This window comes from Dryobates pubescens, chromosome 11 (assembly GCF_014839835.1).
Source record: "Dryobates pubescens isolate bDryPub1 chromosome 11, bDryPub1.pri, whole genome shotgun sequence".
NCBI classification, from domain to species: domain Eukaryota; kingdom Metazoa; phylum Chordata; class Aves; order Piciformes; family Picidae; genus Dryobates; species Dryobates pubescens.
The window spans coordinates 9,508,059-9,629,705 of NC_071622.1; the positions used below are offsets into that span (position 1 = coordinate 9,508,059).

At 41.6% G+C, this 121,647-nt stretch overlaps 2 protein-coding genes across 3 annotated transcripts; one reads left to right on the forward strand and one right to left on the reverse strand.

The window, feature by feature from the left end:
* Nucleotides 1–3,821: 3,821 nt before the first annotated feature.
* NTMT2 (N-terminal Xaa-Pro-Lys N-methyltransferase 2) lies at nucleotides 3,822–23,427 on the reverse strand. Of its 2 annotated transcripts, XM_054165383.1 has the most exons (5): nucleotides 23,274–23,427; nucleotides 16,163–16,338; nucleotides 10,037–10,286; nucleotides 5,938–6,185; nucleotides 3,822–3,867 (listed from the first exon to the last, which is right to left on the reverse strand). In XM_054165383.1, the coding sequence occupies exons 1-5, from the start codon at nucleotides 23,425–23,427 to the stop codon at nucleotides 3,838–3,840; spliced, it is 858 nt and encodes a 285-aa protein (XP_054021358.1). In that variant the 3' UTR covers nucleotides 3,822–3,837. The 2 variants fall into 2 exon arrangements, with proteins under 2 accessions (XP_054021358.1, XP_009900233.2); XM_009901931.2 differs by lacking the exon at nucleotides 3,822–3,867 and having other exon boundaries at nucleotides 5,891–6,185.
* A 17,679-nt stretch (nucleotides 23,428–41,106) lies between these two features.
* Nucleotides 41,107–119,916, forward strand: KIFAP3 (kinesin associated protein 3). The gene is made up of 20 exons (XM_054165090.1): nucleotides 41,107–41,231; nucleotides 45,927–46,058; nucleotides 47,224–47,378; nucleotides 48,618–48,673; nucleotides 49,178–49,319; nucleotides 50,871–50,970; nucleotides 51,721–51,845; nucleotides 52,541–52,639; nucleotides 53,430–53,608; nucleotides 56,247–56,409; nucleotides 69,927–70,027; nucleotides 74,483–74,591; nucleotides 75,883–75,995; nucleotides 76,930–77,095; nucleotides 77,302–77,427; nucleotides 77,814–77,912; nucleotides 79,248–79,333; nucleotides 95,070–95,259; nucleotides 99,388–99,487; nucleotides 118,901–119,916. The coding sequence occupies exons 1-20, from the start codon at nucleotides 41,200–41,202 to the stop codon at nucleotides 119,007–119,009; spliced, it is 2,382 nt and encodes a 793-aa protein (XP_054021065.1). The 5' UTR covers nucleotides 41,107–41,199; the 3' UTR covers nucleotides 119,010–119,916.
* Nucleotides 119,917–121,647: the final 1,731 nt, after the last annotated feature.

Genomic DNA, 121,647 nt, shown 5'->3' on the forward strand with positions numbered 1-121,647 from the left:
TGTTCAGCCTGAGCCCTCTTCTTGCAGGACGTATCAGCTTGGCCTAATAAGCAGGCTAACCACAACCATGCTGTTTCAATCTGCTCCAAGCATAACCAGAGTAAGTTTATGTCTGCCTGCAAAACACTCTGCAGCTCCTGTAAGCAGCCTGATTTGTGGAGGTGTTAATCACTCACAGCTACCACTTAGGTAAAGCTGTAATGCAGCCCAGATCACTCTTTGGTGCCTCAGTTTCCTTATCCCAAACACAATGATAAAGCATATTTAAAGGTCTAGGCATGTATAGAACCACACAAGTATTGTTATTTATGGTGATGATGATAACTTGAGTGTTTGGTGTCAATTGAAGGAGATGTGTATTAACCTGTATGTTTGAAATACAGCATGTTATTATTGCTCTCAGATAAACAGAATTACCTCCTATTAAAAGCAAAGGTAATCTCTTTTCCTTCAGTGATATATGGTGATAACCACAGAGAATAAATCATTTTTGGCAAATGGAGGGGGGATTTTCTTGGCAAGTTGGAAGAAGCATCAAAGGAAGAGGAAAGAGATGAGATGCAACACAACTGGTTTTAATCACACGTAACAGTGAAGCTCCTCTGGACAGGCCTACTGTCTGATGTACCATTGTAAACGCTCTGGGGAGCCTGGATGAAGAGAATGAAAAAAAGCAAGTGAATGGCATAAAGGTATTCAGGGCACTCAGTGGAATAACTGGCAAAGCTTTAGTCAGTTGGCACTGTGCAGTGATGAATTGCTCTCATTAATGTAGTGCCCTGCTACCATGACTCCGATTTGTAATGGGTGGTTGTTTATCCAAATCCACTCCTTCTTCTGGTTTTGACAGTCACAGCTCCTCAGATCACACTTCACTTCTGTATGATGTTATCAAGGAAGATACTGAATTCATTACAAGGGTGCACTTTCATTCCCAGTGTACCACTGCCAGGGAGAGGGGAGACTCTTATTTCAAAACCATTCAGCTCTGAGGTGGTCTGAATTGCTCTGGAGGAGCCAGTTTCTTCTTCTTGCCTGCCACAGAGCCTAAGGTGGCTGCTCCCTAGGCCAGGCACAGTGCAAGCTGCCGGAATGGATGGGATACATCTGGAGAAGGGATAAGTCTTGACAGGACTGTTCCTCTTGAAATGACTTCTCCTCTGGAAATTGCTGACTTGTTCCACTAAATCTAAGGGCAGGGAATGTACTGATTTTATTAGTGTGTTTTACAGGAAACCAATGTTTCACTTGAGTTGAGCTATTATGATACTCTATAATGTATTATATCATCATCTCACGTAACACATCAGTTTAGACTAGATTATACAAACAACCAAACAAGAAAGTCAAACTGAAATTATGTAATATGATAATTACAGTTATTTCTGAAACTCAACAGTTTAGAACATCCATTCAGCAATATGTTCCAAAGTGGTGTCTCTCTCTTCCAACTAGGAATGAAAGGACATTTGTAATGTCTGAGCTGCCTTCAGAACATGAACAGCTTGAGCTTCGATGGCTGCTGGAGCTGCACAGTTGGGATTGTGGTTCAGACTGCTGCAATAATTGCTTCCTTACATTTTGTTTGGGTTGCAGTAGCATTTGGGGGCTGCTGTCAGGGGTCAAGGATCTCTACTGCGAGGAAACTCACATTCATAGAATAAAGATACTACTTGGCCTTCAGTCACACAGGATAGAAGCACTGGACCTGATATGGAGACACCAAGCATTACCAAGAGCTTTGGTGGTGACATAGCAGAAGTGGGCTTGACTGCACTTTGGCTAAGTTTTCACTTGAGTTGCTGGCTGCCTGAGGGAAACATCTGATTGAAGGACTAATTGTGTATTTCACTAATATCTGTCAGTGATGAATGAAGGCTTAAGGCTGAAAGATCCTGAAGGTTCTGTGAACCTTGCCTTAGCCCGGTTTTGATCTTGGATTAAATCTCTGGTAGTGCCAAGAATCAGGAACAAGTCTTAAATGAGCATCAAACAAATGGGATTCAAACTCTCCCTGCAATCTGATGAAGTAAGGACTTCTTTAAATGCATGGCTTGAATATACTTGAAAGCTGAGGCAGAGCAGCTGAGCTAATTATCCAGTCACTGAACACCAAAGAGCAACTGACACATAGATGACTTCTAAGCAAGAACTTATGTTTAAAGTTTGTGATTCTTCATTATTATTATTATTATTATTATTATTATTATTATTACTATCATTATATACTATGGTAAAGTCCAGAGAACCTGGAACTTTTAAGCCAAGAATGGCCCTTACCCAAATTCATCAGGTCTTAAGGGTGGCCTTCACTGGTTGACTGGGAGTTCTTGAATTAAAATATACCTTGGAAAAAGAGGAAACCAAAATATTATTCATTCTGCAGCAATCTCATGCATTTAAGGCCCCAGAGGGCTTGTGTTTCTTTACTCTTGGGGTTCATTATGTCACCAGAAAAGCTTTAGTATTTTACTGTGGAAGCAACATAGCCATGAAACATTAATTTCCAGGAATGTGGGAACCATGAAATACAAGTTTTTCTACAAAATTAAGATTTTACTTGTCTCTGTTCTCACATAGTTAAGGGAACCAATTTTCATTATAAGTGTGTGTGTATGTATTCTGGAATCCAACTCAGAAAGATGCACTAAAGATGGGAAGAATATTTTTACCTTGAAAAAGAAAAATGTATTTCACTGCTAGCAATACCAGTCAGTTACATTTTACCTTTCATCCAAACCCACTTTATATTCTATATCCACCTTGGAACCACTCCTCTCATTACTGAACTGCACCCACCTCAGTGTGTAAGTGAACAGCTGATACCTTCTGCCCTGTGAGCTGTGGCAGCTGTTTAGATTTGTGTAAAATTGCTGTCTGCCCTATTTCCACAATATTTCTCACCACTGCAGTGACCAACACCATTCAGCTATGCCTGACCCAGACACAATGGCACTAGGATCTCCAGCAGTCCCCAAATATTCTGCACAATGGCAGGTGTCTCTTTCTTGAAGGAAAAATGGCAAAGGACAAATTGATTTGGAATACACAAAAAGGCCTTTCCAATATTCTGTCCTGTTATTGCTAACCAGTGTAACTGACTACAGGACTGATGATGCTTCTGTCCTGTAAAACAAACTACTGGCTTTCCTTTAGAGACCTGCACATACTCATGGGTCCCTGCCTATGGCAGAGGGGATTGGAACTAGATGATCCTTGGGGTCTCTTCCAACCCTAACAATTCTATTATTCTATGATTCTATATGCATCCAAAGACCATGGCAGCTTTTAGCAGCCTCTGCAGAATGAAAGCATTGTGGTGGCTTAAAGGGAATTTGAAGAACTTCATTCTGGAGACAATTCAGAATGCAAGTGCTCACCTAGGGATTCTAACAATGTGATATAGTAAATTCACGTCCATCACCTGTTGATTAGAATGGAAGAATTAGCCAAACATTCCAGAAGCATCTGTGCCATGAGAACTATAGGTTCCTAGGTTGTATGACAAGCCAGAATATTCACCAATTCACCAGGGTTGTTTTTCTTATTGCTACAGTTAACAACAGCACATTAAGAGGACTTGGTAAGATTTGATGGCAGGAAGCCCTCTACCATAAACTGGAAATTCTCAACATATGCAATGATACTGCTAGAGAAGATGAGTTATGCAATGAAAACCAAAACTGGAGATTTGTTATCAAAGGATGGCAAAGTGTGCTAAAATCCAGCTGAGAGGTGTCCCAATCTCATTATCTTCAGGCTTCTGTGTGAGTTAATCTAACACAGATGACAGCATTTGACATAGACAATTGTGCCTACAGTCATGTGGAGGATGTTTTATAGCGCCCATTTTCCATCAGAATGTAGGTTTTGTCATAATGCAACTCTGTAAAAAGTCTGATAAATCTGCCCAGAACTGCATTGCTTGGGCATGAAACACAATAAAGATTCTGATGGAGCCAGAAGTGCCCATTTTAACCCTACCACTGGGCCCTTCAATTTAAGCACATTGAGACACTTGAATGTGTCCAGAGAAGGGCAATGAGACTGGTGAGAGGCCTCGAGCACAAGCCTTATGAGGAGAGGCTGAGGGAGCTGGGGTTGTTTAGCCTGGAGAAGAGAAGGCTCAGGGGAGACCTTCTTGCTCTCTACCACTACCTGAAGGGAGGTTGTAGCCAGGTGGAGGTTTGTCTCTTCTCCCAGGCAACCAGCACCAGAACAAGAGGACACAGTCTCAAGCTGCTCCAGGGGAAGTTTAGGCTGGAGGTGAGGAGAAAGTTCTTCACAGAGAGAGTTGTTAGCCATGGGAATGTGCTGCCCAGGGAGTTGGTGGAGTCACCATCCCTGGAGAGGTTCAAAAAGGGATTGGATGTGGCACTTGAAGCCATGGTTTAGTAGTCATGAGTTCTTGGGTGACAGGTTGGACTTGATGATCTTTGAGGTCTTTTCCAACCTTTTTGATTATATGATTCTATGTAAAATTGCAAACAAGCCACATTTAATTTGCCTTTTACTGCATCTAATAACATTTCCAGTGCAATTTATTTCAGAAGTCCAACTCAAAAGAAACATTTGCTTTTGACAGAATGAAAAATTTTAATCAACTTGGCAAAATCTATGGTTGTGTGGGTTTCCTTCATAAAGATTTTCAAAATTCTCCCTTCTCAGCCTCATGCAGAATGAAGCAAAACTTCAAAATCTGACTTTTGGTTTGTTTTGTTGGGTTTTTTTAAGCAAAAGAAACTCCTGTACTCCTGCAGAACATTCTGTGCCTCTATGAACAGGACAAGAAGCTTAATGTGTAGTTTTGGTAAGCCTTAAGGAGATGGTACAAGCATTAGTATTTTCAAATCCAGGCTTATCCAGCTGCTGTTGGAATAGAAATCATGGATGCTTTTTGGGTTACACTAACACCCTTTGCAGTTTAGTAGGGTTGTTAATTAATACAATACTGTATTAGTTCTTCTTACAGTCTTACTATTAACACCCCATGAAATCCCATTAGGTCTGCATATGGTGCCAGACTTGTTCTGAATGTGGGAAAGAAAGAAATTTACAGTGGTATGAATAATAAAGAGAAGCTTTCAAGTGGTTTCCACTGTGAACATTTTGAAAAAAATATCTTCCAGAGTGTAATTTGTGGGGCAAGCTTTTTCCCAAAATTTCAATGGAAACATGCATGTATTTGTCAGTTAAGTTTTTCCCTGGAGTGCAAAAGTCCTTATGCACCACTATTGTTCTATGGCAGAAACACAGGAAGATAAAGTAGTTCCCAGAAATGCAAAATGGACCAGGTTGTCTTATTGTCCACATTGACAGAAATGAAACAACCAACCAACCCACCCCAAATAAACTGTGCAGCTGATGCCAACAAATGGATAAAACTTCCCTTATAACACTTTTGGTTTAACCATTTTAAAGTACAGATAGTGATGACAGTAAAATTTGGGTTAGGTTTTCCAGAAGTTATCTGAATTTCCTGCTTCAGTGATCTGACAGATCCTTCTTAAATTCCAAAGAGATTAAGTGCCATAGTGAAAACAGGCTTACTTGTTAACATTTCATACAGAACACTCCAAAATGTATTAGCCACTACAGAAACTTCAGACCTAATTATTTTCTATTATTTGGCTTTTATCCAGTATTGATTCCTTATTGAAAGAGAGATCTGGCTAGGAGCTGTTAGAAATGCTTTCAAAAATGGAGAGAACAACGAAGCAGGTAGGATTCAGAGAAGACTTTTCCCTGGAGAAGCTGGCTCCATTGTGATTCTCTCCTGATCTTTTAGGATTTGCTGCCCTAGAGCTGTAGCAGTAGTAGCAGTGCATGGTTAGGAGGACTCTGATAGATGCTCTTCTTCCCATTCCTGTGGTTCATCCACAGCCCAGTCCTTGCAGTCTCACTACACAATCAGGAATGGCCAGGGCCTTTCTTCATGGCCAGCATCCAGACTGGGACACACTGCTCAGGGAATCCTTCCTGCCTCTCCTCTTGTAGGATAGTGAGTCCACTCATTTCAATGAGGCTGTGGAGGATATCCAGGTCTCGGATCACACTGCTATCCAGACAATCCAGGACACAACCCTCCCTGGCCACATTGTCCTTGAGAATGATGACCCCATTATCCTTCAAGCCATTCTGGCATCGGATGAGAAATTCCAGGAGATCTTTATCTGTCAGATATCCTACAAAGACGGAAAATAGATCACTGTTAAGTATTCAAACAAACTCCTCCTGCACACAGCAGAATGGTGCCTTGATCCAAGTCTCTATACTCTGTTTATTGCAGGAGAAGACATTTAATTATGAAATCTTGGGTAAATCAGCAAGACCAACAGTTACAAACTCAAATCAGTGTTTAGCATCCATATTGGTAGCAGCAACAGATGTGGACAGAAGTCAATGGGAATAGTGGAGAAAATACTGAGCGCTGAAGGGTTCTTTAATCTGGTGGTTAAAGTCATAATAAGAATCAGCGGTAGGAAGCTGGAGCCAAACAAATTCATATTGGAAATAAGTGACAACTGTTTAACAGTGTAAGCAATTACCCATTGGGAACTACCAGCAGAACTGCAGTTTGCCACCTCCTGAAGTCCTCAAATCAACCATGGTTGAATTTCTCAAGATACATTTTAATTGAACATAAACTACTGCCTCAGAGCAAAGGTAAAGTAATGAATATAACATCTTGTGATATAGAGCAGGTCAAACCAGATAATCTCTCCCTTCTGTCTTTCAATGCTACAAATCTCTGTAACTTTGTATAGCATTATATACCCATCAAAGAAGTTCTGGACCAAAGATCCAGTGAGGACTGCAAGACCTTCCAAAAGGCTAAATAAACTCTTTCTTTTAATCCATACTATTGTGATTTCTGGAAAAAAAAAAAAAAGTACATTTTTTTCAATATGTTATTGAGATTGTGGTTTGTATCCTTCCTTCTCAATGATCAATGCTTCTGTAATGTTGAGATCAGTAGAAATGAAAACTTCCCTATGTTAAACAGCTCAAGTGAATTAGCAAGGACAGGTGGTCAGAAACTGAATGAAGAACTTGGAGGAAAAAAATGTTTGTATTTTCTAGTCAAAATATTTAGTTTTCCTGATGGAAGATTTAGACTTTGATTAATGGAAGCTGTCATTTCAAAACCACATTTTGACATAGCATGCCAGGTTTCTTTAAGCCCCCCACAAAAAAAAAAACCCCACCAAACCAACAAAAAGACCCCAACCAAACCAAAACCAAGAAAAAAGTCCCAAAGCCTACATCTGAATACCTTTCAAGCTGGAGGAAAACGGAAATTCCTATATAAAATGTAAACTTACATTATTGTTTTTTCATAAAACAACAGCCTTGGCTTAGAGACTTATGCTTACAAATCAAAATTGCATCAGCAGGATGCATTGGAGCTTTTGAACACTTAATTTGGAAATGAAGGGGCTTTAACAGGCTGGACAGATGGGCAGAGTCCAGTGGCATGAGATTTAACACATCCAAGTGCCGGGTTCTGCACATTGGCCACAGCAACCCCATGCAGAGCTACAGGCTGGGGTCAGAGTAGCTGGAGAGCAGCCAGGCAGAGAGGGACCTGGGGGTGCTGGTCGATGGTAGGCTGAACATGAGCCTGCAGTGTGCCCAGGCAGACAAGAGGGCCAATGGCATCCTGGCCTGCATCAGGAACAGTGTGGCCAGCAGGAGCAGGGAGGTCATTCTGCCCCTGTACACTGCACTGGTTAGGCCGCACCTCGAGTCCTGTGTTCAGTTCTGGGCCCCTCAGTTTAGGAAGGATGTTGACTTGCTGGAGTGTGTCCAGAGAAGGGCAACGAAGTTGGTGAGGGGTTTGGAACACAAGCCCTATGAGGAGAGGCTGAGTGAGCTGGGGCTGCTTAGCCTGGAGAAGAGGAGACTCAGGGGTGACCTTATTGCTCTCTACAACTACCTGAAGGGAGGTTGTAGACAGGTGGGGCTTGGTCTCTTCTCCCAGGCAGCCAGCACCAGAACAAGAGGACACAGTCTCAGGCTGTGCCAGGGGAGGTTTAGGCTGGATGTTAGGAAGAAGTTCTACACAGAGAGAGTGATTGCCCATTGGAATGGGCTGCCCGGGGAGGTGGTGGAGTCACCATCATTGGAGGTGTTCAGGAGGAGACTTGATGGGGTGCTTGGTGCCATGGGTTAGTTGTTTAGGTGGGTTGGATTGATTGATAGGTTGGACACGATGATCTTGAAGGTCTCTTCCAAGCTGGTCTATTCTATTCTATTCTATTCTATTCTATTCTATTCTATTCTATTCTATTCTATTCTATTCTATTCTATTCTATTCTATTCCATTCCATTCCATTCCATTCCATTCCATTCCATTCCATTCCATTCCATTCCAAGCTCTCTAGCTTTAGCCCAGTTTCTTAAGAAAATGAGCACTTCATGGTCTTGCTCCCTACCAGACAGTCCTGCCCTTGCTCCACCAAAAAGCACTGAGTTTGTTGGCATGTTTCAGCCAAATTCAAGAGAGGGGTAGAATTTCATTTAACACTTAAGATCACTACATAGTTCATAGAAAGGAAGGAGATTCAGATCTGTGTCTACGCTAATGAAAAGGCACACGTTCTCTTTGTGCAGCCAAAGAGCTGATCAGCACGGCCCCTGAGCAGTCTTAGCTCATTCAGTCTCATGTTGAATTGGATTTGCTCAGAAGATGGTACTGCAGTGAGTGGTAATTCAACAAAAGCAAAAACACAAAGAAAATTACACCCTTCTGAAGCAATTTGCTGGCACAGCTATAAAGCTGTGTTCTAAGAAGCTTAGTTTCATTACTTTTTTAAGACTATGTGTAGAGGACAAGTAAGTGTTCCTGAATAAAACCATAGCCAGGAGGGGGTTAGTCTCTTCTCCCAGGCAATCAGCACCAGAACAAGAGGACAGAGTCTCAAGCTGTGCCAGGGGAAGTTTAGGCTCGAGGTGAGGAGAAAGTTCTTCACAGAGAATTGTTAGCCGTTGGAATGGGCTGCCCAGGGAGATGGTGGAGTCACCATCCCTGGAGGTGCTCAAGAGGGGATTGGATGTGGCACTTGGTGCCATGGTTTAGGTGTCATGAGGTCTTGGGTGACAGGTTGGACTTGATGATCTTTGAGGTCTCTTCCAATCTTATTGATTCTATGATTCTATGAATATCTCTGCCTTCATTTCCCTTTCACCTTGCAAGAAACTCTCCAGGGTTTTGGAGAGAAGTATTTGTTTGGACCTTCTCATTTGCTTTTGAGTAATAACTTCTACACCATGGACACTTGGATTCAAAGATTAGGAGAAAACCTTATTTTTCTGGAAGTTAGGCAGTTAGGCACCACAGTAGGTTTTCCAGAGGAAAATAAATCTGTTTTGTTTTGTTGTTTTTGGGTTTTTTTGTGAAGAACACAGCCCACATTATCTGACTGTCAGTCTGCTGCTCTTAATGCTGCAGGGCATTCACTGAGGAGGCTGCAGAAGAAGTAGATATTTCTTACATGAAGGGGTACTGTGGGAGGAAACTAGATCAACCTGTTTGATGAATATCAGTGCATGTATAAGACACGATTTGGTTTATAGGTAGTGGTAATTTCGCTATGGCTCCCCGCCCCCCCATCCCCGATTGTTTCCTGAAACATCCCCAAGTCTGGATAATCATCAGATTCAGAAATCCCTGCTCACAGGTGAGGCCAACCCCTTGTATCTGACCACAGCACTGGCAACTAAGAAGGAGGACTGCTGCTCAAGAAGCCCCATACACAAAGCCTACTTCTGAGCTGTACTTTAGCATGCAGGACACTCTCAAATAACATGAACCTTCCTCTAGTACATGGCCTGAAAAAAAACCCAACTTGATTTGTACCCACTGTGGATGTGGCTTGGGAGAAATCCCAGAAGCCTTTTGTGACATTTTAGGAAGCAGTCCCAAAGAGTTGAGAATCTTCTTTCACAGCTGTGTCATTCTTTTAACATGAATTTTAGCACAAGCTGTATAATTCTCTGAGATGTTCAGATGGATGAATCATGCTGAACTAACCTGAAACCCACTGAATCCAGATGACATCATATCTTTGTGGGGCTGGAGTGAATTCCTGGAGGCTTTTACAATAATACATCTCTACTCTGTCCTCCTTGCCCTGCAGGTAGTTTGGGACCTCAGCCAGGAAATTCTCCATCATATCCACCAGTTCCACGCTCTTGAAAACTGGTAACAGGACATGCTTGCTGATACGACCTATCCCAGAGCCGCAGTCCAGGGCACGGTTGGTGCCAGCTTTCCCCACTCCCTGTGGGATACAAGAAAATCATTTGAAAGCTAAACAATACCACCTGAGAGATCATAGCAACTGTCTTACCCCTATGGCCTTTAGTCCATCAAGCCTAGTGTCTTGTCTCCTTATTTGTGCATGGCAGGTGATTCTGCCAATTTACTCTGCTCTGGTGAGACCTCAGCTGGAGTACTATGTCCAGCTCTGGAGCCCTCATTACAGGAAGGACATGGACCTGATGGAGCAGGTCCAGAGGAAGGCCATGAAAATGATCAGGATCACCTCTGCTACAAAGACAGGCTGAGGGATCTGGGGTTGTTAGGCCTGGAGAGAAGACTCTGGGGAGACCTAATAGCAGCTTTCCAGTACCTGAAGGGGGCCTACAAGACGGATGGAGAGAGACTGTTTACAAAGGCCTGCAGTGATAGGGGCAATGGCTTCAAACTAGAGAAGAGTAGATTTAGATTGGATGTCAGGAACAAGTTCTTTACTGTGAGAGTAGTGGAACAACGGGACACTGAAACAGGTTGCTCAGGGAGGTGGTTGAGGCCCCATCCCTGGACATATTCAAAGTGAAGCTTGACAGGGCTCTGGGCAACCTGATCTAGTTGAGGATGCCCCTGCTGACTGCAGAGGGGGTTGGACTAGATGACCTTTGGAGGACCCTTCCAACCCAGACTATTCTATGATTCTATGAACTGTTATGAACCTGGGACAGTATCAGTATAGCTTTGGGTACCTTGTGTGAGCTGAGCTCTCTGTTCCTAGGCTGTTGGTGATGGGACTTTCTCATTGCAGACCTGCATTTATTGCTGTACAATATGGGTTTTTTTCTTGGTATAAAAAGGGACAATCCTTCATAAGATCCTAGATTTCTCAGAAGATCCACTGGTCTTTGTGAAGCCCTTGCAACTTCATCTGTCGAATATTCATGCCTCACAGCCAACTATGTTGCTAGATAAGCCTCATTCTGAGCTTTGTAAAACAGGCATATAACAAATACCACATGCCAGAAGATAATTCTGCAGCACAGAACTCCCAAGGTGTGCACAGACATCTCTGCAGATACACAATATCCATATTTGAAGGAAGATCTTGGAGTTGTAGGTAACTTATGACAACTGCAGAAGTTTGGGTTTGAGCATATACAGAATTTTGGGTTTAGGCATAGAGACAGGAAAGATGGTTAAGTAGATTCTGCTTAACTTTCCTTTTTTCTTCATAAATTTCATCTCTGGACAGAGATCAGACATGAACAAATGTGGTACAAAGGCTATGTCTATGAGAACGTAATGAGTCACTGAAAAAGGAGCTTTATAATGAAAGCTTTTTTTTCACCCCTGAAGCTTCCATTCTAACTATAAAAAGGTTCTTAAGGCTGATGCTGTTCTGCAAAACAGAAATTTTAAGTCTGTACATGCACTGACTGTGGGATTGGAGCTCCTGTGGCCAAAGGTATTTATTAAAGAACTATATTAAAAGCAAATGTAAACACCTTTTCCCTGTCCCCTGGAAGTGAGTAGTGAAGTGGATGCTATGGGCCAAAGTTGCTGATGCAGCTCTTAAAAGAAGTAACACCAAGAAGAGCAAGGCTCTTCCTGCATATTGGGAGACTCCCTCTGTCATGGCCAAATATAAATCACGTAACTCATCACTTTTTTGGCCTTGCTTCAGTGAGTAATTCAGTAGATTATTAAGGTCAAAGGACAGCACTGTCAATGACACGACTATGAATAGCCCGGCGGAGCATCTGGTTACACGGAGTAACTATAGAAAGAGCACGAGGACCTCAAAGGCTCTCACCAGTCTCCAGGGCTGCTGGTCCCAATTTGTATACCTAGGAAGATTAATTTCCCAACGTGTGCAAGAGTCCACAAGCCTCCAACCCTATGGGACTCTGGAGACTACCTGCTTGTAGTTAGCCAGAAAATGTGAGCCATTCTTCATTCATGGGCTGCACTTAGGAGCATGTGGCTTTTACTGAGGACCAGACGAAGGCATAACAAGGAGTTTGTGAAAGCAGAAGGAACTGTGTCTTGGATCTTTACAAGGTGGATTTCCATACTGTTTGCTGGCAGATAGATAGAGGTCTACACTGATGGGATTAAAAATATTTGAGGGAGCTAGTGAGCAAACCCAGGATGATTTACTGAAACAACTAACAGAATTCAACAAAACGTCATGCAACTTCCTTGACAGTTGTGTTGCAGAGAACCTATAGTCACAGTACCTCACTCCAAATAAGGAATTCATCTCCCATGATGTGTCAAGGTAAGAACCTATGATGACACATCTCCATTTGCCATCAAGAAGAAGGAATGGAAACAATCATGGGAGATGAAGCTTGATCCTACACTTCACTGAACAGAAGCAAGAGCACCAGGCAGTCAGTTGAGAAGCCCTGTGAAGCACCACGGCTCCATTTGTAATGAAAATGTTGACATAATTCCATGTTCAGCTAATATATTTTCAGTTTGGAAGTGCTCTGAGCTTTGACAGAGTATTAACATTTTCTTTGGAAGGCAATCATTTTCCCAAAAGCCTAACTGAGTTGAAAATCAGGCTCCATATTTAAAAAAATAGTATAAGTGAAATTTTAAGCCAGAACAGGCTTTGAAATTTAAGATTGACTGCTCCTCTGATTACTTGCTTCCCATTTCTCAGAATCACTCTCTTTTAGGACACATACACACCCAAAAATTCCTTAAAGCTAAGGAGGGCACTAACAAATTTCCTCAGGGATAAAAGAGCTGTGGAATATGTTCCTGATACTACTTCAGGTCTTGGAAGGGCAGGAAGGCAGTGTTGATATGTAGGATAAAGAAGAAATCAGAGTTCAAGAAACAGATTAAAAACCACAGTGATTTTCTTTCTAAACGTAAAAAAAAAATAATCAAGTTTTCAACAACATCTCTTCCACCCCTCTGATCAAGCAGGAGAAAAATCCCTTTTGAAAAGGCTTTCATTCAGCAAGTAACCAATCAGGCAGGTGAAGTGAGGGCGAGAAAGGGAAAAAGCATTTAGGGCAAAAATGGAACTATGAAGTTACTATAATCTCTGTCTGTATTATTTCATACACCTACAGCTCACAACTGCTGCTGAATTAATGGTTTTTTTGTTTCCTTTATTTTCTTTTTTACATCTTACCTCTGGATTAGGCACTTGAAAACACAGTGCCTGTGGACATAAAGTCTTTAACTGGCATTAACACATTGCCATAAATATGCAGTGCTATAGCTCTGCTGATAACCCTTCAAATATGACTGTACCTAAGACAGCCTCTAGCTTGTCTGTACAGCTCTGTTGGCTCAGGTAATGTTGCTCTTGGTTTGAGTTCTGCCCACACACACATAAAACCTCTTAACTTGAGCACAGTGGCACTTTTAACTCAGTTTGACTCGCCTGGGAAGGAGACAGGCTAAAATATAAGTGAAGTCCTTAGTCCTTTCTCTAATTCCTTCCATGTGCCCAGGCAAGATAAATTCTCTAATGGTAAAGAAATCTGTAGCTCAGTTTACAGTGGTGCAAAGAATCATGCTAAGAAATGCCATACATGAAGGTATGCAACATCAGTCATGTAAGGAAAATGTCACTGTGTGGCATTTCCACACCAGCCAAAGTAACTCCAGAGGGGTAACTTGAGTGAAACTGGGCAACTGTTTGTTAAGGAGCTTTAGTTTTGCCAGAAAATAAAGTTTTGGAAGCATAAAACTCTCTACAAAATTGATATTTAAAATCTAGAAAGCAGTTATACCCAAAAACCTTGGGAAAGAATGTTGAAAATGCCAAACTACTCCTTTTCCACAGCATTCAAGGGGGGAAAAAAAAAGCTTGTCAACTTTTCATTTCTAAACAGCATCTTTCATTTTGGAATTGATTTGAACCCTTACAAACAAAGGGAGAAATTCTGAAGAGGGTAAAACAATTTTGAAAAATTAAGTTTCAGCTGATCTGAAACTAAATTTCCTACTTTCAGATTTTGTTAAGCTTCTCTTTAAAAAGAAAGCTTAGTTTATATTAGGGTGAAATAAACTGCCTTCTTTTATCTTGATCATCCCATTGGAAAGTAAATTACTTGGAGAGCCATAAATGGGGGAAGACATAACTCAAATTAGCTGCACAATAAAATCACTACTATAAGAAAGCCAGTAAATATCTGTATCTGGTTGAGTAGGATTCAAATTGCAGTAGTAAGAAAGAAAAATAAACCACAAGTACTATAACCAATTGAGTGCATCTCAAGAGAGGACAGGCCACAGCAAACTCAGAATTAGCAAACATGCAGATTTCTTGATGTGCCTTTTTTCTCTCGTTTGATCTTGGCCATTCAGAGTATCTTTTCTATCCCCAGCTATTAATAGGTGCAGGAACTCTGCTCTGGAGTATTTTGTATCTGTCATCACACCTGATGCATTGGGTATGATTTCTCTTTGGCATGTGAAATCCTGCCACTAACTGTACTTTCCTCCTGGAGTCTTGGAGATGAGAAAATGTAACAGTGTGATATAAATCTGCTGTTCAGGAAACTGAATCTATATGATGTCTAGGAAGTGTAAAATCTTTCCCTGAGTACACCCTTGTGTACCACTTGCATTCCACAAATGTCCTTTAAACAAGACTCAGGTCACACTTGAGCTTCTCAGGCATTTTTTTCTGAAAATGTCATTGTACCACTGGGTTCAGCTGCTGCTTAACTTCCTCTGCATCTTGTTATTTTGTGTTTGTAGGAAGCCAAATACAGCAAGGTTTTGAAATGCTGTGAAGCCTTTTTGCATTAACCCAAATGACTGTTCATAACAAACCAGTATCTGTTCACTTATGTTTTACTGCCCCAAAATCTTCCCTCTATCAGGCACAGCAAACTGCCTTCAGTTGCCCTTTACTGCTGTACAGGATTTGTATCTGTTGTTGAGCCACACTCATTTCCCCTTCCAATCCATTTAAACTGTGCCCTTTTCTGTACACAACATCTAATTAGCATATTGAGCTTTTCTTTCCCCCCACAGTAGATCATTAAGACTGAAAAAAAATGGTCATATAGCTATCCCAAATGCGTACAAATGAGAAGAAAATAACAGACCTATGGTAACATTATACAGAAGTAGTCATTATGAGAATGAAGAAATAGATTTTTTGGTAGCTTTGTGGATTCTTTATCATCTAAGACTGTTGTTGAGCTAATTTAGTGGGCTTTTTCCCCTGGGAGGAGGGGAAGGGCAGACAGAACACTATCAGGCCACACTTTGAAATATCTACAGATTCCCCAAAACACATTTAGGCATCAGCGTGATTTCAGAAAACTAAGTGCCAAAGTAATGTTGCTATTCTAGGCGCTTTTAGAATCCCACTTGGCATCTCTCTGCATCTCAGGTCAAAGCAGAGCTTTGAAGATGTTTACAGACCTTTAGAAATCTGCATGCAAAGGGCCCCAGTGACACTGGAATGTTAAAGGAAAAAGTATTTTTCCTAAACAGAAACTCAGCTTTTAGTCCCCCTACTTTCCCAAATGGCCTGCAGGAATTCACACATGTAGACAAATCTCCCACTGAAGCCAGCAAGAACTTTATCATGAAAGGTCCCAGTCCTACACTGAGAATTAATCTCACACCCAAACACAGCTGTAAGAACTCCTTGCACAATCCTCTTTGCAGCTTTGGAGTGCAAGAAAAGGAGGTAAGCCAGGTAAATAATGAGAGGCGGCCAGGCAAAATGTGTGCTCATGATGATACATGACCTGGCAGAATATGTTACTAGACCCAGTGACAGTCAGACCTGTGACTTCAGGTCAAATATGACATCTGGTGCCATTCAAAATGTATGTGACTGGGCACAGTGCATGTCATTTATGACACACCACCACTGTTTCTTGCAGAAGATGGGATTAAATGACTCACCCCAACAAACTTCCTGAGAAACTCCCGGGAGGATTCAATGTCTGTATTGGAGAGCTCAATGTAGTCTCCCATCATGCCCTCTTCTGTGGCTGGCACCCCCTGGTAGAAGTGTTTGGCCCTGGCGTAGAACTGCATCTCCCCATTGATAACTTGACTTGTCAATGCGTAAAGTTTCACTGCAAGCAGACAAATCACTATTTTATTGTTAATGACAGATATTTCTGGTTCAGTTTATCGCTCTGGAGGCACAATGCTGGAGATGTATAAACTTGAGCTGAGCCTTCAAATCACCAAACTTCTGTTTGTAAAGCAAAGATGGAAGGAAAGGTGTTGGATTAAATCCTGCAAGACCTTGAAGGGATACAGCCCACCTTGGGTAAATTCAGTGCCTTGCAGGCTCAGACATTGTTTTTGTCATCATACTATGTTTTCACATCAAAGAAAAACCGTTTCAAGTTTGAAGTGAACATGCAACGCCAAATAGAGTGAGGGCTTTGATGTGCTCTCAGAAAAGCTGTGGGTGGCATTTAGTGCTATGCAGGGTCATCACTTCCACTATCACAAACCTAACTGCTCTGAAGATTTCCATCTATGCTTTCTAGCCATTGGCAGCTGCACTGTACAGAATGTGCACCAAGAAGAAAGTGGATTAATTAGGACCCTGCTCCGGTTTAGTGATACTGTACAGTCTATGGCACAGCAAGTAAGCTGAACCAAAGAGCAGATGGTAGTCTAGGCCTAAATGAGTATGCAGAGGGGGAGACGATATAGACGAGACAGTCCTAAATTTTCATCTGTCACAGATGAAGAAGTGATATAATCAGTGGGTGATACACTGGAAAGTTCCTGTGTGCCAGAGGCTTGGACGTTTAATTCCATTGCTTGGTTATTTTGCTGGTAGTTCTAAGCATGAAGTTGTTTCACTAAAGCTTGTGAGCTTTGCTGGGTAAGGACTATTTTCCCCTATTCTTAAAACAACCGAGGTCCGTCCTCTGCATCCTGGGCTTTGCTTACTCAGTGTGGATTGGGCTATCAAAAGCAGTAATGTTTTACAGTTCCAAATTTGGGCTAAGGCAGGCTGCAATCAGTTTGTTTGGAAACCAGCACCTTTCATTGTCTCATAAGCACATTGAAGTGTCCCGACATTTCCCTGTGTGTACGACAGGCATTCTAACACAAACACAGCTCCCAGACTGCCTGTGAGAGCTAAGCAATAAAAAGGGAGGGAATTACACTGGGAATATGCCTTCCTTGAGAGCATCACCTTGCAGTCTGAGACCAGCTCTGTTGCGGATTTCCAGCACGCTCAAGTAAACGGAAACGATCCAGCAGCAAACACCTTTTGGGTGACAGAGAGCTCCCTGCCAGCTGCACACACAGAAGGACCAGGCAGCAGCAGTGCTTTGTCACCGCATCTTTAAACTGGCACTGGAGCTGCTGCTGGGAAGGGTCTGAACAGGCCATGCCTGGATTACACCAGCTGCAGAACAGGAATTATGCCCTCCACACAGAGGATGAGAGCTAGGCCAGAGGCCCTGAATATAAGCCTGGAATGTATTTATTGAGGGCAAGCAAGCTCAGCGGGGAATGATAAGTGTGTGCCTGCCCATCCTCAGCAGGAGAATGACATTTTGGAGGCAAATTAGGGGGGGATAAAGGAAGTAGGATGGGGAATAATTACCACCAAGGACCACTCAAAACAGAATAGTACTATTGGGTTACACATAAGCAGCATGCCCAGCATATCCTTCATCCAACAAAAGCAGCATTACCAGCCCCTCTTGTCATCACCTGCTTAAGTCAACTGCCGAACGGATACTATTAAAGCTTTAATCCATTACACATTTATGTTATGCCTGAGAAATTTATACCACAAGAAGCACTGAGCCCAGCAAGGGTCAAACCTGGGAGTTTTACACACTCCACAGATTATATTCACATACTCAGAAGAAACCATTTAGCTGAAGAAATTAACACGAAGGGAGCAGCAGCCAATCCCCAGCACATGTTGGTTAGGGTGTTTCGCAGGGCCTGGGAAGAACGCTCCATCAGTGGCTGTGATTCCTCCAGTAAATCATCTCCATCTTCCCCCAGGAGTGGCACCATCTTGTTTTCTCTCTGTCTCTTCTCCATTTCAAGATGCCAGCCTGCCTGGTGAACAGAAATGAATCCCTGCATGCTGGCTTTGCAAGATCTTCCATGTAAGAGTACAGTGATGATATCTAGTGCTTGTTTAATGGACATATCAAGGGACAGTGAAGTATCTCATTCTAATAGATTGAAGGGAAAGGCATTTGCAGGCTGTCAGCACACTAGGAGAGGGTGTTGCAAGCAGCTGGCAGCATAAACAGCAAATATTCAGAGTCCTTCTACTCAAAATACGAGCCTGACCTGAGGCAACACATGGGGATGATATGCTGTTCAGGATATCATATCTGTAGTGTGTGCTCTCAGATTTCTCACTCAGAACCAGTATCAGCCTTGCAGAATGCCTGCTGGGACTTGCATGCATACACCAGCTGACTGTGGCTCCTCCCAGACCAGCTGTGGCCCCAGTGTGCTGCCTTATGTGCTGGCATCCCAAACCAGCTCTGGGCTTAGCATCCAAATGGTCTTCCCTATGCATCAAACTTTGCAAAGACATTTTTAAGCAAGTCTTCTACTGAAGGGCATGCAAAGACACAGGCTAAAGGGTGTCACTTGTACCCCAAGTCTTCTCCTGCGAAACCACAGTGTCACTCATGCAGTGTGTGATCTACAGAGGTATTTCCACCTCTTGCTCCCTCAGCCTTACTTCTCCCTCTCATGAATTTGCAACACTGCCAGCTCTCCCAATGCACAACCCAATTTTCCAGATGCAGCCAATCATCCTCACCTCTGATCTGCCTCACAGCTGTGCCTGGCATGCAGGCTCCAGCAGCACAACCAGAGGGAGAAGGAGGTTTGCTAGCTTGCAAGAATCTATCCCAGTAGGGAAGTGCGAGGAGGCACGCATGTCCTTGGTGGCGGTTAGTGTTGCAGCCCTGCTCCCCGGTGCCTCCCCCTCACCACAGGACATGCCTAGCCAGAGGCATCTCCTTTCTATGACCCATGTGGGACCATCTTGTGCATCAGGAAATGAAATACTTGTGAGGTCAGTTACAGATGCACGGCCTGATTTCAATGAACTTTGTAAAGTAGGGCATAGGCAGGATAGGATGATGGAGGCTGCAGCTCTCTCAGACACTGGGCAGGGGGGCAGCTATCTTTCATAGACAAGGTTTTCAGTGTTAGGGTAGGTAACTTCTAAGGTTTGAGGTTAGAAATGTGTTTCTAGTAAAATACCAAGAAACTTTTTTTTATGGCATACTGGGTGTCTCAGCAGAACCGGCTGGCAAGACCCCTAAGTGGAGATGGTTAAAACAAATGTCCTGCAAAAGCAGGCTGAGAACAGGAACTGGCTCCCTAAAGGTCACTCCACAGTCATGAGACCTCAGTAATTTTCAGTCACTGAAAACAGAGTCTGGATGCAGAGTGGTGTTCTGCAGCTGAATGCCAACCCCTAGACTAGACAGAAAGTATCTACCTAAATTGCTTTTGCCCTGCAAAGTTCAAAATTTTATCTCTAATATTTTCTTACAGATCAGTTCAAAATTTTGTTTCCCAGTGAATCTCTAGCGATATTGACCGCTTAATATGTAAGCCAGGGTGCAATCCCAGCCTGCAGCACACTGCCCTGTAGTTCTTGGTTGAAGGGCTTACTCAGCTAAATTTCCCTGGCAGAGGCAAATGTTGCAAGTAATTTTTTTGAAGTTTTTATTTGTGAACATTATTTTGTGGCTCCAACTGCTTTCTGCAAGATATTGAACTAATTTCAGTTTGGCTGAGTATTCCCTTTTAAATGCAACATCTGCTTTGTGCATCAGTTGAAAAAGAGTTATCTGGGTGCAGGGTAGAATTCACCTCTGCACTGCAGTCCGAGAACCATTTATGTTCTGTTTTATAGAGGATTAACATCAGCCCACCACCAAACAAGATTTTACTTACAGACACATGCCTCACACAAGGGGATATTTGTCTCTATGGACCAATCATCTAAGTTCTCACCCCACTGGGACTGAGTCCCACAGCCTGTGTAAACACATGCATAATTTCCAGCATCTGAGTAGCTCCATTAAAGTCCACTGGGCTTAAGGGCATTCACACACATCTAAGTACATTGTTGGATCAGGGCCTAAAATTACTCATGTCTTTTATTTATAAATGCTACCCTGGTCTGTAAAAGTGACATGCTTCTCTTAACAGGCTGTGATACCAGATATGTCCAGCTCCTAAGTGAACATGCCTAAAAGTGCTCTACTACTGAACCTAGCAATGGAGTGGGGAGAGTGTGGAGTTAGCAGAGCTTGAAGCAAGCTTTCTACCTTGCTGACCCCAGGCAGTACTGCACATTTCAATGCGAGGCTTGATTTTCAGTGTTATTCATGTTTAGGGTTAAGCTCAAACTGACTACCCTGCTAGGTCACTCTCTTAGTGTTGCTTTAGTTGTTCAATGCTGTTTACACAGAGGTATCTGCATCTAGTCTTGAAGATTGAGAAGTTTGGTTAATTTCTCCTCAATTCTGCTCTAAACTGATCTGGAAAATGTCATTCTGCAGAGATGTTTAGATCCACATTTTGTCCTCTCTATCCCAGAGAGCACTGGATCACAGGATAATCCAGGTTAGAAGGGACCTAGTCCAAACTTGTTCAAAAGAGAGACAGATAGGAGGTCAGATGAGGTTCATAAGGACTTTCTTCAGCTAAGCTTTGAAAGCTTCCAGTGACAGAGAATTATATGACCTCTCTGGTCAACCTGTTCCAATGCCTGACTGCCCTCACAGGGCAAGAGTGTTTCCTTATACCCAGTCTGAACTTCCTTTGTCTCCATTTATGGCCACTTCTTCTTGTCTTCCTGCCTCACAACACTGTGCAGAGCTCAGCTCCATCTTTTTAATCATCTTCTTGTAGGTACTGGCAGGCTGATACTTGGTCTCTCTGAAGTTGTCTCTTTTGGCTAAATTCCCTTAGATTCTCTTTACAGGGCATGTGCTACTGTCCCCTCAAGGACCCTGGAGGTCTTCTAACTCACTTCATGTAATTTCCTGCACTGGAGATTCAAGACTTCACGCAGATGGTGAAATGACTGCTGTACAAAAGGGGATAATCACTTCCCTCCATCAGCTAGCTATGCTTTTATTAATACAGCCACCTTTGCTGCCACAACACACTGCTGGTTGATAATTCAATTGCTGTCTACCAAAACTATCAGCAGGGCTGATCCCCAGTCAGCATGGTTTAGCTGATGTAATGGTGTTAGGTCATAGGCTAGATGTGATGATCTCAGAGGTCTTTTCCAGCCTCAATAATTCTGTGATTCTATTAGTACTTACATTAGCAATAACACTGTAGGAAATCCTGTTCAGTTTCTAATGTGCTGTGTTTATTTTCAAAACAAATGAAAGAATAACATTTTCATAGACTTCTTGAGATTCCATCGACCTATAACTGACTTTCCTTCCTTTCCATCTTTCCTTTCTTTCCATCGTTCACAGCTACCTACCACTAGGGAGAGAAGTATTTATCTTCCATGTTTCATTTTAAGTAACTGCAGGTTTTGCTGCATTTGAAAAGCTGGATCAAAATACTAAGATAACACAGAAATGCTTTTTCTCTTTATAGGAGTCATGAATTCTACCATCTAAGTAGAGTTCTTACTGGGGTCTGTAAAGTTCCACACAATCAGGTACAACAATCCACTCGCTTATATGGATCATTCAGTTAGGAAGGAGCCCTCAAGAATTTCTTATGAAGAGTAGTTGAATAGTCTTCACAGACAAATCTTTTCCACCTTGAATTCCTGCAGTTCTGACACTGAGTGGAAGCTGAATAATTCTGCTCACAAAGTGACATGCTAATGTAATGCAGACTCATGTCAAATCTATGATTTAGCTGCACTGTCCTGGGGGAATTTTATTTCTTACTCAGGGTCAAATTTTCATAAAAACTGAATACTACTTTTCTGCAAAGAAAAAGAAGAGAAGAGAGGAGAAGAGAGGAGAAGAGAGGAGAAGAAGAAAGGAGAAGAGAGGAGAAGAAGAAAGGAGAAGGGAGGAGAAGGGAAGGGAAGGGAAGGGAAGGGAAGGGAAGGGAAGGGAAGGGAAGGGAAGGGAAGGGAAGGGAAGGGAAGGGAAGGGAAGGGAAGGGAAGGGAAGGGAAGGGAAGGGAAGGGAAGGGAAGGGAAGGGAAGGGAAGGGAAGGGAAGGGAAGGGAAGGGAAGGGAAGGGAAGGGAAGGGAAGGGAAGGGAAGGGAAAAAAAAGATAAGAAAAAAGAAAAGAAAAGAAAAGAAAAGAAAAGAAAAGAAAAGAAAAGAAAAGAAAAGAAAAGAAAAGAAAAGAAAAGAAAAGAAAAGAAAAGAAAAGAAAAGAAAAGAAAAGAAAAGAAAAGAAAAGAAAAGAAAAGAAAAAAGAAAAGTAAAGTTTTGGCATCCTGCACCAGAGACTTTCACTGAAATATGGTTATAAGCAATTTGAAAGCATTTTCCTTCCAGATAGCTAACAGTAGGTTAGACACCCTGCTGCACAGATCAGGATTACAAGGACCCTTGAAAAAATGTTTTAAAATCATTACCTTTCAAGCACTTGTCCAAAACAATAGAAATGACAAGGCTAAGGACACACTGAATGACAACAACACAGGTGTCCGGCAATAGGAAGTGAGGCCTGGCAGCTCTGCTAGTCCTGCATTTGTCCTTCCAAGTCCCAAACAGGTCAATGCATGTTTTACTTAAACGGTGACAAAGAAAGAACTATCATCCAGAAAACAAACTTCCTTTCACTCTTGTGCTCTTTCCCTTGTTCCCCTCTAACCATCTGTGGGGTATTTAGGTAAAACAACATGATACTGAATTAGAGGGAGCTGAGAGAGGGAAAGTACTGAACAGTTCAGCTAGCACTGAGGTCTCTCTAGCAGGGCTCTCAAAACCACAACTTATTGTCATTAATGCATCTGCATTCTACCATCTAACATGATTTATCTTTCTGGAGCACGGTCACACATGCACACAGATGCTCCTGCCCACCAGCTACTCACCCAGGGGAAGCTTTTCCAGCAGATAAAGGTAACTCTGGAAGAAGTCATTTCGGATGGCCTTATGCAAGATGAAGGACATACTGTGCCGGCAGAGTTCTTCATCTGTCTTGTGCCAGCGTGACTTGAAGGCCAAATGTGCTGCTTTATACGCCATGATGAAGATGTTTTTTGCAGGGGGGGGGACAGTTGCTGTGGCTGCTGCTGTCTGGAGGACCCTGTCCTGCCGAAGAGCCGGAGACAGTGTCATTTAAATTGCGGCAATGTGCTGTCATTCTATATTGGGGTGTGTGTCTGGAGCAGCACAGGGTGGAGGCGGGCGAGAGTGGAGTATGAAATGCTGGCTGTTGGCACTGGCTCAGAGTAATCTCTGGAGTGTCGCCCTCCAAAATGAGCAGGTGCTGGAAAGTGATAAAAAACTCAACCAGGAAATTGCTTAGCCATGGTAAAAGTATATCTACTCCAAAAAATGAGTGGTTCTAATTCAATTACACTTTTCCTAATCTATTCTGCTTTCACTTCAAAGGAACTCAGATATTATCCAGGGTCTTCCACCTCCCTCTTTTATATCTCACAGGGTGATTTTGTTTCTCTGTTTCTCCTTTACTATTTGTATTTCAGTCTGGAGCACCCAAGAGGAAGGCAAGAAGACAGAACATAGACATGCCTCTACACAAACTGGATGTCCTAATAAACTCTAGTTATAGCAAGCAACAGATTTAAATTCATGCTTTCCCACTGTGTACGGCAGGGCAAGCTACTCTCTGTGCACAAAATCAGCTGAATCTGTTTAAATGGTACAAACTATGTCATCATCTGAGGCCAGCTGGAAGAAACTGCTGTCTGGAAACACAGGAATGGTAAAGCCAGGGAAGGATAAGAGTTTGATTTAGCTAGCAAAATGCACAGAAGAACAGAAGGCGATAGATTGGCTGTAAAATAGAATCCTGAGGTTCAGGCCATTACAGTGGTCAAAATTCTTGGAGGGAGAAGTACCGTGAGAAGCTGAAGTGTTTCAAGAATGGAGAATGCTAAGCTTCTGAAGAGGGCTGTATATCATAAGTATGACCCATCCTGGAGAACTATCAGGACCTCATGGGATGAGGAGAGACAGGTACTGCTTCAAAACCTTGTTTGCTCCTTGGGAGTAGACACTTGGTGCAGCACACCTTCAAGCTTCCTATGCTGCAAAGGGGATGGGGTCTTTGCACTGACCTCCACACGATGGGCCTACCAGGGTTTCTCATCCCAAGCAGTTTGCTCCAGCTGTCAGCAGTTTAAGCATGCTCATGTGATCAGAAAGCTGGGTGTTTCCAACACAAAAGGGCTGCCATGTGTCCAGAGCACTACTGCCACTCCCAACAAACACCTGAACAAGCCTCTGAGAGCAGAACAAAGGAGACCTAGCCTTTACCAAGGAAAATCACTAGTCATTCAGCTGCAGATGATGCTAAGAATTGTTTAGCAATGCATCGATTGAAGCATATTTTCCAACATGACTTGCTGCCTTGGAGCAGTCTCTGTATCTCTGCTTTGATACTACTTACTAAGTGTTTAGGGGAAAAACCTTCCCAGTGTATTACTGCCTTTCTTGTTTCCCCAGCTTCCAGCCTGTACTGCTTATTCTCACCTAACTGCACTTGCATGCTGCTTCCCCAAGCTCTTCCAGTCTATGTGACTGTGCAAACCTGCTGTGAACAGATCAGGGAAGTGGAATCAGTTCCCCAATGCATTTGACAGCTGACACAAGGGAATTTGTCATGTGCTGCAGTACAGGGGCTATAGCAGCACATGGTGCAGGATGGTGGTGTGGAAGAGGCAGCCATACAGCCACAGTATACAGTGGCCCTACCAATTATGCAGACCTTCTCCCTGTGTCCTGTCAGAGACGTTTGCTGGAAGGGGTTCCACAACAGCCAAAGGTAATCTATCCTGGAATATGTTTCTACACTTCCACCCCTCCCTGCTCATGCATTCCCATTGTTGGAGTCAGTGGGAAGTGCAAGAAGGAAGGCAGAAATGTGCAGTTGAAAATGGGGGGAGGATCATGGCAGTGGTTAAATCATCTCTAGTGGCACTGGACTAAAGACAGTCCTTCCTTGAACTGAGAGCAACATTCCTCAGGCAGCCTTAGAAATTTCAGCCATCCCTTGAAATAACTGCCTCAAATATCTTTCTGGTTATGGTTATGTATCTATCAGAGGAAAAACAGGCTTTCTACAACTAATTCAGAAACATCTGGGCCCAGACACAATCCTGGTGTATGTCTTAGTATTCTCACAAATCTGGCCCTTTCTCTTTGCTTATCTATTTTCAGCCACCTGCCAGTTTCTGTGCCAGGAAGGGATGAGTCAAGACAGCATGTTAATGCTTTGGAAAGCCATTGCATAAGCTCACTTTGTCACCCACAAAAGACACCCCTAGGAACTCAGAGCCCACCTGTTCCACATTTGACACCAGGTTTCGCATTGGCCATGGCTGGTAGTTTTGGCAATGCCCATTGTGTAGCAAAGTCACCCCTGTCCTTAGAGACAGCAGTGACTCCAAGCATGAAACCTAAGCCCTGACTTGTCCTAGTGGAGTCAAATGCTGCCTGACTTGTCCTAGTGGAGTCAAATGCTGGAACTGCACTGTGAATGGTGCTGGGACTGCAGCCCCAGGGTTCCCCATAGCTCTGACACTTCTAAGGTCGACAGGGACCTAGGCTTTGACATTCCCTAGGAAGATGTGAAGTGCAAATGCAGAAAAGGGCACTGCTTTTCTGTCTTTCTGTGAACATGTGGGGCTTAACTCTCTCTTTGGAGCAGCACATTTGGATTCCCCAGTGCTACAAAGTACCCCAGACCCTGATTTACACTCTGAGATTCTGGCTAGTTATGACAGTGAACACATACACATGGGGAACAGGGCATATTTCAGAGTCACTCCCTATCATTTGAATGCCCTGCTAGAGATCTCATAGCATACTCCTAGCTCACATTCCTTGGGTAAAAAAAGATATGTGCAATTATGTTGTGCATGTCTCTGATGTTTATTTCCCCATCACCAAACAATGTTTAAACCTATCCATATCAAATAAAGCCCAAAACTATTTCAAAGCTTGCATCAAAACAATAGATGAGGTAGAGAGACAATTCTTATCCCAGTATCACTCAGCAAAGTGAGTTTTCCTCTTCTGAGACACTATAAAACCCATAAGGAGGGACAGGCCTAGGTACATCTGCACCTCTGTTTCCAAGGTACCATTCTCAGCCATCCAACACAAACATGTTAGAAGCAAAAGTTCACAGGATTAGTTTTTCTGGCTGAATGTTGGTTATTACTCCTTTAGATAAATTAGTGGTGGGTTTGACTTACATTAGCTCTGCTCCACATAAAAAGAGCGAAGATCTACAGAAGGCTTGACTCTGTTTTGGAAAGGCAGGTGATGGCATGTGCAGAGGTGGTGACAAGTGTTGGTGAAGGCTGAGTGTAGGGAGTGCTGCAGGGGAAGGAAGCTTTCAGTGACTCCTGTGATGCTTGACAGGGCTCTAGGCAACCTGATCTAGGTGAGGATGCTCCTGCTTACTGCAGAGGGGGTTGGACTAGATGACCTTTGGAGGTCCCTTCCAACCCAGACCATTCCATAAACACTAACTTATTCTATTTGCATGTGATCAAGACTAAGTCCCCATTTCAAACAGCTCTATAATCTAAGACTTTCTGAGAACACATACTGAGTCCTCAGATACCAGTGCAGATAAGCAGATGAATCACAACAGCATCAAGCCTTTTAAAACACTTTCAAAGCACTTCCTGTTGTTGTCAAAGGTTAGGCAGAAACACAGGTTTGTGCCCAGAAGTGCCTGAAAAAAGATCACAGATATAGCAGGTTTTATTTAAAAAGTGGATGCTATATTCTCTGCCTATTGCTCAACAGCAGCATCTTAATGTCTTCCCCCAAGACCAACTCACAAATGCTTCACACTGTCTCCTAACCCCATATTATAAACAGTATTGGTCCACCCAGAAGCTGCAAACAATTCAAGCACTATTATATGCCCTATATCTTCATTGTCAGAAGAGTGGGGCTTGAATATGGACACAAGGGTGCCCATAATACTTTTAGGATCACTGTTGAAGTGTGAGTTAACCCAGTTCTCAACTTTAGTTCCATTGCTCTAATGGCCACTTGACTCTTTCTGAAGCTGAAGCCAGCTAGCCAGTTTTTTTCTTAGTGGTAAAGACATTGCAGAATCTGGACAAACTGAAGCCCTGCTCCAAAATAACACAGCTATGATGCATGACAGTTACTGCTCCAAAGAGCTTCTGGTCTAAAATAAGAATATGTTTATATTTATGTGGGAAAACAAATAGTTCTTCCATGTGCCTCCTTCCTATCCATGAGATCAAGCAGTTCTGGGACATCAGGTTTATAACAGATTAAAATGAAGAATCAGCTGGAGCAGCCTCTTATTAAAATACCTGCAGCTGATCCCTGCCTGAGGGTAGCACATTTAAAATAAGGTATCAGATGGCTTATGATGAATCACTGCAAGATCCAAGGCAGATCTGTTTGATGGAGCATCAGCATATCTAAAGAGAAGGTGGACTGATATTAGTAGGTAACTACCTGTCTCTGTGGATCTGAGCTGTGCTCACTACTTCTGAAATACATCAACTGCACAGAAGAGAAAAAGAAAAACATGTGCATTAGCTCCACATATCACACAGGTCACAAAGGGTCGATTTTGCCTTTAAATTACTGTGTTCTGCTTACAAAACACCTGGTATGCAATCTGATTTCCACACAGACAAGCCATTAGGGCTGCTGCAAGATGTCTCTTTATCTTAAAAAGGCCTCTGTATTAATTCTTCTCCCTCATCCTCACACCTGGCATATGCTGTCAGGAATAGATGTGGGTTTGCCAAGTAATTTTTGTTTTACCTTTGACAACAAGTTTTTTTAAGTTCCTGAAAACCACAGGATCATGTTGCTGGAAGAGGCACAGGCAGAGAGCACACGTGCAGTTATGAGGGCAGTGGAGAGCAGCTGCAGGTTGGATGGCAGGTGGTAACCTTTACAACTGACTGCTGCAGCCAAAAAAGCAGCTTGCCATGTTGTTCTGACTGCAGCTTCGATGGCTTATTCAGAGCAGCAGTGTACGCCACGATCAAGCTGGGAAATGGTAATATGACAATGGATGCACTAATTGTCTGACTTGTCGAAGTCTAGAACTCTTAGTCACAATCCTCAACCACCTAAAATCCACTCAATGGGTTCAATTAGACTCAGCAGTCTTCAGAAATATTACTGTGAAAATAATTTGGTTTTGAGTTAAGTGTGGAACTGAGAAGAAAAAAGAGGTTTGGGTTGATGAGAAACTGAAATATTTCTCTGTTCTCACTTGGAAAAAAAAATTCTGTATCAGGCCAAGCAAAATGTTTTGTTTTGTTTGCAGGGCTGTTTCCCTTCTTTATTTGTAATTAAATTTAGGTAAGTTTGGTTTCAGCATATCATTTACAAGTGCAAACAATAACAATGTTGTTGTCACCAGCAGACTAGTCAGCCTTGCAAAATCACTCTGTGGCAAAAGGACCCAAAGAAGTGCAGAGAAAAACAGGTCCCTGGGCAATGACCCAACCTTGGGACAGCACTTCTGATCTCTCACAAGAAACCCTTGCTTTGAACCACATTTCCAAAGCAGAGTTCACTGCCTGTAGGTCAGGATGACTCATGCCCTTCAGGGCATATTGTGCACAATTCCCATGTGCTGCTTTCCCGGGTGCAGGCTCAGCAGCAATCTGTTATCATTTATACAATTGGAATTTAGCAATCTGGAATTCCATCTAAAGCAACAAAACACAGCATGTGAGCCCTATGGGTAAATGCATTATAATTCATGTAAATTAAATTGGCCAGAGCTTTAGCCCTATGGAGGGAATACACAGCTCTTTCTCTTTAATCCTTCCAGCTCTGGAGCCAACACTAAATTACATTCTCAAGGGAGTGAATGAAGCCACTCTTAGGTAGGAGTGGGAGCCGGTCTCATCATGTCTCAAGCACTTGGGCAGTCGCAGCAGGACCCTGATTTGGAGATCCATAAACAGTATGCTAATATAAATAGCAATATTTGGGGAGGACTCCTACATGCTTTGGCCATGAGGATTTTATTTGGTTCTGGTTAGGGACTTTCAGTAGTGCTGGGGCTGAAGGGAAGGAAGGGCAGGGTTCCTCATGGAACTGCAGCAGCGGCTGCTTAGTTGTTCTTGATAAGAAGCATGACAGCTGTGCCCACAACATCTGGTTTTCATTGAACCCTAGTGAGAGTTCCTTGCTGAGTCTCTTCCACCCCATATGTGGTGGTTTAATTGATGGAGCCTGAGAAGGTTTTTAGGTCCAGCATGGAATGCCGCCTTTCGCTCTGATATGTGACTCCAGATACAGTATGGGCTGGGCTGCTCAGAGTTGTCTTTTAAAAGCATTTCTTCTCAATATTGAATTTTGCATCTATTGCCCTCTGTTGGCTCAAGAGCATGACAAAGCCTCTTTCCTAGGTGGAAGCTAACAAAAATCTCCTTCTGTCTGAGTGGCAGGGTTTGTGGGTTTTGGAAAATGCAGGATCGAGCTAGCTGTAGTCTCATGCATGCAGAGCTCAGATCCCCCCACAGCTCTGCATTTAAGCTCTTGACCAAGAAGGAAAGGGGGTCTGGAGACTGCCTGTCTCAGCCATCGCGGACTGCACATAACACGAGAGTTTTAAAGAGTGACCAGGGAGGATAGTGGTTTGGTGAGCCAGGATAAAGAGGATGTTGCACACTCAGGAAACAGCACAAAAAGTGTTCCAGAGAAGCTTGTGAGAGAACTGGGCAAGTGGGAGATAAGTTAGTCTTAATATCTGTCAGCTCGGGCAGGCAACTGCCAGAAATGCTGTGGTAAAAAGTCTCTCAAGGCTTTATTTTCAATTCCAAAGCAAAAGAAAGGTGGTAAGCCACACCATCAAAGCTCCTCCTGCACACAACACTGCCAGGAAAACAGGCCTTCCCACTTCCTCTCAGCTGGAGCCTTCCTACCTAAGGCATATGACTGACCCATCTGCTCAGACCAAAAAGCATCCCGGCCCAGTTATCTTGCCTTTGACAGCAAACAGCAGCAGTGCCTTGGGAAATAGTCTAAACCCATTAGCCAGGAAATGTGCTTTGGCTGGTGCTTAGCACTTACATGCAGTTCCTGCACACAGCCAAATCACATGTTTTCCTGAACTCTTAGAAGACCAAGGCATGAAGGCCCCCATCCTGGGCATACCACATGCTACTGATGTGACATTAGTGTGGTGAAGCCAGGAGAGGAAAACTTTTTTCTGGAGTGTGAACATCATGGTGAAACAACAACTCCCAACCTGAGGAAGTAGAGTGCAATGGATAAAAACCAGGTCTGTAGAAAGAATTGATGTGAGCAGACTGTGGGTTCGAGAGTTCATTTGACCTTCTGCAATATGCCTTTTATTAGAGAGGCTGAGATGTAAAGATCCAGGCTTTCACACTGGAGGTCTGTGGACGCCTCACTGCTGCTGGCTAGGATGGCCAACATCAGAATGGCATTTCCCTGATCTGATATAACAACACATTTCACAGCAGTGCTGGAGAGCAACCTTTTTATTAGGGCATTTAAAACAAGACTGGGAAAATATGTTGTTCTGTGAGCCACAGTTTCTCTCGCATTTGTGTCTCACTGCTTCTACCTGAAATAAGCCCCATCCCTCCTCTCACTGCCATCCATCATGAAAGATCCGCCCTGGACAAGAATCTGCCTGTGCTGCAGTCAGTCTAGAGTTGCTCTGGGACAGCTTGGCCAGCCCATTCATCTGTGCTATCTGTCTGGCTAGTGTGCACAGAGTCACTGACCTCTTGCTGCTGCCAAAGAGCTGAACTCTGCTTAACTCTCCCTCAGAGCAGTCCCTATCACGGGTCTCTCTCATCTACCTGGCAGCCAGAGAACACAAACCTCTAGAAACTTAATTAACTTTCAAACTCTGTGCACATCTTTCAGTGGTGATTGCACTTGGCCAACATGTCATGAAGTCATTAGAGGGAGGAAGAAGAGACATGATGAATGCATGGGTAGGTAAAGCAAGATAAAACTAATTTCCTGAGGAAGCCAAAGGAAAACAAGACAAAAGGAAAAAACAAAAGTTGACTGTAGGGAACAAATATGACAAGTGACCTTGAAAGGCCTCTTCTACCTTTAGCTCCTGAGAAGGAGCAATCTGGCAGATATTCTCTCTGTGTGTGCAGAGCAGGGAAATGAGAGGGGGTCTTGAGCTGTTAGCAGCATTTATACTGGACGTGTAAAAGTATCACAATTATTCTCCCCCTTGCACTTCAGATAGCATTTGTCTCTGTGACATTGCTGGCTTGGAGAGCCTTCATCCTCAACTTGTCTCTGAGTGTGTTGAGCCTCCCAATACCAGGAACTGTGCAGTTAAATCCTGTGCATTCAACTCAGTTTCTGGAAAACCAAGTGATAAGTACCAAGGGACAAGAAAACTAGATTAAGCCCAACTCCTGGACAGCATAAACACACAGGAACATGGATTGCAGAGCCCATAAACACACCTTTTCTTGTGAAATATTGCTCTTACACAAAGGAAGGGCTCAAAATTTGCAGAACACCACCTTAATTCAGAACTGAAAGTAGAAATCAAAATGATCAAGACTGGAAACTACTTGCTGTGCATGAACACTTTCTCTCTGAGCTCTGAGACTAGAACCATTCAAAAGCCAAATGTATGTGTTTTGTCCTTTGGAACAAAAAAATAATCAAGAGATGAAAAGTTTGAGATGGTTAAATGTTTCCTTCAGAGGCTAGGGATTAGAAGTCTGGGCAAGTAGCAGAGGAAGGAAAAAAGAGTAAAATAAAAGAAGAAACTCTTAAGTGACCTGACAAGGGAAGCTTAAATCTTATTTTTAAGGGGTTATGTTGTACTAACGCTTGAAAAATTAAATCCACAGCTGTCTCCTGAGGACTATATCTCACTAAGAAAGCTTCAAGCAAGTTTATCATGTATCCAACACCTAGACATTGGACCTCAGGGACCACTAGGATAATATTTCCTCTGGATTAGCAAGAAAGCTAGGAAGTGACATTTGTTAGAGACTAACTTTAAGTTTAAGGAGTTTTCTTGTTATAAAATGATAAATGGACAATGATCACACTGGGAAGGAAAATCCTTGCAGTTTGTAAATCTAACACATCCCCACTATTTGTTTTAAAATGCACTGTTATCTCTTAAATTAGTTTTATTTGGTGACATCAGTAATTTGATGGCTTTACATCGATCATCCTTCCAGGGAGGGTCCACGTGTTCTTTATGAGCAATAACTTTAATCTTATAATCCCCTTTATGAGGAATGCTTTTCATTTCAGAGACCATGAGCACTGGCATTGAGACAATATAGAATGTATGAAAAAAGTTCAAGAACTACACTATAGAAAACACAGGATGGAACTGGTACAATTACAGAGCTTACTTCCCTGGGATTCTTCACCACTAGCCAATAAAGCTCAGGATATGTTGGAATGCCATTAATTAACTCACCTCACCGTGCCTTGCCATGACAACTGATATGCTCTGGGTTGCAGGGAAATCTTACAAACCACAAGAGATGCAGTACTTAGCTGGAACTGGGTGAACTAAGGACAACTTTAGTGTCTTGCAATCTGAAATCCATCAGCAAATTGATTTTTGTACAGAAGGCACAAGACAAAACTAATGACATCTCCAGTGTTGGGAGTTTTGTAGGGTAAAGGACATTTTATTTATGTATTTTGCACTTTCTGCATCTGTCTAAAATACACTGGTGTGAGGAACAGACCACAGATGCCCACAGAAGCAGCCTGTGGATGGGCTACAGCAATCTCACATTATCCCACTCTGCCTACAAAGTGCATCAGTGATCCTGAATTACACACCTATGTGGGACTCTGGCCATACATATGTGTATGTAGGAGGTGTAACAAGGAAAAGGCATTCATAGCAAAATTAAATGGGGAAAGTGAAATGAGGGAAATCACCTAAACAGCTTACAGATGGGAACTAAATTAGTTGAAAGCTGAAGGATTGTTTTTTCAACACACAGCTCAACAGCGCTGTAAAACTTCCATTATTGTAACCCAGAAGCTCATGAGAAATAGTAATTACCAGAGCTGAACTCCTGGGCTCTCGTATTTCCTTACCCATGGGTCAGCCAGACCAGCCCCATGTACCCTCTTCCCCAACTGCTTTCCAGACTCCTGGAAAGTACAGCTGGGAGGGAGAAGAAATATTCTTCACCCCATGTTCCCTGCCAATTCTCAGGTTCCCTGCTGTGTCCCCCATACACTTTGTTCTGAACATCATCACCTTTCTCTTCTGATAGTCTGTTCTTGATGCCCCATACACTCTAGTGCCACTCCTTTGCTGTGTTTCACAGCCAGAAATCCCTCTGGCTGTCTCTGTATGTCACTGCTTCAGAGCTCAGGGCACCGGAAGGTTCCCTGGAAAAGATACCCTGCCTGATATAATTCCATCCAGAACTGATGGTCTAGTTGGAATATGAGGTGGGGTCTAGGCAGCAAGTAAGCATAGCTTTAAGTCTCTCCTAACTGCGAGGGAAATGCAGACACAGCCCTCCTGACAAGCCTTTGTTCTCCTGCATCCTGTTTGTCACCATCTCCCAGCTGACTGTCATGTGAGTTACATTTTTTCTTACAGCTGTTTCTGTTGCAAACATTCTTGTAGTTTCCACCTCAGCCATGCTTCCACAGATAGTTCTGGAAAGATGAAACAGGATGAAAGGGCAAGTGCACCAAATCAAAAACAAATACAGCTTCTGCTCAGGTTCCTGATGAGTCCAAAACTGATCCCTCACCCCTCCTACCAGTAGACTTCTTCCTCTATTACTATCAACCATGATGTAAATGACACAAATTGGCATAAGGACAGAACCTGTGAAAGAATATACCACACACTCATCAGCCACACTCTCTTTCTTAAAGCCAGGAGAGACTTCTGTGACCACCTAGTTGGTCCTTCACTACACTACACACAAGGACCCCAATCCATTGATCCCAGCCTTATCACAAACAAGCTGATGGACTACTTCATCCCTATAAACAATATTAAGTCATCCTTCTTACCTACTCAGCACTGGAAAGACTTAGCTGAAGTCCAAGTTTGGGCATGGCTTGTCAAGAAACACATGGGCTGAGCATCTTTGATAGAACAAAGGAATGGTTTTCTTACAATAACAGCAATTCAGTCCTGGAACAGATTTCCCATGAAGACATCACTGGAGGTGATAATACTGATAGGAGTAACATGGGTACAAGTTATTTGGTTTGGGGCAGGAGGATAGGCTGAAAAAGGTTCAGCACAAATTGCAATGAACCTGTGAGTCTCTTTAAGCTGGAGCATTTGTTTCTCAAAGGCATCTGCTCTTGACATAAAGCCTGGTAATAATCCTAAGGTAAGTTATTTCACTGGTTAAGTGCTATCCTATTAAAACTGTATGCTAGAATTCAAGTCTGAATTCATCCAGCATAAATGCCTCTTCTTCTGCTTACATTTCTCACGTGCTTTGGTTAAATGCTGCTATCTGCGAAAGGGGCAGGATTTGCCCTCATATGAGGAACAAGGCTAGTGTTGTCCAAAGACAATTATTCTTGCTCAAAGTAGAGAGAATTTGATGTTTGCATGTAGAAGCTTTTTTTTTTCCTGAAGGGAGGGATAAGGAAGAGGGGGAATTCCTGATTTATGATCAAATATAGACTCATTCAAGTGTAAAGGAGACCCCTTCTTGAAAACACTTAGGCTGGCACTTAACTTTATTACTGTGGCAAAATTAAGCATGTGCTTGAGTGGTTGCAGAGTCAGAACCATAAAATGTCATAGCCTTTATAGCTATGAGTCTGCTTTCTGCCTGCTGCATCTAATAAACATTAAGAGGTGAAATCTGTCCCCATCGGGGTCAATGGTAAAACTCTCATTGACTTCAGTAGCCCAGGAGTTTGCACAAGCAATCTTGACCATTGTCAGTGGGGCCCACAAGGTGACAGAGGCCATCTGCTTGCTCATGTATGGTCACTTTTGTATTTAATTTTCCTGTGTTTTCCTTAGTCCAATTAAAAATAACCCAAACTGAAAGCATATCATTGGCTCCTTGGATAGGGATACTGCATTTCAGGTTGTTTGTCAGAAAATTAGTAGAAATGAAGCACACAAAATGTAGTGCACCACACACACTGAACGGACACACACAGAACTTAACCCATGTAAGGGATGTGGTTTTGTGATGGACTTGACAGTGTTGGTGTAATGGTTGGACTGAAAGGATGGATGATCTTAAAGGTTTTCTCCAAAATGAAAAACATGCTGTTCTGTGTCCCTCAAACCAAAATTCCTTCTTAAAGGGCTCATCCCTTACGGAAGAAAAAGTTAGTGTAGCACCACTGCAGCACATTTTGTATGTTCCAACATTTTATATCTTCCAATACTTCTTAGATCAACCTTACTTAGGACATGAGTAAACTGGTATTTTTTTCATAAGTAGCAACTGTGAAGCCTCAAGTCAGGCACTGAAAGTCTGTACAGATGGCTGCTTTGCCATGCCAACATCTGCAGCTGAGCTTGGGTGGTGTGTTCCTGGCTTGCAGGTCTGCACACGTAGAGTCTGTAACACTCCAGCTGCTGAGGAGCACTGAGGCACAAGATGGTGGAAGTCAGTTTAGCACCAGGTGGATGTACTCATTTAGCCAAGTGAATGAGTGCACAAGGCCATCAAATGCGATCACTGGCACAGAAGTGAGTAGCTCTGATATGACTAAACCGAGGGAGAAAACAGTAAACTCTTTGCTTAAAGAAGTTAAAAGAAAGTTTTGCTTCTCTAGGCAGAGGTCTGCTTCTTTTCACATCTTTACATTTTTCTTTCTGCATCTGAAGTAATGAAAACCTACAGCTAGTTTTCTTCACTGGCCTGAATGAGCTGCAAATTGATGCATTTATTTAGGTCAGTGTCGAATTAGATACATTACAAACCACAAATCAAGCTCTCCATCAAGAGTCCTGTTTCCATTTTTTCTGAATGCTCCTGTTCAAGGGTAACAAGAGCACCCAGTATTTACCAGCATAATCATGTGCCATATTGAAACCACTCTTCTTTCATGCACATGTCCCTGTCATTGTTGATCAAAAAGGCCTTCAAGAATCACCTTCATCTGTGTCCCAAGATTAATTTCAGCCAGGAGAGTTAAGCCAGACTTTCCCTTTGCATATCAAATTTTGCTTTACCTCGTCTCACTTCCTCCCAATATAAACTTTTAAGCCCAGGGTTTATTACCTCTATACCTCAATCACTTACTATGTGACAGCACATCAGATCAACATCATCTCCATCCCCCACTGAGCAGCCCAGTCTAATCACTTAAAATGTTTCTCTGAACATCATGCTTTCAGACTGCTGTACTTTATTTTAGCTAATAAAAGGCCTTAAGGAGATTTATACATAGTTCATTTTTACAAGGAAAATATCCCATATTCACTGCTCTTCCCTTGAAATCCATGTTCTCTTTACCTAAAAGCAAGACACAGTCTTCAATGTAGACATTACAAATCTCAGGGTTGCTTTGGTTTCTTAATTCCACAAGGCAGAAATGAAACTATTACATATTAACATTTCCATTTGCTAAAGAAAAGCAATATTGGCTGGTTTTTGTTTTGTTTTGTTTTTCCCAATGATGTAAAAAGATCTGTGTGGGACACAATGGAATTTTGAAGAAATCACACCCCAAGGCATTTTCAACATGCAGCTTCATGGTTATACACCAAAGCTCTTATAAAGCTCATTGAAGACCATGGAAACATCTTTTGACTTCAAAATCAGGCTTAGCATCAGTACTTCTCAGCCATAATGAATTTGTTTCATACTATTAGAACAAATAGGAAGAAGTAAAACGAAATTACCATGAGACAGTATAGTGGGTGTTGCTCCAGTGTCACAGAGTGTATTCTGTCTGTCTGGTTAAGAACATCTGGCCACATCTTGAGAAGGAAAAAAAAAATTCAAGGTTTGGTTGGTTTTTTTCCCCCCCATAAAAGCTTGCTTTCTCAGTGACATTTCAATTAGCTTTCTCTTTTAAAATGCAAACAAAGAAAAAAATGTTCTTTTGTTTTCACCTACATTTTACCAAAATGTTGTTATCCATTTCTTCTTATTTAAGCTGCTGAGGGGTTTGGAGCACAAGCCCTATGAGGAGAGGCTGAGGGAGCTGGGGCTGCTCAGCCTGGAGAGGAGGAGGCTCAGGGGAGACCTTATTGCTGTCTACAACTACCTGAAGGGAGGTTGTAGACAGATGGGGGCTGGTCTCTTCTCCCAGACAACCAGCACCAGAACAAGAGGACACAGTCTCAAGCTGTGCCAGGGGAGGTTTATTCTGGATGGTAGGAAGAAATTCTTTATAGAGAGAGTGATTGCCCATTGGAATGGGCTGCCCAGGGAGGTGGTGGAGTTGCCATCACTGGAGGGGTTTAGGAGGAGACTGGATGGGGTGCTTGGTGCCATGGTTTAGTTGATTAGATCGTGTTGGGTGATAGGTTGGACTCAATGATCTCAAAGGTCTCTTCCAACCCGGTTAATTCTCTTCTCTTCTCTTCTCTTCTCTTCTCTTCTCTTCTCTTCTCTTCTCTTCTCTTCTCTTCTCTTCTCTTCTCTTCTCTTCTCTTCTCTTCTCTTCTCTTCTCTTCTCTTCTCTTCTCTTCGGAACACTCCTGTCTTCCCTTGATTGCCCAGCTGCTTCATTCTCTCACCTAACTTGTCCTCATATCCTTTCTTCCTATTTTGCTTTTCCCTGTAGCTCCCATGCTCTTTTCCACCCTTCTTTGTATTTCCTCACTAAAAAAATTATTTTCTTCTACCTGACTCTAGAACAGTACTTCTTACAATTGCTCTATGAAAGAAACTCAAAACCCCAAATGATCTAATCAAACAAAAAACAAACAAAACATACACTAAAACCAACCAACCGAAAAAGGGAGAAACACAAAAATCTGACACATTTCAGCTTCTTTTGCAACTTGTTTACCCTTCTGCCACAAATACCACTCTTTCCTTCTCCTTGTGTATATTTCTAACATGGCAATGAAAGGAATCTTGACAGTCCCATGGTAATGCCATAGAATCTTCATAGGATCATAGAAAGGGATCATCTACTCCAAGCTCCCCACCATAGGCAAGGATGGCTCTCTACTAGACTCAGATGCTCAGGGCCTCATCCAACGTGGCCTTGAACACCCCTAGGGTGGAGGCATCCACAGTCTCCATGGGCAACCTATTCCAGAGTCCCACCACCCTTGTACTGAAGAACTTCTTCCTAAGATCTAGTCTGAACCTACTCTCCCCCATCTTAAAACCATCCCTCCTTGTCCTATTGCCAAACACCCTTATGAAAAGTCCATCTCTAGCCTTCCTGTAGGACCTCTTCAGGTATTGGAAGGCAGCGGCTAGAAGCTTATCTTCTCTAGGCTGTACAACCCCAGATCCCTCAGCTTATCCTCATAGCAGAGGTGTTCCAGCCCTTTGCTTATCTTTGTGGCTCTCCTCTGGACTTGCAGTAACAGCTCTGTGTCCTTCTTATGATGGGGACACCAGAAGTGGACGTGTATTTGAGGTGGAGTCTCAGAAGGGCAGAGTAATCCTCTCCCTTGCCTTTCTGGTCACACTCCTCATAATTCATCCCGCTATAACAAACAGGATATATGAAATTGTGCAACACACCAGCAGCTCAGGGGAAGGTTTCTAAATCCAGCACCAATTGTTAGTTACTGACCAACAAACAGCTCATGGCTCAGTTGCTCCAAAGCCAAGATACTTTCACTCAGACTCTGTTAGGCTGAGACAGGTTCTGACAAACAGACAATTATAGCCCAAACACTGTGGCATGCCCCACTGCAATAAGTACTCCTTGTCTCGTGTTTTTCAGGTCTCACAATTCTTTTGCATCATTCCCATCCTGTAATCTTTGGCCTGATTTTGATAGTGTCTAGAAGTACTCTCAACTTGCAGCTATACATGACCAAATTTTTAAAAAATGACCTTCTCAGTGAGAAAGATGGAGATTGTTAGATATTTAGGCTGAGGAAATATCAGACTATTTATTTATATGGCTTAAGAGTTTAATGTTTGGCTCGTGCTTATCTGAAGAGCTGCTTGAAATCTTTGAACAACTGTTGCTCTGATTAGGCAGTCGTATATAAATTTTTTTTTTGTGGCAGTCATTCATAGAAAATATTACTGTGATGAAAATAGAATAAGGATAGTAACAGAAGTTTTAAGTTCCAGCACTGATTTGTAAATTCACTGCTCTAAGGTAGCACTTTATCTCACGCAGGGTGCTTTCTTTTTCTGTTTTCTGTTAAAACCAAGGCAGGGCACAGGACACTGCAAAATATTTTTTGCTGCTCTGTTACAGATCATGAAATATAACATATTTAGTGTTCAATAGGATGAGAAGACATTAAGTGTTGATTCATAACATTTTGCCACAATAAAAATAGAAGCTTAAGTACCTGACTACTATTTATTTCTGTATGACCCTTGTGACTCTGGGTAGACAGACACTTCAGCTGTGTGTAGTGGGGCTATAGTCCAGCAAAGGGCACTCCAGAAAACAGATACATGGATCTACTTGCATCTTATAAGTAACTGCTGCTAGTTGCTATAGAGTGGTATTGTCCTTTTATTTTGAAACCCGGCCAACCATCCATGCTCCTCAAATAACTCTTGGAATAAATAATCTCTGCAAATCATGCACAACACCAAGCAGAAATGAAAACCCTACTTTGAGTACAGAGTGAAAAATAACCAAGACACTACTGCCTCTGGTTCTACCTGTTAGACATTTACTTTATAACTGTAAGAACAGTAGGGACTGGATAGGACCTTCAGAGACCACCTTTTCCAACCTGGTCTATTCTATTCTATCCTATCCTATCCTATCCTATCCTATCCTATCCTATCCTATCCTATCCTATCCTATCCTATCCTATCCTATCCTTATTCTATTCTATTCTAATTTGTATTCTAAGTCCAGATGGGTCTTGAAAGACTCTTAGAGAAGACTCTAAAACCTCTCTGGGCAGCTCTTCCACTGCTCCGTCACCCTTACAGTAAAGTAACTTCGAGGTCTCTTCCAACCTTGGTGATTCTGTGAAACAGATGTAAGTGTAAAATTGTTTCTTGACTCCCTTAGGGCTCAAGGACCTGTGGCTGTGCCCTACTTGGACCCTTGCTTTCCTCAGCACCCCATAACTTTGCTGGAGGATCAGCCTCACCAGGCCTACTCTGTGCCCGCCTGCAGGCTGCCACGTCCCACTGTCACTCTCATGAAGGAGCAAGACATCCTGAGGCAGCAGGGGTGCTGATGCCATCATGTTCCATCCTGAAGCAGTGGTGACTTTTATAACAGCCCCATGGGGGTGCCGAGGCCTGTGGTGTCACCTGCACCTCTGGTCTGCGAGGGCCGGGGTGCTTACCTCGCGTGGTGGGCAGAGGCTGTTGTCCAGCTATTGCACCTTGAGGTGTCAAAGGACCCTCGACACAACATGACACGACACTGCACAACACCTTCATGGGTACCAGCAGGGTTCATGCTTCGGCCCGCGAGTAAGGCAAAGACAGGGCGAAGAAACCACATTCCTTCTCCCGCTTCAGGCTTGGGACAGCGACCCCCCCACGCCTCCAGGGGGCGTCTCGCGTGGGCGCGGGGGAGGGGGGGCGTGCAGTGCGCATGCGCGTCGGCGGCCGAGGGGCTGTGGCTGCGGCGCGTGCGCGCTGGGAGCCGCGGGGCGGGGCTCGCGCTCTCCCTGGTAACGGCAGCGCTGCGGGGCCGCGCCCTGCCAGGCCTCCCCCCGCCGCCATGCAGGGCGAGGACGCCCGGTACCTGAAGAGGTAACCGGGGGAGGCTGGCTGCGGGGGGTGTGTGTGTGGAGAAGAGACGGCTGTTGTGGGGCTGAGGGCGCGGCAAGTTGCGGTGGGGGTGTGAGGGGAAAGGGGGCCGTGGGGCTGAGGCGCGGCAGGTTGTGATGTATGGATGGAAGGGGGCTCTGAGGCGGCAGGTTGATCCGAGGTGAGACTTGGTGTCAGGTGGGGCAGTGGGGAGTGTGCGCGGTGGAAGGATAGGAGGCAGGTGTTGCGGGGTGCTGCAAGGGGAGGTTATAGTTTGGGAGTGTGCAAGGGAGCTGAGGCTGTGGGGCATTTTAGCCTGAGTGGGAAGCCGCGGGGTAGCAAAGCAAGAAGAGATTGTGGAGAGGTGGTGGGATGTGGGGTAGGTGTTGCGGGTTGTTTGGGCTGGATGGGTGTCAGAGATGAGAATGAAGAATGTTTTGAGAGGGGAGATCATGAGGTGGGTGGAGGGTTTGAGATTGAGGAGTGACAGGTTTGGATGGCATGGGGTTGTGGTATGGAGGAAAGATGAGTGGGAATCTTTGGGGTCAGTGGTTTGGGAGTGGGAGAGAGATTTGTTTGGGGCAGGCTGAGGATTAGCTGCCTAGTCTGGTGGGTAGGAGACTTGGATGGGGACTGGGAAGTTGGGCTATAGATGAGTAAAGATTATAAAGTGGTTTTGGGGTAGGCTGAGAAATGGGATGGGTGGCTTGCTGCTGGTAATGCGTTGCAGGAAAGTGGTGAAGAGATGTAGTGGTTTGGGGATAGCTGTGGTGGAATTTTGTGATGGACATTTGGGATGATGTACTGAGGTAGCAAGTTGAGAAAAATAGACGCTATTAGGAGATGAGTGGGAAAAATCAGGTCAATATTAGGTGAGATCGGGCAAGTGGTTACTTTGGCTAACAGGCAGACTGGTGACTGGGGAAGGGTATATTAGGCAGTAGAAGCTGGTTCAGAGTGCAGCTAACAGAGCTGAACTGATTTGAAGAGGGTGTTAGAGCATGGTGTGGCAGATGGAGGGGAACAGGTAATGAGGTGGGATAAATGGAATGGTTCGGGAGTTGGGATGGACCTGAGAGAACCACGGTATTTAAAGTGGGTCACCTTGGTTTGATGTTAAAGATGTGATGAGTAAACGGTGCCATTGACTATTTGGCAGTGAGGCCAGACAGCCTAAAACAGAGGGTTTGAGTAGGTAACTCATCCCCATCAAAGCTCCATCATTTGTTTCAGAGCAAAAGTGCTATCAACCCCAGAAGATGTCAGACCATCTAGGCCTATGTTAAGATACAATGTGTGGATGGTGTCACTTTCTACCACATGGGTGATTTTGTCCATCACACCTTGAATTCTGTGGAGTTCCTGTTCTTTTGTTTTTTTTCAACTTACTTGAGTGTTTGTGAAACTTCTTGTTTCGGCTGAGGTGGTTGGTTGGGTTTTTTTTTATCTCCTTGTGTGCCACATAATAAGACCCATAATTAGAAACAGTGAGAAAAAAACACCCTCTTGATAGTCTTTGAACATTTGCTCTATCATGTAAATGAGATAACAGGTAAAAATGAGATGACTACCTGTGATTTAATAAAAAGCTGTAACTTCAGAGCAGCACCTATTTTTAGCTTTGCATGTTCTGTTTGTGCCATCTAATGTGTTTTTTTGGAGGAATCTTCTTTATCTTACAGTCAGCTTGAAAGAAGCATAGTGCTACCTCTTTTTAGAGAGCACAAACCAAAAAACCTTCCCTTGTGCTGTTTAATGTGAGTAGGTTTGTGTGCAAGTCTGGTACTCCTCTGATTCTCATTTCCCTTTGTCATCCTCCATGAGCAGTCATCCTCCCACCCAGTCTGACTTGTTAGGAATTGTTACTGGATTTTCAGCCTTATCCACGCATGTGATTTGTGCCACATGTAATTAAGATAGTTTGGTTTTGGTTTTTCACCCCAAAGGAATTAGTTACTAAAGGGTATTTACACCCCAGCTTTGGTTATGTGAGCTCAGCTAGCGCAGCTTTTGTCTGTAGAAAAGGCCTTCCTCTTTTAAAGCTTTAATAGAGCAGGATTCTTGTTGACAAAGCAGGCAGTGAAGTGAAAGGACAGACTGGTGTGTGTGAGAGCTCCCCAGTGCATTGCTTGCTTCTACCAGTTACAAGAATGTCTATATTTTAAAATGTTTTATGAATTGACTGGATGCTTAGAAAGTCAAGATGGATAGATAAATCGGTAAAGTAGATGCTTGTTGATTTGGGGAGGCTTTTGTTTTGTTTTTCTCAAAATAAAATTGTGGGGCTTTTTGTTTGTTTGTTTTTATGGTGGCAATCTGAATGTTATGTTTTTCAAATGGAAAACAACTTCAGTGGCTGGGTACTGCATTTTTGTGTAGGTCTTCAAGCAGTTCACAAGGTAAGATTTTTCAGAGAGGGAACTTGAAAGTGAATTGGTTTGTGACTCTGTTAGGAAATAGCTCAAATAGTGCCAATGGTTATCAGTGTGAGAGGGCAGACAATCTCTGCAGCTGTAAGTTCTTCAGCTTACCCATCTGCCACTCTTAAGGAAAAAATTAAATATGGGAAATGCTTAAACTGTTTAAGCAGTCTTAGGCTGAGGATTTGCGGGTCACTAAGCTCATCAGTGGCTTACTGCTGCCAAAAGGAGGAGGTCTCACTCCTTGCTCTTTATCCCCACTTCTAGATAGGAAGTGTTATTTCCTTTCCCTTGAAAAACTCCTCCTGCCCAAAACATGAAGCGATTCCTATTGGATTGCTGGAAGTGACTGTGAAAGGGATTGATGAGTCCTCAGAGTGAACCAAGGTGACTGCCAGGAGCAGGGAAAACATGAAAAGATCTAATCTGATGGCAATGATGAGCTGTTAGTTCAGATTAGTTCTTGAGGTACTATACCAAACTCCTCCAGGCCTGCTTGTTCTCTACCCATTATTTTCTCTATATCTGCAAATATTGTCAACCTGTCATTTAACAGAAGTTTGACTGTCAGGAAGAGCATTTGTAGATCTCCTGGTAGATCTCAATATGGGAGAAGTATATTTGGGGTGAGGAGTGACAGCTGGTTTCTTTTGAAATGGATTTTGCTGTAAGCTTGCCATTTTGAATGGCTGGATCTTGTGAAAAGAGAGGACAGACTGTAATGAAGCATCTGCTTTGAAGTACTGTTAAAGGAAAAAACCACAAGACTCTTAAGAAAATCTGCTACTGGGGTACTGCTACAATCGCACCAAGGAAGATGTTATTCTTCAGCAGTGAGCTAGATGTTTGTCCTGTAGTTCTATATCCTTGTAAGGCTCTAGCTGAACTAGAATCTTCACTTCCCACAGCAAACCTTTCTGTGGTTTGTGGGTTTTTGGGCAGCTGTATCTCAAGGAAAAGGTATCTTTTGCAGCTGTGTTTTGCAGAAGGGAAAACAACCACTGTAGTACCCGGGTAGATGGAAGTACGTGTTTCAGATATTTTCTGAAGAAAGTGGTTACATCAAGGACTGCATCTGGATCTCTTGTCATTTCCAGCTTTGTCAGGTTGAAGTAGTTTTCCCTGGCCTAACTGCCCAAATGCCCTAGCTAACTGCTATCTCATTTGTGCTGGTGCAGCTATGGGTAAAGCCACCTGTAAATCTGCTTATTGACGTGATCTGTGTGGAAAAAAAACCCCAACACTCAAACAAAACCCCAAAGCAAACAAACAAAACCCCCACCCACACACCAAAACCCAAACCCACATTAGGGAGTTGCTTTTAATCTGCAGTGATTTAGCAGCCTGGTTTATGGTGTGATTCTACATACTCTTGGCAGTCTCTGGAGGAAAAGCTTTTCCACCAAAGACAGAAGCCTGTAACTATTCTCATGTTGTGGTTCTGCCATCATTTGAAAACGGACATAATGTTCTGGCTTCATGGCCCTTGTGTCTTTGCATGGATAAAGAGTTGCTGACATTAAGGAGCAGAGAGCAAGACAGGCCCCTTTGGCAGCGACACAAGCAGAGGGCTTTCCTGGAGAAAGCTTTTCCAAAATAGCTGTAGATGTTATAAAGCAGGTAGGCCTACATCATTTGTACCTGTTGATAGCAGCTGTTGGTCTGGCAATCCCCTGGCAACAGACATAATGAGGTGAAGAATAGTAGCAAAGTGGTTTGTGCTTCAGGAGAGGGTAGATAATTTCAAATTCAAATTATTTGGGATTAATTCTCCGTAGATTTTTAACTTACAATTTAGCCAAGGGAGTTTTTGAGGAAAATTTCCATTTTCCATTGTAAGTGGCCACACTAGATCCAATACCATTAGGAAAAGATTTCTCAATACTGACAATGTAACAGGGAATCAATGGGAAAATTCACCTTCTTTGTGAAATGTTGTCTTTTTTTTTCCCCCTGATTGTAATTCCTTAAGAGAGCTGAGAGACACAGAAATCAAAGTTTTATCCTGTTTATTCCTTGCTTGGCTTCTGTGACTAAGGCTTGAGTCATGGCTTGGGTGTTTTTGTATGTACTAGAAATAATAGTCAAGAATATGTCACTAGCACTAAGCTTTGGTATTGCTTTGTGACATGGAATGTGGCATGGAAGGAGGGCACTGCTTGGGTTTAGAGTCTGAACAAAACAGGAGACAGGTCATTGCTACTGGTGTATGCTCTGGGATGCTTTCTGAGCTTTTCAGTTAATGAGTAATTTATTATTTTATTTTTCTTCACGGCAGGAAGGTGAAAGGAGGCAACATAGATGTACATCCATCTGAGAAAGCCCTCATTGTTCACTATGAAGTGGAAGCTACAATTCTGGGAGAGATGGGAGACCCCGTTCTGGGGGAACGCAAGGAATGTCAGAAAATGTAAGGTCATAGCAAGTTTTGATAACTTCTTCTGTTTTTCATAGTCATAAATACAATAACTCAAAGCATCAACAGCCTGGGGGAAATAATGTGTTCTAATCTTTACAAAGCTTAGTGCTGGATTAACAGTGGGTTTCAAAACCAGGAAATAGCATAGTTAATGTCTACAACACATGGTGTAAACTGCTTTTTAACCGCGTGCTTTAAGGCCTTTTGTAAAGAAAAGTGATTATTCCCATTTTATGTGATGGGACCTTGAGGTAAAGTGGTGGTTGATGCTGGAACAAGTAGTGATGTCAGACCTTCTGATAGTCTTACGCTCTAGGTAGTGGCTTGGATCTGCTACCCCCACTAGTGATTTCACTACAGTATCTGCATTTTAGTTTTGCCAGATATTTTTAAGAGCATTAAAACATTCCCTATTAGAAAAAGCCCAGAAAAGCTACCATAACTGTAGTTTCCAAGCTGCAAATGTGGACCTTTCCTATGTTTGTTTGATCTCTAAACTGAACTCTTTTTGAAATTTTGAGCTGCAGTGGCTACCTGTGAGAGTACTTGTAAGAAGAGTAACAGTGGAAGAAGAAGAGAATTCTCAAATTGTCTCAAGTTTTTGAAGATATTAGAAATGTTAATCTGTTTTCAGATGCATCGATGTAGCTTGTATCTGCAACATGGTGGAATTCCTATTTGATCCATCCTATTGTTAATGCCTACAATGATGTCTTACTGCTTGTTGCTTGTGGATCTGCCAAAGCTATGGGAGATTCCTGACACTGCATGTGCAAGCAGAAGAACCTTCCTGTGTAGTCAACACCCATAGCTGTTTCTCAGTTTGGATTTTTTTATGTATGTAGAGGTCCTTTGCTGTTGTGTGCAGTATTTTTGGGTGCATTGCAATTACTGGCAGATGTGACTAAGATGGTAAAAAAAGATATCTGTTCATCCATCTGCATTTAGAGTTGTTGCTTGTCAGCTGATGGAGAGTTATTTATTGTTTGGAGCTGTAGAAGGCCACTGCTTTGACATTACCTTTGTAAGCCGTGGCACAGGCACTAAGAGTATCAGGATCACTTCTGTTTCAAGAAATTCATGACTCTGCAAACATTAATGAAAGGACTGAAAATACAAAAATTTAAACACTCTAAGAGACCTTTCTGTGTTGCAGCATTCGGCTAAAGAGTCTTAATGCAAATACAGACATTGCTTCCCTGGCTCGAAAGGTGGTTGAAGAATGCAAGCTCATTCACCCTTCCAAACTTGCAGAAGTAGAACAGCTGCTGTACTATCTACAGAACCGGAGAGATGCCTCAGCAGGAAAAGGTAAATAACACAGGAGCAAAGTAGCTTGGGACTGGGCTGCTTTAATGTTCAGTAGCTGTTGTCTGAGGTTTTTCTAGCTGAGGCTCTAACTTGCTTGATGTATGAATTCTTGAGAAATAATGGGAATGGGGACGACCTATAGCTGAGTGTCACTTAGAAAAAATAACGATCTTGGTGTGAGATTTGGGAGGATTGTCTTTTTAACAACCAGAGTTTATTTTTTTGGGGCTAGTTGAAGTTAGTATTGATGTTTTCCTGGCTGCCTTGTGCTTTAGCAGGACATGAGAGGTACAGAATCCTCTGGTGCAGCCTCTTCTTAGAATAGAGTAGAATAGAATAAACCAGGCTAAACCATGGCACCAGCATATGCACTTGCATCAAAAGACTGTATGAGGATCTTCCTAGAAAGATCTCGGTCATCACCTGTTGCAAGGGTGGATAGTGTGCATAGGCTTAATTTGTGCTCTATGGAGTGAGGAGTTTCAGAATCTGACAAGCTTTGGTACAGTGTAGCAGACAGCTTCTGGTAGTTCCCTTCACTTCTGAAGTTCCTAGTTAACAAGTTACTGGGATCAGTAACTCTCTGCTCTACAAGGCATTTTTCTGGTACCATGTATGTCTTAAGTTCATCTTGAACTTCCTTCTCAGGGTAAAATTTCATATTTAACATCTGATCCTGCATTACCTTGTGGTTAGCAGGGTTTCTTGCAATCATGAATTCTGGTAAGCTTTCTTCTCAAGTTGGACATTTTTCTTAATGGGATGAGTTCAAAATCAATATTTTTATTTGTATGCTTTTTATTGCTCTGATTCGAACTGATTTGGATGTTTTACCCTCTTTTATTCTGTATGTATGCATTTGGTATATCCCAGGGCAGCTTGGCCACAGTGTATAAGCAGAATTGGAGCTTTCACAGGTACCTCACTGTGAAAGTGAGTTTTGTCACTCCGGGCTTGCACTAAGGTTTTTAACCCTCTGTCTCCTGCTGACTGGACTGTAACTGGTCATTTAGTCTGAGGAGTCAAAAGGCATCCGAGGGTTTATTTTGCTCCCCGTAGGCTGTTCAGCTTCAGAAACCTGGCACACCTTAGCTGTTAGTCTGAGAGGTCAGCTGAACACAGAAGGACTTTGGCCTTGATTTAGCTGGAATGTTTACTATGAAACTACTGGGTATGGTGATTTTTTGTGTCTCTCTGAATATGCATAACTTAACTACAACCATATCTTTTTCTTTATAGAAAAGAAAGAGAAAGCCAGTAAGCCAAAAGATCCACCCCCATTTGAAGGAATGGAGGTAAATATTGGTGTTAGAAGGGAAATGCAAAGTCCAATTCCTTCTTAAGTAAGCAGTTATATAAGGGGGGTGAGGAGAGGAAATGCTAAAATCTGTTGGTTGGTTTTTTTAACAAAACAACAAAAGACTTGGTTTGGAAATATACCCAATGGAATAAAAATCATCTCCATAAAGGGTAAAATATTTGACTTGCATACTTCCCCCTCCAACTATAGCACACAGCAGGACAGCAAGTGAGGTCTGGAACATCGGACAGGACACAGGGAGTTGTGTCTGTGTATCCTTTGTTTTTTGTAATTAAATCTTCTTGGATTCCCTGGTGTTCATTGGCAGTGGTTCCGAATGTGTTGATTTATTTATTTCCCCCCCTTGTATTTTGTTTTCCCCTAAGATCTCAACTCAAAGCTGTGCACTCTTTTGTCTTGCGACTGAACAACATCATGATTGTCTTGAGTTGACATCTCTCTTTCTCTGTGCAACCCCTGCTTTTATGGCTGCCTGCAGATTGATGAAGTTGCCAATATCAATGACTTGGATGAGTACATTGAGTTACTGTACGAGGACATTCCTGACAAGGTGCGTGGCTCTGCCCTCGTCCTGCAGCTGGCTAGGAATCCTGACAATTTGGAAGAACTACTTATCAATGGTAACTTTCAAACCCAATGGTAGCTTCTCTTAATGTTGTGCAGCTTATTTGTGGTGCTTTCTTTTTAGGGGAAATGTAGTTCACCATCAGTTTGGGATTTACTCTAGTTTGCCAAGCTTCTTTTCTCAATACATAATAGGCTGTCTGTCAAAGCCCAGTTGGATCTCTCTATAAAAGGATGCTCTTTAGGATGTTCTTAGGTGGGCCTAACACAGAAATCTTTCTAGCCTCAGTAGGCTTCAGCTATTTTATTTTTTTTCTGTCTAGTTGTCATACTAAATGAAATTCAAGTGGCATTGCTGCTGGAGACAAGAGAATGTAAAGTTGCATCCTGGAGATCAGGATTTGAAAATGGGATTTGCAGGCTGACATAAGTATATATTCCCAAAGACATGACCAAGACTAAAATATATTGCTCTGGAATGGGCAACTCCAACTGCCCATGTGGATGGATTACCTAAGTGTTTCACTAGCACACTATACTCTTTCTGCTTATGTGGATCCATTTTAAAATTATATCAGAATGCACAGTATGATGTTCACATTGCTGTAATTTTGTGTCTGCATACGTATGTGTTGTGCCATGTGCATTTTGAGAGCTGCACCAGCGTGGGATAGTGTGTGCAAATACATAGGTGTACATGTATATACATTCCCATATTTCCCATTGCCCTCTGAGGGCATAAAGGTCTGTAAAGGTGTCAGGCAAGCAAAAGACAAGGATGATCCAAACCAGACTGCCAAAAAGTGATGGTAGGTTCATATCTTGTTAATTTAGTTAATTTTTTGTATGCCTTCTTTGGTTTTTTTTTTACTGAGCCCTTATTACCTCCATGTTCCTCAAGTAAATGATGACTCCAGTGTGTACTCTACCCACCTGCACTGTCAGCAAGCAAGATTATTGTAAGAATTGGAATGGGAGTGGAACAGTAAGCTATCAAATAATGGCTTGTCCTCATGAGTAGTTGGGAATATTCTAGTGCTTGAAATTGCCTGTTGCTGCTTTTCTTATTCTGATTGTGTAACATGGTATTGTGAAGAGGGACTAGATAGGGGTAAGTGAATAGAAAAGAGAGGAGAAGTAAGCTGACGTATGACAAAAAGAAACGCAAACCAAATTATTAATACAAAGTTGCTGCTGGGAAGAAAAATGAAGAAGTGGATGAGTTGTCAAGGTAAAATTTAAAGGGGATTTTGAAGTGAAAATGCTGATGTTCTAGGTAGAGGTCACAGTGTGTAGTATGGAGCATACAGCTGACACAGGCCATGAGATGTTCATGTTAGTGGAGGTTTTAAGGTGACCTTAGTTGCAGTTTTCTTGCATGTTGCCTCTTAAGGTTTGTGCCTGGATGACCAGGTTACTCTGTATTTTAGTACCATCTCCAAACAGACCTTGTGAGCAGTGTTGCACCTTGAAAGTGGGATACCTCTGAAAACCTGCCATTAGAAAACTGAGAGATGTAGGAGAAGGTGTATCCAAATTCTGAGTCTGGTAGGATAAAAGGAGGGAGATAACATGCTGATGATCATCTAAATTTTGTTTCATTTCAGAAACTGTCCTGGGTGCATTGGCTAGAGTTCTGAGGGAAGACTGGAAACAAAGTGTGGAGCTTGCTACCAACATAATTTATATTTTCTTCTGCTTTTCAAGGTGGGTGCAGAGTTCCTCTGTACTATACAGATGTAAGGAACTTCTCTCTGCTTAGTGGCTTTTAATTTGTTTTCTCCATTGTACTACAAAGCCCCACTGAAACAGGAGAAAAATTTGGGAACACACTTGTTGTGAATGACAAAACTGAGGCACAAAAAGAGCCTGTGTGGTGAAACAGTGTGTAATAGAGCTGGGAAGAAACCAGTAAGGATTCTGACCCATAGCTTATAGGTTGAGCTGCAACCATCAGTGTTCCTGCAGGGAAGAAGCTCTATTCAAAACTGGAGTAAGTCTTTGCTCTTATTTAGATCTGTCAGTGTTTCAGCATACACTGCTTAGAAATAGCTTAAATAGAATTTCCATTGCAACTTGGTTTTAGACCTGTGTTTTATTTCTGGTGAGTAGAGGGTCCTCTGAAGCACTTAAAATACAAAAAGTGGGCTGACTGGAAAACACTTTCCCTTACATATGGAAACAGGGATATGCTTTTATTTTGACTTGGAGCAACAAACTGTTGCTTCTTCTTCTACAAGTTTGGAAAAAATAGTCATGTTTTCAGGAATTGCATTTGTTTTGAAACAATTTGTGTATAGACAAGTTTTATAATGGGACAGAGAGTAAATAACAGTTTTAATACTTCACGTGGTGCAGTGTTGGGGTGTTGCTGCCATGGATGTCAAAACAAATTTGGGGTGGTTTGCATTTATTTTTTGTCTCACAGATTTATTTTTTTCCCCACCTTCAATGTAGTTTTTCTCAATTTCATGGAATAATCACACACTACAAAATTGGAGCTCTGTGCATGAATATCATAGACCATGAACTGAAGAGACACGAGCTTTGGCAGGAAGAACTTGCTAAAAAGAAGAAAGCTGATATCCTTTTGAAATACTGGGATAGGTTGATGGTTTCTAACTCTTCCTGATAGCTGTTGAGTTATTTGAGGTAAGGATACAGCAACTTCTCTGAAAACAGTAGAATTTACTAGAAAGTGCAAAATACAATAGCAGGTTTGAAAAATAGCAAGAGTGAGAAGTTTGGGCTGCTGAAGATGTTAAGCTGAAGCTACTAAAGCAAGGAGGGGGGAAAAGTTTTATTTTATTAGAAGTAGAATAGAACAGAATAGAATTAACCAGGTTGAAAAAGACCTTTGAGATCATCAAGTCCGACCTATCACCCAACACCATCTAATCAACTGAACCACGTGCCTCATCCAGTCTCTTCTTAAACACTTCCGGTGATGGTGACTCCACCACCTACCTGGGCAGCCCATTCCAATGGCAAATCACTCTTTCTGTGAAGAACTTCTTCCTAACATCCAGCCTAAACCTCCCCTGGTGCAGCTAGTGATGTCTTAGGAATGTTTTTGATGAATATTATGTTATAATACATCCAAGACTAGGATGAGAAAAAAAGGCTGCTGTAGATTACAGGTGTAGCAAGCTATTGGCTGAGGCAGTGTCTTTACACTGGCTGTTCCATAGATCTGGTGTTTGAATAACACCTTTGAGGACAATAGTCATCACAATGGTGTAACTTTTATCCAAACTCCTTAACTTCTGCTGTTTACGTGATGAAGATCCTGAAAATCAAACTCTCAAAAAGGACTATGAGAAAACTTATAAGAAATACCAAGGGTTGGTTGTCAAGCAGGAACAGCTACTCAGAGGTACCAAATCTGAACAGCAAATTATTTCCTTGTTGGTGCACGTGGGTAGAGGGTTCTAGTGGACATGTGTTATAACCAGGGTGTCTTAAATGTATTCAGTGTGCTGATGAATATAGAAGAGTGCTGACAAAGAACAAGGGAGGAGTACTTAATGAGGTTGTTTGATGACAGTGCACTAACAATTTTTAAAGTGATCTGTCAGTCTTGCATGAAAAATAGCAAAAGTGACTCATTTAACTTTTCTTTGCTCATGATATTGGTTTGGGTGGAGTTGGGTATTTTGGTTTGGTACATTTGGTTTGGATTTTTTTAACAAACCATAACCTAACCTGTATCTGACCCAAGCTGAATAGCTTTTAGGTTTTCTACTAAAATGAACTTAAAGTTAGATTGAAATGATCTGAGTGGCAAACCTTTCCTGAGAAGGGCTTTTAATGGCTCCCATTGGAATTGATAAGGGGTAAAAAAGAGTATAAAAAGTCTCTAGGGATAATTATTGGGGTGTTTTGATTCTATGGGCAGGTTGGTTGGTTTGTTTTCTGTTTTGTTATTGGTTGTTGTTTTTTGGGGTTGGTTTTCTTCTTTTATTTTATCATTCCAAAGCCACTCTTAGAATTAATCTTGTTAAGCAGGAATAAAAAGCATTCATAATCCATTTCCTTGTAAAGGCATTTTGGAAGGAGCAGAATGTCTCTGAAAGTCTTGTCATGAGCTCTTAATGTGTGTATAGAGACTTGTTTAGTTCTGTTGTCTTTGATCTGTTGGCATGATTTTTATTGGACTTTGTTAGTTGCACTTTACCTACTCCTGAATCTTGCTGAGGACACTCGCACTGAGCTGAAGATGAGAAACAAGAATATTGTCCATATGTTAGTGAAAGCACTGGACCGTGATAATTTTGAGCTGCTCATCCTGGTTGTATCTTTCTTGAAGAAACTCAGCATTTTTATGGAGAACAAAAATGATATGGTAAGGCTCATAGCACTGCTGCAATGCTGGAAAGGTGTGGACTCTGAATACTTTGTGCGGTTAGAGAGGAGAGGGTGACATCCCCGTCCCCACCCTAAACATTCATTGCAATAATTATCCTCTTTTGTTATTAGTAAAGTGAGTAAAAGAAAAGAATTACACTATCTAGCCATGACATATTGCAAAATATTTTGAATGATTTTCTTCCCAAACAGTGAAGCTAGCTCAAGAATACAGTACCTGAAATTCCAAATTTTGAACTCAGCACCCCAGAGTCTTGTTATAGTCTGGAGATACCTGTGAGCTGTCTCCCAAACTAGACTCCTTTGATTGTCTCTGCCATGTCTTGGGAAAAGGTAATTTTCCTTCTACAGTTTGCTAGACTGATTTACTTATTTCTTAGTCAGGTTCATTTTCTTGGCATCTTGCAACAGGTCCTTTACCAGTGATAGAACAGAATAGAATAAACTAGGTTGGAAGAGACCTTCGAGATCATCGCATCCAACCTGTCATCCAACACCACCTAATCAACTAAACCATGCAACCAAGCACCCTATCAAGTCTCCTCCTAAACCCCTCCAATGATGGTGACTCCACCACCTCCCCAGGCAGCCTATTCCAATGGGCAATCACTCTCTCTCTGTAGAATTTCTTCCTGACCTCCAGCCTAAACCTCCCCTGGTGCAGCTTGAGACTATGTTCTCTTGTTCTGGTGCTGGTTGCCTGGGAGAAGAGACCAACCTCCACCTGTCTACAACCTCCCTTCAGGTAGTTGTAGAGAGCAATATGCCTAAGAACTGGGGGAAACTTTACCCCCTCCCCCCCATAATCTTTTTTTTAGGTGAAGTTTCAAACTTCTGAAGTTGTAGCATTGTTTTTTTTGTGATTTTCAGCTCTAGCCAGGTATCTCCTTCAGTGGTATCTGAATGGCTTTTAATAATTACATGCCTTCACTTCTATGCCTGTATGCCAATTTGTTAAATGAAAACCATACATTTTCCTTATCCAAGTGGTAATCTGAGATTAATGTTACACTTAGATTGTGAGATGAAAATATTTGTGTAAATGCAATGGGAAATTAATTGCATCTCTTTTACTGGAACTGTCATTCCCATGCATATGCACGGAACACTGCAGACAAGATATCTTCCCTATTTATATAGAAGTATCCTATTTCTTAACAAAAATCAAGCACCAAGCATGCATTTTGGGGGAAATGTAGACTGTTTATTAGGTGAGATTGGTCATTGATTTAGTTTATACTTTTGTAGTGTCTTGAAGGACCTTATTAGGGAAATAAGGATTAGCTCTCCAGCCCACTGATTTGCTGGCACACATTGTGTTTGATGTGGTGCAAAAACAGATGAAAAAATAAATTGTTGAATTTACTGTATTCTAGAGTGTTTGAACAATTTTGAGAAGACTTGAAAAAGCTTGAGGGCAGCTGTCTGAGCATTTCTTACTACTGATAAAGATGGTACTTTTTTTCTCCACAGTGGTATTAAGGAAAGATACCAGTGAAGAAGGTGTTCTAATATTTGTATCAGGCAATGGCAAAAAAAATGAACTAAGATTAGTTGTGCAGTGCCTGATTCGAAGTAAAACTGAATAATTCATGTATATTTATAGCACATTCTTTCCTTTGGTACTCATGTGCCATATTAAATTCAAAGCAGTGAAGTGGGACTTTGTGCTCTCTGTTTGGTTTTGATCAAAGGTATCCAGTCAGTTGTTTGATTATTGCACTATGCTGTGTGGGGAGAGCTGTAGTTTCTTCATGTTCACTCTGTGTCTATTTATAACTGGAAGGCTAGTTACATACATGCAGAAGTTTGAAGAATGCAAAGTAATTTTATGTGCCTCCTTTTAGCCAAAGAAGGTTCTGGGAAACGAAAAACGAATGCATTCAAAAGATTATGGCAAATAAAAGCAGAGAAATGTTACTTAAAAGATGACAAAAACTTTCTGAAGTCTTGCCAGTCAGTGCTCAGATGTCTTCTCTGGCTGGTAAAGGGAACGCGATCTCAGGAACTGATACCACTTCTCAGTTCCTGGATTCCACTTTTTAATTTGAAAGTGATACATGTTTCAAGATGACTTTCATGCTTTCATTAAATTAACATAGAGGATGGCATGCCTCTTCGGAGTGCACATGCAATGTTCTGTCTAGGGGTTCATTTGAAATTCATAATGAAAGGTCTAAAATTCTTCAGGATGCCAATTTTCTGTCTTTCTTCATTGGATATCTCTTTGACTCTAATGTCAGTTGCTCCGGGGTTGCCTGTGTTTAAGTTTACATAAGTTCCCCCTCCCAATCTAGTCTTGAAAGTGATGTCTTGACCGCATTCTTGCAGTATTCCAACTGTGAGGAACACTTCCAAGACATTTGAACTGTTGGATTCAAAAACTATTTTAATCAACATTACCCAGTAACCCAGTCTAGAAAGCTTTAACCACAAAGACTTAAGCAAAGCTGCTTCATATGAAAATGCAGTGAAAGTCACTTACTATGGGTACAAATTGGATATATATTTGCATACACGTGCATGTAAATACATAAAAAGCTGAGGAGGCTTTCACATGGAAGATTAAGCTAAGTTTTGATGGATTATGGACTTTTATTTTTCTTGATATACAGGTTGAAATGGATATTGTTGAAAAACTTGTGAAAATGGTACCCTGTGAACATGAAGACCTGCTGAACATCACTCTTCGACTCTTACTAAATCTCTCCTTTGATACAGGCCTGAGAAATAAAATGGTACAAGTTGGTCTGCTTCCCAAACTCACTGCACTTCTAGGTATGGGTTGGGTTTTTTGTTGTTGTTTTTATAATATAGACAGATCATCAAAGAAAGTGAAGCTGGTTGTATTAGTGTGCCTAGAAGTTGCTATAACACTTTTTCACAAAGAACCTCCTCACTACCCCCAACTTGTTATCATTCAAGTCACCTTTTGAGATGGAGCTTTAAATGGAAGGTTAAAATAATGTGGTTCCCAGTAGATTTTTGTTCCTAGGTTCTCTTAAATTGTTGAATGAGTTTTCTGGTTTTTAAAAAGAACTTTGATATCTACCTGAAAATCATGTGAGCTGACACTTGTAATTTGGGGTGAGCACATAGGAAAAATAGCCTCATGGAATTGAAGCTGATGTACCTTCCAATTACCTCTTTATGAAGCTTGATATACCTGCTGCCTCTTGTTATCTTGATGGTCTCCAGATACAGGGTTCAAACATTTCCCAGCATTGTAGATTTGGCTTTTTTTAGACTTTCAGCTTGTCAGCCTGTAACATGTGTTAAGATTGTGCAAGTACTTCAGGTGCAAGGGAAATTTTGTCCATAGGGAAAAGCCATGGAGGCATTAGGGAGTTTGGAAAAAGCAGAGGATTGTCTAATACCATTGTTCTCAGGAGGGAGTTTTTATTTCCCTTTGTGTGTTCTCTGGCTGATACTATCTAAAGGCTGCTCTGGTAGCTATACTAAACATTTAGTGGGATTCAGCCATAAGAATTGAGTGCTCATTTTTATGTAAGAGTTGAGGATCTTGTATTGTGGAGCCCTAAATGCATGAAACACTCATGCAAGACATTGTTCAAGCTGAGATATGTTGAGTTTGGGATACATCCAATGCAGCCACTGTATCCACATGTGATTGGAACCAGTGGAATGCAGCGGTGGATCTGAACTTTCTTTCCTGGCTTTGTAGAGTCAGTTAGGATTGTTTGTTGTCTCAGTTTTGCATTCCACTTCAACAAGGCCTTTTTGCTGCTTAATACACAAGCCATTACCCTTGCTTTGAAAACTTGAATTTTATTGGTTATTAATATAACAGCTACCTGATGTATCCTCAGGGGGTTTCTATGCATTCTGCCCCACAACCATGTTTGCACTTGGTATCCTCCTCTGGGCTGAGCTAGGTAGAAGAAGAAAAATGGCATTTGGAATTCCTGTTCTTTGTACTTTCTTCCCCAAGAGAATGTCATTTGGCAGTGAACTGAGAAGTGGAAGCTGATCAGAAAGTGTATTTTTCTCTTGTTTGAGAGAGGAACTGTCTAGGTCAGCTTCTGACTATAAGCTTTTTGGTGCAGGAAATTGTCTCTTTCTTTTATTTGTAAAGCAGCTAGTGCTGTAGACTAAGGCTAGGGCTTCTGGGTGCTTGTCAGCCCAAGAAGAGGTATGACACCAATTACTGGGAAGTCCCGGCTCCCAGAAATTCCCTATTTGAGTGTGACTAAACTCATCAGTTAAGTGTCTGCTTTCTGATTTCAATGTGGAATCAGAAAAAAATAATTTCATTTCAAATGCCATATTTTTAGATTTTTAAGTAGAACTGTGTAGAAGGCTGTTCAGCCTAGAAGTGGCTGCTAAAATTGCTGTCTGTTCCTGAAGTGGCTATTACGGTCATCTACAGCAAGTTCTGCAAGTACTTCCAGAAGCTTCACTGTCTGGTCACAGAACCACCTGTCACAGGTGGTTCTTCTTCACTTGGAAGTGTTTGATTTATTTTATTTTATAATTTTTTTTGGTGTGTAAAGGCATGTGCTGTTAGCCCTAACTCCTCCCTGTAGAATTGCTTATTTTGCAATGTGCTGGTTAGCAAATGTGGGTAGGAATATAGTCTGGTTTTTGTCTCTTAAGCTAGCTCTGTGATTCGCCAGACTCTTCTTGATAGTGGTGATTCAAATAATCCTCAAGTACATTACTTTGTATATCCTGTCCCAGGGAAGCCTGCAGCCTTAATAACAAAATAATCATGTGCCAGATGCCCCTTTTATACAGGTTGCTTGGATATTAAACACACATTATTCAAGTCACTACCCTTCAGCTTGCATTTGCAGGTCACTTTAAAGTGCTAACACACCTCAACAGCTGTTGACAAGTTACCATGCAGCTCCTAATGCTAAGAGGTCACATTTGTTGACTCAGCCCACTGAAATTTAACATTTGTGTGTGCTATGCAGTAGGTGTTTAAGAGGAGAGTTGAAATTGCAAAGAATTAAAGGATAGGGTTTGTCAGGCAGTGGTTTAAAGCTGAGCACTGAGGAGGCTGCAGTCTGCAGTTCTGGAAGATGTGCTGCTTTCCCAAGGGATGCTTAGTGCCTTGAGTGTAGGAAGACCCCAAATGTAGGTGAAGGCTGGAAGTGGAGAAGATGGACTGGCTTCAACCATGCTATCAGGAACAGACTAAGGATAGCATGGCTGTATTGAAGAAGAACCATCTTCCTTCTTTCTCTCTCACTCCAGTGTTGAGGCTGCTGTTGAAAATATCACCATGAAACATTCTGCTTAGTCTTGGCTTCCATTTTAATTAGCCTTTTCTTTTTAACAGTGCCAATGCCTGCTTCCCCATGTAGCTTTGCCAGTCAACACCACTTGCTAGTTTTCGCGGCTTCTCTTCACAAGTCTAAAGTATTGTATATGACAAGACTCCTCTTGCACCCTCCAGGCACCCAAGTTAATCAACTACAGCTGACCTTTGTTATGCTCTGAATCTCAAAGAACTGGGTGCAGCTGAGGGAAATTTGGCTTCAGACTTGATCAGAAGCTGGAGCAGAGCTGTGGAGGCTTGTGAGGAGTAGCCTGCTGTGTTCAAGCTTCTTCACATACAAGCGGCTTGAAGACATATTAGAAAAGATTTTGGTGATTTGTGTGACTTCAGTTCTGGAAGAAAAAAGACACCTTGTAGCTGTTGAGTCGTCAGGGCCCTGTGGAGAACATTTTTTTGTACTGGTGGCTTTGCTGTAATACTTAGAATTTATGTTTAGAGTGATCTGGTTTTTAGTACATGCTCTTTATAAGCAGCACGCTGTAGACTCTTGTGTAGAGGTTTGATTCACTCTTACAGTACTCTCATTTTTCTTTTCATGGCATGATTCAAGTAAAGCACAGCAGAGGAATTTGGTGGTCAGTGTATTTCCTTGTGGAAAGTATTCTCACTGAAAGGGGGAAACATATAGCTGAACTTTAAAAAAGCTTATTCACATCCTTCCTTTATTCCTGGGAATGCTCTTCCACTGTTGGATGGAAGGGAAATGTTACCATTTTTCATAATTATTCTGCTGGCTGTGTGATTAGTTTCTAAAGTAAATGCCCTGGCAGCAAACACAACAAAACATTGTCTACAAGGAAGACTAAAATCCCCTCACTTCTTGTTTGGACCAAATCCACTTTATTTTTCAGTTAACTGTCCAAACCAAATACAAAACTTTTAGTACAGCTCTCTTAAATATATGCACAGCTTGTGATACACATTCTTCTAGTAAGGGTGCTATTTTGTGCTGTGTCTGAGTGGTTTCTTAGCCTTTGTGAAGTGAGACAAATAGTTCTTCATGCTCCATAAGAACAACGGGCAGCTTGTACTGCAGAACCAGCCGAGTGCTGTGGTGTGGCTTATGGCAGGCTGTGAGCTCTCCTTGGTGGAGCCCTATTCAGAAGGAGCCAGCTTCTGTCAGTGGGAGGGTGTGGCAGGCAGTGTTGGGATTTCTGTGTCTGCCCATGAGTGAGTTATTCCTCTCAAAAGGATATAAATGATAGGGGATGGTGCAAAAGCTGTTACAGAGGAACTGTGTTACTTCTCAGAGGGTAAAAGGAGTAGGTCAGGCTGCATTTGAGGGAAAAACATTTTTGCTATGATGTGTGTGTTCGTTCATTTGAGCTGCTGGATGGTTTTTAGGTGTATTGATTGTGTATTATCTTCAAATGTCATTTTCTTTTCAATTCCTAGTGCAAGCTATGCTTAAAGAATGAAACCCATTATGCTTGGGGGTCAGAGTAAAGTGGCTCCACTTGGTTGCTCAAAATTACTATTTGGTTTTAAAAATCGAGGGCTGATTGAACACAGTTGGTGAGCAGGTTACAGTACCAGTTACAAATTTGGCCTAAATGGGACATGGAGTGCAGAAGGATTGTGCATATGGCTGTGAAAGTGTTACATGGTTCCAAGGTGTTCAGTCTCAAACATGTTAGGTGGTGTGGATTTTGCACTACAGATTACAGTGACTGAAAGGCAATTGGCTTGTGGATTTGTATTCAGCCAAGTAGATGAGTGTTTGTTATATGAAATAGTGTGGTCAGTCCCAAGCAGCAATAGTCTGCTTTTGTCATTTGCAGTGTGTATCAAGCCTATATACCTTATTGATTTGAGCATCCTGGCCTGATAGTGTTAATTTCTCAGTGTTCCAAAGTTTAGCATCAACACATTGAGAAGTAGTAGCCACCTGGTCTTCTGTAGAAGTCTAGGGACTGTGCAATAGCTTGCAAACTCCAAAGTTTTCTGTAATGAGTTCTCTATTGAAGCTGGAGGTAGTCAGAGCAGAGGGTAAGTTTGAGAGTCTGATTTAGTCTTCAATGAAGAGTCTGTCTTCACTAGGTTCATTGATAGAATTTGAGAGTTTTATTATCTAAAAGCTTTTCTGCAAACTGCAGAAATTCCTCTGATATTTTCTGTCCTTTAATGAGCAATCAAAGAATTGCCCAACGATGGTTATGTTGGCTTTCTTAACAATCAGGTCCTGATACATTGTGCAGCCAAGCTGGTTTGTATGTTGACTGCTGTTTAAAAACCTAAGAAGTACTTTGCTCTCTAATTAACGGAGTGCTGTGGGTTTTTAATGTTCTATTCCTTTTATGAAAGTTTCTTTTAAGACGGCTTAAAGTCAATGTGTTCTCTTTATGAGTTCACTTGGCCTTTGTGTAATGAACTTATTATGGAGCTTCACACATCTGTTGAAAAATAGAGCTTCTTATAGGCTACTGCAGTGTTTTTTCAGACTTTAATAGGCCTCGTTTATCCTATAAAGAAACATACATTTTCTTACCTGATCAAGTGAGCAAACAATAGGGGTCAGATGTGGCAGAGACCCTAACAAAAAGCACATGTCTAGCCATCAGGGTGAGGTAAAGTCATATCGGGATTGCTTGAAGTTATTAATGGCAGTAAAATTTATGCTTCCTTCTGTTTTCCCAATTAAATGGAGAAACCTTTTTTTCCTAAGGTGATTCTGCAGCAGCTGGTTCCAATACTTGTTGTGTGAATATTGCCTGAGGTGTCTCCATTCCTTTATAGAAGAGGCTGGCTGAAGCACATTAAGTAACAGTTCAACTACAGGGACCAGTCTGTTGGAAAGCAGTAATTATTAAGGGATTTGTTTTAATGGTAGTTTTTTTAGCATTCATGGTGAGTATGGCCAAGGCTTAAAAAACCCCCAACACAACAAACAAAAAACCTGACCAGAAGAAACACAATACAAATGAAAAATCTCTCTTCAGCATTCAATTTCTAAATCCCTATTAGAAGTGCAAATAAACCTAGCAGGCAGACTTAAGGAGAGCAGTGGTGCACAATGTGCTTTATAACCCTGCACTTAGATAGTGTAACTATAAAGTAGACAGCAAAATTTAGTGCTATGAAAGAAAACTTGACTTCTGATGTTGAGAAATAGAGAATGTGGAAAGATGTCAGTATCACTAACATCATGTTTGAAGCAGAAATAGAATCCCAGCTAACTTTAAGGCAAAATTCTTTACCATATCTACTGGTAAATTGTAGGGAATGATCAGGAAAGAGGATCTGAAACTCTTAACATCATATTTTAAAGAAGCTAACAGGTCTTTTTAAATCTGTTGTCTTAGTTTACTGGCTCCTTTAACACTGTCCAGAGTTGGAAACAGTGTTTTTCCATTTTTGTAGCTATTATTGGAGAATCCTTGCTAAGTTGAGCAGTCAGCCTTTGACTGTTTGGGTGAGTGAGCGCTCATTGCTGTGATGTGCTGCTCACAAGTGCATGTGTGTATTTAGCTGTGTGTGTTACTAGCTTTTTTTTTAATGAAGAGGAAAATTTTGGTGTAGCACAAATTAAATTCACGAGTGTTGACTGAAAATAAACTGCTTATGGCAGCAGTAAGGGTGGGAGTGGATAGATGGCAGCAAGCTAAAGATGAGGGAATTGTTGTTGGAAATTCACCAAACTGATGAATTGGAATGGTCCCCTGACCCAGTATTTCTACTGTGGGGCTTACAATAAGTGATTGTGTAATTGTATTCTTTTAATTGTTTCTTTGCATATTGCAAGAGAAAATTAATACTTAACTGTAAAAAGTAAATCTAGTTGTCTTCATGAACTGTTGACATCTGAAAGCTTTACAGGGCATAACTTGGGTGCCTAAAGCATGACAGAACAGAAACAACCAGCTCTAGTTTCTTGGAAAATCTCCATAAAGAAAGGGTGGAGCACTTCTAGTCTCAATCTGTGGTAACATCTTCATAAAGCCTGTATGAGGGCCAAGGTAAGAGACAGAGGAGTGCCTTTTCCATGGCCTTATTGAAGCCTGCATGCAGAGGGATGGTCTCAAAGGATCACATGGAACAGCTTTGCAGATGGAGTAGTCCCGTAAATCCTGAGGCTTTTACAAGTTCAGATGTAAGAGGGGTGGTTACAATCTGCTTACTCTTTTGGAAATGTGGAAACATCTTAACTCACAAGTTTCTGATGGTTATCTAAGAGTTTCTCAGATGATCTTCTCCAGGAGGATCCCCATGTCTGTAGCTGCTAAGTTAAAAAACTGTCAATTGATAGTACTGTCTTCAGACCTTTTGAGCTGATAGGGCAAGAAATAGGCTAACATAAAAATTCATTGCACTATAGTGAGTATAGAGCTGCTATATCTCTATACAGTATAACCAGTTTCTCTTCTTTGCATGATGGATTACATCCTACTTTACGTGATGGGTTACAATTTTACATACTGCAACAGTCTCATTTTCTAAAGCAAAATATCTGAGGCTAGGGCCTCCATTTATTCTTTTCAGAAAAGAATCAGATCTCAGAGAAACTTACAGATCCTCAGCACACGACCTTTTAAATAAAAAACTGTGATGTTTTCACAATAAGGAGGATGCAATTGAATTGTTTACCTTTCTGCCAGGACTTTATAGTAAGATTGTGCTACTGCTTGCAAGTGTCTCTTGAATAATACAGAGGTTAATTCTTGCTGTCTGGAAGACTCAAAAGCTCAAACGATGTTTAACTCCACCATTTGGATTTGAACTTCAGCTTTGTACTTCATCAGTTCTGAAGCATGGACACAACCAGTTCCCATTTCAATGCTGTGAATGATTCCTTTCTCAGAGTGGAAGGTAGTATACGGCATTGGTTTTTTTCCTCCTTTCAGCAAGAGCATGTTGAAATACAGCTATACCATCCATTAGAACTGAGGTTGCTCTGCTGTGGGGCTGTGCACACACTGAGCCAGGAAAACCCCAGCATGGAAAACCTCCATCTATTTCCAGTCCCAATGAATTCTAAACAAGAAGATTGGAAGGGATTTTTTAGAGCAGAGAAGTCTGAGTATTTTCTAGTAACTGCAGTTTGGAGTAGTTGTTGTAGTTTAATGAAATATAGTACATATATGGCAAAAAAAGCAGAGCCTATAAATCTCTACTTAATTGTGTAGCATTTAATCTGTGTAGCTTGGTGGAAACTTCTAAAGGAACATCTTTGCATGGAATTTTTTCCACTTATTTTGGAAGTGGATATTTTCCTAGTTTGATTCAAACTAAGAAGCATCTCTTCATTTCCACTTGTATGCTTTGTGGAGAAAAAAAGATTGACTTTATCTTCTTCCTTCAGGATAATCCTGTTGCCTCCAATTTGTCCCTAACCTTAACTTCTAACTGATTTATCTCTGGTTTTTGTAGTGTGTGGTATATTAAAGCTAAATTGGCTTCCAGTTTCTGTGAGGATTCACATGAGTTCCTAAACTAAAAAAAAATAGGCATTATTTATCTCTAAGATAAAGCTTCAGAAAAGTGTGTATCTAAATTTAGCAGCATGATGTCTACCCAGTGGCCATGGTTTGTCGTCTTTTATTAGTAGCAATACTTCAGTGAGGTGTTGGCTGTATATTTTTCAGCCTGTCCTGCATAGAGCTCCAGGCAAAGAAACTGAGCCTAGGGCTCCAGATGCACAGCTTCATTTTTGTCCTCAGCTGTAACATTAAATAACTGAACCCAAATTCATCATTTATTAGTCCTTTGGCTTAGGATTCATCATTACAATTCCTTCTCTGTTTCATAGGGAAAAAAGGTATCCATGTTTCAGATGTCGCATACGCTTAGGTGTGTTTTCCTTCCCCCAAAGAACTAACAGCAACAACAAAACCAAAAAAGGTAAAAAAAGCAACACCAAAACCCAAAACAGAAATCATGAAGCAAAAACAACAGGAAAAAAACAACCACAGCAAACCCAGGGCTTTAAGTTAGGCTTAAGGTATGAATCCAGTTTCAGGTAACAAAGATGGCACAAGAGGAGTTATTAGTATGTAATTAATATCACACTGTATTATTTACAATTCTTAGTCTCCTTGAGTATGAGCAGATTTGCAAATTCTTTCAGGTTCTCTTGATAAAATAAACTGATCTATCCAATGTGATTTGTATTTACATATATAAATCAAACCAATATGTGTCTAAACCACACATGGAGTAACTTAGTCCAACTGTTTCAGAGTGAGTTCCAAGGAATAATATAGGTTAAAGGTAAGAAGAGATACCTTTCTATCACTTTTTTTTCCCCTAAGATCACTGCTAGTTGTGCTACATGTTACTGAATTCCATGATTTCGATGCTTTCTGACAGTGTGAGACAGCACAGAAATCTGATACTTAGTTTGTGACATTCCTAACCATCGAGATTTCTTCTTTGTCTAATTCTGAAACAGATTTGACTTGAGAACATCAGGGTTTGAAACTGAAATGAAGATTCACTCTGCCATTTTAATAGGTATTTACCTTGTTTTGTGTTCTGGTTTTGATTTAGCAGAGTTAATGTTTTGCACATGAGTTGGATAAGGGTATACTTGTATCTGATGTGGAGACATTGATGATTCCATTAGAAATGATGGGTACTTGAATTATTGATAGTGTTAAATTTCAATAATTTAGTCCATAATTTATATTCTCATTTTCACTTTAGCATTTGAATGCTGCTGCTCTGACTTAAATTGGCATTTCAGTTTTACAGCTTTAGGGCTCTTTTTTTTTTTTTTTTTTTTACTGTGGAGTTAATGGAGGATTTGTAAAAAAATTATTTATTTCTTTATTTTAAGCTCACAGACTCAACCAAGATGTAGGGCCTGATCTCAAGATCAAGAAACCTTTAGTTTTTACCTTTAGCCTCTGCTACTAGAACCATTTAGATCATTAACCTTAGTAAGAACTAGTCATGGAATTCAGGCGTTGCTCCACAGAACTGGCACATGGCTTCTTACTAATGTTCAAAGGCAAAAAATCTGAGGCCATTTTGAACTCAAAACCCATCATGTATTTATTTCCCTCTCTAATTTGCAGAAAACTAGTTGTGAAAACAGCCCGAGGGACCTGATATTTTTCCATCCCAGCTGCTCCAGCTGAACTCCAGCTGCAAAAAAAAAAAAAAAAATCTGAGCATTGTTTCTATAAACTGTTGAGTGTATTTTATAACACAATAATTCCCACAAAATCAGTAACTGCAGTTAATGACCGGTTTGTTAAGGCATTAACTGCACTCAGCTGGGAATGACCAATTTCTCTGGAATGACTGTATAAGAACTAGGGATAATTCAGTAACACTTTCAAATAATTATATGATTAATTAAGGGTAAATTCTTGTGGAAATCCTATCAAAGTATTTGTGACCCCCACATTTAATATCCAATGAGTTCATTATGATTCATGTTTTATTGCCATAAATACCAGAAGAATCCATAATGACTAGGCCATTATTTTCCAGGGCTGCCCTTACTGCTCTAGGCCATTTGGCTATTCCACCTTCAGCCATAAAAAGCTTGATGCTCAAAAAACACCAGCATTTGTAGGCCACAACTTTCTGGCATCCCACCAAAACTTTTGTAATTTTTATGAACACTTTTAGAGATCTGGTTTTTCTTTTCTTTCTGTTGCCTTTCCTAGTTAGGGGAATAATTGATGCCTACTTTAACCAAGTCAAAAGGAAGTCTTCCTTGCAATTTGCTTTTTCTTATGTGGCCTTCAGCAGTGGTCAAAAATAGCAGTTAAGCTTTGGAAAGTTTTTTGCCAGCCAGGTACTGGGCAGGATTTGAAATGTTTACAGGCACATCTCTAAACAGTGATTGGCTTAGGGTTTTATTCATTAGCATTCAGATAAGTATAAACTGATCATGGAAAAGTAAGCTTGGTGATGGCATGTTCAAATAATAGTCACTACCTGCCAGTTTGTATTTTTGGGAGTGAGGTCTCTATGTAGAAGGATGGCACTTGGCTGGAATTTTTAAACAGTCTGTCACTTCTTACCTTTTATGCATTCTTCAGCCTGAAAGATGATGCTTAGTGTTGAAAATACTGTAGCTGTTGAGTATTCTCTAAACTAATCTTCAACAAACTGGTTTTGCATGATTTCCAGTCAGCTTTCTAATAGGCTGCATGATTCCTAATTGAGCACAAGATTTACAGTTGCATTAAATCATACTGGCTGTGCTTAGGAACAACAGCCTCCTCTTGATTTTCCTGAAGCATTTGATTCTTTGGATCGTGAGTTGCCACTGTTCTACATGAGAACTGAAAAAAAAATAAATCAGGAGGTTTCACTTTTTCTCCACCAAGGTGCTTCTACAGGAAAAGTGGGACAGTGAAACTTTCAGACTTCAGCAAGAAATTTGGTCCTTTCTGTTAAATTGAAATGAAATTAAACTTAAAACGCAGACACAAATATTTAAAAGCTGGTTTAGTTGCATACTGTTTTGTTTTAGCTTTAATTCTGTAGTTTATTTTCATCTTCAAGTTAGTGCAATTCAGTGTCTTTCTGTCTGCTCACAATTAAAAAATACTTCCTTGATGAGCCTGTGCAGTCAGTGCCTGTGCCTTATACGCTCTAAACCCTTCTCTGTTCCCTGTGTTGACAATAGGACAGGGGAATTCAAGGAAAATGGTTCAGTTAACTGCACAGCAAGAAGTCACTTAAACTGAACTCTTCTATTTGAAACTGTAGATGTCTTTGCCATTTGTGTGCTATGAAATCTGCCTCGTGGAACATACTTTGGGAGAATGATTTAAGTGCCAGAGTCATTAAAACCCAACTCTTGAAGAGTTCATTCAGATCCAATTTATTTCAATTCTACCAGTTCTTCATGTGTTAAATTGAGTATCTAGGTTGTCTTAATTATTTTTAGTAGTTTAGAAACAGAGACAGTATTGTCATTCTATATGTAAGATGTTCTTCAGGCTTCAGAAAAGTTGTGCCCTCTGGAAAAAGAGAAGATTATGCAAAGAGCTTCTTCTCAAAAATCAGAAGGCCTTTGCTGCTGTAGTAGTCTGTTGTGCTTGAAAATAAGCTACAAATATTGCCAAATACTTGGAAATTGGTCTTGCTACCAAATACAAGACTGTATCTTAGCACTAATGAAGCTTGCAGCAATAAGGAGGGGAAAAAACCTCATGGAGGACAGAGATTAAACAGCTATAAGATAGCATCATTCTTGTTGACTACCTGCCAGTTCATACCTTCTGAAGGTCTGGTCCAACTTTACTCTGGTTTCTTTTTCCTGTTTCTGTTCTGGGAAGCCAGCTTTCCTCCCTTTTATACTGGCTCGACCTTTACTTCACATAGTTTCCTGCATTATCCAGGAAAGTGTAATTGTAATTTGAGTCTTAAATTTGAGCCTCTGTAAGACTGAGTCTTAAATAGAGGCATGGAAAGAAGTGTTAAGAGCAATGTAAACAGTTCTTTTCCTAGCCTCATGAAATTTTAAGGCATAATTTACTCTAAATTTTTATATTTGCATAGGAGAAGCCTTTAGCTGTATTATCTGGGAAGCTTATTTTGTGTCATTGTTGGGTTTACAGTGTCACCACAAGTGAGCAGGTAGATAAGAGGACCAGTCACAAGAGAAGTGCAGGAGATAATGAACGTTTTGTTTGCTTAGAAAAGAGTGCCTATATTTTAGCAACTCTAGTGCTGTCCGTGCTTTTGTTTTAATACTCGCCAGAGTGGCTTACAGATTCAGGCATTATCTTTTGTCCAGCTGTGAAGTGTGTGGAAGGTTTTCAATATAAGTCATGTTTTTACAAACAGATAAGAATGCAGAAGAATCTGGAAGGTCAGCTGGACTTTAGGTTTGGTATGGGAAAGATTACTTCACTTTGTATGGCAACTGCTAGGAGGGTTTCATTCTTTTTGATAATTTAACTTGGAAAAAAAGTGCAAACCTGCATTCTTAGGATAAAGGTATCGTATCCTTGCTGCTTAAAGGAAATGCCAGCTCACAATGATGTATGCAGAAGAAAAACCAACTGTGTTGGTTGCTGTTTGAGGTCTCAATGCTTTGCGAAAGTGTTAACCAGGTATGTTCTAACTTAGCTTAAATAGATGTGGGAGGTAGGGTAGTTTTGGTCAGTTGTATAAGAACAGTGAATAAACTGAGGTGCTGATATTATTATATCCTGATCTAACTAATATGAATGTTTAGGTGAATGCTTTATCCCATACATAGCCAGTATCCTGCTAATGTAGGGCTAGAGGAGAGCTCAAGAGAATGCTCAGTCCAGATTTCAGTAGTGAGCCAGAATCAAATTCGTCTGTGTTGTTCTTAAACATTTGTATGTTTGTCTAAGGTTTTATAGAACCTTTCAGTTAAATATTTCACAGACTACTCACATTAACTACTCCAGATTTTCCTGACAATCTTTCTCTCTTTGGTAAGTATTAATGTGAAAATCTACGAATGTTGTCTTTGAAATGTATGAACACAAAAGGCACCCACAGGATAATATTATCATTCAGGTTAATAAAACAAATCAGTTTGTGACTTACTTGCAAGGCACTGGATTCCTTCTACAACTCTTTTTAGTGGATTTTCTTATTTTTCCTCTGGCAGTGGTACATTCTTTATCATTTCACTTTGAGGCAGGCTTGTTGTTTCAACAGGAATATCCACAGCTAAATTGACATTCCCTTTGATATTTAATTTCCTATCGGGAAACTGATAAAGGCTTTCCCTGCATGGCCTATTGTTATTGAGTGCTCCTTTCACAAAATAGATCCCCTGCAAAGTGGAGTTGAAGAAGTGTTTTGAGGTGCTGGGAAGAGGGGGACTAGTTAATATTGGCTTTGTTGTCTCTTTGTACAAATTTGTGGTCTGTTTGGGCGGGCCAGGTGGGGACCCTTTCATTAATGTTGCCTTTCTGATTTAACTTTTCTCTCTGCTAGGCATAACTTCCATCCTTTGCCTTTTCCCCTTCTAAGTGTTTACAATGCCTAAAATATCAGGCTTCTATTAATGAGGATTTTTTTTCTCTCTTCTTTCTAGCAAATGAAAACTACAAACAAGTAGCAATGTGTATTCTGTATCACATAAGCATGGATGACCGCTTTAAGTCAATGTTTGCATACACAGACTGTATCCCACAGGTACGTGCATGCTTTTATGGATGACGAGGTGGTCAATGCAGCTTTCCCTATGCCCTCACTCTCCTCACTCGTAGCGCAGCGCGCACTGACATCCACAGGTGAAACTGAGAACAACCATGATGATGCCTAGTCGGTAATGAACCACCTACCATCGGCCAGGCAGACTGCTCTTGCCGTCCCTAGAATGGATAGGTGACGTTCTCTGTCAGTGCTGCTAACGCTTGAGCTGCATCAATGACTTGGTAAAAAATGCAGATGACCTGATGAATTTCTACAGAAGATCGGGAATGCTTGAAAGAGATTAAAGCTCATGCACAGCAGGTCCTTAGGGAACACTGTGGAAAGTATTTCCTTTACGGTTTTAGGAGGCATTCTTTTCTGATCCCATTGGGTATCAAAATTTCAACGTCTCCAGTATTACAGGATATGAACTGGAAACCAGCCAAGCAGTGTTATGTTGCTACATGACAATTCCTTTTCCAACTGCAAGCATATACAACAGGGGAGACTTGAAGACTATGGAAGGCTCTTCTTCACTGATCATTCAGGCTGCTTTTTTGTTCCATCACATTCTGTCACGGGCTTTGATCCAAGCACAGACAATATAATGTGGTTTTGTGTGCATGGGTTTTGTGTGTTTGGTTGTTTGTTGTGTTTTGTGGTTGGTTTTTGGTTTTTTTCAACAAGCACCAAATTTTCTCTTACTGATCTTTTTCTCAGTCCTGAGGAGGCTGGAGTTGAGAATGCCTATGCTGCAGAAGTGTAAAAGCTCTTTGGTAGCTTTTTCAGATTTGTACCATGATAGCTTCTTCCCTGCCAAACATGTTTTTGACATCAAATACATCCAGAATGGGAAGTTGCCATGGAAAGTTTTTTAGAATGTTTCTGGTCATTATCTCATGACAAAAGTGGTGATGTTTTTCCAAATACAAGAGGATTCTGCAGAATGAAATGGGGAGAACTAGTGGGAATAAGTTGTCTGTGTTACAAAATGGTCATGTAAACATCCTGCTGACTGTTTTTTTCTGCCACAAGAAGCAACTCTATCTTAAGGCATTTCCATGACAAAAGGGACCTCCTTTGTTCTGAGCAGTTACCAGCCAAACCAGAATTCGTGCACTCTGTTTCGGGGCTCACATGTGACATGCTTTCAGGGGGTCTTGGCATGGTTTTTAGATGCCCAGTGCCAAATGTGAAGAGCTGTGGAAACTTCAGTGATATCATACCCTGAACTTTGGAGAATATCCTTCTTCTGACAGGCAGTGAGTGCTCAAACTAGTGCTTACAGAGCCATATCCAAAGACTAGTAGAGCAGGAAATAAGTTCGCTGCCTTCATTGGACTATGACTAAAGCTACGAAATCGATAGGATGCCTGTGGCTATTGATGTTCTAGTGGTCAGTGTGATACTCGCTGCCAACTGTGCTAAAAGCATAAGCTGGAGAACCAGAGCTTACACTTTAGCAATGAATGTTCAAAATTAGGATGATTAGTAAGGAAGACAGAGGTGGCAGAAAACATGGAAAAGTGGATAAGGCATGGGGAGAAGAAAACAACCTCTTTGAAAGGACTCCCTGCCATCTTATTCCACCCGGAAAACCAAATTCTGCTTTTAATAGTAGTATGTGCCCTTCTGTGGGTTTGCCTTTTGAGGAGAGGTGTATGTCTGAATGGGCAAATGCGTGGTAACTAACTTTGAGCTGCTGCAGCAAGTGATGGAAAATCAGTTCCCTGCTGTCACTTGGAGCAGGCGAAGCGCTTGATGAGGGCTAGCGCGTGCTGTCCCGGCTACACATCCTTGTGGATTGCAGGAGTTAGTGGGTGCTATTCTAGTAACAGTTAAAAGTGAGTATTAACAGTTCATTCTTGTTTAGACCTCAGCAATGCGTGTTTTGTTTAAATAGGTGCAAATGCCATCCAGATGCTTATAAAAGCCTTTATTGGTAATAACCTGGCCAATCAAAGGGCATGGTTAGGCAGTGATGTCATGGTGATATTTAATATTTTACCGCAGAGCAGTGTGCAAGGTCCTCTGCAGCTACCCACATGTTTTCCACCATGGTTGTCCTGTTTGGCCTCTCTTTGATCTGTAAGCTTCTTTTCAGCTTAATGCTGGTAAACGTCCTCTCTTGACAGCACCCTTTGCTCCTGTCCGCCATTATCTGCTGAAGTTCAGAAACCAGAGCATCACTTCAAACAGCAGAGTTAGGGAGTAGCCAGTCAGGAGAGATTCCTGAGGCATGCAGTTCTGGCATAATCATTCAAAGATGTTTGAGCTGGGCTTGGGGAGGGGGTTGGACAGAGGTGTATGTGAACAGAGAGCTGTGGGGGTTGGCCTCTGGTCACTGGTAAATAAGTGAAGGCAGGTGCCAGAGAGTCTAGACACAGTGATTTCAGTCCTGGTCTGTGGTATCTGATACTCAATATGGGACTTGTCTGATTGAACACTACTGCCTCTTCATTGCACATGCTGCAGTCTTTTTACTGCCTTCCTGTTAAATCAGTAAAAGATGACAATGGACATAGTAAAAGCAGAACAAATTTAATTTTAATATTTCCTATTTGGCAGCAATTACTCTTCCTTTTGAAGTGGCACAAGAAACAATCAAATTAAATGAAGACATAATGGGAAACATGGAGCTCGTACGAAACTATTATTTTAAAATTTGAAGGGCTTTAATTGAAACTGGATATATTTTTTTTTCCCCCCTTTTTATAGAGAAGCAGTTCAGTAATTAACAGTGTAATCCCATCTTGTTAAACATCTAATTTCCACAGATTTGGGGTATTGTGTAAGGAATGGGAATGTTTCCCTTCGCATTACTTGAAGGGGTTTAAAAAAATATTAAATTAATAAAATAAATCTGGTTTTAAAGGTTTTGCAACAGAAAAGTTGCAGGGGGTGGCTTTTGAGTGCTCATGCTCTACTTGTTAAGTGGCAGCTTTCTTCTCTGGTTAATTCCCTCTTACATGGCTGTCAGGCTTACGGATTTAATAAACCAGGGATTTTATAAGTTCTTAAAGCATCCCGGGAAAATCTGATTATACCTTTCTTAAAAAGGGAGGAAGAAATCAATGACAGCTTTGAAATCAGTACATGAAAGTCTCAGGGGGGGGAAAAAAAGAGATAACTGTTGCAACATAATAATTATTTGTTTAAATTGGGTCTGTTTGGAATGGCACCCTGCTATCTGATAATAGAAAAACGTACAGAATTGCTCCAGTGACATACTTTGGAGTGAAATTCCTGCAATCCTATTGTTCTTCCCTGCTTTCTCCCCTTCAGTGCTGTCCACCACCCTCAAATGGGTTGCTCACCCACTTACTCTAGTTTTCAGCCCATTACAAACTGTCTTTCCACCAGGGGGCAAGCGCACAAATGCTTAGACATTAGCTGTTGCTTTTTCTCCCCGCACCTCTTTTTGACACAAACCAAGATGCATTTTTTCCTTTTATTCCTTTACCTTATGCCCCTCTTATCTTTCAGTTCACTTGTTTCTATTTCCAGTAATCTCAGTCTTGTCATCACACTGCTTAGTATTACAAACTCGTCTTATGGACTGAGCAGGTTTTTAGGAGCAAATAGGGTGATGTCTTGCAGCCCCTCAGTGAGGAAGCCCTGCAACCTGTTTGCCATGGTTGGAAATGGAGCAAAATAAATAGATGCTTTTGAGTCACGTTTGTATGTTCTGCATGCCCTCTGAAAAAAATGTTTGTATTGAACAGACTGGAGACTAGATAGCCTGTTATGTCATGGACAATAGAGGTGCCAGGTGTATAAAATGAGGGCAGTCCGTTATGTTACTTGCCTCAGGAACCATCTTGGAGTTCACTGACACTTGGTAGTTGGAACAGGATTACAGGCAATTGTCTGCTAGCATTAACCCAGGTCGTTCTGTCCTCTTAGCAAAAGAATAAGACTGATACTGAGAAGTCTTTGTTGTATGGCTCAAGCAATGGAAGCTGCAAAGAGAAAGCACGTGGCTGCAGATACAGCTGATTTAGCTATGAACAGAGTAATCTCTCAGCAAAATAGTGGTAAATTATTCTGCAATTAAGGAATCTGTTTACAGGCATAACTTTATTAAACAACAAATTATTGATCTGACTTCCTGTCATTTTCTGTCCACTCATTCACGACTTCAAATAAAGAAAAAGCAACCCAGTAAAAACAAAAAAATTCAGTGACAGCAATAAAATGTGCCTAACCCAGGTCACTTTAAGGTGATGAGTGGCTGCCCTTTTTTGGTCTCTTAATAAACATTGTTGTCCCCAAGGAGTGGAACTTGTGCCCTTGACCTTTACAACTTTACTGCTCCTATGGAAATGCTGAATATGAATTTAAATGTTTTAAAATGTTTTTAATGTTTAAAGAAGATTCTGTAGTTGCCATAACATTTCTTTCCTATTGCTTTGGAAAGATTAATGACTTCAGTGTGCCTGTGTTTCTTGGCAGTTAATGAAGATGCTTTTTGAATGTCCTGACGAGCGAGTTGACCTGGAACTTATTTCTTTCTGTATTAACCTTGCTGCTAACAAAAGAAATGTGCAACTCATCTGTGAAGGTAAGTGTCCTGAGACTTTGCTGTGTTCTTGGAGATGACAACACTTTATCCAAGTATTTTTATAAATTCTTGCCTGTATAAACAACATATATTTGAGTTCTTTATAAATGTATGAATGTATGTGTATTTTTCAGAAATACAATACACCTTTTTGGGTAATGATTGCAAGCAAATGGCTGTATCCTCCCCAAAACTGGCCTTGGTGGCAGGAGTGACACTGTGTAGCCACACATCTCTTATATGTCCATATAGTTAGAACCATAGAATGGTCTGGGTTGGAAGGGACCTCTGAAAGTCATCTAGTCCAACCCCCTTTCCAGTAAGCAGGGGTATCCTCAGCTGGATCAGGTTGCCCAAGGCCCTGTCAAGCCTCACTTTGAATATCTCCAGGAAGTTGTTTAAAGCACACAGATGACATTACTATGGAAGACTGTGGTTGTATGGAGAGATCAGGATTTTGGTTTACTTGATGCTCAAATACATTTTCAGCTAATTGGTGTTTCATCTGCCAGTACCAAATGAATAGCCTAAGTGATGTAATTTCATTGCATCCTTCCATTTTCTTTCTTTTTTTATTTTTTTTTAACTGAGTGCCTTTGGCTTTTTGGTATTTTGTTACATGGCATAGGTGTGTTCTGCCTTTCACTAGCTCTCTAGATTGCTTTGCAAATTTCATTGTTTTCATGCTAGCCATTTTAGGTGGAATGTTTTTATTCAGTAGCTCAGATTTTCATTTGTGCTCAAAATTTTCACTGTGAACTACTGCAAGAAATTAGTAGGCTTTAAAAGGGACATTTGCAGTCAACAGATTCAGTGGCCAGCATGCTCTGTTTTGTGTGTTCCCACACAATGATCTCCATGACTGGTAAACAGTCTTTTAAAACCATAACAATGTGTTTGTTCCACGTGGTGGGGAGAGAAGTCTCTAAGCAACCTGAGCAGCATCTTCACTGACTGCACTGTATTGTAGGTTCAGACCTTTCTTGATCTGAATAAATAACTAAGCCCATCTGAAACAGTTACTGTCCTTTTTAAATGTCCCACCAGTGCATATGGTTGTGGTAGTTGTTTTGGAGAGAAGTAATAGAATTTATACAGAGCACATCTTTTCAAATGAAACTTGGAAGAAGAAATAGTTCCTCTCTATGTTCCTCAGTTTTTCCTTCTAAACTTTTAAAAGTTAGAGATGTTTCCTTGTGCATATATATTGTTTCTTTTGATCCACTGGTATTTTCCTTGGGTTTATGATCTTTGTTACTTGGAAGATTGCTTAATTGCTGTTTCTTTTTAGGAAATGGTTTGAAAATGTTAATGAAGAGGGCTTTGAAATTTAAGGACCCATTGTTAATGAAGATGATCAGGAATATTTCACAACATGATGGGCCAACTAAAAGCCTGTTTATTGTAAGTATAGTCTATTACCTAATGGGATCTCTGATTCTTCCTACTGGAAAAGATTGGCTTTGGAGAGCTGCTGTGTTTTGTCTTTACAGAGTATGCATTGAAATTTTCTTGCCTGTCGTGGGTTGATTTGTGGTTCCTTGCTTGTTTTTTTTCTAAGGCTATCTCAGTTCATAGATCAAGGTTTGGATCCCTTACTACAAGGAAAACAGATCCTAGTCTGTATCCCTGCTCCAAAACAAACATACACAAACAAGAAAACAAACCCCTAACCCACACTGTACATTGTAACAATTAACAGTTATCCTAAATCTCTGCTTCTAGAGCTAGAGGGCAAAATTAAACTGAGTTTTTTTTTCACTGTGCCAAGTGTTTTTTATAAATGGATATTTTGAATACTCCATATTTAGTTAACCATGTAAAGCTGCCCTTTCAAAAGAAGGGAGGGGAACACAACATCCTAGTTCTGGAAATTTTCAACATGCTTTTAAAATGGGGATTGCATATCAAATTGTCTTAAAGCAGTATGGAGTCAGTAAGTAGAATTCATGGCTGTCCTGTTCATGTCCCTGGAAAATCTTGCACTTATCACTTAAACATCTTTAGGAGGAGTTGTTCATTACTGACACTAATGCAGTATGATGTTAACTGTCTTCTTTCCCCTGTTCTATAACAACTTGTTCAAACTGTGTGTAGGCTACTTTTGGAACATCTGAACAAATTACCTACATCTCTTGAAAGTGAAAAGACAGAGAGGAAGAATGCTGAAATGTTTTCTTGGATTATTCCTAAAATAGGAACTACCTCATAAGCTGCCATTTTAGTAGAAAAGTCTCTTTACTGTTCTTTTGAGAACTAGTTTTGATCTGACCAAGTTGTGAGTTCTTCACACCTCTGGGTTGTTGACCTGCACTGTTTGTTGTTGTGTTTGCTTTAGGATTATGTTGGTGATTTAGCAGCTCAAATATCAAATGATGAAGAGGAGGAATTTGTGATTGAATGCCTGGGAACACTGGCAAATTTGACCTTACCAGATCTGGACTGGGAACTTGTGCTGAAAGAATACAAGCTGGTTCCATACCTCAAGGACAAACTAAAACCAGGTCTGTACAAAGCTTGGTTAGAGTTTTGAAAGAGTATCTCAAAGACTGCTTAGAGTGCCCTTTCACAGGAGAGTCTGCTTACCTTTAGAATTACTGCCTATTTGGGGAAACATAACATTGAAGAACAAGGTCATATCTACAGATAATACAGAACTGCCACAAGATAAAGAATTTCTAAGAGGTAATACTGCCTTCTGACTTACCAGGTTCTGCAGAAGATGACCTCATTTTGGAAGTGGTGATAATGATTGGAACAGTTTCTATGGATGACTCTTGTGCTGCTCTGCTGGCTAAATCTGGAATCATCCCTGCCCTCATTGAGCTTCTAAATGGTGTGTTGCTATGTTTGACTTGTTTTTCAGAGAAGTTTAGCTGATACAGCTGTGCTGTGACTGAGTGCACCAGTTCGATCCTCTTGTGATGCAGTGGTGGATGTTTTGTATATGAAAGGAGAAGCACTTACTCAGTTATTAACAGATACTGATGAGTGATCTCATAGATACTTTTTTCCCACACCTCCACAAGTCTTGCTGCAATCTTACTGCGGTCTTTCTGCTTGACTGGTGCAGTCATTTTGCGTGGCCAGGAGATGAAATCTCATGCATACCACTGAACTGTCTAGCTGATATGTAAGAGCTGGGCTTTTCCCTAAGCATCAAGAGTTTATCATTGTGAGATCTGAAATTGTGGGTTGGTTGTTTGTTTTTTCTCCTTGCAGCTCAGCAGGAAGATGATGAGTTTGTCTGCCAGATCATCTATGTGTTTTATCAGATGGTGTTCCACCAAGCCACCAGAGATGTCATTATCAAGGAAACTCGTATCTTTTCAAAGATTAAACATCTAGAATTACAGCACTTAATTTGCCAGCACTGATTTTATGCCCATATTTCTCTTACATAAACCTCTTGATCTCAGAGGTTTCTCTGTAAACTGTTTTTTCAGCTGAATTAAAAAACCCAAGCAGCCTAGACTTGTTGAAGGATTGCAAGATGAATCGTAAAGATGAAAATTTAGTTTGCTTTGAAACAGGAAGGAGGCTCACTGAACCAGTGCTGAATTACTGTGTGAATTTATTTTGCAAATCATAGTCAAAATCATAGAAGCTTCTATAGAGCACAATTTTTTGTACTGCACCATTATACATGCATGTTGGGTAGTCTGAAGTTGTGTGCAGTAAAATACTTTCATAGCATTCTTTCTTATATCAGTCTAGACAACGCAAATAATGCCTGCTCTGGATTTTTCATCCATGTAATTGTTCTCTGAGTTTTATGCTTGATGTAAGTCTCCAATCTTCTCACTGTGAGGACTTCAATTTCAGTTCCTGGCTTTCTTCTTTCTCCTTTTTTTTGTGCCTGTCGATGACTGAATCTATTCTTCAGTTTCCTTACACTGTGAATCTGCTAGGATTTTGGTATGGTCCTTACAACCCTTATTCACGCTTTACTACTTATTCTTTCAGTCACTGCTGATGTTGAGCTCATTCAGATGATCCAAAAACCTGTGGGAAAGGGGCATTGGCTGTCTTTGTGGGCCTTAACTGAATGTTAAATTTTATCAAAACAAAGACTAGGCTGAATGGAGTCCTTATAGAAGCCATTTGGGATGTTGTCCTTTGTCTCCTCTTTGGACTCCTAGGTAGCTGGCTTCTAGAAAAAGAAAAAAAAAAATCTCATCTCTTTTTATATTTGTAATGATAAAGCACCAACATTTGAACAGGACAAGTATTAACTGTCACTTGCACAATAGAAAGTCTTCAGTATTTTTCAGACAAATATATTGGAAGCATTTTTTTTTTAACAAGCAAGCTCCCTGAAAGTCACAAAAGTGAGTCTCAAATGACTAAACCATTCCACAGAGTCTTTGTCTTTTGGACTAACATGTTAGATGCATGGGTTTCCTGCAACAGCAGAATGCATTTTCTCTGTAAGGGGCATATAATTTTTCTTCCTTAGCAATTTTGGATAATATTTGCCTATCTTAAAATGTGATTAAAAACCCCAGTAGCGGGGGGAAGGCTGCTGAATTTCACATGTGATGGACAATTTTCTTCACTATGGTTCTTAATGAAATTTGCAGTTTGAATAACTCAGGGCTCTGGGTTGGGGGGGAAAAAAAAAAGGGGGTTTTATCCTTAACAGTTTCTTTTCAGAGGCTCCAGCATATCTTATAGACCTGATGCATGATAAAAATGCTGAGATTTGCAAAGTTTGTGACAACACTCTGGATATTATAGCGGTAGGTCTGACTTGATTTATTTTATCATCTGTCCTTCAGGAACATCTTTACATGAGATAATTCTAACATAATAAAGTAGCAGTAGCAGTAAGAAGAATATTTTTCATGGCATAGGTAAAAATTCCACTTTTGTGAGACAATGACAGTCGCTTATCTAGGCTGTGTACCAGGCTTCCAAAAAGTGTGTGTATACTTTTAAAATTCAGATTTTACAGTACAGACACTTTGTAAAGTTTTGTGATTTTTATACTTGAATAAATCACATTACATTTAATTATTTCTTAATTCTCTAACCAAATGGTTATTGTTACCCAGCAGCTTTTAGTCAGCTTTTCTACACCACCTGATGCTAATATTTGTTCCCAAAAGAAAATATGAGCAGTGAGCCTGAAGCTGATTGTTTTCTGCTGGCAGAACAGTCAGTGTAATATTAAACTTTTTCATAGTGTTCAGCTCTTGGGTAGATGCTATTTAGCTGCATGACTTGGTTTGTCCAACTGTCCATTGATCACAATAAACTTTAGGGGCCGTTGTTTTATATTGAACAGTTAACTTGGAAAAAAGAAGGAATACCAAATGATGAAGTGCTGTTGCTCTGTCAGCTCTCACAGTACATAGAGTGTGCATAATCTCCTTCAGGGCATCTCCTTAACTTTATGAGCATTGCTATTTCTCTGGTGATCTTTATTGAAGTAAAGACACTGCAAAACTTATTCCACTTAAAAGTTGCATTTCATTGTTACAGCTCCTCCTGGCCTGAATGAACGTCTGTAGTCAAAAAAGAAATGTACTGTCTTAGGGTTGTACAAGCTGTGCAGCCTCTGGGTGTAGAGCAGCTATCATGAAATTAAGCCCTGTACACAAAAAGGACCTGAACTATGAATTGAGAGCAGTGTCTTTGACTACCATAATGCTTTTTTCCCAATGTACTTAGTTTTTTCTTTAATTTAATTACATATATTGCAACTTGTTCTCTCAAACATACGTAGCATAAGACCTAATTTACACTGCACAATAGCCTGTTTTGTCTTTTTCTGTCATGGTCATTAACAGTGCCTTCTAATTTAATATTAATCTTAAAGAAGTAAACTGCCATTTTCTGTGTTGGAATTCTTTTTATCTGCATCTGGATTTACTTCTTAGGTGTATGGAATGAAAGTCATTAGTGACAGGGCTGTTGATATTAAGGGCAAGATATCAACTAAGATTAATTTGGCCTCAGTATTTAGCATTATGTTCAACTTACCAAGATCAATTATTTCCACTGGAACCAGTAGAAATATTTTTACCTCGTGGATGATGCTGCACAATCAGTGCTTCCAGCACTTGTTTTATCTTAAGGCTAGTGCCAAATTGCAATTGCCAATTTCCAAATTACACTCAGGCATTGTTTGGCTCATATAGAGGAGCTTTACAATATGGCACATAGTAGTATATAGTTACTGAAAAAAAAAAATGTTACTAATATTACTAAGCAACATTTATTTTATGGTATCTGGAAGAGCAAATACAGTAAGACAGCTTCATAGTCAATATTAACATCTGAGTAAAATGTGCTTGGCTTTTTTCCTTCCTAAGGTGTAATCTTCACGCTAGTTGTGAGTGACTGGGGAGTGCAATGATAAAGGATGGGAAAGGCTTCTCAACTTGCAAGAAGCACTGGGCAGAACTTGTAGGGCCCTAAGGAAGAATAGAGGGAGGAAATAGAATATTGTGGCACTGCTGTTACTTGGAGTAGAAGAGAAAATGCCAAGAACATACTGAGAGTAGTTTTTGTGGTGGAAAATTATTTTTCTTTGATTGTGGAACGGTGCCACACTTCCAGTGGTGGCCACTGGAAAGTTAAGAGTTTGCTTTCTGTGAAGGGCTGTTTAGCTTTATTAGCTAGCTGTTGGGTTTTAAGCTGTGTAAACCCTAATACACACCATGCCCCTGTGAGGAACACAAAGCACAACATGTCCTCTTTTCTGGAAGACAGAGAGAATGAGTAATTAATTACTTTCTTGGCAGTGTTGTAAGTTGATTATGCTTTGTCTCCCAGTACCAAAACTCACAGGCAAAAAAGGCAACACATCTAGATGGTGATGGGAGAAAACATGAAATAGTGTTATCAGAACCTCAGATCTTGATAGTTGTGTTGCCATTCAGCTCAGAAGATGCAGCAAGGGAGCCTGTAAACTCTGAGGTGTTTGGTTGTGTGACAGTTTTACACAACCAGTGCCTTCTGAGGTGTCTGAACAGACATAGTCTCTTAAGACTAGTGAAACTTCTTATCTGTTCTAAATCCACAACAAGAAAAGCTTAAGTTTTCAGTCTTGTTGTTCCATACATGCTGACAGGATTAAGTTCCTCTGATGATAGAAATCAGAAACTAAATGTTGGAAAAGAGAGATTCAAAAGTAATTTCTTCACGGGGAGACAAATTCTTCTTTCACTCATCAATAAGCTCTATATAGTGTGATTGAAATAACACTGAAGAAAATCAGATGCCTTATAAGCCTTAAGGGAGAGATACTTTCTGTAGTAAAGTAATTGTCACAGAAATTATGGAAATGTTACACTAGTGATGATTTGTTTAATATAGCTTGGCTGGACTGTGCTATTGATGAACTGAAACAGATGTGCTGCTTTAGCATAGTGTGTACTGGGGAATCTCAGCTTTGCACTGCTAGATGCAGGATAATCCCCTCTGTGAAAAAGAAAGTCTGTGTTGATCATGTAGGAATGCTTCAGTCTCCTGTCATGTGCAGAGTCTTGACACCAAGCCGCTAGTTTTGTGGACTTGTACACCTCAAGTGGGACAGGTCTCATGGCTCAGCTGAAAGCCTGGAATCAGCAGCTGGTATAGGAGTCTCAAGCAAATGAAGTTCCTTTTTTCCTCTGCCTCAGAAGCCTGGACACCTGCAATTCAAAGCTTATGAAAAGAAATGTCAGCTTGAGATAGTTTTACTCTTCAGATAATATTATCGATAATATTATCAAGAACTGAGGGGATTATTAATCTCTTAGGCTTCTCATTCCTTTTCTGCTCCTAGCACAGTCTTACTGCAGTTAAATGAGTTTCCTAATTTATTCAAAGCATATTTAATTAACCAGATTTTCAAACTGTGTAGTCTGAGCTTTCTCCCTCCCCATTTTCCTACTTAGTCTTTTTACAGCTTTAAATGAAGGCTTGTTGTACTATCTTGTTTCTCTTATGATCAAGAGTGGATCATTATGCTTCCTGCAGAAGTAAACATCTTCTAGATAGCTACAGCATTGTCCATGTGATTTAGGAAGGGCCTCATGCCTAAGGTGTTTTTCCAGCTCTCATTCTTTGCCCCACGTATTTGTACTGAACGCCAAATAACACTTGCCTCACATGAAAAGCTCTGTTAATGAATGACTTGCATCTTGACATGTTAGCTAAAAGCCTCGACACACATCCTCCATGATGGGAATGCTGGAATTTCACATAAGAAGCAGGAATGTGCTGTGAACCCTTAGTGCTCTGGGATTTGGGGCCAGCTGTGCAAGATGTTGGCCAGCTCTCTTAGAATCAAGGAAAAGCAGACCACAGGGATTTGACGTTGGCTTTATTTGAATAGGCAGCATACTCCAAGAATAGATAACCTTTGACTCCAGCTTGGTGTCCGCTATCCATGAAGAGTGCAGTAGTCACTTCAGGAAGAAAGGTTCTCCCTTCACTTATCAAGACCCTCCCCTTTCTACGGTGTCTCTTGTTCCCCTTTTATCTTTGAACAGTCTTGAATATGGAGAGTAGGCAGAGGAGCAGGTAGGGGTGTGGCTGAACTGCTGACATGTTTCTCAAATCAGCTTCTGCATTGTTAAATTTGCAGTGTCTGCTTTGATGCTGGTAGTTTTTTGTGACAAAGGATATGCACTTAGCAAGAAAGGCTTTACCTGCACTAGAAGAATAACCACCTGCAGGCAGCATTAGACATGCCAGGCATGTCCTGGTTGCTCTTTGTTTTCACATAAACCTATCTTGGACAGATTTCCTTCAAGCATTGGTGCTTGCTCTGTGTAAGGCTAAGAAGGTGAGCCAAACCATTGTTCTTTGTTACTTTCACAACAGCTTGCCCATGAGAGGCCTTACATTCCTCCAAAGGGAAGAAAGAGTTCCTCTCTTCAGCTGTTAACAATGTAGGATCCCTGTGAACGCATTTTTGTAGGGACCTAAATTCAGAGGGCATGAGTGCTTACACTTTGTATCACAGGTTTCTATTAGCTTCCCATCCAAATATATTTAGTGATGAACCTGATTGCAAAGAAGTGACCCAGGGTTTCACAGGTGTAAGTGGTAGAAGGATATTTTTTGCCTGTGAGTGAATTGCCCTCTGGTGATACTTACCCTAAGGTAGGTGTTGTAGACACCTGTAGAAGGTGATCCATAACATCTGTTTCTCTCCTTGGTTTGTAGAGGCACATGGTTTAAATGACATGCCTAACTGTTGGATAACTAGACAAGATAAATCTTTGCTTTCTAAATGAATGTTTTAGGGATGGTTAAATAATGAAGAACGCAGCATATCACCAAGTATAGCCTTGAACCCGATGAGCATTCTACTTACTGTATAGCAGTTTTAGCTTAGTATGAGGAATCACATCAAATGAACCCTATTACAGACCCAATTAAAGGGCAACCACATTAAAGTGGAAAGGAAAATCTGTTTTTCATCAGCTGTGAGAGAACACAAAGCAGATCTGTGTAGCTCTATGTTATCCTATAGTGTGTTAATCAGATACAAGGTGTGACGGAAGCCAGTGACAAAGGGGACCCCTGATAGGGAACAGACACGCTCTGATAATAGGCCAGTTAACGCTTCATAATATTTCAATGGATCAGTAGTAAACAAAGTTGGAAGCAGAACTTCAAAAAGGATGGCACATTCCTTGCAGAGTCAAACCATACATCTTCTATGACACTTCTGGATTTATGGAAACCGAATGTTAAAACCAATGATGTCAAGGAGCTCCAAAGAGAATAAAATCAACCTTTGGGATTCCTCCTTTTATGTTTCTGAGCACAGAATATTAGGGGGGGCTGCAGGAGCTTGGAGAATAGACACATTCTGTCCACCTTATTTTCATTCCCCACCCATTGCTTTGCTGGTAACCTCACATTTAAAAGGACTGGAGGATGCAAAGCTACGTTTGTATCTCCTTGATGTTTAGTTTTCTGTTCCCATTTTTGCAGGAATTCCTTACTAAAGGTGTGCTTTGTGTATTTGCACAACAAAGCCCAACTGGAAAAAGCCCCCACAAAATAAAAATCATTGTTACAAAAAGCTTTTAATATCTCAGAATATAATTACTGGAAGACTTGCTGTGTTTTAGGGAATTGTTTTGCTCTAAACTTCTTCAATTTGGTTTCTTTGTGCCTTTTGGCTGTAGTGCTGCATTTGCAGCTTTTCTTCCATTCTGATGTTACTCCATTAATCATTTGCCTAGTGGTGTTTCTGCACATTTCTGTGGAAAATCTACAGACATAGTCCTGATTTAGCAGTACTTAAATGAACTGGGGTTTGTGCTGAGGTTATGTAAATCCTTACAGATTATTGCAAATTGTCCTTTTCTAGCATTGTCGCCAGAATGAAACTCCTGGCAAAACTGATCATTGATCTGACTCTGGGGCTGGCACTTCTTTGGTTTTGGCGCTCATTGGTAGCGAAATTAAAGGTACCAGTGTAACAAAATATCTAAGCTGCTTGGACAGATGACTTCTAACTTTAAAGTAAGGTGCAGGTATGATCAGTCTGGCAGCTGCTGATTTGTCGTTGGGCCGCTAAACCTGTTTTCCAACATATAGATGAATGATTGAAGTAAAATACCTGGGAGTTTTAAGCCTCTTCCTAAGATGAGAAGTGTAGAATGCGTAGGGATAGTCTGCCCCACTCTCATGGGCTAGAGAAAAATGAGAGATGTGAAGAAAAATGAGAAATGTTAACTGAAATTTTTAGGAGGATGTAAGAAGTTCACATCTACTTGTGACAAAAGTTCAGATGGTGGTGTGGAGTGGAGCAGCGATGTTGGGCAGGTGGGATCAATTTGAGGTTGTAACTTTGGGAAGATTAAAATGTTCTCAAAGTGCATGTATGTTAAATGCGCATAAAGTATTTTAACTGCTGGCCTTTCTGCTTTGGAGAACTTTCAAAAGTAAACAAAGTTAGGTAAAAAGGACCCAACTTTCCCACAGATTACTGTAATTTGCTGTTTGCTAAATTGTTTGTTTCCCCCCACTTCTTTGGAATCGTGATTTCTGGGAATAGTTGTCTCAAGCCTGCAGTAAGATTTCTGGCAGTTACAAGGTGTTTCTCTAAAGCTTGTAATTCACAGCTACCGGAGGCCGACATAATAGATAGCCCATAGTTTAGCTCTGGCAGATGCAGCAAAGGAGATGTTTCCAAGATGCTGGTCAAATGTCACCACTGAAAGTCATGCCCTTTCATTTTTATGTGTTGTTTTATAAATCTCAGAGATAAGCGTGCTTTTTCCAGAGGAATTCTTGTTTTGTGCAGTTATCTCTGCTCTAGCAAGGGTGTTGGACTAGGTATCTTCAGAGGACTCCTTCCAAACCCTAGGGTGATTCTATGAAAGTCACTCTGGCTGGAAATGATGTGGCATGTTTCATGGCCAGCATTGGTAGGTCACAGCAGTGAAAAACATGGGTCTCACAGATAATGGGTGGATTCAATGATCTAAAAGGTCTTTTCCAACCAAAACAATTCTAGCCTTTCCTTTTAGTTGAGAGTAGAAGGTGAAGATATCAAGAGGCAGAAACAACACAAGTTGTTCTTTCTCTGATTGGGATAAGGCATAGGTGTGTGTGTGCTGGGTTTTGTTTTTTTTTGTGTGTTGATTTTTCCTTTTCCCTCCCTAAGGTTGCTGCATTACTGTGTGGCTGACAGAAACCTGCAATTTTGGTAGAGGCCACTAGGAACTACAAGTATCTGTAGATCCCACAGGTGGTATCTGCTCTGGTTTTGAGCAGGGCCACTCATGTGCCAGGATGGTGTGGATGGGACTTAGAAAAGTCTAGTGATTACTGTTGATCAGAGATAAAATTGGAGAAATTCAGATCAGAGCCCCAGATCTGCAGATACTTGCATGGACATTCCATCAAAAAAGAAGTTTGCACTCTGCTTTAAACCAAGAGAACTCAACTTGCCATTTCTCCAAGTAAAACAAAGCTCTTTCCACTACTGTAGAATAAGGGTTTGTGGTTGCCCAATGCAACATGCTTCCCCATGAAGTCTTGGATGCTCTAGGTACTCATTATCAATGTCAGAGGAGTCTCTGCCAAAATGACAGGGTGATCTGGTTTTTGCTGTCCACCAGTCTCAGAGGGGTGGAAATGGAACAGAGTAGAGAGTGTGTTACTTATGTCAGGTTAATAGCAGCGAAGACAAAGTAAGTTGACTGTTAAGTCAGTTTAAAAGCTCAGGCTTAGTCTATAAGGTTTTTCAGAGGTTTAACCTGAGTTACTGTGGCAAACTTATTCTATATACACTGCTAGTGTTTGACCTTTAGTTATAGATAGATCTACTTTTGAATATCTAGCTAAAGCAGTTTAAGCCGTTACCACTTCCAGAGCCAAGACATTGTTGCTAAATGTGTGAATGCCCTTCTTCCCCTTTAGGGCTGAGTAAAACAGGTATTAAAAACTTTGAACTACTCCAGCAAGATCTCCAAGGAAAGTCTGTGTAGATCCCATGTTAACCAACATGGGAATTAAGAAATGATTTTCAATTTGATCTCCTTTGTAGTTAGTGAAGTGGGAACTATTTCATGAGGCTATTTCTTCCCACAAGTAGAAACATTCTCATTCCTAATGTTACTCTTGTTCACAGTTGTTTGACTGAGAAAGTACTAACCATGCTGCATTATCTGTGAATCTTCCCAAATGGATAACATCTGCAGATTCCATATGTTGATGAGTTTCCTATAGCTAGCTGTGCCCTGTCTTTCCAGTACCGTCGAGAAACTGAGTATTCTCCACAGGTCTGTGTTCCCTCAGTGGTAATCAACAGCCCACATAGTCTGGTGTGGTGGGTTGAGAGAGGGCTTAGCTCTCCCTCCTCCACAGAGTAAGAAACCACAGCTAACTCAGTCGAAGAGCAAAAGCTATATATTTACAAGCATATATGGAAAGCAGGTTATATATAACACAATATATACAGGTATTTACAATATATATACACAGAAATACACAGCAAAGACAAATAACACAACAAAAATCCCTCCCTCAGGGAGGGATCCCCTCTTTGGAACCCCCTCTCTCCCCCCCTTACCTCCCTTTTTCCCCAAAAAGGGGTTAGAGAGAGAGAAAGGCAAGTTACTAAGGAAAAGAGTTGTTAGCAAGCTTCAAAAGCCCATGCAGGATTAGTGTTTGCTTATCTGAAGGCCAAGTCCAGCAGTTCGCAGAAGAAGCAGGCAGGGAGAACAGGCTGAAACACCAAACTCCCCCAACTCCCAAACCGAACAGAACTGAGGAAAAAATTTTCCAACCGCTTCACAATCTAAAGCTGAATTTTTGTTTATCAACCAATGAAATTCGTTTAGAATATCAGAATGTTTTGGTTCTAGTACCAAAAACATTAGCCAGTGTGTTCCAGCAGTGTTTGTTCTTAAAGGCACAGCCTCAAACGACCACAGTCCACCCCTTTCTAAACAATTTCATTGGCTGTTCGTACTGTCCATCCAATCCAGAACAATATTTACAGTTCGTAAGTTAAGTTCATCGTCCATTCCGGCTATACTCAGATGTAGATGATTCAGAAGTCCAAGAAAATCCAAAATCAAGAAAATGGAAAACAGTTTGTCTCTCCGCAGACGAAGCGAAGAAAAAGGGAAACAGGGACTCAGGGACTCTCAGTTGACTCAGGGCTCTCAGGGTTCTCAGGGTTCGTGCACCGTAGATTCCTCAGGGACTCTTTCCTTTGGACGCGCTGTAGCTGTACAACATTCTGAAATTAAACTCTCTCAGCTAAAGTTAAATCTCTTTGTGGAATACACTGAATTTCACCATTCTCTTGCATTACCCAATAAGTGTGACCCGGACCTTCTGCTGAAACCACCCCTCGGACAGGTTTAGCCTCTCCTGAGGGCGAAAATACCCAAACAGTTTTACCTAACAGATTCTTTTCCCTAACAACAGGAACTCTATCACCTTCTACTTTCTGTAGCAGATCAGAATGTGCAGGTCCAGCTCGGTTCACTGAACCTCTACTGTTCACCAGCCAGGTTGCTTGTGCTAAATGTTTCTCCCAGTTTTTCAAAGATCCACCTCCCATGGCTTTGAGAGTGGTCTTCAACAAACCGTTGTAGCGTTCAATCTTCCCTGCAGCTGGTGCATAGTAAGGAATATGGAAAATCCACTCAATACCGTGCTCTTTTGCCCAGCTCTTTACAAGGTTGTTCTTGAAGTGAGTTCCGTTGTCTGACTCAATCCTCTCTGGAGTTCCGTGTCTCCACAGGATCTGTCTCTCCAGACCGAGAATGGTGTTGCGTGCAGTTGCATGTGGAACTGCGTAAGTTTCCAGCCATCCGGTGTTTGCCTCTACCATAGTAAGCACGTACTGCTTACCAGAACGAGAACGTGGTAGAGTGATGTAGTCAATCTGCCAAGCTTCACCATACCTGTATTTGGACCATCTGTCACCATACCACAAGGGCTTAATTCTCTTTGCCTGCTTAATAGCAGCACAAATGTCACAGTCATGGATGACTTGTGTGATGGCATCCATGGAAATGTCTATGGATCTGTCACGAGCCCATTGGTATGTTGCATCTCTGCCTTGATGTCCTGACGAATCGTGAGCCCACCGAGCTAAGAATATCTCACCTCGGTGTTTCCAGTCGAGATCAAGTTCAGAGTCCTTGTCTACTTGAGAAACTCTTGCAGCTAGATCTGCCTGATGGTTGTGCTGCTGTTCCTCAGTAGCTTTGCTCTTGGGAATGTGAGCATCAATGTGTCTCACTTTCACTGGAATTCTCTCGATTCGATCAGCAATGTCTTGCCACAGTTCAGCTGCCCAGATGGGTTTTCCTTTCCTCTGCCAGCCATTCTTTTTCCAGTTCTTTAGCCAACCCCATAGAGCATTGGCTACCATCCATGAGTCGGTGTAGAGATAAAGCTTTGGCCATCTCTCACGTTCAGCCACGTCGAGAGCTAGCTGGACAGCTTTTACCTCTGCAAACTGACTGGATTCTCCTTCTCCATCCTTCGCCTCTGCAACTCGGCGTGTTGGACTCCACACGGCAGACTTCCACCTTCGCTTGTTCCCGACGAGACGACAGGAACCGTCTGTGAACAAAGCATATTTCTTTTCATCATCAGAAAGGTCATTGTAAGGAGGAGCTTCCTCAGCACGAGTTACTCTCTCCTCTGGAGGTTTAGCACAGTTGGTATCTTCAGGCCAACTTGAGATCACCTCCACCAGACCAGGTCTTTCAAGATTTCCCATTCGAGCTCTCTGTGTTATCAGGGCCATCCACTTAGACCAGGTGGAATCTGTGGCATGATGTGGTGTGGAACCTTTGCCTTTGAACATCCAATTCAAAACTGGCAATCTGGGAGCTAAGAGAAGTTGTGACTCAGTTCCAATTACTTCAGAAGCTGCTTTCACTCCTTCATAGGCAGCTAGAATCTCTTTCTCTGTTGGAGTGTAATTAGCCTCTGAACCTCTGTAACCTCGACTCCAGAAACCAAGAGGTCGTCCACGTGTCTCACCTGGAGCTTTTTGCCACAAGCACCAGGTTGGACCATTGTCACCTGCAGCCGTGTACAAAATGTTCTTAATGTCTGGACCATCTCGCACAGGTCCCAGACCCACTGCTTGGACTACTTCTTGCTTTATCTGGTCAAAGGCTGCTTGTTGTTCAGGTCCCCAGTGGAAACTGTTCCTCTTTCGAGTCACATCATACAGAGGTTTCACAATCTGACTGTATCCAGGAATGTGTAGTCTCCAAAATCCCACTATCCCCAAGAAACGTAGAGTTTCTTGCTTGTTCGTGGGATTTGCCATGGTAGAGACTCTGTTTACCACATCCACTGGAATGTGTCGGCGTCCATCCTGCCACTGCACTCCCAGAAACTGGATCTCTGTGGTAGGACCTTTCACTTTGTCTCTCTTGATGGCAAAACCTGCATTCAGGAGAATGTCCATGATTTTGTTACCTTTCTCGAAGACTTCCTCAGCAGTTTTACCCCAGACGATGATATCATCGATGAACTGGATGTGTTCTGGAGCACCACCTTCCTCCAGAGCATCATGGATTACTGCATGACAGATGCTGGAGCTGTGGATCCAGCCCATTGGCAGTCTGTTGAAAGTGTACTGGATTCCTCTCCAGGTGAAAGCAAACTGAGGCCTGCATTCCTCTGCTATGGGAATAGAGAAGAAGGCATTAGCAATGTCTATGGTAGCATACCATTTGGCCTCTTTGGATTCCAGCTCATACTGGAGTTCCATCATGTCTGGTACTGCTGCACTCATAGGCGGAGTTACTTCATTCAGGGCTCGGTAGTCCACTGTCAGACGCCAGTCTCCATTCGGCTTTCGCACAGGCCACACTGGACTGTTGAAAGGTGAATGAGTTTTGCTGATGACTTTCTGACTCTCCAACTGACGAATCAGATTCTGAATGGGCAACAAAGAGTCACGGTTGGTTCTGTATTGTCTGTGATGCACAGTCCGAGAAGCAACCGGCAACTTAATGTCCTGAATCTTGTGTTGTCCCACAACTGCAGATTCATCAGAAAGCTCAGGTCTAGCAGACAGCTTCAGTTTTTGTCCATCAATTTCTACAGAAGCTACTCCAAAAGCCCATTTGTAACCTTTAGGGTCTTTGAAACGCCCTTCTCTCAGAAAATCAATTCCCAAAATACAAGGTGCATCAGGTCCGGTCACAACTGTATGCTTTTTCCCTTGTTTACCAGTTAAGCTTATATTAACCTCCACTTTACTTAACTCTTGAGATCCACCAGTGACTCCCAGAATAGTTATGGACTCTGATCCCTGATAATTTGATGGCAATATGGTGCACTGAGCTCCTGTGTCAACCAAGGCCCTGTACTTCTGAAAGTGTGAAGTGCCAGGCCACTGGATGTACACATCCCAATAGATTCTGTTATCTGTATTACCCCTCTCCTCCCCCTGGCGGGAGGCAGGGCACCCCTAGTTATGGGGAACATGTCCACAGGTGCAACGAGCACACTGTGCAGTGTTAGAACTGGAGCCACTGTTGGAGCTACTAGAGTTGTCCTGGGGAACTGTAGAAGTAACAGCTACCCTTCTGGTATTGCTACCTCGGGTTCTGCCACTTTGCAGTTCTCTCAGTCTCCTGAAAAGATTAGAAGTTGGTTGACCATCCCACCTGTTCATGTTCTCACCAAACTGATCACGCAGGGTAATCCAAATAGTCCTACGTGACTGCCTTGGTGGTCTGTTTTGGTTTGATCTGTTTTGGAATGACCTCCTTGGAGGATGTCTATTCCTCACAGATGAAACCTGTACCCACCTGGAGGAAGAATTGGAATCATCTCTTTGTGCCAATTGGGAGATGGTGTTTTTAAATTCATCCTTCAGCTCTTTCATGCAATTCTCCAGTTTTCCAGACAGAGTTTCAATGGCTGAAACCAAAGAAACACGTGTCATGCTATCATCCAATTGTCTCAATTGATCAGTGAATTGGCCAACCGTAAGAGGAGCTCCACCATAATTTCTTGCTACAATTCTGCTTGCCAGAATGTTTGCATAATTAGAAGGAGCAAGCTTGATGAGCTTTTTAGCAAGACCATTTCCTACAGGAACATCATCAGGATTCAGAGATTCATGTTCACCATAGAGTACCTCTCTAACAGCAAATTCTCTCAGACGCTTGATTCCCTCATCTATGGTAGTCCAGGGCTTAGGATTCCATGGAAGATCATCTCGGGAAGGGTATCTCATGAGAACCGCCATTAGAAGGCGTATCCACAGATTAACCTTACCGAGAGCCTTGCCTAGATGTCTATCTATTCCATTATCCTTTGAGAGAGTTCCTAGCTGGGCTGCTGACTTGTCTCCAACCATTAGAGCTGGAGCACCTGTATCATAACATCTACCAAGCCAAGCGAGAACTGGCTCCTTATCTGCTCTGAGATAGTCTTTTCTCACATTTCTAAGCTCCTCCCGGGGTGAAGAGCAGTCGGTTATGTCATCTTGTTCTTGCTCCTCTGCCTCCTGTTCCTCAACTTGTGGTCCCAACAACCTCTCAAAGATCCCTTTAAGCTGAGAAGCACCACCACTAGCTGCTGTCCTACCAAGAGATGCATCTCGATCCTCTGATGATCTCAATAACTCAGCTATATTTTTAAGACAGATTTTCTCTTCCTCCCCAGCAGAAGAACCCTGCTGTGCATCCCCGTCAGCTCCTGAATCAGCTTTAGTCTTACCCTTCCTTGTTGTTAAAACTGCTACTTGCTTTACTGGAGCTGTGTTTGGGTTTCCAGCTGCCTTATTATCAGAAGCTGATAAGCTTTGAGACAGATTAGCTGCTTTGGAGGACGCTTCCGCTCCTGCCATGGAAGAAGGAGGAAATGACTTTGCCTCGTTAATGGTGGCTGCCTGGGACACAGGAGCCGCCATGTTTGGGGCAACTGCAGCCCCTGGCTGCTTGCCAGAATCATTAGCAGTGCTATTCAGAGCTGCCTTGCCGATTGACTTTTTAGCTTTATCTTTAACTGACACAGATTCTCCATTATCATCCTCACTGGATGTTCCTGAAACAGAGCTAGGGTGGCGTTTTCGTCTCTTAACCCTCCGTTTTATAACAAAACATGCCTTGGACACTTTTTTCTCCCGGTACAGTGCTACCAACAAATACACATTAATTATCATCATCAGCAGGACTACACACATCAAGAAAATCAGCTTTGGATCCCAGCCATCACTTAAAATTACCCTTTCACCGAGCGGAATCTTAAACTCTTTTATCTCAATAGGGAGTGTGCTAGATGTAACATTCCTGTACTTTTTAACATAAAAGAATTCCAGGCACTGATCATACAGAAGCCGAATCTTGTACTTAAACCACAAATATAATTTTTGCATTATATATTTACCTATCTTATCGATAATCATACCCAGGCAATACTTGTAGATCAATACACCAAAGACCGAGAAGAACAGACGCTCAAAAAGCCAAAACACCTTCATGTTTGCTCGTTCGACTTAAGCAAGCAATAAATCAAACTAATTTGTCAGCAAGCCCCACGTTGGGCGCCAATAAATGTGGTGGGTTGAGAGAGGGCTTAGCTCTCCCTCCTCCACAGAGTAAGAAACCACAGCTAACTCAGTCGAAGAGCAAAAGCTATATATTTACAAGCATATATGGAAAGCAGGTTATATATAACACAATATATACAGGTATTTACAATATATATACACAGAAATACACAGCAAAGACAAATAACACAACAAAAATCCCTCCCTCAGGGAGGGATCCCCTCTTTGGAACCCCCTCTCTCCCCCCCTTACCTCCCTTTTTCCCCAAAAAGGGGTTAGAGAGAGAGAAAGGCAAGTTACTAAGGAAAAGAGTTGTTAGCAAGCTTCAAAAGCCCATGCAGGATTAGTGTTTGCTTATCTGAAGGCCAAGTCCAGCAGTTCGCAGAAGAAGCAGGCAGGGAGAACAGGCTGAAACACCAAACTCCCCCAACTCCCAAACCGAACAGAACTGAGGAAAAAATTTTCCAACCGCTTCACAATCTAAAGCTGAATTTTTGTTTATCAACCAATGAAATTCGTTTAGAATATCAGAATGTTTTGGTTCTAGTACCAAAAACATTAGCCAGTGTGTTCCAGCAGTGTTTGTTCTTAAAGGCACAGCCTCAAACGACCACATCTGGTCTGTTTAGAAAATGCTTCTAAACAACTGATTGCAGTGACCATAGGTATGGCACTTTTTTATGCTGCTTCTCTGTATTGAATATCACCTCACTTGAGTGCAATTAGGCTGTGATCCAGGTGGAAATTTCATGCTGCTATTTTGTTTCCATGGTGACTAGAAGCTAGATGCTTGTTTCCTCAGCCTTCTGGAGAAGTTCCTCTTGGATTTTGGTTTTGTATCTTGGATTTTCATATCCTCTTTATGACAAACATTGTGTAACCTTTTGAACATCATTGTGGGTGTTCAATGGTATGTGTAGGAAGCCATTATAATTTAAAAAAAGCCATTAGAGTACTTAACAAGAAGTTGAAAATTAAATCCAGAGTTCTTACTGAAGCTCATGAAACAAAGATTTAGTGGTTTTATCACAACCTTTTTTTTTCCTTCTGTTGAACTTTCTACTAACCAGTTGTCCTAGTGAATGTCCATTGAATGAGAATGTACAGGGCATTTGGCAAGTCTCAGTAATTAATTACTGAAATTACAGTAATTGACTGCTCTTGATAAACCAAATGAGGAGACTGTGGTGATGGAACATCCCTGCTCAAAGCAGGAATTTTTTCTGGATGGTGTGAAGTTACAAACCATGAAGGGAAGATTGTACTGCTGCATGTAGAAGAGCAGAGTAATGCCTAGTGCTTGCAAAATTGTTCCTTTGTTTGCCTAAAGCGCTCTGATTCCAAGTCGCTGAGCTCTGAGACTTGCACCTTTCACTGACATTAAATTCCAGTGCCATTTCCTGTTAAAGCAAACAACTTTGTTTGTAGCTCATCATAAAGTATTGCCTGGTGGTTTTTAACAGGAATATGATAAGGAATGGGCTAAAAAAATCCAGAGTGAGAAGTTTCGGTGGCACAACTCTCAGTGGCTGGATATGGTGGGCAGTCGGCAGATGGATGACAGTGAGCAGTATCTGTATGGTGATGAACCTATTGAGCCCTACATCCATGAAGGGGATATTCTGGAAAGACCTGACCTCTACTACAATGCAGGTAAGGCAGCACGTAGTACAATTCAGGACTGGGATTGCATCATCTGAGGTTGTAACAGGAGCTTGGCCTGGGGCTGTAGTGAGGATCCACTTACTCAAACCAGTGAGACAGTTACCCTTTTGTGTCACTGGAAGCACCACCAATGCTTGTCCTTGTTAGAGTATTAATGGTGGATTGAGTACTGTATATCCATGATCTTCTGAAGCATCAGGGACCTGCACAACCATCATTCTGTGACTATCAGCTAATCTATTTGTGTGATTTTTACTGTCATATATCTAGGGGAGCATATGAATCTCTTGAGTAAGTACCTTGGTTTTTTTCAGTTCCTCAAATTAAAGACGACTTACATACTTGACAAGTTGAGAAAGCTAGTTAAAAAAAACCAAACAAAACAACAGCAAAATTATTCTCAAGTAGAGTCAGTTGGACTTGATGATCTTAGAGGTCTTTCCCAACCTTTATGATTTTATGTTCTTATTTAAGATTTTCTTTTGTTCCTTTAGAAAAGGTGTTAAGAGTTAGAGATGTCTCATCATTGGGCTTAATCCCATTAATAGTGCAAAGTGGCACAGTTCTGGGGGATCTCAAGTGGAATCTGCTCTGTCTCTCTTCTTCCATAAAGATTTTGCAGTTACTAAGCAAACAGAAGTTGCCATACTGGAGTAAGGCACTAATGTATGTAGTTCAGTATTGCCAGCTGTTTCAGAGAAGGGTTCAGAAAACTGCAGGAGACAGTGATGAAATGATTTGTCCATTGGATAAATGCCTTTGTAACATTTCATAACTAGGAGTTGGGATATGCTCTCAGGCTTGTGGTTTATATGCTTTTTCAAAGTCTTGGATGACTGTGTGCACATAGGATTATTATTTTTTTTTAATTATTATTATTTATTTTAATTACTGGGCTTGAGACAATGTCCTCTTTTTTTTATTTTCCACATAAGAGTCCAGTCCTTTGCTATGAAGCATGAGTCACAAAACTCTGACTCTGGATGAATTTGCAGGAATGGTAATAAGAAAAACAGACCCACTAAAACCCATCAGCTTTACTTGTAGTTACTGTGGGAAAATAATTGGGCAAGATTTTAGGAGCATCTCAAAAATTATTCTTGAAGGCTATCAGAAATTAAGTATGCTTTTGATTACATGAGTCAGCCACAGCAACTTCCCTTTTGAGGGATGCTTTCCCTTTTGAATTGTGGGCCTTTATCTTGCTCTGCTAGACCTACACGGTTAGCGTGAGCCCTGGGTTGTATGGGACCTGGGTCTTTTGTTACTTCAAGTCTCCTTTGGGCTTCCTCAGTTAAAGATGTGCCAGCATTCCTGTTGCAGTCTCCCCTTTACAGGTGTTGCTAATAAACTTCTGCTTGTTTCATAGGGCCATTTCTTTTCCTTAATAGTGTGAGCTTAGAGATGGAGTTGCACCAGTAACACTGCACTTCCTGGATTTTAATCATTTATGTTCCAGGCATAATGTTACTTGAGCAAAGATTTTTGTGTTGGAATTGATATTTGACTGGGAAGGAGAGGCAGGTTTCCAGTGATACGTTCTGCAGATGTTTGAAAAGTGCTTTTGTTTTTAGAGGTATAAGAATAGGTGATTATATTCAAAATACAGATTCACTTCTCAGATTCCTTCTGACAAGTGCCAGTAATGGTGTGCTTCTGAAGTCTGCTAGATTTATACTTTTGAGATATGGCCAGAGGAGACATAATGTGCCTTTGAAAAAGCCACAGGTTATTGTACCAGTTGGAGAAGGCATTTGGGTTTCTGAAGAACAGAGCATTACTAAGCCAAAAAAATACAAATCTTCATGCAGTCAGAAATGAAATACTTGTATTTTAATTTGATACATTTAGAAGTGACTGATGGCTGATGCTTAACACAAGCTCCCCCTCATCCATAACAGTGCTTGAGTTCACTGATGGCAAGATGAGTTCCTTATTGCAATGGTAATTCAACATTTCTCTTGCTTAGCGATTTAAACCTACATGGAAAAACTCGGTGAAATCTCTGAAGCTACTTCCGTGAGCTGGGTGTCTCTCTTGCTCTGAAAGTACATAACCCTAACTTATGTTGAAATGTACGTAGCAACAGATGTCCTTTAACTGTGCAATCATATCATCTGCAGCTGATGCTCTCCATGTGCTTTCATTTTCCTATAAATTCATGTGAGCCATAACTCTGAGTGTTATGGTTTGAATGTTAACACTCTTGATTGAAGACACTTTAAGTAGTGGTAGCTCTAGCCTCAGAGTTAAAATGTAGTGCTTGCTCCATCAGTATAAAGAGAGATGTTATTTTGAAGCCTCTCTGCTTTCAAATAAGTTTTAACCCAACCTGACTGTTTAAAATACATTGTCACTGTAACTGATTCTTTTTGATCTGAAGTGCTGCAGGTCTGAAAGTGCTAATGTTCCCCCTTGTTTCTCTTCTGTGAAAAACACAGACTAGGTGGTGAGACAGGAAAATGTGCCCTAAGTGTTGTTTATGGCCATCCCAACTTTCCTTCCTCTTCTTTGGTCATTTGACAGCCACAGGATAGCACAGGGCACTCATGTCTGGCTGAACTTGCTGAAAGACGGCAATATTGAGCTGTGCCACGTTACTTGCCTGTCAAGTAGTACTCTTTCACATACTGTGTGCACATGTGTGCAATTAGAATATAGCCATGTACGTCTTACGCTGCTAAAATGTCATCCGATCATGGCTAGCATTTTTCATTTACAGTCTGTTGGGTTGCATTCAGTCACTTTCCCATGAGGTATTATCTTCTAACTGAATCTCTGTAGCACCTCATCAAATGTCTGCTAGAAATTTAAATGTGTCAATTCTATTCCTTTTATCATTTGTCACTATATTATCTTCAAAAAACATCAGGTAAATTCATAAAGCACAGGGAGATTTGTTTGAATGCTTGAGTCGTCATCTCTAAGCCCTTGTGTCTGTAAGTAACTTTCCACTGCTTCCTGCACAGGCAGTTTTAGTAGTTTTGAAACCACAGAGGTTAAGCCAAGTGGCCTGTGACTCCTTGGATCTTATCTCTCTTTCTTTAAAGTGGAATGGCATTTGTAACTTCCTGGTCATTAGGAATCTCTCTCTCTTCTCTGTTAAACTATTAAAGTATCAGCCTGCGTGTACCTGTTTCTGCCCTGGTTTTATTGGGATGATTTCTGCACTGGAAGGCTGTGATTGTTTTCCTGAAGTAAAGGAGTCAAACTGATGTAGGATCTGTTTTAATGAAATAGCTCATTTTGTCTGATTACAGCCTAAGTAGTTCCCAAACAAGAACTGTGCCCTTAATATTAACAAGAAACGTGTTTTGTGAATGGGGACAGGATAGAGTTAAGCTGGGCTCTCATTCATCTGGGGTCAGTTCACTGACTTTACTTCAAAGGCACTCTGGATTTACACTGATGTAACAGAAGGGAAATGTTAGCCTCTGGTTTTCTTCCCTTCCTTATAAAGCAAGCAGAGGTTGTGAAAGCTGTAAGGAATAATACTGGCTCTACAAGTGCCTGCAGCTTCATATGCCAGTAATAATTAATAACTTCTAATAAGCAAAGGAAAACTGTAACCTATGTTCTTGAGATGATGTGACAAGATCAATTTTTTGGGAAGTAGCTGGAAGACATTAAAATATGGAGGATGTGAAATAAGTTTGAAGTTGCTTTCCTGTCTGTCTTAACCTGTTTTGTGAGAGTGATTGATGAAGGGTAGAGTCGGAACAATTAAGAGCTTTTGCTGCTTTTCTACTTGTATGCTGCTGGCCTATATTAATGTTTGACTCTTCTCATTACTTTTTCTCTGGGCTTTCCTTCATGAAGGGGCAGACAATATGGGTCTTGATGTAACCTTTACAGGCCTGAAGAAGAAGGGGTAAGAGAATATTTCTTAGGTGGAGCTTGTTTCAGACCAGTAGGCTGAGCTCCTTGGAGTCCCAGTAAGGTGTTTTTTTGTCATTCAGATTGCTGTTTTCCAGTATTGCTGTTGCTTGACATTCCTCCCAGAAGCAGTGCAAGTTGCTAATGAATTTGTAAGAGAGACCAGCCCAGGTTGTGTTGCCCACCTGCCCTGAAGTCATGCTCCTTCATACAGTCACTGTATCTTTCTTCTTTTTATAGATGGCCTCATAGCCCCTGATGGAGCAGTCAGTCCGGATTTCTTTGGTGACTACCACCTTCAGAACGGAGACCTCGTTGGGCAGCATCCCTTCTCTAGCAGGTGAATTGCTGTTTGTTTGTAAAGCAACATAAAATCCATCCAGTTTCCTTATAGGGCTTCATGGGTGTCTTTCAGTAGCTTTTGCCCTCACTGCTGTTGGAATGGTTTATACTGGAAAAGAATTCTAGTCTGTCTTTTGAAGGTCATGTATTGTAACACACATGTTAAAAGAAACATCAAAGCTTCCCAAAGGCTGTAGAATAGAGAAGTTAAACTAAAACACAGGGCTAACAACACATCATGCAGATTACTCAAATGCTGTTCAGACACAGCTCTTGGAAAATACCTAAAGAGAGGCTTGTGCAGCTGATTACCTAAAAAGGCTTTAGTTTCCAATATTCTTAAATTATTAAAAATAAAATTCTCAGCTGCCAAAACTGTTTCTGTGGGTTTGGGTTTTGGTTGTTTCTGTTTTGTTTGGATTTTTTCCTTCCCTTAACCCAAGCCTTCCCAAGGTATGTTCAGCTAGATTACTGATGGCACTTAGAAAACCTGCCAGATGAGCAAAAGATGTTGGCTTGACTTTTGGGAGATGTTTCTCTGAATTCCCCCTCTGGTCAGTAACCTCTCCTCTGAGTGTTAGCCAGCTGTTCCAGTTTGAATTTCTGAGTAAAGATCTCCCACGAGTTCAGAATAGAAAAGACTCATTTCGAAGAATGAAATCTTCATGGATCTTACAGTGTTTAGGAAATGCCTGTTGTAGAACACAAATTATGTGTAGTCATTAGCAGGAAATACTGCAAACAAGGTGCAGAATTCACTTTAACAGGATACTATCTGGACATGCCCAGCTCATATGTGGAACTTGTTTCTTTCTAAAGGAATAATGCTATTTTCACAACTTTAGTCACTATTTGTAAAATATCAGTAATTCATAATACATGCAGCTGAAGCAAAACCAGTATTTGCTCCCTTACTTTGACTTCTTGTAATTGTTAAAGGGCAGTGGACAGTTAGACTTGTTGGATTATTCTACCTGCAATGCACCAGAAAGCTGAACATTTAGCAAGGGTGGAATAGTGCTGACATTTTAGAGAGCAAATTGAAACAACTAAAATACCCTGATCAAGGAAAAAAAGTAGGGCTTGAGGTGGACCCCCTTGAAAAAAAGGAAATATTATACTCAGTAAGGACCAAGTTCAGACTAGTGTGTAATGCTTTGCACAGAGCCTGTGTTTGAGCAGGTGATACTGGCACTGATTGTTTCCAAATGCACAACCTTTGTTTTGGAGCATGCAGGTGGTGGCTGATACTTCCTTCAGTTTCCTTATATGCTACTCTTGGAATCTTACTGTGTGACTTACTGTCTTCAGCTTTTAAAATAAGGCAACTCAGGAGATGACAGATTTCTGTATTAACCCAAACATTGTATGTCCCAACAGTCTTCATGGCCTGCTGGAGGTCAGAGGAAAGGTGTATAGGGTGAAGCTTGCAGACTCCTTTATTTACAGTAAACTTAGATATAGCCTCAGTCAAGATGCTCTTGTTTTGCCAGAAAGCTTTCAACTGGGGGAGGGGGAGGGAAATTCTTGAGTGTGCTGGGGTAAAAGTTAAAGTAGATCACTCAACCTCAAATTTCAGTCCCTTATCAGGGAGCTACATTAGTAAACTGCTTTTAAATCTGATTGGATTCCAACTAAAATAAGTAGCAAAATACATCTGGCGTATACCTAGTTAAATAAAGTATGTGTAGAATTCTCTTGTAATAGTTCAAGGCATTTTGGAGGCTCACCTCAAGAAGGAAAACAGAAGAACTGCCATTTGGCTAATGACAAACTCTGCAGTTGCCCATTGCTGATGGCCTCTGTAAATATTCCTGTTTCTCAGTAGAATTCTGTTTTCTAGGAAGACTTTTTGCAATATGATTGCTCCATGGATTTTATCTGCAGTCCAGACACAGAGTCTAATTGGAAACAGTGTGAGCTGCTGCAAATGTTTTGTCCTATTTGTAACAGAGTGGGGCTGAATTGTTTGATAGAATAGATACTGGCAGTCGAGCAGCGAATCCCAGTTTTCAGATGTGTGTCATTACTGTTTTGAACTTCTTGGCGCCAGGAGCCAGGATTTCCTGATGCTTAGAGCTAATGTAAAATGCATTAGTGCTCCGAGGCATGAGCCATGGAATTGCCAGTCCCATGAGTTTGGAGAGTCAGACCCTCCCTTTTCCCCAATCTGAATTGGTGTTGGAAGGTAAAACCATACGTGCTAGAGAGCCTAATTAAAAATAATAGCAGCAAGTCAAGGCTCTTTTTATGTGTTATATAGTGTACATTTCATCCATACCAAAACATAATTCTAGGGTATTTTTATGCTTGCAGTTTAAAGCTAACAAGAACCTTATGTCAAGGATTTATTTTTAACCAGCTCCAGCTTTTAATAAATCAAGATTTTTGTTATAAAAAATGGTTCAATTTTCTATTATTAATTTTTGAAAATGCTTTCAGATTTATATATTTTCTTTAAAGCAAGCTGGGTTATGATTTGCATAGACAACTGGCAAGCCAGTTAATAGTAATGTGATTTGTGAGTTCAAAGAGAGATGGGCTCTTAATGAGTAGAAGCATACTTTTGGTCTTTTCATTCATTACACTTTTTCTGTGACACACTTCTTGTGCCTGTGTCTTCTGGTCTTGGCCTTTTCCATTAGGCTTTCTAATTCTGTAACAGAAATAGTTTTTTGCTAAGCAATGGGGTGAGTTCTGAGGGAGTCTTTTCCTTCATTTGAGACCACCCTGTGAAATTTGAGGTAGGTGGCAACCATAAGCAACTTCTTGCTACTCAACTTTGAATAATCTACTCCTTCCTTCTCCTTTCTGCATTCCTATGAGGAAGGTTTAGGATATGTTACCTCTTTAATTTCTCTGAGGTGATTTCCTATCCTTGCAACGTGCTCAGACTGGATCAGAATTTCCCATTACCTACAGGAAAGCATATCAAGGTAGCCAGAAAGACCATTTTAGTGCCTGCACATCACTGAGCTGCTGAGCTAGTGCTGAACTAACCAACTAGTGTTGGTGCCCCCAGTGCGTTACCAGGGCTTAATTGTATTCTGATTGCCAGCTCATTTTTTTGGAGGTAAAGAAATGGGGTCTGTGAGGACTGGTTTTCAAGAACCACAACCAAATTCAAGTGGCCTTGCAGATATTCACTGTTAGCAATGTTTAGTAGTACTGGTGCAAAGGAACTCAACACACAGCAGCTGCCGTGCATCAGATTGTTATACCAGTTACATTGAGCAGGCAGTGAAATCCATGTGCTTCCCTGTCTGCAGGATGCTAGTTCTAGCAGAGGTCAGGGGCAGCATCTGCCATTGCAGTTCCATGTTGCAGTTGGGAAAATTCAGGAGACTTGGAGAAGCAGCTGTATCCAGATGTGCAGTTGAAGTGGTTGACCTCCCTGTAGCCCAGCAGGAAAATTACAACCATCTTCTGTCGAGTCCCTGTCCCAGGAGACATGGGACTTACATACCTAGACCTGCTGCACAGTCTTAGGTGGGTGGGAAAGTCCTTTTTCCAGCTCGAGATTAAACCAGGAGTTTTGAAAACTTAAGCTGTTTATAGACACCTGCACTTAGTGGTTTAGCACATAGGGTTTTTTCCCTCCATAATTTTCTGAGAGAAATATGAAGTAATAGTATTAGGAGTAAGAGCATCTACAGATCTGGTGTATTAGGTGGAGTATCTTAGGGGCTGCATTTTTCAAAGACATGGCCTTTCCTTCCCAGGGTTTCTTGGGCATCCTTTGAAACCTGGAGTGCTGACTACTGCTAAGAGTTGAGAATGCACGATCAGTTCTTTCATCATAAAGTACAGAACCACTTTGAAGGGAATTTAAGAGTATCTAGCCCTAAATTCAGTTTGTGGATCTCTTGCATGCTTGCTGTTCTGGGTATATCCCAAAGCAAGCAGGAATGATTGTTGTTTCTGTTGATGGTCAGCACGAAGGAGCAGCAGCACATAATGAAGACCTGGCAACCTGCCATTTTTCTTATCCTGCCACCATCACTTTAGGGACTCAAGGCATTGTTAGAATTAAAAATGCTTTGTTTCTATTAATGTATCTTGTGCATTTTGCAGCTTTAGTGTTTGCAGCTCTTATTTCTGAACTATATTCTTACTGGCATTGTGCTGTTGAGTATGATGTCTATAAATAGAATTACTTCAGAATGTAATGTGCACAGAAGCAGTGATAAAATACATAAACAGCATCTCTTGTTTTCCTCAACGGTTTGGAGCAGAACACAAACAGATTGTAAGGTATGTTTTCCATTCAGCAGAAAACGTGTGGCTGAGGAGGCTGTTTTGACAGCTTGTATCCAGGTTTTTTTCATTGACTAGGAAAAGCCTTTTGTGATTAGATTACCAGCTTTGAATCATCTTACTGTCTTTCAGAAGCAGATGGGCATTAGGCACAGATTTGAAATTTTCATCTGTTATTAAAATGTGTATTCAAAGCTTCTGGTTCTGATAACTTTTAATACAGAGTGAACGTTTCATGACTGTAGCAAACAAAAAAAAATCCCCCACCTTTGGCTAATGTGATGACAGCTTAGTGTCTGAGCTGTGAGGGATAAAGACCAGCTGAAAGACATCTCCAAGAATCTATGGCCATTTATCAAATTTTAATCACTTTCTAGCCACCAATTACTATAAGACACAAACATAATAGCAACAGCTAAATATTTTGTGAAAGAGCTGTCCGCAGTATTTTTCATACCCTTTGGGGAACAGACCACTTTTTAAACTGTCCCAGGTATAACTACATTCAGCATAAACTTGAGGTGCAAAAGCCAATTTTTTTGTTAATATCTTCATCAGGGTTCACAAATTCTCTCTGTAGCTTTTGAAAGATTAATACTTAGGAATGCTGGAGCAAGCCAAAGCTTTTTTCCTTCCTAAGGAGGTTTTCTGCAGTACAGAACCCACTAACCTCATTATAAAATGTAGCAGAGCATTGCCCAATCTTCATTTTCCCTGAGACAAGGCGTTCCTGGGCGTGTGCTGCTCCCAGCATGTGCACTCCCATCTCCTCTCAACAGAGATCTGATTGAAGCTTCTTCCCAGGAAGCAGTGAGGTTTGGCATGTCAAACAAAACCAGTTTTATGGGGTGACTGACTGTCTCTGTCCTTGGTGGAACATCTTTTCCCTTGCCTGGATTTACAGCCTAAGACTGTAGCTGCATTTCTTCTCTTGCCATGGCAGGTCATTGTGATATTTTGTGATCTAAGTATGTGGAGCCAGAACCTTGCAGGCTGCTCTGTGTTGACTTCAGTTAAGCTGTGTCTGTTGGCAAGTACAGGCGTGCATAACCAAGCTGTTGCGTCTTCAGTTGATGGAAGCTGTGGTGATGTGGGCTTCAGTGACTGAATACATGGCTGTAAGTCCTGGTGGGAGCTGGGGGAAGACTGTTACTGTGACTTAACCTCTCTCTAGCTAAGCTACCCATGTGCTAAAAGTCCACCCTGAATGTCAAGAGTAGTCAAATCCACAGGCTTTTCTGCTTGGGTACCCTGATGAAAATCAGATGTGAGTTTCCATGGAGGAAGGACCTAGGTCTGTTGCCTTCTATTCACGTTGACTCTTACAGTGTGGTGTGAAGTCCCAGCTGTGCGTCACAGCTGAGTAGCAACTGTTCTGGCCAGGTACAGGAATTGCATCAGATGCTGGCAAATGCTCACTTTGTGAATGTTTATCAATATGTTTTTAAATGCTTGTCCCTGTAATTTATATCCTGCATCAGCATTTACAGGCATCTTCCATGTACATCCTTATCTTCAATTAGATTTGCTAAAAGCAGTCACAAGCTGGACTTCTCAAGCATTGAAGTTGAGATTTCATCACTTCCTTGCTTTCAAATCTAAGTTCTACAGGGTATACTGGTGATAAAAAGAACCTTCTTTCCTAAGGAGAGGACTAAAGGAGCTGCTGACTCTGCTGTGGAATATTTCTCATCCATGTTGGATTTTCAGTAATAGCACACAGTTTATTTATAAGTTTGGACATTCCCTTCCCAGCCTTCAGCAGCTAAATGCCATCTCTGAAGGTGAAAAACTAATACCTTAGCAGATGTAAAAGTGGGCTGCCTCAGGCAACCTTCACAGCCATCAGTAGCAGGAGAAACTTTGTTTCGTGGTAATGGGAAGGATTAGCTTAGATAAAAATCCTGTTGTCATCTGGGGTCTTTGCTACGGCAGAATTGAAAGTATCCACATCTCTTTCCTCATCCTTTGAAGAGAGGCAATCATGCTTTCCTGTCTCAGAGGTGGACATGGTCGTGAGTGTAAAATATTTTAATTAACAGAAAGAAAAGCTAGTATGGTGGAAATAGCCATTAGGATGTGATTCTACTTCCAAGCATTGTACTGCAGTGATATTTCTTACAGTTCTGGGCATTATTTTTGCTTCTCCTTCCTTAAGTTTTGTTTTAAAAATAAAACCAAGAAATTCCCCCCCCCCCCCCCTCTTTTTTCTTTGCCTTTTTGCCTTTGCAGTGTGTCTAGGAGTGTTGTACTCAGCTTTTACCATTTGGACACTATTTAATTTGCATTTCCCAAGAGAATTGAATTAGGTTTTATTAGTAAATTGGGCCTATAACCTTGTAGGCAGGTTTTATTAGTTTATCACACATCAGTATTAGCAAATTGTAAATCCCACTGAAACGAATTTGAAAAGGTCTTAAAGAGAAGCCCAGAACCAATCAAGTTCCTGGGTTGGGCTTGGGTTTATTTTACTTGGTTTATTTTTGTTTGGGGTTTTTTTCAATCCCACAAAAATGTTGTCAGTGGTAGCAGAGTCATCTCTCTTATCATATTCAGTTGTCCTAACTGCCTACATGTTTAGTTTTAAAGAAGTTAAACTGGATATTGTCAGAAGGATTTCGCTAAACTTCTGATGTGGCTTATGATAGTAACAGAGATAAAGCACACAGCTCATTTGGACCATACAGCAGTTACTGACTAGTCCTGTAAAACAGGCAGGTAAGTTTCTTTTTGTTCATCAGTGCCCATTCAGGCAGTACATATGCTTGGAATTAAGGTCTTGCATCCAAAAGATCATAATAAGCAAGCAGGAATTGCTGCCTTTTGAGGAATTTGATCACAGTCTAGGACAAGCTTATTGAAGGGCTCAACTTCATTTCTTCAGATCCTGGATCATGGCCTAAATCAAAATTCACTCTGTGGTGGTTCTCCTTTCAGTACTTAAATGTGGGAGTGATGCTTCCAGAACATGAGTCCTTTCTTGCTAAGAACTTTGGAGTGTGAGCTTGAATTTCTCTGTGTCTAGCCTAAAACAACTTGTTTCTGTACCAGTACTGAACTAGAGTTCTCTCTTTCCTATGCCTTGATTTTTAAGTAATGGTTGTGTTTTCTTCTAGTTGTCACTTTATAACTTTTTCATACTGTCTTCTCCAAGCCATGTTTACAGAAATCCAATACTGCAGTTTGATCATATTATAACCCAGTTGAGTTGTCACTAATATGTATTTGACCAAATTATGCTGTTAGAAGTGGACAGTTATTGTGGTGTTTTTGAAGACCAGGAGTCTGATTATTCAAGGGGAGGGAAATTTTTCTCTGTGACCCATATTCAGCACTAAGATTTTCCCAGAGTTTTAGAGATCTATGCATACTGCACCATTAAAGGATTAGGACCCATCACTGCCTATAATATTGGTGCCATGGTTTAGTTGATTAGGTGGGCTGGATTGGTTGATGGGTTGGACGTGATGATCTTGAAGGTCTCTTCCAACCTGGTTTATTCTATGTATGTATAATCTGGGAATATTCAAGATGAGGACAATATTCTTCATATCAAGTATTCCATACGCAGCAGCTTCTTGTATGTGCTTGGGTGCTTATTTATTATTATTCTGTTCTTAGACTGTATCAGGAGGAGCTTCCAAGCAGCTCTCCTTGTGTCTCCCAACACACAGTTTCCACAGTGCAACACACAGTTCTTGCTCCAAAGAGCTGACACTTAAGACATGAAGGGAACCAAAGGCAAGAAGAGAAGTTACTTATCCAGAGTCAGGTGCCAGAGCCTGGAATAGAGCAGTGCTCTCCTGACGACTCTTGCAGTGCCCCGATGACTGGACCACACCACCTCTCCAAGGTGTGTGGTCTGTCATCATGAAGGATCATGTTGCACTTCTTTCATTGACTGTAAGAGCTGTTTAATTGCTCTGAACAATTACACCACTATGCTGAGAGATGAAATGGCTTGCTTGGGAATATTTTAAAGGTGCAATTTTTTTTCAGCAAGTTGCAGATGTCATTTGGGAGGAGAGTTTGCATTGAGGTTTTAATGCTCTTCAGCTCTTTTGGAATACAGGATACTTGGGCCTCTTTCACTTGCAGTCACTTCTTTTAAATTTCTTCTTGTTAGTTGCTTTATATTTTACTATATTCCACCTGCAGTTGGCCTCATTTAACTGACATGGTTTAGGTGGCTATTAAGCATTTTAAAAGAATACTAAACTGCTGTAGCAGTTAGCTCAAGTCCTTTGGAATGTCTTACCAAAAAGTCCCCCAAGCCCGGGTCCGTCTCTTCTGAAACGCAACATTAATTAATTCCCACGTTCTGTCTGCTGCTCTTAGCCCCTCCAGATGTGCTACTAGGAATGGACTGGCTCCCTGGTTACAAGCCATCTGGGCTCTGTAAACTGATTTGCACTTATATTAAACAATAAGTGAACAGAATGCGGAAGAGTTATTAAAGCAAATGTACATTGCTTATAAATCTCAAAGTAAAATATTGAAACGTAGTAAAGGGGAATGGAATGTGCAAATGAAGACCTGCTTGTTTTTAATGAGTTTAGCTGTGACCTTCTCCATTTCAAGCAAAAGAAAAGAATTTTATTTTTCTCTTAAAAAGAAAAAAAAAAAAAGAAAGAAAAAGAAACTATAAAACTGCTTACAGAAGTATCTGAGACAAAAACAAGGAAATATAATGTTCTAAACTTGACTGGTCCAAACCACTCAAGCTGCTGTGACAGCTCATAAAACTGAGAGTAGTTTTTAACTGGACTCTGTTTTACATTGCCAGAGTGAATTTTCCTTGCAGGAAGTAGCCAGAAGGTTTATTTAGTTTCCAGACTGCTGCTTTGATCTTTCCATTCTGTCACTTCTCAGGTTACATAGCCCTTTTTCACTGCAGTAAATCTGCAACAGTTAATGAGAATAAAATTTCCTCCTTCTCACTGATCGCATGCTGTTAAATGCCAAACCACAGCCAGCAGCATATTTGCAGAATTCAGCTGCACTGTACAAAAACAGCACAATCAGTTTAATCTTGTTGCTTTTGTAATTCATTTTATTGAGCTTTCCTTTTTTCAAGTGACCTATTTTATCAAGGCAAGCAAGTCGCAAAGCCAGACCTGGAAGAAAGATTTAAAACCGTAATAAAGCGAAGGGTGTTTTGGACCGCCGTGGATAAGCGACGCTCACAGGACACAAAATGAAACCCACAAAGTCCTGTGTATCAGTGGGCTACTTCTTAGGGCTGTTATCTGAACTGAATGTGTGCTGCAAACAAGCCCCTAATATAACAATTAACATATCCAGTGGGTGTTTTTTTGGTCAAATTGTTTCAGTTCTAAAGTGTGACTCTACAAATCCGCATTTATCAGCTCCAGGCGTTCAAGTCTGATGGCTGAACCACCCTTTTCCAAGTCTGATGGCTGAACCACCCTTTTCTCTCCCCTCTGGAAAACTTTAGACCTTTTTTAGCCATGAGATTTAAAAAACCAAACAAACCAACAAACAAATTTAGAGTTTATTTGCCTTCGGGGCTTTGAGTCTTTTAAGTTCTCTTTTTTTATCCCCGAGGCTCCCTGACCAGCCCTCGGCCTGGAAATATTTTATTTTTCAGTCACTTAATTAAAGTTGAATTTTATTTATTTTTTTTAATATCATAGTGGTACTCCAAGGTAGAGCTCTCCAAGAAAATGTTCCAGGCCTCTATTTGTATCTCATTTGTTCCCTAATATATCCCGTGTTAGTCCTAAGACAGAAAGCAGTAACAGACACAGAGTTTCACTTCCTTCTTGGTTTACACTAAAATCATCACTGATTTGAGGTGGATTTTGATGAGATTTCACTGGAGCCCTGTGGTTGAGATCTGGACAATCATCTGCAGTGGTAAAAAAATAATATTTAAAGTTTATTCATCAGTAATATTGTCCTGCCTGCATTTGTTGTGTGCGCTCCAATGAGCGCTGCAAATCCCCTAGTAATGTTAACTTTCAGAAGGGGCTTTGAAAGCTTTTATTGCCCGCAGCTGTAAGTCAAAGCAGAACAGACTTCTTTCTTTTTTTTTGACCCTCCCTCCTTCCCTTCAGCATCTGGATTATCATCCACATTGAGTTGCCCAGTTCTTGGTGCTGAGCCCTGGAGACAGCACAACTGTCAGCCCGTAGCCTGTTGGCATGGCTTTTCTGGCTGTTTCTGCACAAGAGGGACCGTTCTCCCCACTAGTATTGAAGCACAGAGCTGAGTGGCCATGCTTGGACTTGGGAAGCTTGTATAAATATTTAAAGCAGCAACTCTTCAGCTTCTCCATGCAGGGCACTGAAGACTTGCATTTCTGCCTGAAGTGCTTATCTCCCAGCAGATTTTCACAGTGCCCCTGCTCTGTAACCTAGCAAAAGAAACAAGAAGCACTTCCCATCTGGAAATGGGAATGCTGGTGAAAGATGTGGACCAGACCCTGAGCTGATCTAGTCAATGAGACCCCTCACCTCTATGAAGCTGCCCCTTCAGGATCTTATTCTGCTCTGGCTGAAGCTTCTGTGCCCAACATAACACTGATACTGCTGGAGCACAGCAAAAGAGATGCTTGAAACCATCCCAAGCCAGGCATATTACTGGTCTAAGGCAAGGTTCTCCTCAAGTAAGGGAGATGACAGAAATACTTGGGACTGTGCAAGGAGAGGGGGAAAAGAAAGGATGTTTTGCTTTTTATTGCCTGCTCTTCAGGGCTTTTTTATTTGTTTTAATTCTAATTAGTTTTTAAGAAATGGATGTATCTAATCAGTGGGTTTGGCCAGTTGTTGAGCCAGCTGCACAGGAGATGTTCCCGTCAGGCTTATAATGGGAAGTCAGAACTCTTGGTTTCCACTCCAGCTCTGACTGTGCACTTGACCTTTTAACAGATTCTGTAGAGAATAGCTGAGAAACTCCCCATTCATGTGCCTGAGGTGTGAGCCTGGGTCAGGGAATGTTGGGGGAGTTAGCCTGATTGATGCCCTTCAAAGGAGCAAGATGACTTTAGGAAACAACTTGAGTTAATGAGCGGCTGTTTTGCCCCTTGGCTGTATTCTGGATTGGTTGCTTTTTCTAGCACATCAGAAATACTCTTTCCCCCCCCCTCCCCCCTTTAAGGGGTGTTACAGAATAAGCAAAAGTCTTTTCTATCTACGTCAGTCTGTGTGAGTCTTCTTATTACTGCAGTTTGTCCCTTGCTGTCTTTAATGTCTGGGGTGTTTTTTCTTTCAATACTCCAATGGGAAACTGAGGTCATGGAGAAAAAGAGCAGCTTGTCCAGGATCACACAGCAGGTAACTGGCAGAGCAAGAAACTGAGCCCAAGTCCCAAGCTGCTTTCACAGAGCTAGGATGGCAAGCTCTACAGCTTTCAAGCAAGGCTCTTAGTGAATTTGGCTAAGCAAGGTCATTTGTTTTGAGTTCATTGCTTGCTTACTATTCAGCTGGGAAATATATATTTTTTAAAATTATTTATTTTTTTTAAGGGCTGCCTCCCCACCAGTGAATTTTGGCATGCTTATTGCTTGGTGCATAGCTGGAGCCTGACACACAAGACACAGTGCTCATTTTTCCACAATTGTCAGAGTTGCATTTGTTTATAATTAAATGGCAGAAACAGCAGCATTGTGCCAAGATACAGCTGGGCACCAACTCCAGAAGCAACTGGAAACTCTAAGTCATTAAATGTGCTGAAGAAAGCTGAATCACATGGAAGGAGAGACATGATCATATCCATAAAGGCTGTATCATGATGCACAGAGGAGCTGTAATATGATTGCACAGGTTGACTCTGGCGTTTTTGATCATCTGAGCAGATAAAGTACTACTGCTTAAGGAACGTGAATATTCAGTGCTCATGGAGAGAGAGGTGTGGTAGTTGATACAGCTAACACAGTCCCAGTCCCTGCCACAGGGCTCCCCTCCCACTTGAGCTTGAGGGATAGAAAGCATGGGAAAAAAAAGGCTTCACAGATAGGGGGAGAAAAAACTGGGGCCACAAGAGACAGAATTTAAGAGACTTGTGGTTTGCAGTTTAACGTCATTACCAGTAGTGGGAGAATCTACAGTTACAGGCCATTATATAAAGAAACATTGTTTTCTCTACGGCTTCTCAGTTGTGTGCTGTTTCTCCATGACCCATATTTGTGCTCTTACTCTGAAGGACAGAAAATTTATGGTCACTGAAGCAAAGCCAGAGGTAGCTGGCACATAGGATCATCTTCTCAATCACTAGGCTCTAAGCAAGGGAAAAGGCAGCCAGCCTTATGCCAGTTCCTGATGCCCTCCAGTCTTTCATGACTGGTGTTAGAAAAATGGCATCCCATCTAGTGTTTAGCTGTCAGTATCAGCAGAAAGCCAAAAGAGCCCATGGGCCTTTGAGCCTTGGTTAAAATGTGGTGCTTAGCTGGTACCTGCTGAGGATTGGCTAAATCATAGAATCACAGAATGGTCTGGGTTGGAAGGGACCTCCAATGGTCATCCAGGCCTCTTGCCTGAAGAGAATTTTAGAAGCTGAAGGAATTCAGAAATGTTTCCTACCTCTGATGCTTGGGTGCATGCCATGCCTGATTCCTCATGCCTGTATGATGGGTCAAGGCCCAGATGTCACCAGTTCCCCCTGCTTCTTTGTACCCTTCTCCCTGTGGTGGGAAGGAGGTTGCTGCAGCATTTGCTAGCTAGTCTCCTGATCGGGCTAGCAGGGCTGCAATCTCTGCTGCATTCCATATGTGACTGTACTGCCCTGCACTGCAACTGTTGTTTCAGGTCTACAGTCCAGCACCTTTCATCAGTGCTTTAAAAAAACCCTCACCAAACAAAAAAGCCCTAGGAGAAGAGAAAAAAGTACAGACCTCACTGCTGGCAAACTCCTGTGTCTCTTGTTGGCAAGTACTATAAACAAACTGCATCTTGATTGTACAGGTTATAATGCTATGCTTGTCTGGAGGTAAGAGACTGATGTGCCACTTCTATGGCTTAGGTACCTCCTGAGGGAAAAATACACTTTCAGTCTTCATCTGAACATCATTTGTCTTGTCTGTTATACACAGGCATTTGATAGAGCTGCATGGATTACAGAGATTTGTGGCATGAGAGTTTATAAGGCAATATAGGCTAGTAACTGTGCCATATGTTATCAATGGTGCTGTCACAGGTGGCTTCACAGAAGGGAGACACCAGTACCTCAAGGATGTACTGCACAGAATCGTAAATGCCTGCCTGGGGTGAGGTGGGGAAGGCCGGAAGGTGAAGATGATGCCTTTTTAGAAGCAGTAAGATAAGGTATATAACAGGGGAAGGTGCAGAGGAAACAGCAGGGTTGCTAAGAACTGTACTGATGTCAGACTTCTGAAGGATGCTCAGAAACCTTTGGGTTCAAACCCTGTTCTCTGGTACTTGGGAGTGGTTGTGCATAGCTGCAGGTGTGGCAGCAAGAAGTCATGTCATGTGTATGAACAGGGGCTGCCTACTTCTGTCTGCAGAAAACCTTTCTCAGCAGCTCAGCTGAGTGCATGGAGAACTTTAGGTGCGATTCCTTCGTTAGGATTTGGCAGAGTTGCTGATGAGTTGAGCTGTAAGTAGTGGTTGCTTGGTCTCACCACGGTCAGAGGACCTAGTGAGTTGTAAACTTAGGTGGTACTTATTAAACAGATTTCATTTTAAATAAATGTATTAAAACTTATAAAGTTTATATCTCCAGTGAGTAGCTGAGAACCTGTCAGAAGTGGGGCTGGTATAAGCCATGTTGGTGCAGAGTAAGGAGGGAGGATTGGCAGGGTTTTAGAACAGCATTAGGATGAAAAGAAATGTATCAGCTGTCGTGGCTCTGGTGGAAGCTCTGTAGTTATTTAGCTTGGATGTCGTTTGCAGTGAGCAGTGATTTCATGCTGCTTTAATTTTCTGTTACCAGCCATGAAACTGACAGGCAGAAAAAGAGGAAATTTGGGCCCTGATGTGTACACTTCTAAACTGATGTTTCACTGTCTAAGGTGAAAACTCTTCCTGGGCCACCTTTGTCTGCACACCCAGTCTGTTACCATAATCAGGCACAGTTCTTGCCACGCTGCTTCATGGCTCTTTCCCGAGCATGCAGGCCTGTTTCCCAAACAGTGCTTCTTACTGGGATCGCTCTGAGATCCGTGTATCCTACTGGAGGCTTTCCAGTAGGACTTCAAGGGGTTAGCTTTGACCAAGAATTTACCCAGTGAGCCCTTCTGAGGCCCTGCTGATGCCGGAGGAATTAGTACCCGTTTTAGAGCCCCTTGTCAGCACCAACAGAAGTAACAGTGTGAACGCTGGTGTGGACAGGCTCAGGTGTCTATCGCATCAGGAAGGCTTACAGAAAGCAGCCCTGCTCTGTGGCCAGTCTGCACCCAGCTGCTAACTGCCTTACTTCAGACCAAGCTCATGAACCTCTCTCTCTCTCTTCCTGTACCACGCACTCCCCAGCAGCACAGACACCTGAAGGGGAACCCCAGCAGAGGCTTGCTGGAAGAGGGCTGCCTGTCTGAGCTTGCTAGGTCTCCCAGCTGTGCTGTAAAGCCTGTCTGGTCTCTGGCTGCAAGAGGGAGTTAAGGAAAGTAAATATTCTGTGGGCATGGTGGGATGCTGGCTGGCATTTCCTGCAGTGAGGAGGGACACATTTTAAATTGTCAAGGCACCTAGGGTCCTAGATGGACATTTCAATTTGGATAGTATGAATCAGAGTAAGTATCAATAAGCAGAACTGTTAAGAAATCTCTCCTCACTCGTGCACATCAGGAACGTTTTCATCTTCAGCATGTGTTCCTCAGCTCCCCAGCAGTACAAGCAAATTGGAAAGTTCAGCTGTCATTTGGGGAAGGTCATAGATCACACTAGCAGCCCGAGTAATCCAAGAGGTTTTAAGTATCATAGCATTTAGTTTAAAGTGAAATTTGCTCTGACAGGGGCTGGCAGACCAATAGGAAAAAGAAATATTTGTGCTTGGAGAAGTGCATGTGTAGAGACCATGAGTATAACTGATGGCTGGAAGTGATTTCACTCTAAAAAAAACAAATCATTAAGAGAGTGCGTAGGGGTAAAATACACAGTCCATATTTTAAAGGGTCTCAAAATGAACCAGCAACTGAGGTTAGCAGTAATTAACTCTGCTGTTCACTGTTTAACTCCATCAGCTCCATCCTGGTGGTAAACCTTGCACAAGAAGACAGTTTTGCCTGGACAGCCTGCTTAGCAGGCACCGACCTCGCTGTGCGCATGTGTGCAGTTTTGTGCCTTAAACAGCTTGAGATGAAGGCCACAGCACGAGTCATTTATATGGGGAGCTCCTTGCAGTGCTCTGTGATCTGTGCCTGCTATCCAGCTACAGGAGTTGACTGCACTTGTAGGTTCAATTAAGTAGGGCTGACCAGGAGAAAATACCAGTTCAGGGATGAGCATGGCTGTCTTGATGGCATCATTGTGTCCCTAGCTCTGGCTGGTGCTTGGCTGCATAAGTGAGGCCAACAACACGTTTATTCTAGGAGCAAGTTTTGAAGATTGCTGGTATAAATCTAAGAACACATGGCACAAATCATGAGCTCAGGCCAATTATTATCCAACAAGTGTTTATGGCCAAAAAGCTGCCATCTTTCCTGGCTCTGCCCTTCTGCTGTTCTTGGCAAAAGCAGCAAAGATTCATCAGGACCTCTGTCTCCTCCTCCACTGGTTGTACTTGTGGAGTCATTGCCCTTGGCCTGCCAGCCTCAGGGGTAAGCCAGACTTCATCCCACAGACTTGGGTTTGCCGTTTAGTTGCCTTACCACTTGATTGCCTCCTGGGTTCAATGGTGTTTCCTTCAGTAAGGACGACAGGCTTCTTGCTAGGCACTGCCAGCACAGACAGTCAGATAGGCAAAGCTGCTGCGTTTCAAGAGCACTAAGATCTGAAAATGAAGCCAGCTTTGGGGTTTTTTTTTGAAGCACAGACAAGCCTTCATTTACTTAAGGGAAATATTTAGATAGGGGAGAGTGGTGATTGTATCAAGGTGTTTTAATGTGATTTTCTTTTCCTTTTAATTTGTTGGTTTGGGGTTGGTTTTTTTTAAACCCTCTCCTTAACAGTTATCAGCTGATCCATCTCTTCCAGTTTGCTTCAGGACACTAACATATGTCTAAACCATTTGGAAATAACTGATACACCTCAAAGTTTAAACTCTAGGGATCTTTACCTAATTACTTACACATTTATATTAAAAAAAAAAAAAAAGGAAAAGAAAAAAAGGATTTGCTGCGAATGTGATTGAAACCATATTTTCCTTGTTCTCGTTATCAATTTAAATATATTTAAAAGTCCTTTGAATGAGGATTACTGAACCGGGAGTAGCGGCGATGGCTCTGCCTGTAGTGATAGATACTTACTGCCACCGTGTGGCCCACCGTCGTTATTACACCCCACCCCAAACCCCAGCGGTGTGTAACGTAGTGTGAAGCTCTTGACGCTCTGCAGCATCAAGAAAAGCCACCAGAAGAAGAAAGTCCTGCTTTGTGATGGGTGTCTCAGGCTGCTATATTTGTGGTGTCCCTCTGTGCATGGTTTAGTTGATTCGGTGGTGTTGGATGATAAGGTTGGACACGATGATCTTGAAGGTCTCTTCCAATCTGGTTTGTCTATTCTATTCTATTCTATTCTATTCTATTCTATTCTATTCTATTCTATTCTATTCTATTCTATTCTATTCTATTCTATTCTATTCTAATTCTATTCTTATTCTATTCCTGAGGATGGCTACTGCTGTCTTCCCCAGAAGCCAAGGCATAGCCCCTATTAGCTTGACTTGCAGTCAACAGCATCCCTCCATAGAGAATTCACATCCCACAGCACCCACACCTGCTCACTCACCTGCAACAGCATTCTACAATGATATTTTCAATAGTTAGCAGAAATGCAAAGAGGGAACTCACCTAAGTAATAAAACCAACTTCTTCACAACGACTGTTGTTGTAGTTAGAGAAAAAAAAGCACTGAAAGGTAAAGCCAGGAAAATGTTGTCTGTTAAAATCTTTTTTTAATTATAAATCAACCTTAGATGCTTCAAGGCTCTTTGGAAGAAAACAATGGAATTCCTAAGTTTAAAGGGTCTTGCTTCTTTGCAGGGTTACATCACTGCAGCAGCATGACAGAAGTGGACTCTGCACTTTTCAAATCCCCCTGCACCTTCTTTTAGTATGTTGTTAACTCATAGTACTAAATGGAACTCCTAATTTAAGAACTCATTTAAAGAACTGGCATTGGTTTACAGCAGTTATTCAACATATTTGTTTTCTGAACTGCTGAATTGGCCATCTTCCTGCTAGGCCCTTGTTGACATGTTCAGAACTCCTCTGTGGCCTGTATTCTGAAAGCTCACCTAACCACAGCCCATGTGAAGTTGGTTTGTGTGTCTAATGTCTGTGCATACTGCAAATCAGTTACAGTGGTCGAAGCAGGGCCCATCCTCTAACTAAGGTGAGTGCAGGGTTTGGTGTTGCTGGACACAGGAGTTAGATACTGATAAAGTCACAGGATTCCTTTTAATCTGTTCTTTCAGGAGTCCTTTGAGGCTTCAAGCCTGTTAATGAGAAAACTGCAGGTGCATAGGAGGGACCTGGAGAGGTGTCTCAGAGGTCACCAGTTCATTTGGTAACGGGCTTGAGAAAGAGTAATACGACTTTGGAGTGGATGCAGGAAAGGAGTGGTCAGAGGAAGATGTGGAGCCACAAGCATGCATTCACATAGCTTTGCATCACTACAGGCTACACCAGGGCTGCTCTGTGCTGAGGGGACTGAGGGGTCATTAAGGTCAGAGTGATGTCTCCCTGTATAAGTTAGGAGACAGGAGTGTGGCCAGCTGAAACACAGGCAGGCAAATGTGGAAATAGAAAAGCACTTTCAGGGTGCTGCATTTCTCAAGATGCATTCAGGTGCAACAGAATGATTTTCTCTGCAGTTTGGCTTGTTGACTGTCTGTTCCCACCCTTTCAGCCTTACACACTCCACCTTCACCTGGTTATCAGAAGATCACATGAGTGAACACCTGAGAAACCAAGCACCAAGGATCATTGTCTAGGACCTCACAGAGGCACAGTCTGAGGAAAGTGTCTTCGCAGAGACAGAATGATGGATGTGGTCTCCCAGAACTTCAGTTGAGCCCTTTCAGTCTAACTGATTCAGCAATGCCAGCTTTTGGCTGAGCCAGGGCCTGAGGCCCACCCATTGTACATCTTCTGGATGGGTCATTCTTTCCCAGCCTTGACTGTTGCATAACCCATGCACCATATGTATAATTGGCAGTAATGAGCTTCAGCTTTTCTCCACTCCAAAAGCACTTTGCTTCTTTGTGTTTTGACAGTCTTCAGAGGGCAAGTTCAATTCCTTTCAATGCATCTTTAGTCAGACAATAAATCAGGATCCTTTTCCATTTGTCCTTCTACTGAAGTGGAAGTTAAGAAGTGCCATAACTATGAACAGGCAGTAATCCAGTATCTTAGACAATGTTCATTTTCCCTCTACCTCCTGCATGAGAGTTATTGTTGAGCATGAAATATGTGCCACTTTTCCCAGTGCAGTCCTTTTGCTTCAGTATCTAATTCATTGCTGTGAGACTTTTTAGGTGTAAAAGATGCTGTTCTGTATGAAAAATGAATTATTGTGTCTCATTAGTACATAGCCTTTCAATATCTGATGAATTATTTCTACTGTTTGGCTGCCAATCTTGTGTCCTTTACTGAACTGTGTTGCTGGTGTTTTCCCAGGGCTTCAGAAATGTACCAAAGGAAGAAATTAGGCTGTTCAGATGTGCAGGGCAGGGCTACCAGTGGGCTCTGCAATAAGCATGCTTGAGGCCTTTTCTGAAATACATGTGAATGTACAGAGAGGGGAACTGAGTCAGAGAAGTAAAGTGCTTTGCCAGTAAATCTACAAAAGCATAGAAGACTTCTGTCTCTTCTGGGATTTCTGTTTGACCTGAAAACCTTTTGTGTTGATTGCTCTGCAGCATTTCTCTTCCCACCAGGAGGAGATGGAGCAACGCTAACCAGAAGGGGAAGACGGCTGGCTAGGTTGCCTCACAAGAGAACTGGAGACACCAGCACTAGCTTACCTTCCCTGCCACACACAAACCCACATTCTGTCTCTTCTCCTGTGTTTTGTAGTGTGGGAGTCGATGGATTTGGTCAGTCACCAGGGGTTCCTGGCCGCCCAGCCACTGCGTACGGATACCGCCCGGACGAACCTTACTACTACAGCTACGGGGCGCGATGAAGCAGCCCGCTCCGCAGTCCTGCAGCAAGCAGCCTGTGCAGAGCCAGCGGTAGATCTGTCCCTTGGTAATGCATGATTGTACCACAGCATTATGTATCCTTTGGCGTGTGTAGCTCCAGATAACCTTAAACCTTTCTGGGTCCAGTGTTGTCGTGACAGTGTTTGCTCTTTGTTATCATTTTTGTACAGTATTTGCTCTGTGACTTGGAAGCAGGAATGGGAGAGCTACTGGACTGGAAAGTGTCACATTGTGTATATTAAGCTACTAATTTAATTTCTATTAAATATAAAAACCTGTGTGGTCAGCAGTGGTGAATGTGTTCCTCACCCATGTTGGGTTTGTTTTACAAGGCATTTAAGCGTGTTTAACATGGACCGTTTCCCGCTAACACTTAAGTAACAGGAACACTGTTAAGCCCCAGCATCTCCTGGCACCGCCCTGACACATGGTTACCAAAGTCCAGTCCTGGGTCTGAAGACTAATAATGGAAAGATGGCACAGATTTGTTCCCCTGGAGCTTCAAACATTTACCATCTAGTTTAAATGCTTGAAAACACTTAAAATTAGAAGCTGCAACCAAATACCTTTAGCATAATGTTTAAATAGAATTCCGTGGGTTCAGAGAAGTGAGCCACATCCTGAGGACTAGCAAGAGAAAACAACACTCTAACCTGGCTCAGAATCCAGCTGCAGAGCCTTTCCCCCATCTTCCACATTTAATGTACTGACACATCCTGTCCTACTTGTTCACAGGGTTTAAGTCAAGTCTAAGCAGTCACCACTGACCAAGCAGCAGAGACAGGCCAAGACACCTTCGTGTTGGTCTTGCACTGCGGTGGTTGCATTCAGAAGTGTTTTGAAACATGCTACGTGCAGAGTTCTGGCTAGAGTTACTTGTGAGTTGTGTACCCACAGCCACCCAGTCAGCAGTTCAGGTTTCTACTTTTTAAAAGAAAAGCTACCTCCACCTCATGGTTGCTTTGTAAATGGCTGTTGATTTCAAGAAGGTTCCTCTCCCCTTTTCTCCCTCATTTCTGGCTCAAACAAAAGATAGGCTTGCACCAGAGGCTGATACCACTAAAGCCAGTAACCCCCTAAGACTGGTCTGGGTGCTAGGAAGGTGATCTTCAGAGGCATGGGGTTGTTTAGGAAATTGACAGGCTGTTGGTCTTACACTTCAAAAATATCTCTGAAGTCCAGCCTGCTTGGAAAGCTTGCCTTACCTCCTGCAGGTACTGCTATAAGCCCTCTTGCTCTCTGTGTTCCGTGCTGCACGGCTGGAAACAGTTCTAAAATTAGCTTTGGTATTTCTTACCAGTTTTCAGCCTTCTCCCTGTGCTGGCTTCATGTTCATGACTTCATTTGCTGGAGGTAGGTGGAAGAAGAGTGTTGCCAAGATTAGTAGTTTTAAAAATAATTCTCTATACAATTATTAACTTAATTATTTTGCCATTTCTTAGAACATGTAAGACCTCATACTGCAGAAAACTGGAACTAGACTAATGGGTTTCTAGTGCTGTACCTGTCTAGATTCTTTCCCTTGGCCTGAGCCCATGCTCTATCAGCCTAGCAGTTGTGCCACATTTAGTCCAAAGCTTTCAGATATGTTTATAGTTATTGCTGTGAGAGAAATTACCCAAACTGCATATTCACACACAGGCTTTTCTTCTGAGGCTGGCGCTCACTCATCAGGCTTTCCCAGAAAATTAGTGAGAAGTTATTTAAAGCAGTTGCCCTTCTTGTGGAATGTGTTTTGGAGGGAAGGAAAAAAAAAAAGAAGTGAGTCCTTGGAGTATATGCAAACTATCAATGAAACTGAAGGAGCCTTTAATTGGAAGCTTCAGGTTAATGAGGAACTACAGTTGAGCTTCAGCAAGCGGGTGGGTGTCTGCAATTGTAATACAGTTGTGACCATGCTGAGAGTAAATGGCAGTGGAAAAATCTTTGGCTGCATTTTTAAGTACTCAGTGTTAAGAGTTTATGAGAAAAGAATAAAAGATCAAGTATTTGTAGCTTTGCCTGGCAGCAGCTAAGAGAAGAACATCATTTATCTGCAAGCAGAGCTTGGTAAAAATTACTCAGCACTTAGTAGCCTGAGGACAGAGCCTGCTAGCCAAGATGAAAACCAGCTGTGCCACTATACTCTCTAAGGCAGGAGAGAGGCTGATTTTCCCTTTAATTACAGTTCCTGAGCCAAAAAGGGGAAAAAAGATATGAGCACATAGACTTTTCAATCTATATCACATTTCCTGTGGGTGTCAGAGGGAGACTGGAGAGTCTGACCTGTAGGGTAACTTTTTAATTATCTGTATTTATGGGTTCAGCCCCTGAGTGCTGTATCCTGCATAAAACGGGGCACGGAGAGATCTGCTTTCTTTTAGCAACTTCCACAACTTTTGTCCTTTCCTCCTCTCCCTGGTTTCTCTCCCTGGATTTGTATAGCTCCTTTTTTCTTGCCCTACAGCAGCAATCCCTAACCATCCCAGGAGTATCCTCTTTCCCAGACTGCTGCTAATTAATTAATGAGTTTGGTTAGGCAGGTATTTTGGCTATAATGAGGCTGTAAAGTTAACAGCAGAGTGAAGTAAGCACAGGCTGAGAAGCTGGTCCGTCTGTTAGCTATTATTCAGGCTTTCT

What these genes read in the sequence shown, in the direction of transcription:
- NTMT2 (XM_054165383.1), bottom strand. Translation starts at nt 23,427, where the DNA reads ATGGCGTATAAAGCAGCACATTTGGCCTTCAAGTCACGCTGGCACAAG. An exon ending in GCTGGAAAAGCTTCCCCTGG is followed by an intron (nt 16,339 to 23,273) that starts GTGAGTAGCTGG and finishes GTCTGCTTGCAG; the next exon opens with TGAAACTTTACGCATTGACA. An exon ending in TCCCAGTCTGGATGCTGGCC is followed by an intron (nt 3,868 to 5,937) that starts ATGAAGAAAGGC and finishes TTATGACAAAAC; the next exon opens with CTACATTCTGATGGAAAATG.
- KIFAP3 (XM_054165090.1), top strand. Translation starts at nt 41,200, where the DNA reads ATGCAGGGCGAGGACGCCCGGTACCTGAAGAG. An exon ending in AGATGCCTCAGCAGGAAAAG is followed by an intron (nt 47,379 to 48,617) that starts GTAAATAACACA and finishes TTTTCTTTATAG; the next exon opens with AAAAGAAAGAGAAAGCCAGT. An exon ending in TGCTAAAAAGAAGAAAGCTG is followed by an intron (nt 51,846 to 52,540) that starts ATATCCTTTTGA and finishes TCTGCTGTTTAC; the next exon opens with GTGATGAAGATCCTGAAAAT.